The sequence below is a fragment of the Triticum aestivum genome, chromosome 6A (genome assembly GCF_018294505.1).
Source record: "Triticum aestivum cultivar Chinese Spring chromosome 6A, IWGSC CS RefSeq v2.1, whole genome shotgun sequence".
Taxonomy (NCBI): domain Eukaryota; kingdom Viridiplantae; phylum Streptophyta; class Magnoliopsida; order Poales; family Poaceae; genus Triticum; species Triticum aestivum.
The window spans coordinates 260,202,884-260,347,062 of NC_057809.1; positions in this window are offsets into that span (position 1 = coordinate 260,202,884).

Genomic DNA, 144,179 nt, shown 5'->3' on the forward strand with positions numbered 1-144,179 from the left:
ACGTATGTGTACATATGGGCGGGGTCTCGAACGCCTACTCGCGCATACGTACGGCGAGGGCTCGTGTACATGGCTGGGTCGGAACAGAGAAACAACATCGTCGTCGTGTTCATGGGGAGGCAACGGAATGCGTCGTGTTTATCGGGAGGCAACGCGGCTGGGTCGGAACGGAATGCATGGTCGTGTTCATCGGGAGGGCTTGGACGGAAGAGGCTATGGAAACGAGGCCTGGCGTACCGCAGAACGGAGGAAACGGACCTCCTACGGTCGAAACGGGGGTCCTGTTGATCGGGAGGGGTGTGGCGTACCACAAAATGGAGGAAACGGACCTCCTACGGTCGAAACGGGGGTCCTGTTGATCGGGAGGGGTGTGGTGTACCGCAAAATGGAGGAAACGGACCTCCTACGGTCGAAACGGGGGCCCTGTTGATCGGGAGGGGTGTGGCGTACCGCAAAACGGAGGAAACGGACTTGTGTTGGAGCACTACGGTCGAAACAGGGGTCCTTTTGATCGGGAGGGGTGTGGCATACCGCAAAACGGGACTCCACGAGATACTGTTCATCTCCACCGTCGGCCCCCTCCAGCCTCCATGAGCTACTATTCATCCACCGTCGACCTCCTCCAGCCTCCACGGGCTCCTCTTCATCCAGCCTCCACCGCGCGCTACTCCACCGGCTACTGTTCAACCACCCCTCCACCGTCTACTGTTCATCCTAGGGGTGGAAAGTGGTAGCGGATAATCCGAAATATCCGATATTTGTATTCGAGAAAATGATTATGTGTATCCGTAACATCCGCATCCGAACCAATATGGAAATGGAAATTATCCGTATCCGAATTTATTAAAAAAATAAAAAATAAAATATGGTAGGATATTTTGACACAAACATGGATATGGAAGTGGATATATCCGTATCCGAATAAGATTATGGGAGGTAATTTTTAAAATTCTAGGCCCAATATTCTAGTTATCCAGCATAAAAGCCAAATAAGTGGTCAAATTTTACTCCTTATATGATTAAACTTATAATTTATTATGCATCACAATAGTATTTATTCATAATCCTATTTATCATTGACTTATTGTATGTCACAAGTTGATTATTTTAGGTCACATAGCTATCGACTAATTTACTTAAGCAATATGTTGATATTATTCGTATCCTTTCCGAATCAAGAAAATATCCGATACGTATCCGTATTCGAATAATATCCGAGCCGCATCCGTATCCGATAATATCTGTATTTGGATTCGTATTCGTTTTGAAAATATGAACATGGAAGTGGCAAGAGCACTATCCGATCCTAATCCGATCCGTTTCCACCCCTAGTTCATCCAGCCCTCCACACCACGGGGTCCTGTTCAACCACCCCTCCACGGGAACCCCTCCACCGTCTACTATTCATCCTGCCCTCCACACCACGGGGTCCTGTTCATCCACCCCTCCACGGGCACCCTCCACCGTCTACTGTTCATCCAGCCCTCCACCACACCACGGGGTCCTGTTCATCCAGAGGCAATGCCACCGCTCACTGTTCATCCAAACCCCCCAACAACGCTCACTGTTCGTCCCATCGATCGGCTTCAGTTAGCAGCAGTTGCCAAGGAATCGCTCGATCGGGTTCAGTTAATAGCCATCGATCGATCGATCAGGTTCAGTAATGCGTAGCCTGCAGTGCAATCGCTCGGGTTCAGTTAGAGCCCAACGCATCGCTCCGGTTCAGTTAGAGCCAACGCCTTGCACACACGCGCGTACGTGTACGAGAGAAACGCGCATCACTCGGCCCCGACCTCCCACCTTAACTGGGAACTCCCTGAAATTTTCCTCCCCCTCACTTCTACCATGGTTTTTTCCGTCATGGACGGCCCAAAGAATGTCATGCAGCTGCGTCTCCGGCCCGCCCAGGACGAAAAGCCCATTTTCTATCATGATTTTTTGTCATAGAAGTAGGAGCCCACCATATCTATGATGATACCGGGTTTTGTCACAATTATCGTCATAGAAGTGTCATATGTATGATAGAAAAAAAATTCGTTCGGCCCAAAATGTCATGGATGTGTCTTTTTTTGTAGTGGTTATATTAAAAGCATAGAGGATCGAATACTTGTAATGAAGCCTTTGATACTTACGATTAGGCCAGGGGCTTCGCCCTGGGAAGCCTCTTGGGGATGGGTTCGGCCTCTGAATCCGAACCATCCGAGAGGGTCACCTTCCCAATCTTGGACGCCCCCTCCTCCGGGTCTATAGAGGCTGCCCTCTTTTTCTTCCTCCCCTTGAGAGGGGAGTTGCTTTCTGCCTCCTCTTCCTCTTCTACTTCGTCTTCCTCGTGGGAGGAGGGGATTTCGGTTTCTCCGAACACCGCATCCGAAGTACCCTTACGGCGGGGGCCGCCCATGGCCTCCTTGCCCTTATTCTTGGCCTTCTTCTCCAGTGCCTGATAGGGCACCGGGAGCAGCATCTTCGTTAGCTAGGGAGTGGCCGGATCTTCAGGCAGTGGAGCCGGACACTTGATCCGCTTCGCCTTCGCTATCCAGCCCTGAGAAAGGGACGGAAAAATTGTTATGCACAATGTCTTATGGACTGAATGTATGTTCGGGAATAACACACTTACCGGTGTGGCCGGATTCTCGCTGTTGAGGCCAATGTCTTCGGTCGTCTACGGCCACGCTTTCTAGGTCTTGAAGAGCAGCTTCCAAATATCTTCGTGTGGTGTGCCGAAAAAGCGCTTCAGGATCCGTGGAACTTTCGGATTCAACTCCCACATGTAGGAGGGCTGGAGTTGGCAGGGAAGGACCCGGCGGAAGAGCATCACATGAATCACGTTCGGCAGGCTGGTGTTCTTGCTTATCATGTTTGTGATGCGCTTTTGCAGCATCAACACTTCGGCCGGAGATCCCCAATCGAGACCCTTGTTGGTCCATGACGCGAGCCGCATAGGGGGTCCAGATCTGAACTCAGGAGTGGCCGCCCACCTGGCATTGCAGGGTTCGGTGATGTAGAACCACTCCTGTTGCCATACCTTGACAGTCTCCACAAAGGCCCCTTTAGGCCAGGTGGTGTTGGGGAGATTTCTCACCATGGCGCCGCCGCAGTCCGCGTGCTGCCCGTCGACCACCTTCGGCTTCATATTGAAACCTTGAGCCATAGGCCGAAGTGTGGGGGATGCGGAGTATCACCTCACACATGACGATAAACACTGAGATGTGCAGGAAGGAGTTTGGGGCTAGATCATGGAAATCTAGCCCATGGTAGAACATGAGGCCGTGAACAATGGGGTGGAGGGGAAACCCTATCCCATGGAGGAAATGAGGGATGAACACCACCCTTTTGTCGGGCTTCGAGGTGGGGATAACTTGCTTCTTGGCAGGGAACCTGTGCGCGATGTCCGTAGATAAATACTCCGCCTTCCGGAGCTCCTTGGCATCCTTCTGCATGCCGAAGGAGGCCTCACACTTGCCCTTAGAGCCACATCCGGACATGGCTGGAGAGGTTGGCGACGGTGGGAAAGATTGATGGTTGGGCACTGGAGCTCGAAAATGGGAAGGCAGGAGAAGGAAGAAGGCGTGGGAAGAAAGAGGAATATTTATCCTCTTATATAGGAAGTGAATATCAAACGCACCCCTCAAGCCTTAAAACTCACCTGTTCCCAGGGGGTCGTGCGAATGGAACGGTTAGATTACCCAAACCGTATTGATGAGGATCCCACAATAATTGGACACGATCTCTATTTTGACAAGACGTGTCAATAGAGGCTGCGCCTTGAAACGCGAAGCGAGAGGCGAAAAATGGTTCGAAATGCTAAAGAGGCCAGATTAGGTGTTTGGCCGAAAAGTTGTCAGTTGACAGGCTTTACTTTGGTTAATATTTTGCCTTCATGGTGGAGGGTTGTGATTATTATGCAGAGCCGGATACAGCTCTTTCATTCAGAAGAGTGCTTTCAAGTATTCGGGAGGAGGAACCTGCCTTGCAATGGTGAAGACAATCTATGTGCCGAACATATCATTATTGAAGACTTGTTTAGGGGCTACTGAGGGGGTCCTGGATTAGGGGGTCCTCGGGAGTCCGGGCTATCTGATATGGGCCGGACAGATGGGCCGTGAAGATACAAGGTAGAAGACCTTCCCCCGTGTCCTGATAGGACTCTCCTATGCATGGGTGACAAGATTGGCATCCGGATATGTAGTTTCCTTCTTCTGCAAACCGACTCAGTACAACCCTAGGCCTCTCTGGTGTGTATATAAATCGGAGGGTTTAGTCCGTATAGGCTATCAGAATTCATATAGGCTAGACATCTAGGGTTTTAGCCATTACGATCTCTAGGTAGATCGACTCTTGTAACCCCTATACTCATCAAATACAATCAAGCAGGACGTAGGGTTTTACCTCCATTAAGAGGGCCCGGACCTAGGTAACACATCGTGTTCCCCATGTTCCTTGTTACCTTCGATCCTCAGACGCACTGTTCGGGACCCCCTACCCGAGATCGGCCGGTTTTGACACCAACAATGATTAGTTCTGGACGGCGAAGCGCTACCGGATCGTGAAGACTGTATGATTGCATCCAAGTAGAGAGCACGTGCTTTTGGTCCTCCGTTCGAGGGATCATTCGTGAGCGTTTCTCTAGAACTTTCATCTATGGTTCGAGGGACTCCAAGTACGATCTACAGCGACTCGTCTAGTTCTGTTGCTACTCGGAGTCGGTAATGATCGTGATCTAAACCGTTATATCATCTTCATATTGTTCCTCGGTGATCATAGGGTGCTACTTTTGATCTGCGTTGGGATTTTCCCCAAAGAGGAAGGGTGAAGCAATATAGTAGCGGATAGTATTTCCCTCAGTGAGAACCAAGGATATCGAACCAATAGGACAACCACGCAAACGCCTAGTGAACAATACATGCACACACAAGAGCAAATACTTGCACCCAACGCGGCAAGAGGGTTGTTAATTGCAAGGATCAAATCTAATAGTGGTAGATAGATAAATTGGAAAGTAAAATAAAAGTAACAAAATTGCAGCAAGGTATTTCTGTTTTTTTAATATGATTAAAATAGACCTAGGGGCCATAGTTTTCACTAGAGGCATCTCTCTTGTAATAATAGCATACTATCGGAGTCTAGGATCTACGTCCATGGAACTCTCCAAGAAGTGGGGTTCGAAATCTAGGGGGCTTTGGTTGCCAACCTACGACCCGACATGGACTATGTAGAGATCATGACGAGCATGCTCACTCACACTAGACACAACGGGTACACACGAGTTAACCAGGTTCGGGGCACCATGTGGTGTAATACCCTACTCCTGCTTGTGTGGGATTTCCATGTAACGAAGCTTTTGGGGCCCGAGGTACATGAAGTGTGCGGGAGAGAATGGCCAGATCCATTAACACGGAGGCGGCCCTACTACCTTTATCCTACCTTGGTCCTCTTCCCTAAAAATATGAGCGGGAAGGGGTGGCTACAGGGAGGCAATTCAAAGGGGAACAGGTGCCCATACTTATCCTAACTAAAGCTGGTCTTTGACTGCTAAAGTCCTAACAAGCTGGTGGGCTCGGCGATGATCTCCACACTAGTGCGCTGATGCATCCTGATCTTCTTACACCAAACTGGAAGTCTTTGGGACTTGCTTTTGGGGAGGCAGACACTCTTGGTCCCTTATCACCACAATATAAACTGGTCTTGGCCGTGCCCTGCCATCCTTATCCTGACAGCAGGACGTCATCCATGTGATGGGCTCGGAGGCCCGTGGCTAGCCCCGTACGAGCTGCCTCATGAGGCAGCCTCGCGAGGCCTCTTGGTACTTGTCGGTCTCGACGGGGCTCAGCCTAGTGGCAAGGAGCCTCGCGAGGCGGCTTCCTCCGGAGCAGCTAAGGCAGGGCCATCCCTCACGAGCGAGCCCAAGTGTCGCCTCCTGGGCTGGTTGCAAATGGGCCATGGTACCCTATTCCCACCGGGCCGACAATACTCCCCGGGCCCGTGGGCGCATGCTTCGACTGTTAGGGGCGAAGAAACATGGAGCCCATTAAGCTGTCGGGCCCAAAGGTGACGCGTGGTGGCTTTTACGGGGCGGGACACCCTCGCTTCCCCACGACGCCTCGGTAACCACCATATTGTCTATAAAGCCTGCCCGTGCAGGGCGCAGGCACATAATTGCTTCTCCATCACGTCTTCCACCTCCCTCATGAATAGCTCCCATGTTTCTTCTTCCTCGAACTCCTACTCTCCCTCTGCCGCCATGGCTCCCGGCAAGGAAGGGAAGGGGAAAGTGACCGCGGTGGGGCCATCTGTCCTGCCGGAGCCCAGTCCCGTGCTGCTAAAGTCCGTGATTCTGAACAAGGAGGGCTTGGAGAAGGTGCGGTCGATGAGGTCCGACGCCCGCAATGAGAACAGGGTGACAAAGATTTGACTGGCGTCATACCCCGCGGCCCAGTGGGGGGCACAACCTTCCCGTTCTTCCTCCACTCCATCTTTGCAAGGTTGGTGCCACCCTTCTCTGACTTTTTCAATGTTGTACTCAGCCACTACCAAATCCATGCATTGCACCTGCACCTGAACTCTGTTCTCCTCCTCCGCTTCTATTCCAACCTCTGCAAGGCTTCCCTGGGGGTGATGCCCTCGGTGGCCTTCCTCTGCAAGTTCTTCAGCCTTTGGCTGACTGCGGCAGACCAATTATCGGCCTGCATGTCATTCCACATGGCCGAGGGCATGGGCATGCACATCGTCGATATGCCGATCCCCAAGGTGGTGGAAGGCTTTCCAGAGCGTTGGATCTGCATGGACGTGCGCCAGTATAGCCCCCTCCTTGAGACCCCGAAGGCGCCAGCGGTGAAGAGCTCCGGGTGGAGGCACGCCGGGTTAACCGACGCTGGAGCCGGTCATGGCGAGGATGCGAGAGCTACAGGCCGGTGGGCATACATTAGGCATGGTTGTTAAGGAGTTTGTGCGCAAGCGCATCGCTCCCCTCTAGAGGCGTGTGTGCCTAGTGTAGACTCACTCAGGCCGAGAGGACCCAATGAGGCTCATCACCGAGCGCCTCGCTCCAGAGGTGGTGGAAAGGCTAACAAGCGTCCTCTTCGCCGCGGAGACGCCATTCCCACCGCTCGCCGAGCCCCCAATCTACTACTTCAAGAACCGAGGGGACACGCTAGATGGCATGTCGCGGTTCGATCAGTGGGGGCTGGTGCCCAAGGGCCACGTAGGACCCCGCGACAACCCGTTCCAGGTGCTACCGGGCTCGGGAGATGAAGACGACTTCGTGGCGTCAACTGGAGCCGTCGCCAGAAGCCGGAAGCGACATTGGCGACAGTGATCTTGGGGAGTTCTGAGTCGCGCCCCGCAGATCGTTGTCGGAATTCTAGGATCCGGGGTACCCAGATCTACCTGCCTGTGGCCCAGCGCGCGGGCTCATCGATGGCCTGGTCTAGGCCAGCTGCAGGACCCCCAAGTCAAGACCCTCGTGAGGGTCCCGGCCTCGCGAGGAGAACGACACCTAGACCTCCAGAGAAGTAGCACCCCGGGCCTGCCTCCCACGGGGCGGAGAACTCTATGCCAGCCTCCCGCCTCGTGAGGCTGTGAAGACTTGAGCCATGATGACCAAGGCCAGGTGGGCGCCAGCGGGCGCAAAGAGGAAGTTTTCTTTTTCATGCTGAGGAGGCAAGGACGAACGCGGGTTCCCAAGGAATAATCCAAAGGTTTCCATTCAGTGCAACGATACCAAGACCACCATCTCGGCAGGACGGATGTCATCGTCGAGCCCACCAATGCATCACGACGAGAAGCTTTCCAGGCAAAGACCACCTTTCGTCAGGATTAGATGTACTTCTTGTCCCCTTTCAAATTGTCCGTTGTGGGATACCTTCCCGCCTAAGTTATGAGGGAAGAGGACCAAGGCCTCTATAAATATAGGTTAGCCTCCACCGTAGAGAGGGGGGATCGATTCCACCCATATTTCCTGAGCCCTCGCGAGGCTGCTCATCCACTGTACTAGTTCATCCGTAGTCTCCTCGTGAGGCCAATCCACCACAAAGCAGGAGTAGTGTTTTACACCGCAAGGTGGCCCGAACCCGGGTAAACTGCGGTATCATCTTCTTCCCCGCTCGCACGAACTCGATGAGGCTAGGCCATGGGGTGGTGAGCTTGAGATGCGAGCCAGTTGAGATCTTCGCACACGCCCCAGAGTTCGAACCTTCTTGGGTCTGTGGAGCCCTGAATCCAACATTTGTCGTGCCAGGTAGGGGCGAGTCGAAATCCTCCTTCCGGTTCTGCTTCGTCTCTGCTCCATCGTTTCCATGGACAACACATGCCGGGTCCGTGACGAGCGTCGGGCCACTCGTCTCTCCTAGATGGCGCCCTTATGCCGCGGCTTCCCACGCAACTCTACCTCTCCCGCAGCTTACGCTACAACTAACCCTGCTGCTCAAGAGCAACTGGATTCATTGTTGCCACCCTCCGTGCAACGTGACGGCCGCACCGCCACTCCATCGCTCACTCTCACCACACGGAGTCGTCCTCCCATGTCCGCCGTGGGCCGGCAAACACGCAGGCTGTGCTACTCATGGCGCACGAACTGCTACGTTACCGCCCCGCCAACGACCGCTAGACGACTGGCTTGGCCGCATCACCGAGCATGTCAACACCGCCGGTGAGGTCCCTGCGTAGGCCCGCTCGCTCCCTCCCCCACCATCCCAGGCAGGCGACATAGCCCATGGCGTGCCTCCCCCTCCTCCTCTACGCAGCATCGACCATGAGTCCAGGCACGATGCGCAACCGCGTGACCCGCTGCATGGGGCGCCAGCACGGGATGAGGGAAGCTACCAGGTGGTGCAGTGGCCACAAGGTGACACACGTGCGTTCCCATCGCCACCACGTCAGCATCAAGAGCACGCGCCGCCGGAGGCTTCGTCGTTTGGACGTCTAGACCGAGCTGCCCACGCACGTGCTGCACCCGTGAGTGCAACGGGCTACCGCGCCTTCACCCTGGAGCTGTCCTGCGTCCTCTAGACCAAAAAGTTAAAGCTAGACCTACCTCCACACCCCAACCCTGTGGATTTCCTCCAGCTCTACTCGCTGAGCATCGAGGCCGCAAACGGTGACTAGAAGATCATGGCGAACTGGTTCCCCATGGCTCTCAAGGATGGAGCACGCTCCTAGCTCCTTCACCTCCCACAGGGATCTATCTCCTCCTGGGACGAGCTTTGCAAGCGCTTCATCGCCAACTTCCAGGGCACCCACGACTGCGCCCCTATGGTGAATGACCTGTGACGTGTGAAGCAGCAGCCGGGCGAAACCTTGCACAAATACATACATCGCTTCACAAATGTTAGCCTCAAGATCATGAAGACGTCAGACGAGGCCATCATCTCGGTGTTCACTGATGGCGTCCGGGACATCAAGATGAAAGAGGAGCTACCCATGCACGAGGACTTGTGCTCGACCCTGGAGATATTTAATGTGGCAAAGAAGTGCACAAGGGCCAAAGATGGCTGCCTCTTCCTCCTCAAGCTTCCTGAGGCCGACCCTGTAGACAAGCTGGCCAAGGCTAAGGAGGCAAAGTGCAAGGGCCCCGCCGTGCTTGCAGCTGAGCTTGAGATGAAGCGTAGCCATGACCACGATGAGCCTTCCAGGAGCAACCGCCCGTTCTACATCTTCCACAACCGCAACGTACACAACCACAACACCAACGACTGTCAGAAGCTCAGGGCACTCCGATGGGTGCCATGGCCGTCGCCCCGAGCGCGCCAACCGTGGATACGGCCGTGGGTGAGGCCGTGGCGAAGGCCGCTAGGACAAGCGCGACCCTTGCCAGGACTGGCACGACCAGCATCACGAGGACCGCTGGCGGGATCAGCCTCGCGATGGCCCCTGGCACGAACAGCCTCATGAGGACCGTCCTCGGGGCAATGCAGGCCTCCCTCCGCCGCGACTGCCAAGGAGAAAGGATGACAACCGATGGGATGATGGGGCTGGGGGCTTCTAGGAGCCTCATGCGATCGCATGCATCCTAGGTAGCTCTCAGGCCCCTCCCTCAAACCGCATCTTCAAGCAGTTCTCTCATGAGGTGAACATGGCCCTCCCAAGGCTTCAGGCCGCGCGTCTCCTCAAGTGGTCGCAGTACGCCATTACCTTTGACTCCAAGGACCACCTCAAGTTCTTAGTCACCGCAGGCACGCTTCCCATGCTCTGCGCGCCCGCCATCAGCAACGTCCTTGTCACAAAGACCCTCATCGTTGGTGGCGCGGGGCTCAATGTTCTCTCTGTCGAGGCGCTTGAGGTGCCCAATGACCAGCTCCTGCCAACCAAGCCGTTCTCTGGAGTGACCGATGACTCCATCGTCCCCCTGGGGCAGATACACTTACCAGTCACCTTCGACAATGATAACCCACAAGTATAGGGGATCGCAACAGCTTTCGAGGGTAGAGTATTCAACCCAAATGTATTGATTCGACAGAAGGGGAGCCAAAGAATATTCTCAAGAATTAGCAGCTGAGTTGTCAATTCAACCACACCTGGAAACTTAGTATCTGCAGCAAAGTGTTTAGTAGCAAAGTAATATGATAGTAGTGGTAGCGGCAACAAAAGTATAGACAACAAAAGTAATATTTTTGGTATTTTGTAGTGATTGTAACAGTAGCAGTGGAAAAGTAAATAAGCGTAAACCAGTATATGGAAAACTCGTAGGCACTGGATCAGTGATGGATAATTATGCTGAATGCGGTTCATCATGTAACAGTCATAACATAGGGTGACACAGAACTAGCTCCAATTCATCAATGTAATGTAGGCATGTATTCTGTATATAGTCATACGTGCATATGGAAAAGAACTTGCATGACATATTTTGTCCTACCCTCTCGTCGCAACGGGTCCTATTGGAAACTAAGGGATATTAAGGCCTCCTTTTAATAGAGAACCGGAACAAAGCATTAGCACATAGTGAATACATGAACTCCTCAAACTATGGTCATCACCGGGAGTGGTCCTGATTATTGTCACTTCGGGGTTGCCGGATCATGACACATAGTAGGTGACTATAGACTTGCAAGATAGGATCAAGAACTCACATATATTCATGAAAACATAATAGGTTCAGATCTGAAATCATGGCACTCAGGCCCTAGTGACAAGCATTAAGCATAGCAAAGTCATAGCAACATCAATCTCAGAACATAATGGATACTAGGGATCAAACCCTAACAAAACTAACTCGATTACATGATAAATCTCATCCAACCCATCACCGTCCAGCAAGCCTACGATGCAATTACTCACGCACGATGGTGAGCATCATGAAATTGGTGATGGAGGATGGTTGATGATGACGACGGCGACAAATCCCCCTTTCCGGAGCCCCGAACAGACTCCAGATCAGCCCTCCCGAGAGGTTTTAGGGCTTGGCGGCGGCTCTGTATCGTAAAACGCGATGATTTCTTCTCTCTTATTTTTTCGCTCGGAAAGCAAATATATAGAGTTGGAGTTAGTGTTGGAGTGTCTCCAGGGGGCCCACGAGGTAGGGGGCGTGCCCTAGGGGGGGCACCCCCCACCCTCGTGAGAAGGGTGTGGCCCCCCTGGTCTTCATATTTGGCGAGGACTTTTTTATTTTTTCTAAGACCTCCCGTGGAGTTTCAGGTCATTCCGAGAATATTTGTTTTCTGCAGATAAAACAACACCATAGTAATTCTGCTGAAAACAGCGTCAGTCCGGGTTAGTTCCATTCAAATCATACAAGATAGAGTCCAAAACAAGGGCAAAAGTGTTTGGAAAAGTAGATACGACGGAGACGTATCAACTCCCCCAAGCTTAAACCCTTGCCTGTCCTCAAGCATTTTAGTTGACAAACTGAATGAAAGAAAGAAAAACTTTTACAAACTCTGTTTTCTCTGGTTGTTGTAACTATGTCAAGCCAGCATTCAAGTTTTCAGCATAGATCATAACTAACCACACTTGCAATAATTCTCAGGTCTCACAATTACTTATATCAATAGCATAATCAACTAGAAAATCATAATAATAAATCTCGGATGACAACACTTTCGCAAAACAATCATAATATGATATAACAAGATGGTATCTCGCTAGCCCTTTCTGAGACCGCAAAACATAAATGCAGAGCACCTTTAAAGATCAGGACTGACTAGACATTGTAATTCATGGTAAAAGAGATACAATCATAGTCATACCCAACATAGATTAATAGTGATGAATGCAAATGACGGCTGTGCTCTCCAGCTAGTGCTTTTTAATAAGAGGGTGATGACTCAGCATAAAAGTAAATGGATAGGCCCTTCGCAGAGGGAAGCAGGGATTTGTAGAGGTGCCAGAGCTCGATTTTGAAATAGAGATAAATTGTATTTTGAGCTATATACTTTCATTGTCAACATAACAACTAATAGATGTCGATACCTTCCATGCTAAACACATTATAGGCGGTTCCCAAACAGAATGGTAAAGTTTATACTCCCCCTCCACCAACAAGCATCAATCCATGGCTTGCTCGAAACAACGAGTGCCTCCAACATACATCAGGTCCCAGGGGGAGTTTTGTTTGCAATCAATTTTGATTTAGTTTGCATAAAGCATGGGACCGGGCATCCCGGTGACCAGCCATTTTCTCGCGAGTGAGGAGCGGAGTCCACTCCTCTTGAGAATAACCCGCCTAACACGGAAGACAAGGACAACCTTTGTTGATACATGAGCTATTCGAGCATACAAAACAGAATGTTTATTTGAAGGTTTAGAGTTTGGCACATACAAATTTACTTGGAACGGCAGGTAGATACCGCATATAGGAAGGTATAGTGGACTCATCTGGAATGACTTTGGGGTTTAAGGATTCTAGATGCACAAGCAGTATTCCCGCTTAGTACAAGTGAAGGCTAGCAAAAGACTGGGAAGCGACCAACTAGAGAGCGACAACAGCCATGTACATGCATTAAAATTAATAAATATTGGATGCAAGCATGAGTAGGATATAATCCACCATGAACATAAATATCGTGAAGGCTATGTTGATTTTGTTTCAACTACATGCGTGAACATGTGCCAAGTCAAGTCACTTAAATCATTCAAAGGAGGATACCACCCCATCATATCACATCATAACCATCTCAATAGCATGTTGGCACACAAGGTAAATCATTATAACTCATAGCTAATCAAGCATGACACAAGCAACTATGATCTCTAATTGTCATTGCAAACATGTTTATTCATAATAAGATGAATCAAGAACGAGGGACTCATCATATTTACAAAAAGAAAAGAGGTCGAGTTCATACCAGCTTTTCTCATCTCAGTCAGTCCATCATATATCATCATAATTGCCTTTCACTTGCACGACCGAATGGTGTGAATAATAATAAGAGTGCACGTGCATTGGACTAAGCTGGAATCTGCGAGCATTCAATAAATAGGAGAAGACAAGCCAATATGGGCTCCCAAAGAAAAGAAAAGAAATAAAACTATTTACGCGGGAAAGCTCCCAACAAGCAAAACAAGAATGGGAAATATTTTTGTTTTTTTTAGTTATTACTACTACAGCAGAAAAATAAACTACTACTATTTTTTTTGTTTTTTCTTAAGGTTTAACAAACACACAAGAAGAAAACAGGAAAAAGAAAATAAACTAGCATGGATATTACAGTGAAAAAGTAGGAGCACCGACATCTAGCAATGAGTGTGTGTGAACATAAATGTAATGTCGGTGAGAAATACGTACTCCCCCAAGCTTAGGCTTTTGGCCTAAGTTGGTCTATGGCCACGGCTAGCCTGGCGGATATCCATAATAATAGTTGTTGGGGTCGTACTGTGATGAGGAAGAATAGTTGGGATCATACTGATGTGCAACGCTTATCGCCTGCTGAGCTGCAGTGTGGATTCGAGCTGCCTCTGCTCTCCTCTCGTACTCTTCTGCCTCCTCTCTGGTAATAACATATCTTATTTTTGTCTGTGAATCAAAGAAGGCAGGAGCAGGGAGAGTAATATGGAAAACACGTTGTTTATCAAAAATTAAGCGATATAAGAGAGGTGATTCAGGCCTCTCGACAAACTGGTGCGAAGCCATGGAATTATAATCTAAATATGCAGGAGGCAACTCCGTATCACCCTCACGAATGTCCATAAAATTGTATGATAGTAGTGGTAGCGGCAACAAAAGTAAAGACAACAAAAGTAATATTTTTGGTATTTTGTAGTGATTGTAACAGTAGCAGCGGAAAAGTAAATAAGCGTAAACCAGTGTATGGAAAACTCGTAGGCACCGGATCAGTGATGGATAATTATGCCGGATGCGGTTCATCATGTAACAGTCATAACATAGGGTGACACGGAACTAGCTCCAACTCATCAATGTAATGTAGGCATGTATTCCATATATAGTCATACGTGCTTATGGAAAAGAACTTGCATGACATCTTTTGACCTACCCTCCCGTGGCAGCGGGGTCCTATTGGAAACTAAGGGATATTAAGGTCTCCTTTTAATAGAGAACCGGAACAAAGCATTAGCACATAGTGAATAAAAGAACTCCTCAAACTATGGTCATCACCGGGAGTGGTCCTGATTATTGTCACTTCGGGGTTGCCAGATCATAACACATAGTAGGTGAATATAGACTTGCAAGATAGGATCAAGAACTCACATATATTCATGAAAACATAATAGGTTCAGATCTGAAATCATGGCACTCGGGCCCTAGTGACAAGCATTATGCATAGCAAAGTCATAGCAACATCAATCTCAGAACATAATGGATACTAGGGATCAAACCCTAACAAAACTAACTCGATTACATGATAAATCTCATCCAACCCATCACCGTCCAGCAAGCATACGATGCAATTACTCATGCACGGCGGTGAGCATCATGAAATTGGTGATGGAGGATGGTTGATGATGACGACGGCGACGAATCCCCCTCTCCGGAGCCCCGAATGGACTCCAGATCATCCCTCCCGAGAGGTTTTAGGGCTTGGCAGCGGCTTCGTATCGTAAAACGCAATGATTTCTTCTCTCTTATTATTTTCTCTCCGAAAGCAAATATATAGAGTTGGAGTTGGCGTCGAAGGGTCTCCAGGGGGCCCACGAGGTAGGGGGCGTGCCCTAGGGGGGGGGGGGCGCCCCCCACCCTCATGAGAAGGGTCTGTACCCCTGGTCTTCATATTTGGCGAGGATTTTTTATTATTTTTTCTAAGACCTCCCGTGGAGTTTCACGTCATTCCGAGAATATTTGTTTTCCACACATAAAACAACACCATGGTAATTCTGCTGAAAACAGCGTCAGTTTGGGTTAGTTCCATTCAAATCATACAAGATAGAGTCCAAAACAAGGGCAAAAGTGTTTGGAAAAGTAGATACGATGGAGACGTATCAGGAAAGCACAACAATTACACACCGAGCTCATCGACTTCGACGCCGCCCACATCGGCCTCCCGTACAACGCCATCCTCAGGTACCCGGCCCTCGCCAAGTTCATGGTAGCAACCCACCATGGCTACAATGTCCTCAAGATGCCAGGGTGCAGCACCATCATCACGGTTACTTGCAATGAGAAGGACGTAGTTTGCTCTCTTGAGCGCGCCTACCAAGCCGCGGCGGCTGAAAACACTAACGATGAGGGCGACATCCTGCCTCTCGAGGCCACCCCGAGGAAGAAGAAGCAACTCCTCCCTAAGAGCCATCAGGAGGTTGAAATGCCTGCTGGCAGTGCCCCAGGCTTCGTGCTCGCTGCTAGGGCGCCTCTTCCTCCCGCATAGGAAGGCACGCTCGGCGCTTCCCTCAAGACAGGCTCGAGGGCTTCCATCTGGAGAGCCTCTGACCTAACTAGTGTGACGATGGAGGTTCTCGGGCACCACTTGGAGGTGTGCTTAGATGAACGCCCCCACAAGCATGGAGCAGGGCGCGAGGTGCCAGGGACACGAGAGTTCATCACCAAGGTGATCGAGGAACTTCAGGAGTCGTTGGCCATGTGCAGTGGGCGCCGCCTTCATGGTCTACCAGTGCAGCTGCCGCCCCCGACGCGGGTGGTGAGCTGCGTGTGTGCGTCAACATCCCGGGCCTTAACAAGGCCGCCTCGCAGGACCTCTTTTGCCAGTCGGGCGTCGGCCGGAGTGGGGGCTACTGAGGGAGTCCTGGACTAAGGGGTCCTCGGGTGTCCGGGCTATCTGATATGGGTCGGACTGATGGTCTGTGAAGATACAAGGCAGAAGACCTTCCGCCGTGTCCAGATGGGATTCTCCTTTGCGTGGATGGCAAGCCTAGCGCCCGGATGTATATTTTTCTTTCTCTGTAAACCAACTTTGTACAACCCTAGGCCCCTTCAGTGTCTATATAAACCGGAGGGTTTAGTCCATAGAGGCTAAGACAAAGCATATAGGCTAGACATCTAGGGTTTAGCAATTATGATCTTGAGGTAGATCAACTCTTGTAACCCTCGCTGTCAAAAGTTGCCAACCTACATCACCATCGAGCCCCTTTTGTAATTTCTGAAGGACACGTTATGCGATGCTGGCTTAGGATCCATAGCTTCCAAGTCAGACCTCATCGACGGCGACAACGAGGAGGGCACCCTCTCCGACTCTTCCATGGGGAAAGAGCCCATCTGCTCTTCCAAGGGGAAAGCGCCCGTCTGCAACCTTAGGGAGGGCACCCTATAGCCATGCTCTTCCAAGGGGAAGGATCCCATCTGCGACAACATGGAGCGCATCCAGGGTCCTTGCTCTTCCCACGGGAACGGATCCATTTGTGACAAGTGAGGAAACCCATGATTTGTTTTATCGTGCCTCTTCATAGGGGAAACCCATGATTTGTTTTGTCGAGTCCCTTTGGTAGTGTGGTGAGAATATGTCCAGTTTTAATTGCTATATCTGGTTGTTTGTAGTATGCCTTTTTTATTTTAGTTATTCACACTGTGATGCTCTATATGTGCAATTATTTACTATGCAGTACATTTCGTCAATCCAGTTTTAAACATACCGATAGGAACGCATATATCTGCTTGCTGCTAAGCCTGTTATAGCTAGCATATGCCTCTTTTAAAGTTTTTTGATTGTTTGGTTCTTTGTAGTTAGCATATGTCCAGTTTTAAATGTTATCTTTGGTTGTTCATAGTATGCCGTGTTTATTCCAGTTATTCACAATGTGATGTTCTATATGTGCAAGTATGAACTGTGCAATTCAATTTCATCTATACTAGTTTCAACAATACCACTATGAATGACTATATTTGGTTGCTGCATCTTGTAGTTAACATGCCTTTCCATTTTTATTTAACAATAACTAGTGTACTTAGACTGGCACAATACTAGTTTGAATGACTATGTTTTCTTGTTGTTAAATTTTAGGCCTGTTGCAGTTAACACACCTTTCCCCCCTGTTTTTCTTTACTAGCGTGCTTAAACCTGCACATTGAAGCTATCTTTTGGAGATAATTTTCTGCCATGGATAATTTTGGTTGATGTTTAGCCTATTGTGCTTAACATTCTTCTCGATGTACCTACACAAGACAATTTTGGGAATGACTGTTGTTTTCCATCGAGGTTAGTTTCATCCCATGGCTTATATCTACTCACTGTTCAGGATATCGGTAGCTGGTACCATATAGGTTGGGGCTGATAAGGGATTGATCGGTGAATCAGACTTTTAACTGAATATATCTGCAACCCATTGATCGTTAGGTTAACCAGGGCCATATGTAATATATCTGAGGCTACATAGCAACATGCACTATACTTAATGTATAAATATGCAATCCTAGGCTACATAGCAACAAGGAAGAGTGTTACATTAATGTTCTGATGATGTCTAGATATACGTAGAAGACCAGCAACATCAACAACAACACAACCCTGTTTGGATACTCAACTTAGCTAGAGGTTAGAGTTAGTTTCTAGCTCATGACTAACCTGAACTAACTCCACCCAAAGAGTTGTTTGGATGGTAGGGTTAGATTAACAATAAATGCACTAGGAGAACTAGCTCCAATTAGCACCTGTTGGGTGGGATAGTTTTTTTGGGTGGGTTATAGATGCAACTAGCTCAAACTAGCCCTCATTTTTAGATATACATTAGGGCTATTTGAGCCCGAACTAGCTCAAACTAACTATAACCCATGGATACAGCAGCAGTTAATCAGCCTCTTTGTAAGAATGCAATAAACTCCTTCGGGCCCATAACATAAGATGTTAATTAATCTAATATGTGAGTATATTGGATGTTATAAGATATTATAAAAGAGTGGTGTACTACATCATTGTGCAATTGCTATTTAGCTTCTAATATTAACTTGGTGCTTTTAGGTACATATGTCATTGGTAAAGATCCACACTTCGACCCTTTCTACGTATGGGGCAATGAGATGTCGATGAACCAGCATCAAATGAGGAAGCTGACAAAGATTGTTAGTAAAATGGGTCCAAAGATGGCAATTATACTATTTGTTTACACTTTATCCAAGACAACAGCGAACTGTAGGATGGTAAGTAAGAACTCTGCAACTGTAACACCCACGATGCGGCTATATCTCCCACGTGTCGGCGCACGACTTAGAGGCATAACCGCATAGTAGGCATGTCGTAAGAGGGGTAATCTTTACACATCCCATGTACTGAATAAAAAAAGGGATAAAGAGTTGGCTTACAATTGCCACTTCACACAATACATAAATATAGCATTACATCATCCAGAATACAATCAAGATCCGACTACAGAACCAAAATAAATAAATACCACCCCAAATGCTAGATCCCCGATCGCCCCAACTGGGCTCCACTACTGATCAACAGGAAAACGACAACACAACAAACACGATCTTCATCGAGCTCCCGCTTGAGCTGGGTTGCGTCACCTGCACTAGTATCATCGGCCCCTGCAACTGTTTTGGAAGTATCTGTGAGTCACGGGGACTCAGCAATCTCACACCCTCGCGATCAAGACTATTTAAGCTTATGGGTGGGAAAGGGTAGTGAGGTGGAGCTGCAGCAAGCACTGGCATATATGGTGGCTAACTTATGCAAATAAGAGCGAGAAGAGAAGCAAAGCATGGTCGTAAACTAGAAGTGATCAAGAAGTGATCCTGAATCTACTTACGTTCAAGCATAACACAAGAACCGTGTCCACTTCCCGGACTCCGCCGGAAAGAGACCATCACTGCTACACATGCGGTTGATTCATTTTAATTAAGTTAAGTGTCATGTTTTCTACAACCGGACATTAACAAATTCCGATCTGCCCATAACCGTGGGCACGACTTTCGAAAGTTCAAAACCCTGCAGGGGTGTCCCAACTTAGCCCATGACGAGCTCTCACGGTCAACGAAGGATATACCTTCTCCCAGGAAGACCTGATCAGACTCGGAATCCTGGTTACAAGACATTTCGACAATGGTAAAACAAGACCAGCAAAGCCACCCGAATGTGCCGACAAATCCCGATAGGAGCTGCACATTTCTCGTTCTCAGGGCACACCAGATGAGCTAGATGTCAGTTTGGCATAGACCCTGGTTGCCCAGGGGGCGCCGGACATCGCTCAGGTTGGACCAAAACATAGAGAAGCACTAGCCCGAGGGTTTAAAATAAATATGACCCCTGAGTCTGCAGAACCCAAGGGAAAAAGGCTGAGGTGGCAAATGGTAAACCAAGGTTGGGCCTTGCTGGAGGAGTTTTATTCAAGGCGAACTGTCAAGGGGTTCCCATTATAACCAAACCGCGTAAGGAACGCAAAATCAAGGAACATAACATCGGTATGATGGAAACTAGGGCGACAAGAGTGGAACAAAACACCAGGCATAAGGCCGAGCCTTCCACCCTTTAGCAAGTATATAGATGCATTAAAGTAAACAAGATATAATAATGATATCCCAACAATATCCATTTTCCAACACGGAACAATCTCCATCTTCACCTGCAACTAGCAACGCTATAAGAGGGGCTGAGCAAAGCGGTAACATAGCCAAACAACGATTTGCTAGGACAAGGTGAGTTACAGGCTTGACATGGCAATATGGGAGGCATGATAGAGCAAGTGGTAGGTATCGCGGTATAGCAAAAGACCGAGCAACTAGCAAGCAAAGATAGAAGTGATTTCGAGGGTATGGTCATCTTGCCTGCAAAGTTCTCCGAGTTGACGAAAGCTTGATCCTCGTAAGCATACTCAACGGTTTCCTCGAACATGTACTCGTATCCCGGCTCTACCCAAGGCAAGGACACAAGCAAAGGAAACCACAATCAACCACGGTGCAATGCGCAAGCAACATGATGCAAAACATGACATGACATGCGAGATGTGATATGCAATGCATATGCATGCTTCGGAAGGGAAAGACTGAACCATGCCTCAACTTGGCAAACCAAGTGTGCCGCTGGAAAGATGAGATGATTTCGGTCGAAATCGATATAAAGATCACCAGAATCAGATGCATGGTTTGCAAATGGCAAGCAAAACCAGAATGGCACAATTCTGCAATTAACATCCCGATGTCATCTAAAATGCAACAAGAAACTAAGCTACTGCGCTCTAACATAGCAACAAAGCATATGGCAGTGATCTACTCAAGACTCCTGACAAAAGATGAACACTGAGCTACGGCTAAATCACACAAGAGTAGGTTCAAACAAGCATGGAAAAAGTGCAAAACATATCAGCTTCACAAACTTTGTGAAAATACAACATGTCAGGAATTAACATCAGGAAGCAATGTTTAGAGCAATAAAACTACATGCTACAAGAACAGAACATAGCAATTGAAGGCATGGCATGAATCTACTCAAAGCATAGAACAGAAGTCTCTTACTGACCATAAGCCAAAAAGGATCAGAAGATATGATGGAACCCATGTAAACATAGCAAGTTTCGCTAACAGATACAGACTTAGCAGAAAACTGGGCATGGCAAAAAAAGAGTTATGAAGGCCTCTTTGCGAGCTCGATTCACTCACCACAAGGCATTGCATGACAAGATAAGCATAGCATCAGCAAGAAGACATGTTCAAGAATCTAACCAAGGCAATAGCAAGTTCATAGCATGCATGGATCAACTACAACATCCATGGCAAAATTGATTAACATGTAAACAATCTGCCAGGAACATCTTATAGCAAAAGTAGAGCAAGAATAAGTCATGCTAGGGCACTCCATAATTTCCAACAGAGGCATGGATAGATAAATAATAACCATATGTCCAAATCATCCTTACTGAACATACTCAAAAGAAGCATGGATCTCACTGTAGCAACATAAATACATGGCATCAAAATAACAGCAGACAAAGACTTGGCCAAAATCCTGAGATCCTGAAATCAACAATATCACGAAGGCTACTTTGCATGCTTGTGCTAGTCACACATTGATCACAAAAATACATGGCAAGCACCCCTGTAAAGATGGCATGGCATAGCCCAAAACACATGTAGAGCTCATGCCCATATGCAGCACACGATAATTGTAGAAAAATGACAAATGCTCATACTCTGATAAGAATCAGCACCTAACATTTTATAGCACTCTTGCATCAACAATTTGGGCATCAAGATGGACTCAAACAAGCATGGCACAATGGAACAAAATGGAGAGCACATCATGATGAACATTTTTGTATATCATGCATGCAAAACGGAGCTGCGGTCATGGAGTTATGATGCGATGAACAGGGGCTCAAAATACTGCAGAAAAAGGACTTAGAGATATTTTACCCTCCGGAAAAGTCAACGGGGACGGAGAGATCCCAGGACGGATCCGGTCGTTTGGTACGCGAAACTGGTGGATCTGGTCCCGGCAACCGGATCTCGCCGGAGACGGCGACCGAGGACGACGCCGCAGCGGCCGGCGACAAGGAGGCGGAGGGAGGCAGTGACGAGGCGGCAGCGGACGGGCGCGCGGCGTGCGGAACAGGCGAGTGGCGGCGACCGGGCCGGCGGTAGCAGCGCGCGGTGGTTGCGGAGGGCGTGGGGCATGCGGCAGCGTGAAGGGCGGTGGCGCTAGGCGCGAGGTACAGCGGCAAGGGGCGGCACTACGGGAGCTGGGCGGCATGGCCGCGGCGGAGGCTCGCCGGTGACAGGCAGCGGGCGGAGGGCGCGGGGGCGCGCGGTCGGTCCGGGCGGGCTGGCTGTGGGCCCGCAGGGCCACAGCGGCGGAGGGAGAGCGAGGGCGCGGGGGCGCCGACACGTGGCACAACGTAGTTGGAGGCAAGCAGCGGCAAGGTGACGTGGCAGCACTGGATTGGCCGGAGCGAGGTGGACGGCGGACATGTCCGGTGCGGTGGATGTGTCCGGCGGCACGAGGATGAATATGGCTAGGGTTTGATCCGAAATTTCGGGGAGATGCACATATTTATAGATAGAGGGAGCTAGGAGAGTCCAAAAGAGGAGCGGTTTTCGGCCACGTGATCGTGATCGAATGGCCGAGAGGATAGAGGGGGTTTGGATGGGTTTGGGGGCTGACTTGGAGGGGTGTTAGGCTGCAACACACACAAGGCCTTTACGGTTCCCTGGTTACGTTGGAGTATCAAACGAACTCCAAATGGCACGAAACTTGAAAGGCGGTCTACCGGTGGTGTATCAAGGCCACTTGACAAATCTCGGTCCATTCCGAGAAAGTTTAACACCCTCTCACGAAAAGAGACAAAAGGGGGCATCGGAGGACGTGGGAGTGTCGGATTGCAAAACGGACAACGGGGAAAATGCTCGGATGCATGAGCCGAACATGAATGCAAATGCGATGCAAATGATGACATGATATGAGATGCATGACATGAACAAAATGCAAAACGAAAACAAAACCCAACCACGAAGGGAAACTCACATCGCATCTCCAGAAAAGGCAAGGGTCGAAGTTACAAATATGTAAAGTTGTATCTGGGGCGTTACAACAACCTTCTTTTTACTGCCCATAATGAGTTGTGTTAGATGACAATGTCTGGATCTTTTCCTTTGCAGTGGTTGGCAAAACAATTTACTCAAGATTATCTCTCAAACTACATGATTGGTCGGCATGTAAAGGTTAAAGTATTTATACCAGAACATGATGATTATCTAGATGTTTTCATGAAGACTGTGATGGATGGGCGGTCGGTCATCATAAGTGGTTGGACTAGAGTCGTGCGTGCCTTCTGCATGGAGGAGGGCACAATGTGGGCATTGCGCTTCACCTTGTTCATCAACCAGAATGTATTTCGCCTCTTTCTTTACCGTCTTTAATAATACAAGTATACAACTATGGTTCATCATTCTTTATTTGGTTCTTATGTAATTCTTGAACATATGTACATATGAATTGAATAATGAATTGGTTATTTGAACCTGATGGATATGAATAAAGCTATGGCATACATTCAAATTCAAATTCAAATCAGGCACAATTTGAAATAGCAACAATTAAATTATGGTGGAATTACGCTCTCCAGGTCGTTATGGCACACACGGTTGGTAAAACACAAACGTGTGCGATATACACCATAATCCGAGACGGTTCACAGAGAGGAAACATGTGCAAGCAAGCACACAATTGCCGTTTGCAAAACTAAACATTTGTGTTAGTTGCCTTATCATACACGATTGGCAACCACAAATTTTTTATGATGAAGTATGCATAGTAAACGTTGCACCACAGAATAGTGTTTGCGATAGTTGTCGTGTACGATGATGTTACGATGGTCCAATGTTTCTTAATCCTATCCGAAACTCGTATGACGATTAGCTAATCTCCTTAATTAGTTATCGCATACGGTTTGGGAAAGCAAATGTGTGTGGTTGTATTTTTATCATACACATTCTATAATAGTGAACCGTTTGTGATGGGCCATGCATCGTAAACATAGCACCACAGAATACCGACTGCGATGGCAATGCGAGCACAAACGAGTAGGGGTTATGTATATGCATCTTGGCTCCCTATCCCCGGCGTTTTTGGGTTCGCGTGGGATGGACCCCCTATCGCCGTCACTCACTAGGCGATGGTTCCAAATGCCATCGCGGAAAGGGGTTAAAAACCATTTGTATAGCACCGACGCATACCAGTGAGTGCATTACGAGGTATCACCCTCGTCACTTATTAATAGCTCTGTAGAGTCATACAACTAAAGGGGGTGAGGTGAGAGGAAAAGGAAACAGAATCTGGATGATCGACCGAGAGACAGTTAGCACTCTTCTTCTAATGTTCTCCTTGATGTGCTAGCGTAACACATTTATTGATATGGTTTGGTATCTAGGACATCAAGTAAAAGGTCGGACTTCGGGAATACAAGAATCCATAAGGAGCAACTTCTGGAGTATACCCTATGAGATCCTTATGGGGAGGTGGCCAACTTCTTCAAGCAAGATACTACAATAAAAGGTCTTCCGGTTGGGTGTGTTGGCCACGACATCCACTCTACCGGTTACAGAGAGACCAATATTATAGCTCTTGGGAAATGTTCCAACCATCACATCTGCCTGAGATTCAGATCTGGTTGGTGTCAGGATATTCCAGACTCATCGAGTCTAGAAAGAAAAATGAAAGTTTGCAACACAAATCGACGAGATGACATTGCGAGATTCTCGGGAGATAAACTACGATAGCAAGCTCCAAAACATGAGCTGGTTCTGCTACAACATGTGAACACGCTATCCCAGACAAGCATGACCACATAGTAGTCTTACAATAAAACACTACCGAGTTCTGATTAGGAACCATCATTGAAATAACGAAGTCTTGTGCATGTCCATCAGGGCCCTTCAGGAATATCATTTAAACTTCTTATCCTTGAACAAATCAATCAGTGGCTTCATGTGCTAGGGATACATATAGAATGAAGGTTGCAAGTCTCCAAACCATATAATACTTCACACATGTGCATGACTGACTTGGGATGATTCCAGAGGAAGCAAAACTAACTTTCTCGAATTCACGACGGCAACTTTCACCAAATGCACGTGAATCAGAGGTAGTCACTTCTCTCATCCAAACATATGCTTCATGAACGAAACACGAATAAATTCTTACACAAGTTTCCAACACTAGCTTCATGTCAAACAAAATCATGGAGAAGATAAGGATGTTGTCAATGGGCTCAACAAGAAACCATCCAGGCTTTCATATAGATGGAATTCCACAATTAAGTGAACACGGTGATAGCATTGGTCAGACCAAAGGATGTAATGGTGTATGCCCGAGGGATCAACCACGAGTAAGACAACATTACGAACATTGTTGGTTATGATTTGATCTGATGTTTAGCCCATACTCAAATCAAAGATTGGTTAAGACAATAGCACCGACAATTGATCACGAGGATCAATCGATGAAGATATCATCTTTCTTCAACACACACACAGAAGATATCCCTTAGAGATGAACTAAGTTAAGCAAAGCTTTTACCTTCCAACTCTCCAAGTTGTTGTCTAGCTCAACCAACTAGCTCAGGGATATCCAACACAGATTCTTGGAGAAGGGGTGATTTATAAGAAAACCAACTTGATCACGAGCTCAACATAACATTCAAGGAACAACCTGGTGATACTTCTGAGAAGATAATCAGAAAATCATGAACCACCGATATGTTATTAAGCTCAAGAATAATCTTGCTCTTCAGGCAAGACGATATGATCAAAAGAGCGAGGAATTAACATAATCCAAACTCATTGATCGGAGAGTGCACCAGGAAATATGGACTAGGTAGCACGATCAATCTTAGGATGATGATTCAGTAACCAACACGCTAAGAATGAAATTATCGTCCATTAACCACCAAGCAACGGGGTTGCTAGGAGTATTGATTTCACACATCACGGTTCACTTGTCGGTATTCCGGTTGCAATAACACGGAACCGAAGAACGAATGATGATGGCGAGAAGTATCACTTCATCAAGAATTCATAAGAGTTGGTCCAATTCTCATGACATTTCTGACATCAAGAGGGCAATACTTCAGGGTAGAATAGAATCAAAAGCTGGATTGGCATTTTGATCTATGGAATACAACTTCTTTGACCCAATCCTAGATATGGATGAGGTACTGGAGTTTGTTTCTCCTAGTCATTCTGAAATAGAATGGCTCGACGGACCACAAGAATAATAGACACTGACGAACACGATGGCACAACTATTCCTGACTATCACTTGATAGACGGATGTTAGGATGCAACTAAAGAGGGACAACTCAAAGGAACATATGTTTTTCTGAGTTGTGGATGCATAGATTAGTATGTTGAGCAAAGCTCAACATTTTTCTTCCGGATAACCCATGCAGAAGAGGGAGGACTGGCACATTCACAATTTTTGAATGGAGAACTCATCAAGAGCACTCTTGTTGTGATCATTGGCTTAACGAGTTTCTGTCATAATGGTTCATGGTATTTGGAAGAATGATATATCACGGACCTCAAAGACTATCACAAAGGTTACTAATATCCTAAAGGAACTAGCAACACTATCAACATGAGGTAAGTAGGGTGAATCTCGGGTTCAAGAACCCAGGAATAGAATACCTACTAACTAAATGGCATCACGGGATGCTTCGAGAATAATGGCCAGAATCATCACACGGAGGATACAAAGCATTGCTAGATTACTGAGTGGTTCTCTAAGACACCTAGGGTCATAATAATATCTCCAACATATATGTCGAGGCAACAGAGTACCTCAACTCACCGATTAGCGTGGTTGAATTGGCCCGAAGGGACATCGGGAACGGAAAGAAAGGATTTGCAAATGCATCAGACTATTTAGAATCCTGGGATTTGCATAGTCACTTAACAACACCATAGCAAGGTTCTGGTTCAACTAAACACATACTAAAGTAGTAGAAACTGAACTGAGGCCTGAAACCAACAATCGTAAGATTCTACGGATTAGTAACACGTGAACCTGATAGAGAGATGAGATCCTAGTCCTTAACCCATGTAGGAAAGAAGAGGATGACTCAGATCAGAAGGGCATAAGGTAAAGGAGTAAATAGAGCCTTACATCCTTTTGCATAATCAATTCCCCTACATATAACTAAAGCATTTCTAGACTCAACTTCGACCAGTTTGGCTTGGTAATCCTACATGCAGTCAGGCTCTGGTACCAAAGTTGTCAGGACCCCGATCCTAAGTCACACCGATCTAGCATGTAACACATCATATCACTTTGCGCCCTCATGCACGGTATTCCCATGGGTGCCACCTTAACTGGCCCGGGACTGTTTGCGCCTTTTGGCTCATGTATATGATAGTGTCGCTAGCATCCATATGACAGAGAACCCGGGCCGACATGACTAGTCATGAACCCAAAGTGGCACCAACTTACGGGGCCAGGCATACATGAACCAGCATCGAGCATGTCGGTCATCAGCATGTGAATTCGGGCTGTAGCAACTGGGCTAACAGGACTCTGGGAACCTAGGCTGTAGCAGGCTAGTAGGACTACGGAAGTCATCGCCTGACATTTCCCCGAAGGGACAGACACAGGAACGAAGTGGATCACATGCCGGCCAGTCTAAGTGTTTCAGAGCAGTAGTAAGTGGGCTAGCAGGACTCCTGTAAACCGGGCTGTAGTAGACTACCATGGCTCGGTGGAAGCACTAGACTACATTTCCCCATAAGAGAGGCTACCAAGGATAAACAACTAGGTTGTCGGATCCCACACATACCAAGCATTTCAATCATACACACAATATGCTCGATATGTGCAAATACAACATGGCATCACAACAAAACTCTACGACTCAAAGTATTTTTCATTAGGCTCCGAAGAGCTAGATATTACAAACATGGGTCTGATGACCCAGCATTCAAGCCATACAAGCAACAAGCATATGCGGAATCTTAACATGTCTGAGTACATACATCTACAAATGAAAAAGGTTGAGAAGACTGACTATCTACCAGATCCTACCGAGGGCATAAGATCGTAGCTGAGGTATCAAGCTAAACGTCAAAGTCCACACGGAACCACTAGCGAGACTGAAGTCTCTCTGCAAAAATATAAATTAAGAAAACGTGAGTACAAATGTACCCAGCAAGACTTACATTAGAACTAACTACAAATGCATCATTATCAACAAAGGGATGGTGGGGTTTAACTGCAGCAAGTCAGCTTTAACTCAGTGGCTAACCTGAACTACTACTGCAAGTAACTCGTTTGAGGTGGCGCACACGAGTCCACATATTCACCAATCAATACACCACTATGGATCCACTCATGTCTCCCTACGAGAACGCCATCCATAGCACTAATGCTTATCTTGCGCATTTTAGAGTACCCACTTTCACTTGTCTATGAACTGTATAGGCAACCCAGAAGTCCTTTACCACGGACGCGGCAATTCGAATAGATCATTTATAACCCTGCAGGGGTGTACTTCTTCACACATGTTTCCACCACTTAGCGTCTGCACACGACATGTGCTCGGCAGACTTCAAACGAAAGCCGACGTGGGTGTAGACCACGACCTAACTAACCACACAAGGCTAGTCCATGTTTATCGCCTATTCAAGTTCCATCCACGAGGAGATCCGGCCAGGGTTTCGCTCACAGCCCAAACTATGTGTACAGGGTTCCGCGACACCAAACAAGCGCCCGGCATACCCGGCCACGGTGTATCTACCGCATCATATCTCACCCCTAGGGTCAGCGCTACACACGGGCTCCAACACATATCCTACAAACACCAGAAACTAGTTGCAACTCCCTGACAGGGGGCAAGTGCAGTTAGTAAGTCGAGTGGGGTCATATTTCAGGGCCCAACATGTGGTAGTAGCTGTTCATGGATCACAAACACAGAACTCAGTTCCTGAGGACGGTTTCAATGAGACAACCCACCATGTACTCCTACATGGCCTCTCACCTCTACCTTTACCAAATCGTGTTCACACACTTAGCTCGCACATGGTAGGACGTGTTCATCACAATTCCAATTCATCCCCGATCAATCAAACCTGACTCAACTCTAAGCAGTAGCAGACACGACAAACAAGCATGAATGAGTAGGCACATCAGGGCTCAAACAACTCCTACTCATGCTAGTGGGTTTCATCTATTTACTGTGGCAATGACAGGTCATACAGAGGAAAAGGGGTTCAACTACCACAACATGTAAAAGTTTAATCGTTGTTGTCCTAATGCAATAAAAGAGAGCAGGAGCGAGAGAGCGGTATTGTATCAGAATGAATAAGGGGTTTTGCTTGCCTGACACTTCTAAAGATGATATAGCTCTTCATCGGTGTCATCAAACTCATCGTCGGAACATACGTCCACCGAAGGGGAACAACCACCGGAAAACAAGGAAGGACACAATCAATGCAATGCACAATATGATGCATGATCATGACATGGCAATATGAGTGTGTTGGCCTAATGCAACTACATCCAAATGGGTTTGGGTCATTTTGAACCAAAGGTTCTATCCCAAACTCAAATTATGAATTTAATTAGTGCATTATCATGTTTTGCACTAGACAGCAAGGTTAAGTTGCTTTATCATGCATGAAACCAGTACCGATGGATAGATTGGATTTTTTGATCATTTTTCATATATAAATCTTTGTATTTGGAGTTACAGATTAATTACTATGATTTTTTGAAGTTTAAACATTTTATGGAATTTCCTGAATATAAATAAATCCAGAAAATATTTTATTGCATCAGCATTGCCTGACTGTGACGTCAACGGCGCGGTCCAGGTCGAACCTGACCAGTGGGTCCCATGTGTTAGTGGTTAATTAAACTAACTAATAAAATTAACACTAACCTAGGTTAATTAGCAGGGCTGGCCCCACGCGTCAGTGATCTAGGGTGGTCAAACCCTGGTCAGACGGGGTCAAACCCCCCGAGTTAACTCACCGGAGTTGACCCGTGGCTCATCGCCGGCGATGCCAGGGACGACGGAGGGCGTCGGGATTCCTTGTCCGGCGACCAAATGGCCGGCGGAGGGCATCTACGTGCTGCTGGTGAAGTCACCCATCGAGTGGGGCAAGCGGTGTGTGTGGGGGTGGCCGGAGTTGACGGTGGCGAGCTCTAAGGTGGCGGCCAGAGTTCGGGTGAGCTTGGGTTTGGCGTTATGGAGCTCTACAGGTGGCAAGGAGGGGTGCACTGAGCCAGGGGACATGGCCGGCGGCGAAGAGCTCTCGGCTCCGACGACATCGGTGTTAGAAGAAGAAAACGAGCCAGGGGAGAGGGGGTCGGCAAAGGAGCTCACAGCGCGTCGAATGGAGTCCTTCGCGAGCTCGGGGAGGCACTGGAGCGAGCGGAGCAGCGAGGGGGATCTCCGGAGGCCGGCGATGAAAACGAAGACAGTGGCGTCACTTCAGGCGTTCCGCGGGCACATGACTTGGTGGAGAGGGCTAGGGCGTCTAGGCGAAGCTCGTGGGAACGTCGGACATGCGAGGGGGAGGCGGTGGTTGTGTCTACGTGAGCGGCGACGACGAGCTCCGCTTGGGCAGAGAGGGAGAGAGAGCAGAGGAGGGGAGGAGCACGGGAGAGACTGAGAGAGTTCCAGGGGTGTGTGCCGTCTCCAGGGACACACAGGCAGTCAAGGGGGGCACGTAGGTAGAGTGGAGGTGGCCGGCGTGTGGCTGCACGCGCCGTCCTCCTGGCAGGGGAGGAAGACGACAGAGGAGGAGGCGGTGGTGGGATGCCTCTGGTGGGCGGCACAGGTAAGCCAGGTAAAACTCTTTCTCTCTTTCATTTCCTGTTTTCTATTTTTTTCTGCTATATTGTGGCTTTATTTAAAATACTAAAACTAACTCAAAAATCATGAAAGTACTCAAAGCCACTGTTTGGAATATATCCAACAGTAAACATTTCAGTTTATGATTACTTAGACATTTAAAATATTTTATAGCATTTAAATGCCTAAATGCAAATACTATATGATTTAATTCAGTGACCCTTTGTTGTCCTAGAAACACCATTTTTGTCACAGGTTCTAGACCAAGGCAAAGATGATGAACATCTTAGAAGGGCATTTTGGGTTCAGTGAAAATGATTGTATTTGGACCCTAGTTGAATTTCCTTTGCTGCTAGGGTTTATCAGCCCCCATTTCAAAGTTTCATAAAATTGAGACATGATGCATGGAGGCTAATTTAAAGGCAGGGAAGGCCTGAACTAGGGCTGTGACAACATTATAGCTACAACCCTAAACCATAATGGCATAATGTTTAATAAAGCACGTCTTCTGACAGCTTTTTTGGTGAAACGTTACGTGTCGCCTTTTTATTATTTCTAACCATTATTGGCCTTCCGCTTCGTGCTTCGAGGCATGGCCTATATTGACACGTCTTATCAAAGCAAAGATCGTGCCCCCCTATTACGGAATATTCATCAATACGGGTTTGGGTAATCCAACCGTGCTGTTCGTGCGACCCCTTGGGAATAAGCGAATTTTAAGGCTAGTGGGGGGTGCTTGATATTCACTACCTATATAAGCGGATAAAGATCCATTCTTTACCTCACGCCTTCTTCCTTCCTCAGTCTTCCTATCCTTGAGCTCCAACGCCCAAGCTTTCAGCCTTTCCAACCACTCGACTCTCCCAGCCATGTACGGATCTGGTTCACAGGGCAAGTGGGTGGCCTCCTTTGTCACAGAGAAGGACATCAAGGAACTCTGGGAGGCAAAGTATTTGACCGCAGAAATCACACACCAACTCCCGGCCAAAGAGCAAATCATCCCCACAGAGGAGCCTGGTGAGAGGGTTGTCGTCTTCCCCCACTTTCTCCACGGGCTAGGGTTTCCACTCCACCCCTTTGTCCGCGGACTCATGTTCTATTACAAGCTGGATTTCCACGATCTGGCTCCAAACTCCTTCCTTCACATCTCGGCGTTCATCGTCATGTGTGAGGCGCTCCTCCGCATTTCTCCACACTTCAGCCTATGGATCAAGGTTTTCAATGTGAAGCCGAAGGTGGTTGACGGGCAGCATGCTGACTGCGGCGGCACCATGGTGAGCAAACTCCCCAAAACCACTTTGCCCAAAGGGGCCTTTGTGGAGATCGTGAAGGTGTGGCAGCAGGATTGGTTCTATATCACCGAGCCTCGAGGTACCAAATGGGCAGCAGCCCCTGAATTTAGATCTGGGCCTCCCATGCGGCTTGCGTCTTGGACCAACAAGGGTCCAGACTGGGGAACGACTGACGAAGTGACGATGCTGCAAAAGCGAATCAAGAGCATGATAAAGAAACACATCAGTCTCACCAACGTGATTCAGGTGATGCTCTTCCGTCGGATCCTCCCATGCCAACGCGGACCTCTCCGCATGTGGGAGTTTAATCCGGACAGCCCCCGGACCTTGCAGCACTTCTTTGGTACAACCCATGAGGAGATCTAGAAATTGCTTTTTAAAGCCCAGAAGTCGTGGACGGAGAAGATCGAAGATATTGGTCTTAACAGCACGCATCCGGCAACTGAGGTAAGCTTCTTTCTTCCAAACATAATTTCGATCCATAAGTCAAGGGGTATACTGAGATACCATTCCTTTATTCAGGGCTGGATAGCGAAGGCAGAGCAGATCAGGTGTTCGGCACCGCTACTAGAAAACCCAGCCAATCCCTTGCTGACGAGGATGCTGGTCCTGGCGTCATATCAGGCACAGGAGAAGAAGGCTAAGAAGAAGGGCAAGGAGGCAAAGCGACCTTCGCTGCAAAGGTACTTCAGATGCTTTGTCCGAAGATACCGAAGCTCTCTCCTCCCACGAGGGAGATGAAGACAAAGAGGAGGAAGAGAGCAATTCTCCTCCTAAGGGGAGGAAGAAGAAAAGGGCGGCCTCCACAGGCCTAGAGGCGGAGGCGTCCAAAAGGGGGAAGATATCCCTCTCGGATGGCTCGGACTCGGTTGCTGAAGTCATCTCCTAGCGGTGCCCTAGGGCAAAGACCCTGGCTGAATCATAAGCTTTCAAAAATGCTGCACATATATCTGGTCTTTTACAATTTGTAAGATAACAGATGATTATGCGTTCCAGTCCGGCCCATGATCTCCCTCAACAATCATCGTCAAGATGGTGGAGATGGTGGAGAGTGAGAGTGAGACGCCTCCGCGAGCTTCTCCGCCACATGCTGTGGATGACACCGAGGTGTTATCCCAAAGGACTTCTCCAGGCCAAGAAGAAGTGCGGGAGGTCTTCAAGATGGCACCAGAGGGTAACGCCTTGGCTACCGAAAATGTGGGGAACCCACCCATATGGGGACTAATGATGGGCGCCATGATCAACCTGGCCCCGAGCCGAACACCATTCCAGAGACTAGTACAACTCTGGAATCAATCGGGCAACCCCCTTTGAAGGAGGGGGGAGCGATGACTCCACTGGAAACCTCCATTAATCCGGAGGCGCTGGACACTCTCACGGAACTACTTCAACGTGCTTCTGTCGTAGAAGAGTAGCATACCCTGATGGGCTCGGTGGTTGAGAAGATTCAGTCTGCCAAGAGCGGGCTGAATGAAGCCTTTACCAGCCTACTGACAGGCTTTGAGGTATGCGACGTAAGACACCTTTTATATGAGAAAACTTGTGCATGTATACAGATAGTAGCCCCTGAGACTGTTCAGTTTTGGACAAAGCCGAACAGAGGATCAAATGAATATCTCAGAAAGTGACGTACATACCTATCGAATGTACATGCTTCCCTGTTGGCAGCGACTGCCTAGGTTGCTGAAGTTTCCGAGCTCAAATGGAAGCTAAAGCTGGCCGATGACGACCTCGACCGTATTAACAAACAGTTCAATGAGGCACAAGGTACATACTTGTACGATTGAATTTATATTTTGGGAGTTTTAAGCTAACACACTTTCTTGTGTAAATGATTTGAAGGTAGTGCGGTCGAGGTTGAGACTCTCAAGGGCGCCCTTCCACAAGTACAAAAGCTAGAGCAGGAAAGTAGGGCAGCTACTGATAAAGCAGTTGCAGATTTAAAGGCCGAACAGGCCACCCGCCATTAGTATGAGGAGAGGTGACCGAAGTCGAGCAAGAGCTCAAAGATGTTGTTCGTAAGTGTGAGGGCTTGGAGAAGGAGAATAAGGCTCAAGCTGTCGAAGTCTCCAAGGCTCTTTAAGAGGCCAGGGAGGCGCGAACTGAGTCCCGGGCGGCTCGCGAGGAGATCAAGCAAGCTGAGCAGATAGCGGCTGGTAAGCCCTTTCTTTTTAGATTAAATTCGGTAGTCAATAGTATGCCCCACTTACTCACTTGTGGGGTTCTCCAGATGCATTTGCGGATCTTCTGGGGAGCGCCCCTGACGCTACGAAGTTTTTCCAGGCCCAAGAGGGGAACATGACAGAGAAACTCTTCTGGTCGCAATACCTGGCACCGGAGCGTCTAGCGCTGTTGAATGACTAGATGATGCAGCTGGCGGAGCTGCATAGGATGTCCAGATTGGCCATGAAGGACATCATAGTCCGGTTATGGCCAGCCGAACCCATTCCTGGCGGCTACTTCGGCTTGGTCAAGTGGCTTATCGATGCCCTATCGCGAATTGAAGTTGTTAAGCGCTCCTCGTGTATTGCGGGTGCCCGGATGTCCTTTACCCGTGTCAAGATGCATTGGGAAAAGATGAAGGCCGCCGTCGTAGCAATTGAAGGGCTGCCCGAAGGCAAGGACTATCGCAAGACGGAGCACTATTTTGAATATGTCCTAGAAGGAGCCCGTTTAATAGAGGGTGAATGCTCAAAAGATATGATATTTGAATGAATGAACCCGAGCTACACAGACCGTGTGTTGTGAAACAAGTTCTTTGTATAATATGCTTGATTTTTATCGCAAATTATTTTCCTCCTGTCCGGCCGTTTGTTGTATCTGACAGTTTACCAGTCGTCGGCTTCAGCCCCCACGTAGATACTACGAGAGTGTTCGGAATAGCACGTGACCACTCTTGTCCCAACGTCTGGGTCCGTAAAAGAGGTGATCGTGCAGCGAACGAGGCAATCAGAGTATGCGGCTTTACAACTTTCACTTAACCATAGGAGTTTGACAATGGGATTATAGGCTTAGCCCCTGGTATTGTTCGGCTATCCGAACTTGGGTGATTTTATACGCCTGACCGGGTGAAAGCTAGTCCTTCGTGTGATACAGAAAAAATCGTGAAAAGATTTAATAAGTCACCGAACCGCTGACCAACTCTCGGCATATCTTGATAGTCAATTTTCGTCTTTCTCTACTGAGGTGTTTGACCGGACGAGCCAGAAACACAATCGCAGTAGTTCTCCCTTTACTACCTTAGCCGAACAAGAGGAACGTAAGGTGGTAACCACAGGAGCCGGGCAACCCAACTATTGACCAAAGACATGATTCGGAGCCGTTGCATATAATGCGGTATTCGGGACACCGAAGTGTACTACGAAAGTGTTTGGACCTTTTGCTTTTGAATATTTGTGGCCGAATAGAGCCCCTGGAAATTAATGCCAATGTGTATATGTTAATCAGTTGTGAAGACGGGATACAAATTATGGAATAGGCCAATACCGAATAAGGCAGGACAAAACTGTTTCCGCTATATTCTAATTGATACGTCAGACGTTCTCTTATAGGGAATGCCATAATTATGAAGGCTATTTTACACGCCGAGAATTCAAGGGAAAGCTCTATACAGGTCCTAAAAAGGAAAAGGTGGTCTTGAGGATCGTTTGGACACTTGCTGCACATCTGCACCGCTTTTCACCTTGATGTAGGATCCTTTGAGAGGATCAATTGATCGAGGATACATAAGGGGCCTAGAAAAGGGCCCTTGGTACCATCGTAAAGTGATGTGGGTTGCAAAGAACCTAAAAATAGAAATAATAAGAAAATGGGAGAATGTGAGGGTCCGAATAGGGTCGAACCGTATTGTGGACTTTGTTTTTAGTGTGCCTCCGTCCTCGCCCATGGTACCTTTAGTGCGTAATTATGTATGCGTGGTACGTATGCCGCAATCAATTTGGGGTTTTGACAGAGGCCGAATTGCTAATCTAGCTCTGGACTAGTTGGACTGTCATTCTGTGGGGTAGACCGGACTTGCTTGACCGTGTCCGGGGGCTTGACTGCCGATGTAGTATTCGGCTTGATAAGGCCACCCTGTACTTCAGCTGCTAGGGCCGCGGTATGCTCCTCAGTATGGAGGGAGCACTCCGTGTTTCCATGGACTGTTATGACTCCGCGTGGTCCGGGTATCTTGAGCTTTAGATATGCGTAGTGCGGGACTGCATTAAAATGGGCGAAAGTAGTTCGTTCGAGTAGTGCATGGTAACCACTACAGAAAGGGACTATGTCGAAGATCAAATCTTCGCTTCGGAAATTATCCAATGATCCGAAGACTACCTCCAGCGTTATTGACCCTATGCAGCAAGCCTCTACACCGGGTATTACTCTTTTAAAGGTGGTCTTGGTGGGCTTGATCCTTGAGGGGTCAATACCAATTTTATGAACAGTGTCTTGATAAAGCAGATTAAGACTGCTGCCGCCGTCCATGAGGACTCGCGTGAGATGGAATCCGTCGATGATAGGGTCGAGGACCAATGCAACCGAACCTCCGTGACGGATACTGGTCGGGTGGTCTCTGCGGTCAAAAGTGATCGGGCAGGCTGACCATGGGTTGAATTTTGGGACGACTAGCTCTATGGCGTAAACATCCCTTAGTGCGCGCTTGCGCTCCCGCTTGCGGATATGCGTGACATAGATCATGTTCACTATTTTTACCATGTGGGGGGGGGGGGTGGGATTTCTTTTGCCCCCCTGTGTTTGATGGGTGAGGCTCATCATCATCCTCGCTGGGTGGCCCTTTCCCCTTATGTTCGGTGTTTATTTTACCTGCCTGTTTAATGACCCAGCAATTTCTGTTGGTATGATTGGCAGGCTTGTCCGGGGTGCCATGGATCTGGCAATGCCGATCTAGTATTCGGTCCAAACTAGATGGACCATCTTTGTTTCCTTTGAATGGCGTCTTCCGCTGATCGGGTTTAGAGCCACTCAATCCGATGTTGACCGTCGTGTCTTCAGTATCATCATTGTTGCTTCGACGCTTGTGTTTGTTGCGTCATGGCCTACCGTTGCCATCTTTGGCTTCAGAGGTGTCGGGGTCGCTGGTGCTGTTGCTTCTACAAGCTAGCCAGCTATCTTATCCCGCGCAAAAGCGGGTCATAAGTGCGGTGAGGGCTGCCATGGACTTCAATTTTTCTAGGCCGAGGTGTCGGGCAAGCCACTCATCACGGACGCTATGTTTGAAGGCCAGGAGGGCTTCGGCGTCTGAACAATCGACAATTTGGTTCTTTTTAATTAAGAACCTGGTGCAGAGCTTCCGGGCTGACTCTCTGGGTTGTTGGACTATATGACTAAGGTCATCAGTGTTTGGAGGTCGAACATAGGTACCTTGGAAGTTGTCTCTAAAGGCATCTTCCATATCTTCACAGCTACCAATAGAGTTCTCTAGGAGGCTGTATAACCAGTGTTGTGCTAGTCCCTTGAGCTTTAGGGGGAGGTACTTGATGGCATGGAGATCGTCACCGTGGGCCACATGGATGTGGAGAAGAAAATCTTCGATCCATACTGCGGGATCTGACGTTCCGTCGTATGATTCAATTTCACGGGTTTAAATCCTTTTGGTACCTGGTGCTCCATTACCTCATCAGTGAAGCATTAGTGGTTTGCGGCACCTCTGTATCGGGCAATGTCGCGATGGAGTTCGGATGACATCCGTATGCGGTTCTTGGCCTTGGTGAGGTTATGCCTGTCAGGCCAAGTCTGATGGTCGTCTCTTGCGTTGGGGCACGTCCCATTGATACATAGATTGATCTTGTTTGGCCTGCTCTATTATTCAGGTCTTGTCGTAGATCATAGGTATATCCTGGAGCCGCTATCTCTCTGCCCTTACGGCGAGGTGGTGCGGGTTGGTGTTCGGCGTGGGTGGCTGCTTTGTCTCGCCCATGTGGTGGTCGTTCTGGTTCATCGGCATGGTCATGTTTCGACAGGTTTGGCTTAACGGCCTCGTCGTCGAATTGTGGCAGTAGCCGGCGCTTCGGATAAGTTGTTGTTGGGCGTTGAAGGCCATATTGTTCGGCAACTAGGACCTGAGTCCATCTGTCATTGAGCGTATCCTGTTCGGCTTAGAGCTGTAGTTGCTTCTTTTTTAGGCTTCTTGCAGTGGCGATTAGCTGGCGCTTAAAGCGCTCCTGCTCGAGTGGTTCCTCTGGCACGATGAAGTCTTCGTCACCAAAGCTCACATCATCGTCGAAGGGCGGTAGGTAATTACTGTCTTCCGAGTCCTTGTTCCCGACCAGATCGTTGGTGTTAACTTGTCCCTCCTCCACATCGTTTTGTTCGGATGTGGGCTCGACAGGGGATTCGGGGTCTTCGGCACCCTTTGGAGTGTTATCGTCTCCGGTGCCGGTATTACTGTCTTTGCCATGACGCGATTTTGAGCGGCGCTGCTGTCGTTGATGCTTTGGAGGTGCCTCAGCAGGCTTGTCCTCAACGGGATCCTTCCTGCCGTTGCTGTCATCCTCTTTGGGTGTGTCCACCATATGCACGTCATATGTGGAGGTGGCCGTCCAACACCTGGTAAACGGCGGGTCTTGGCCTTGTTCGTCTCCAGCATCATCGTCCATGCCGTCGATGTCTTCGGAGGCGTAGTCCAACATGTCGGTTAAATCTTTGACAATGACTATGAAGTGGGTGGTGGGTGGGGCATAAAATGCCCTACTCCCAGCCCCTAGTCTGGGCTTGGCGTAATTCGAAGGTGATTCTTCTATGATGGTGAGGGATCGCATTAAGTCCAGCGTCTCGTTTAAGAGCGAGGTTTGGACGGGGAAATGAGAGTCCATGGAGCTAGAGTCCGGGGGCGAGTCCGAGCTTTCAGTAATATGAGGATCCCGGTCTGATTCGGAGTTCGTTGTGGAAACAATCGCCGCCGGATCTTTGATAGCACTGTTTGTAGTGGTGAGTCCGGTGGGCTCCAAACACCCATCTTCGTACCTGGCGGTTTGCTCCGGATCTAAGGCCAGAGCGGTGGTCGAGGCCGGGAATCCTTCGAAGATCAAGTCTCCTCGGATATTGGCGACATAATTTAGGTTCCCGAAACTGATCTGATGACTAGGGGCGTAGCTATAAATCTATTTGAGGTGACCAATCGAGTTGGCACACAAAACGAAGTCGCTGAACATGAAAATCTGGTCGGGGAGGAAAACCTCCTCAGAAACGGCATCATTGCTGACGATCGAATGAGCCATCGATCCTTCCATTGACGGCACGGTGGAACTCTCAATGAAATCACCGATGTCGGTGTCAAAACCTGCGGATCCCGAGTAGGGGATCCCGAACTGTGCGTCTGAGGATCGAAGGAAACAGGAGACAAGGGTGACACGATGTTTACCCAGGTTCAGTCCCTCCTAATGGAGATAAAACCCTACGTCCTACTTGATTGTATTTGATGATTATAGGGGTTACAAGAGTCGATCTACCTTGAGATCGTAATGGCTAAACCCTAGATGTCTAGCCTATGTGATTTGTTTCAGCCTCTATGGACGAAACCATTCGGTTTAAATAGACATCGGAGGGGTCTAGGGTCGTACAGAGTCGGTTTTACAAAGAAAGGAAATAATACATCCGAACGCTAAGCTTGCCATCCACGCAAATAAGAGTCCCATCCGGACACGGGGAAAGGCCTTCTGCCTTCTCTCTTCATGGCCCACCACTCCAACCCATATTGAATTGTCCGGACACCCGAGGACCCCTTAGTCCAGGACTCCCACATAAACCCACCAGGGCGCCCCGCAGACCCTGAAACTGACACCATAAAATCCTATTTTTCCAGAAAAAAAATCAGGGAGAAAGAATTATCGCGTTCCATGATACGGAGCCGTCTCCTGTTCTTTATCGGGAGGCTAGATCGGGAGTCTGTTTGGGGCTCCGGAGAGGGGGATCTTCGATCTTCATCATCACCAACCCTTCTCCATCGCCAATTCCATGGTGTTCCCCACCGGGAGTGAGTAATTACTTTGTAGGATCGCTAGTTAGTGAGGAGTTGGATGAGATTCATCATGTAATTGAGTTAGTTTTGGTAGGGCTTGATCCCTAGTATCCATTATGTTCTGAGATTGATGTTGCTATGACTTTATGATGCTTAATGCTTGTCAATTTGGGCCCGGGTGCCATGATTTGAGATCTGAACTGTTTATATTATCACCATTATATATATGTTCTAGATCTGATCTTGCAAGGTATAGTCACCTACTACGTGTTATGATCCGGCAACCCCGGAGTGACAATAGTCAGGACCACTCTCGGTGATTACCATAGTTTGAGGAGTTCATCTATTCATCGTTTGTTAATGCTTTGTTTTGTTTCTCTATTAAAAGGAGGCCTTAGTATCCCTTAGTTTCCTTATGGACCCCGCTGCCACGGGAGGGTAGGACAAAAGATGTCATGCAAGTTCTTTCCATAGCATGTATGACTATTTACGGAATACACGCCTACGTTATATTTATGAAACAGAGCTAGTGCCGTATCACCCTAGGTTATAACTGTCACATGATGAATATCATCCGATGAATCATCAATCCAATGCCTATGAATTTCTCTTATATTGCTCTTGCTAAGTTACCACTGCTATCATTACCGTTGCACTTGCTACAAAATTACTGCTATCATTGTTACCGTTACTATTGCTGCTGCTACTATTATCATCACTATCATGCTACTTTGCTACTGATCACTTTGCTGCAGATAATTAATCTCCAGGCGTGGTTGAATTGACAACTCAGCTGCTAATACTTACAAATATTCTTTGGCTCCCCTTGTGTCGAATCTATAAATTTGGGTTGAATACTCTACCCTCGAAAACTGTTGTGATCCCCTATACTTGTGGGTTATCAGAGCTATATAATAAAGAGTTGTTTGAGTTTTGTTTCTTCACTTATTGTTTCAATAAAAGAAAAAGAAAATAAGTGAAAAGATCATATGCTAATCTTATGGTAAGTAGTGACATCACATAAGTAAAAATATAAGTGGTAAAATTTATTGGAGATTTACAAACATAGCATTGGTCGATGATGCAATTCCTGAAAGAATTAATAAGGGAAGAGAAGATTCATATGCAAATACACTATCTTGGAAGTCTTTTATGATTGTGAGCCCCCATTAAATATTATATGCCAAAATTGTTGACTTTGGACAAGGAAGACAACATAATGATTTATGTTTGTTCATATTCACATAGAAGTTATATTGTCATAGATCCTCGATGCGGATTGAACTACGTTGGTATTTTCCCAAAGAGGAAGGGATGATGCAGCACAGCTACGGTAGGTATTTCCCTTAGTGGTGAGACCAAGGTTATCGAACTAGTAGGAGAACCGCACAACACTACGTGAACGGTACCAGCACACAAAGAACAAATACTTGCAACCCGACGTAAAATCGGGGTTGTCAATCCATCGCGGTAAAAAGATAGATAAAATTGTAGTAGATTGGATAAATAGATCTCGCGGGAATGCGAGATAAAATGAATAACAATAAATTGCAGCAAGGTATTTTTGTGTTTTTGGATTAATAGATCTGAAAATAAAAGAAAATAAAAACATATCTCAAATGCAAATACGATACAGAAGAGACCCGGGGGCTGTAGAATTCACTAGTGGCTTCTCTTGAGAAAAATAGCATACGATGGGTAAACAAATTACTGTTGGGCAATTGATAGAACTTCAAATAATTATGACGATATCCAGGAAATGATCATTATATAGGCATCACATCCAAGATTAGTAGACCTACTCCTACCTTCATCTACTACTATTACACCACACATCGACCGCTATCCAGCATGCATCTAGTGTTATTCAGTTCATGGAGAAATAGAGTAATGCAATAATAATGAAGACATAATGTAGACAAGATCTATTCATGTAGGAATAGACCCCATCTTGTTATCCTTAATAACAACGATACATATGTGTCATTTCCCCTTCTGTCACTGGGATCGAACCCATCACAAAGCACCTCTTCCCGTGACAAGAAAATCGATCTATTTGGCCTAACTAAACCAAAGAATTAAAGAAGAAATACGAGGCTATAAGCAATCATGCATATAAGATATCAAAGAACTCTAATAACTTTCATGGATAAAAATATAGATCTGATCATAAACTCCGAGTTCATCGGATCCCAACAAACACAACGCAAAAAGAGTTACATCAAATAGATCACCAAGAGACCATTGTAGTGAGAATCAAAAGAGAGAGAGAGAGAAAGAGAGAGAGGAAGCCATCTAGCTACTAACTACGGACTCGTAGGTCTACAATGAACTACTCACGCATCATCGGAGAGGCTCCATTAAGGATGATGAACCCCTCTGTGATGGTGTCTAGATTGGATCTGTGGTTTCTAGAACTTGCAGCGGCTGGAATTGTGTTTCATCAACTCCACTAGGGTTTCTGGAATATTGGAGTATTTATAGAGCAAATAGGCGGTGCGGGAGGCCATCGAGGTGGGCACAACCCACCAGGGCGCTCCTGGGCCCCCAGGCGTGCCCAGGTGGGTTGTGCCCCCCTCGGAAAACCACTCTGGTACTTCTTTGGCCCATCGTGTGTCTTCTGGCCCACAAAAATTCTCCAAAAAGTTTCGCTATGTTTGGACTCTGTTTGATATTGATTTTCTGCGAATAAAAAGCAAGCAAAAAAACTGGCGTTGGGCACTATGTCTGTCACATCCCTAGCTGCTGGTAGTGCTCTAGGCTAGCTTCATGTGTGCATCATGTCTATATTTTTGAAACTTGAATTGAGGAATTTTGAAAGCCTCAAAACCCTAGATAAAAGAAGGGCAAAAACCCTAAAAATCTCATTCATTGTGCCAAAATGCTCTTCCTAAATGTTTGATAATTTTTGGCAAGGGTTCTGGTCCCAACCAAAATATTGAACATTTTAGGAGGATTTATTTTTGGGACTTTGAATTTAATTCATTAGCTATTTGAATTTGAATTATATTCATATAATTAGAATATAATTTCAAATACCCCTGAAATATTTTATGAGCTTTTGGAAAAGTCCATCTAGCAAAATAAAAATATTCAGAGGAGTTTTTGGCATTGTTTGAATTATTTTAAATTCAAAACAGTGGCAAAATAAATTAATAAAACAAACAGAACAGAAAAATTAAAAAAGAGAGAAGGAACTTACCTGGCGCCTACCTGTGCGGCCTGCTGCAGAAGCCGGCCCAGCCCATCTCCACTCCCCCCCCCTGTCGTCTTCCTCGCGCCAGTAGGCAGCGCGTGTGGCCGACGCACGCCGGTGCACGCCTCGGCCACCTCCTGCTTGCCGCTCCACCTCGACGCCTGGACGCCTCTGGGAGACGCCACGCATCCCCCCTGGAACCCCCTCGACCTCTCCCATCGCCTCTCCCCTTCTCCGTCCCTCTCGCACACAACCGGCCGAGCGCCACCGTCGCTGACCCTCGCTGCCCTCGCGGCCACCGCCACCCCCTCTCCTCCCCGATGCGCTCCCGAGCTCTGCAGTGCCTCCCTCGACCTCTCCGTCGGCTCACGCGACCGGAGAAGCCCCGAAGCACCGTCCCGACACTTTTCCCCTCCTCGGCCACCGAGGACCGCCGTCGTCGATTCGCCGCCGTCGCCACCTCCCCGAGCTCGCCGTCTGCTCCAACCGACTCCCCGTGAGCTTCTCTTCCTCCTCCCCCTTCCCGTTCTCACTCTCGAGCACCACAGCAACTGCACCGAGTTCGGCCGAAACCCGCCGCCGCCTGTGACCGCCGCCGACGTGCCTCCGGCCACCTAGTGGCCCGGCTGTTGTGCTCAGGTTTCTCCCCCCGCTGCATAGAGCATGTAGGTGCCTTGCACGAACCTCCCCGGCCACCGTAGCGTCAACCCCGAGCTCGCCCGAGCTTCGGCGACCGCCACGGTCGACGCCGGTGATGACTCCGGCCATCTTAGGCCCAGCCGCTGCCACTACTCGACGCGGACGAGCACCCGCGTCACGTAGACGCTCTCCGCCAGCCATTTTGTCGCCGGAGGAGGAAACCCGCAACCCTCCACCGTCTCTGGCTTCGCCGGCGACGAGCCGCGGGTCAACTCCGGCGAGTTGACCCGGGTTTGACCCCGTTGACTACTGACCATGTGGGCCCAGTGGACGCCCCTGACTCAATGACAGGTGGGGCCCAGCCCTGTTAGTTAATTAGGATTAGTACTAATTAAATTAGTTAAACTAATTACCCCTGCTGACACTGACAGTGGGCCCCGTGGCTATTAACTTGATTAGTTAGAGTTAATTAACTCTGTTAGTCACCGAAGTCACTGACCAGTGGGCCCCACTGGTCAGGTTTGACCCGGACCAGCCCCCGTTGACCTGCTGACGTCATGCCAACGTCATGCTGACGCAGTAATGTTTTCTGGATTTAATTTAATTCTGAAAATTCCAGAAAATAGCTAAAACTTCAAAAATTCATAGAAATTCAACCGTAACTCCAAATTAAATAATTTATATATGAAAAATTATCAGAAAAATTCAAGGAATCCATCTGTACCATTTTCATGCATGTTAGAACAACTTATAGCTGCTGTTTAGCACAAATCAATTAAATGGCATTTGAATAATCGCATATGGAGTTCGAATTTGAATCTTGTATTCAAACCAACTTCATTTAATCTGTAGCTAGGTGCATTAGCCCAAAACACATTCATATTGCCATGTCATAGCATGCATCATATTGTGCATTGCATTGATCGTGTTTCTTCTGTGTTTGCCGGTGTTGTTCCCCCTCGGTAGACGCTGTACCGATGATGTGATCGTTGACACTGATGAAGACTCAATGTTATCTTCAGAAGTGCCAGGCAAGCAAAACCCCCTTGTTCATTCCGATAAAATCCCACTCTCTCGCTCCTGCTCTCTACTACTGCATTAGGACAACAACGAATCAACTGTTATTTGCTACGGTAGATGAACCCCTTTATCCTTTGCATGACCTGTCATTTCACAATAAATAGATGAAACCCACTAGCATGAGTAGGAGTTGTTTGAGCCCTGTTGTGCCTACTCATTCATGTTTGTTCGTCATGCCTGCTATTGCTTAGAGTTGAGTCAGGTCTGATTCATCGGGGATGAATCAGAGGCGTGTGAACATGTCCTACTATGTGTGAGCTAAGTGTGTGAACACGATTTGGTAAAGGTAGCGGTGAGAGGCCATGTAGGAGTACATGGTGGGTTGTCTCATTGCAGCCGTCCTCAGGAACTGAGTTCTGTCTTTGTGATCCATGATCAGTTACTACCACACATTGAGCTCCGGGCGCTCCAAGCTCTCTTGACTTATTAATCAACTTGATCTCTGTCCAGGAGTTGCAACTAGTTTCTGGTGTTTGTAGGTAGTGTTAGTAGTCTACCAAGTGGCACCCGGTACAGGTGGGCTTGGGACAGACTAGGCACAGTGGCACGGTGTACCAAGCGTAGATCCACCCGTCGAGGTGGGCTTGGGAACCCTGCACACATCGTTTGGGGCCGTGAGCGACACCCCGGCTGGATCTCCTTGCGGATGGAACCCGAATAGGCGATAAACCTGGACTAGAGACTTGTTTGGTTAGTTAGGTCATGGCCGACTCCCTCGCCCGGCTTCCGCTTGAAGGTTGCTGAGGTACATGACGTGTACAGGGCGGTAAGTGGCGAAAGCGTGTGTGAAGAAGTACACCCCTGCAGGGTTAACATCATCTATTCGAATAGCCGGATTCCTCGGATATGGAAACTTGGACCCCTTGCATAGTTCATAGACAAGTGAAAGTGGATACTCTAAAATACGCAAGATAAGCGTGAGTGCTATGGATGGCGTTCTCGTAGGGAGACGGGAGTGGATCCATAGTGGTGTATTGATATGGTGAATATGTGGACTCGTGTGCGCCACCTCAAGAGAGTTACTTGCAGTCGTAGTTCAGGATAGCCACCGAGTCAAAGCTGGCTTGCTGCAGTTAAACCCCACCATCCCCTTTGTTGATAATGATGCATATGTAGATAGATCTGATGTAAGTCTTGCTGGGTACATTTGTACTCACGTTGCTTAATTTATGTTTTGCAGAGAGACTTAAGTCTCGCTAGTAGTACCGTGTGGACTTCGTCGTTTAGCTTGTTACCTCAGCTACGATCTTGTGCCCTCGGCAGGATCTGGTAGATAGTCAGGCTTCTCAGCCTTTTCATTTCTAGATGTCTGTACTCAGACATGTTAAGCTTCCGCTTGTGCTTTGACTTGTATGCTCTGATTGTTGGGTCATGAGACCCATGTTTGTAATATCTCACTCCTCGGAGCCTATTGAATAAACTACTTGAGTCGTAGAGTCATTTTGTGATGCCATGTTGTATTGCACATATCGAGCATATTGTGTGTATGTTATTGAAATGCTTGGTATGTGTGGGATCTGACTATCTAGTTGTTTATCTTTAGTAGCCTCTCTTACCGGGAAATGTCTCCTAGTGTTTCCACCGAGCCATGGTAGCTTGCTACTGCTCCGGAACACTTAGGCTGGCCGGCATGTGTCCTTCTTCGTTCCTGTGTCTGTCCCTTCGGGGAAATGTCACGCGATGAATACCGGAGTCCTGTTAGCCCACTACAGCCCGGTTCACCGGAGTCCTGCTAGCCCAGTGCTACAGCCTGGATTCACTCGCTGATGACCGACACATTCGATGTTGGGTCATGGATGCCTGTCCCTGTAAGTTTGTGCCACTTTGGGTTTACGACTAGTCATGTCAGCCCGGGCTCTTTATCATATGGATGCTAGCGACATCATCATATACGTGAGCCAAAAGGCGCAAACGGTTCTGGGCAAAGGTAAGGCTACACCCGTGGGAATACCGTGCGTGAGGCCGCAAAGTGATATGAGGTGTTACAGGCTAGATCGATGTGACATTGAGTCGGGGTCCTGACAGCGTTGGTATCAGAGCTTGACTGCCTGTAGGATTACCAAGCCAAACTGGTCGAAGTTGAGTCTAGAAATTCTTTAGTTATATAAGGGAATTGATTGTGGGATGGAACATAAGGCTCTTTTTACTCCTTATACCTTATGGCCTTCTGATCTGAGTCATCTTATCTTTCCTACGGGGATTAAGAACTAGGCTATCTCTTCTTTCTATCAGGATCACGTGTTACTAATCCGTAGACTTATAGATTGTTGGATTTAAGCCTCATTCCAGTTCCTACTACTTCGGTATGTCTCTGATGATCTCGAAACCTTGATATTGTGCTTCTGAGTGGTTATGCCACCATTTTTGTAGCATGTCTCAAATCTTTTTGAGCATTTATAGCCGTTATGCTGTCCGAGTCATCCCAGGTTTCTAAATAATCTGATGCATTTGCAAAATCCTTTCCCTCTGGTTTCGATGTTCCTTTATGCCAGCTCAATCACACTAATTGTTGAGTTGAGGTATTCTATTGCCTTGACACTTATGTTGGAGATATTATTATGACCCTAGGTGTCTTAGGGGATCATCTAGTAATCTAGCTATGATTTGTGTCCTAGTGTGATGAATCTGGCCTTTATTCTCGAAAGCATTCCGTGGTGCTACTTAGTAGTAGGTATTCTACTCCTGGGTTTTGAACCGAGATTCACCCTACTTGCTTCATGTTGATAGTTTTGCTCGTTCCTTTAGGTTATTAGTAACCTTTGCGATAGTCCTTGAAGTCCGTGGTATCTTCTTCTTCCAAATACCATGAACTACTTATGGCAGAAGTTCCTCGTTGAACTGAACGATCACAACCAGAGTGCTCTTGATGAGTTCTCCACTATATATTGTGGCTCTGCCGGTTCTACCTTTCTGCATGGGTTATCCGGAAGAAATATGTTGAACTTCGTTCGACATGCTAAACCATGCATCCACAACTCAGAAAATCGTATGTTCCTTTGAGTTGTCCCTCTTTAGTTGTCTTCTGACCCTCGTCTATCAATTGATAGTCAAGATTATGTGTGCATTCGTTCATCGATGCCTATTACTCTGGTGGTCTGTCAAGCCATTCTATTCCGGAATGACTAGGAGAAACAAACTCCAGTACCTCATCCATATCTAGGATTGGATCAAAGCAGTTGTATTCCGCAGATCAAATGCCAATCCAGCTTTTGGTTCTGTTCTACCTTGGAGTATTACCCCCTTTATGTCAGAATTGTCATGAGAACTGCACCAACTCTCATGAATTTTGACGTAGTGATACTTCTCACCATCATTAGTCATTCCTCGGTCTTCGTGTTGATGCAACCGGAATACCAACAAATGAATTGTGATGTGTGAAATCAATACTCCTAGCAACCTTGTTGCTTGGTAGTTAAAGGACAATAATTTCATTCTTAGCGTGTTGGTTTTTGAATCATCCTTCTAAGACTGATCGTGCTACCTAGTCCTTATTTCGGTGCACCCTTCGATTGATGAGTTAGGATCTTGTCAAGTCCTCACTCATTTGATCATATCGTCTTGCCCTCAAAAGCGAGATTGTTCTCGAGCTTAGTAACATATCGGTGGTTCGTGATTTTCCGAATATCTTCTCAGAAGTATTACCAGGTTGTCACCTGACCGCTATGTTGAGCTCGTGATCAAGTTGGTTTATCCTGTAAACCACCCTTTCTCCAAGAATCCGTGTTGGATACCCTTGAGCTAGTTGGTTAAGCTAGACAACAACTTGGAGAGTTGGAAGATAAAAGCTTGCCTGACTTAGTTCGTTCCAAAGGGATATTCTTGTGTAGTGTGTGTTGAAGAAAGTTGTTATTTTCATCGACTGAACCTCGTGATCAGTTAATGGACCTATCATTTTTATCCAACCTTTGATTGGAGTATGGGCTATCATCCAATCAGACCAGAACCAACAATATTCATAATGTTGTCTTACTCGTGGTTGATCCCTCGAGCATACATCATTATATCTTTTGGGTCTGACCAATGCTATCACTTGTTCACTTAACTATGGAATTCCTTTTAAAAGGAAACCCAGATGAATTGTTGTTGAGCCCATTGACAACATCCTCATCTCCTCCATGATCTTGTTGGACAACAAGTTAGTATTGGAAACTTCTGAAAGCATTTCTTCATGCTAACTCATTAAGTATGTGTTTGATGAAAGGAGTGACTTCCTCTTATACACGTGCATTTGGTGAAAGTTGCCGCCGTGGATTTGGGAAAGTTAGTTTTGCTTCCTCTAGAATCATCCCAAGTCAGTCATGCATGTGCGAAGTATGCTATGGTTTGACAGGCTCGCAACCTTCATTCCATATGTGTCCCTAGCACACCAAGCCACTGATTGAATTGTTCAAGGAGAAGAAGTTTCTTTATAAGAGCTAATCATATGACTTATGTAAGGACTTCGTTAACCGCAATGATGGTTTCCCAACCTGAACTCGGTAGTGTTTTATTATAAGACTACTATGCGGTCATGCTTGTCTGGGACAGCGTGTTCACATGTGTGTAGCAGAACCAGCTCATGTTTTGGAGCTCGCTATCGTAGTTCATTTCCCGAGAATCTCGCAACGTCATCTCATTGATTTGTGTTGCAAACTTTCATTTTTCTTCCTAGACTCGATGAGTTTGGAATATCCTGACACCAACCAGATCTGAATCTCAGGCAGATATGATGGTTGGAACATTTCTCAAGAACTATAATAATGGTCTCTCTGTAACCGGTAAAGTGGATGTCGTGGCCAACACACCCAGCCGAAAGACCTATTATTGTAGTATCTTGATTGAAGAAGTTGGCCACCTCCCCATAGGGATTTCGTAGGATTTACTCCCTAGTTGCCCCTATGGATTTTGAGATCTCGAAGTCCGACCTTTTACTTGATGTTCTAGATATCAAACCATATCTATGGGTGGATTACGCTAGCACATCAAGGAGAACATTAGAAGCGGAGTGCTAAATGTCTCTCGGTCGATCATCCAGATTTTGTTTCCTTGGCCTCGCTAAGGTGAAATCTGAGAAAGTGTTATCTTCCTTTGCATCTGCATCGTCCATCGTTGTTAATCATGGTGGGATGTTGTGTTGCCAGGATCCTTGACACGGATGTTGGTAAAACCTTGATGAATATGGTAATGCTCAAGTTCTTGAGAGCACGCACAAGCGCTAGGTGTTATCATCGGCACTAACTGGGTTTGCTCTCAGCTTCCTCGGTTATACTATAACTTCTCAAATAGTGGATTCACTCTCTATTGTTGGGTTCTTCCCCAGTTACTAGAATCATTCCCAGCATTTGCATATTGTTCCCAGCTTGCACCTCCACTGTGCCATTCTACCATGAGTCTCTTCCATTTCCGGTGGTAAGCAAATTCATCCATTACGTTGTCTTCAACAAGGTAATCCACATCATCCAAGTCCGAGTATGCCATTCTACCGACCTCCTCCAAATGATCGATTGTGATTTGCCTTAGGCCGGTTTAAAGAGTTCAATGATCTCTGAATCAAAGGTAATTCTTTTGCCACTTAAGGGGATATATCTACGAGTCACCATCCCTAAGATGCCTCGTTGTGATATCATGGCAACTCAACTCCTCGCTACGTTGACGACCATTCACCACCCTTTTTAAGCGTGGAATTGTTGTCTACCTAGTGAACCTCCGTCATCTGCTTTACTCCATTCCTATGGATGTGTGCTTCGTCTCTCAGCTCGAGAGATGTTGCTATGTCCCATTCCGAGAGTTAATCCTGAGTTGTTCGACCTTCAAGAAGATGGATCCTTCTAGAGTTCCCTTCTCCTCTCGTTGTCATGTTGGCTGGAGTTCTCGGAGCAAGACATCAAGATAATGATGGTGATCAAATCAACACTCTTATGGTATGCACCCTGGATCGTGAAGATTATACTAGTTTGTGTTTCCCCTTCGTCTTACCCTACACTTGAATCTCGGGACGAGATTTTGTTTAGTGGGGGTGAGTTGTCACATCCCTAGCTGCTGGTAGTGCTCTAGGCTAGCTTCATGTGTGCATCATGTCTATATTTTTGAAACTTGAATTGAGGAATTTTGAAAGCCTCAAAACCCTAGATAAAAGAAGGGCAAAAACCCTAAAAATCTCATTCATTGTGCCAAAATGCTCTTCCTAAATGTTTGATAATTTTTGGCAAGGGTTCTGGTCCCAACCAAAATATTGAACATTTTAGGAGGATTTATTTTTGGGACTTTGAATTTAATTCATTAGCTATTTGAATTTGAATTATATTCATATAATTAGAATATAATTTCAAATACCCCTGAAATATTTTATGAGCTTTTGGAAAAGTCCATCTAGCAAAATAAAAATATTCAAAGGAGTTTTTGGCATTGTTTGAATTATTTTAAATTCAAAACAGTGGCAAAATAAATTAATAAAACAAACAGAACAGAAAAATTAAAAAAGAGAGAAGGAACTTACCTGGCGCCTACCTGTGCGGCCTGCTGCAGAAGCCGGCCCAGCCCATCTCCACTCCCCCCCCTGTCGTCTTCCTCGCGCCAGTAGGCAGCGCGCGTGGCTGACGCACGCCGGCGCACGCCTCGGCCACCTCCTGCTTGCCGCTCCACCTCGACGCCTGGACGCCTCTAGGAGACGCCACGCATCCCCCCCTGGAACCCCCTCGACCTCTCCCATCGCCTCTCCCCTTCTCCGTCCCTCTCGCACACAACCGGCCGAGCGCCACCGTCGCTGACCCTCACTGCCCTCGCGGCCACCGCCACCCCCTCTCCTCCCCGACGCGCTCCCGAGCTCTGCAGTGCCTCCCTCGACCTCTCCATCGGCTCACGCGACCGGAGAAGCCCCGAAGCACCGTCCCGCGCTTTTCCCCTCCTCGGCCACCGAGGACCGCCGCCGTCGATTCGCCGCCGTCGCCACCTCCCCGAGCTCGCCGTCTGCTCCAACCGACTCCCCGTGAGCTTCTCTTCCTCCTCCCCCTTCCTGTTCTCACTCTCGAGCACCACAGCAACTGCACCGAGTTCGGCCGAAACCCGCCGCCGCCTGTGACCGCCGCCGCCGTGCCTCCGGCCACCTAGTGGCCCGGCTGTTGTGCTCAGGTTTCTCCCCCCGCTGCATAGAGCATGTAGGTGCCTCGCACGAACCTCCCCGGCCACCGTAACGTCAACCCCGAGCTCGCCCGAGCTCCGGCGACCGCCACGGTCGACGCCGGTGACGACTCCGGCCATCTTAGTCCCAGCCGCTGCCACTACTCGACGCGGACGAGCACCCGCGTCACGTAGACGCTCTCCGCCGGCCATTTGGTCGCCGGAGGAGGAAACCCACACCCCTCCGCCGTCTTTGGCTCCGCCGGCGACGAGCCGCGGGTCAACTCCGGCGAGTTGACCCAGGTTTGACCCCGTTGACTACAGACCATGTGGGCCCAGTGGACGCCCCTGACTCAATGACAGGTGGGGCCCAGCCCTGTTAGTTAATTAGGATTAATACTAATTAAATTAGTTAAACTAATTACCCCTGCTGACACTGACAGTGGGCCCCGTGGCTATTAACTTGATTAGTTAGAGTTAATTAACTCTGTTAGTCACCTAAGTCACTGACCAGTGGGCCCCACTGGTCAGGTTTGACCCGGACCAGCACCTATTGACCTGCTGACGTCATGCCAACGTCATGCTGACGCAGTAATGTTTTCTGGATTTAATTTAATTCTGAAAATTCCAGAAAATAGCTAAAACTTCAAAAATTCATAGAAATTCAACCGTAACTCCAAATTAAATAATTTATATATGAAAAATTATCAAAAAAATTCAAGGAATCCATCTGTACCATTTTCGTGCATGTTAGAACAACTTATAGCTGCTGTTTAGCACAAATCAATTAAATGGCATTTGAATAATCACATATGGAGTTCGAATTTGAATCTTGTATTCAAACCAACTTCATTTAATTTGTAGCTAGGTGCATTAGCCCAAAACACATTCATATTGCCATGTCATAGCATGCATCATATTGTGCATTGCATTGATCGTGTTTCTTCTGTGTTTGCCGGTGTTGTTCCCCCTCGGTAGACGCTGTACCGATGATGTGATCGTTGACACTGATGAAGACTCAATGTTATCTTCAGAAGTGCCAGGCAAGCAAAACCCCCTTGTTCATTCCGATAAAATCCCACTCTCTCGCTCCTGCTCTCTACTACTGCATTAGGACAACAATGAATCAACTGTTATTTGCTGCGGTAGCTGAACCCCTTTATCCTTTGCATGACCTGTCATTTCACAGTAAATAGATGAAACCCACTAGCATGAGTAGGAGTTGTTTGAGCCCTGTTGTGCCTACTCATTCATGTTTGTTCGTCATGCCTGCTATTGCTTAGAGTTGAGTCAGGTCTGATTCATCGGGGATGAATCAGAGGCGTGTGAACATGTCCTATTGTGTGTGAGCTAAGTGTGTGAACACGATTTGGTAAAGGTAGCGGTGAGAGGCCATGTAGGAGTACATGGTGGGTTGTCTAATTGCAGCCGTCCTCAGGAACTGAGTTCTGTGTTTGTGATCCATGATCAGTTACTACCACACATTGAGCTCCGGGCGCTCCAAGCTCTCTCGACTTATTAATCAACTTGATCTCTGTCCAGGAGTTGCAACTAGTTTCTGGTGTTTGTAGGTAGTGTTAGTAGTCTACCAAGTGGCACCCGGTACAGGTGGGCTTGGGACAGACTAGGCACAGTGGCACGGTGTACCAAGCATAGATCCACCCGTCGAGGTGGGCTTGGGAACCCTGCACACATCGTTTGGGGCCGTGAGCGACACCCCGGCCGGATCTCCTTGCAGATGGAACCCGAATAGGCGATAAACCTGGACTAGAGACTTGTTCGGTTAGTCAGGTCATGGCCGACTCCCTCGCTCGGCTTCCGCTTGAAGGTTGCCGAGGTACATGACGTGTACAGGGCGGTAAGTGGCGAAAGCGTGTGTGAAGAAGTACACCCCTGCAGGGTTAACATCATCTATTTGAATAGCCGGATTCCTCGGATATGGAAACTTGGACCCCTTGCATAGTTTCATAGACAAGTGAAAGTGGATACTCTAAAATACGCAAGATAAGCGTGAGTGCTATGGATGGCGTTCTCGTAGGGAGACGGGAGTGGATCCATAGTGGTGTATTGATATGGTGAATATGTGGACTCGTGTGCGCCACCTCAAGAGAGTTACTTGCAGTCGTAGTTCAGGATAGCCACCGAGTCAAAGCTGGCTTGCTGTAGTTAAACCCCACCATCCCCTTTGTTGATAATGATGCATATGTAGATAGATCTGATGTAAGTCTTGCTGGGTACATTTCTACTCACGTTTCTTAATTTATGTTTTGCAGAGAGACTTCAGTCTCGCTAGTAGTACCGCGTGGACTTCGCCGTTTAGCTTGTTACCTCAGCTACGATCTTGTGCCCTCGGCAGGATCTGCTAGATAGTCAGGCTTCTCAGCCTTTTCATTTCTAGATGTCTGTACTCAGACATGTTAAGCTTCCGCTTGTGCTTTGACTTGTATGCTCTGATTGTTGGGTCATGAGACCCATGTTTGTAATATCTCGCTCCTCGGAGCCTATTGAATAAACTACTTGAGTCGTAGAGTCATTTTGTGATGCCATGTTGTATTGCACATATCGAGCATATTGTGTGTATGTTATTGAAATGCTTGGTATGTGTGGGATCTGACTATCTAGTTGTTTATCTTTAGTAGCCTCTCTTACCGGGAAATGTCTCCTAGTGTTTCCACCGAGCCATGGTAGTTGCTACTGCTCCGGAACACTTAGGCTGGCCGGCATGTGTCCTTCTTCGTTCCTGTGTCTGTCCCTTCGGGGAAATGTCACGCGATGAATACCGGAGTCCTGTTAGCCCGCTACAGCCCGGTTCACCGGAGTCCTGCTAGCCCAGTGCTACAGCCTGGATTCACTCGCTGATGACCGACACGTTCGATGTTGGGTCATGGATGCCTGTCCCTGTAAGTTTGTACCACTTTGGGTTTACGACTAGTCATGTCAGCCCGGGCTCTTTATCATATGGATGCTAGCGACATCATCATATACGTGAGCCAAAAGGCGCAAACGGTTCCGGGCAAAGGTAAGGCGACACCCGTGGGAATACCGTGCGTGAGGCCGCAAAGTGATATGAGGTGTTACAGGCTAGATCGATGTGACATTGAGTTGGGGTCCTGACAATGTCAATAGGTTAGTCCGAGAAGAATGATATAAATTTGCAATAAAATGATTGCAAAACATCCAAGAATGATAATATAACAGCATGGAAAAATAAAAAATTATAGTTTTTATCATAAGGGGTGTCACCAACGTTTCTATAATTTTTGTTTGTTCCAAGAAATTATATTATAACCCTAGGATGTTTTAAATCTATTTACATAGTGCTCAGTGCTAGTTGCTATTTTTGCTTGTTTTTTACTTTGCAGAAAATCCATACTAATCGGAGTCCAAACATAGCGAAATTTTGTTTGGAGAATTTTTATGGACCAGAAGACCTAGGAGCCCAGGCGCGCCCTGGGGGGTTGCGCCCCCCTCGGTGGCCTCCCGGACCGCCTCTATGCCCTATAAACCCTCAAATATTCCAGAAACACTAGGGAGTCGATGAAACACAATTCCAGCCATCACAAGTTCCAGAACCACGAGATCCAATCTAAACATCATCATAGAGGGGTTCATCATCCTCACTGGTGCCTCTCCAATGATCCATGAGTAGTTCATCATAGACTTATGGGTCCATAGGTAGTAGCTAGATGGCTTCCTCTCTATCTCTTTTGATTCTCAATACAATCTTCTCTTGGAGATCTATTTGATGTAACTCTTTTTGCGGTGTGTTTGTTGGGATCCGATGAACTTTGAGTTTATGATCAGATCTATATCCATGAAAGTTATCTGAGTTTTCAATCTCTTATATGCATGATTATTTATAGCCTCATATTTCTTCTCCGAATCTTTGGTTTAGTTAGGCTGACTAGATAAATTTTTCTTTCCATGGGAACAGGTGCTTTGTGATGGGTCCGATCATGTGTTGTTCTTTCCCAGTGGCATAAGGGGCAGCAAGACACGCATGTATTTGTTGCTATTAAGAATAATAAGATGGGGGCTATTCCTAGACGAATAGATCTTGTCTACATCATGTCTACGTTGTTATTGCATTACTTCGTTTCTCCATGAACTTAATACACTAGATGCATGCTGGATAGGGGTCGATGTGTGGAGTAATAGTAGTAGATGCAGCTATGAGTCGGTCTAGTAATCTTGGACATGATGGCTATATATTTATTGTTGCCTGGATATCATCATAACTATTCGATTTTATATCAATTGCACAACAGTAATTTGTTTACCCACCGTGTGCTATTTTCTTGAGAGAAGCCACTAATGAAATCTATGGCCCCCAGGTCTATTCTTTATCATGTTTGCTTTCCGATATATTATTTTCCACTTTTATTTTCATATCTATTATTCCAAAAACCCAAAAATACCTTTCTGCACTTTTTATTTGCATCTTTTGTTTCGCGTTCTATCGAGATCTATTTATCCAATCTATCACAATTTTTATCATGTCAATTTATAAGCATCGGGTTGCAAGTATTTGTTCTTTGTGTGCAGGTACCATTTACATAGTGTTGCTTGGCTCTCCTACTCGATTGCTACCTTGGTTTCATAACTAAGGGAAATACCTACTGTGGTTGTGTGCATCATCCCTTCCTCTTTGGTGAAATACAGACGTAGTTCAGGCGACATCAACAGGAATTTCTGATGCCATTGCTAGGGAGGCATGATTAGCATCTATCAGGTTCCTAATCACAAATCTCATCTCCTGGCAATTTACATTATTTGCCATTTGCCTCTCGTTTTCATATCCCCCACTTCACAACAAAATTGCCTTTTTATTCACCCTCGTTTTCGTTCTTCATTTTCTCGTTAGCTCTATCTTTTGCTTGAACTTGTCATCATGAGTGATTTTGGTATCGCAGAAACAGATGATGGCCTAACTCCTAAAATTGGACGATCTGGCAGGATGCTAAAACATTTGTTTTGGGGCAATTGAATGTTATGGGAAAAGAACATATCCAAGAATTTTTCAATTGTGTTTGAAATTTGACTCTTGACGGTGCTCCGATGCTTAAAAGAACTAAATCCTATGCGGAAGCTATTTCAGGACACCAGTTCTGAAACTTAAAAAAAAATATCAATACCCATCATACTTTGCAAAGATTGTTTTATGAGCTACCCGTTATAAAGAATCCCAAAGCTAAAAAGTTGGCTACCCTTGTTCTTATGAATGAATTTGATTACTTAATACGTGAAGCTAGGGAAATGTTTGATTTTTATGGTATGAACCATGAAAAACTGGTGATAGATGAGATCGTTTATAATAGCGATTATATGTTGAGACATTTGCTTGGAAATAATCATATTTTCCATGAGAATCTTAAAATGGAAATCCCTATTTTAGATATAATCCAACAAGTTTTCAATGATGTTAATCAACACTATTATTGGATTCATGCTGAAAATCAAAGGGGATATGTTGATAAGCAACTTGATAATGCTAAAGTTTCTATGGATAATGTGTTTCAAGTTATTTTTGCAAAACCTCCTGACAAAAACACATCTAAGGAAAATAAGGATAAAGATGATAACACTTGAATCTATGCATTATGCCTGGCTAGTAGCATAAAATGATAGCGCTTGTTGGGACACAACCCAATGAATAGATTTTATTTTTGAGTTTTTATTTCTGTTCTTGAGTGTTTGCACAAGTATGCATCTATTATGATTGTGTTTTTATGTTCTAATTAGTGTTTGTGCCAAGTAAAGCCTGTGGGATTATGTTTGGTGATAGTTGATTTGATCTTATTGGAAAACAGAAAATTTTGCGTCGAGTAAAATAATTTTAATAGATCACATTAGTGATGAAAAATTATGATTTTTTATACACATGATTGATATACAATTGCCTAAATTGTCCTATTATTTAGAATTTTTGTAGTTATAGAAGTATACGAAGTTTTCAGATTGCTACAGACTGTTCTGTTCTTGACAGATTCTGTTTTCTTTGTGTTGTGTGCTTATTTTGATGAATCTATGGTTTGTATTGCAGGATATGAACCATGGTAAAGTTGGAATACAACAAACATAATGCAAAAAATAAAATGTGAATGGGTTTGCAACAGTACTTGGAGTAGTGATTTGCTTTCTTATACTAACAGATCTCATGATGGTTTTGTTGAGTTGTGTGATTGAAGTTTTCGTGTTTTTGGTGAGATCACGATGGATGAAGGAATAAGGAGTAAGAAGAGCCTAAGATTGGGGATGCCCCATGGCGCCCCAAGTTATTATCCAAAGAGAAACAAGCAACTAAGCTTGAGGATACCCCGAAAGGCATCCCCTTCTTTCTTCTAACCATGAGTTTTTCTTGGAGTGTCTAGTATTATATGAGTCTTTTCTTGTTTTGGTTTTTAGTTTGTGTCATCAATCCTTGCTTGACACACCTATTTGAGAGAGCCAAAATTATGCTATGATTTGTTAGAATTGCTCTCTATACTTCACTTTAAAAAAAATGAGCTATGGAATTCCTCTATTGCTTCACTTATATCTTTTTGAGCACGGTGTGCTTTAATATCTTTGAAGAAATTCTCTCATGATTCACTTATATTATTTTGAGAGATGAAAATTGTATATTCATGTTCTTCACTTAAATTTGTTTGAGTTATCAAAAAGCAACATATGAAATTAGTCCCAAAGTGATAGATATTCAAGAGGGATATAATAAAAACTTTCATGAAGATCATTGGACAAAATAAACTTGATTCTTTGTAATAGTTTGTCAGGACCCCGACTCGATGTCACATCGATCTAGCCGGTAACACCTCATATCACTTTGCGGCCTCACGCACGGTATCCCCACGGGTGTCGCCTTACCTTTGCCCAGGACCGTTTGCGCCTTTTGGCTCACGTATATGATAGTGTCGCTAGCATCCATATGATAAGGAGCCCGGGCTGACATGACTAGTCGTAAACCCAAAGTGGCACAGACTTACAGGGACAGGCATCCATGACCCAGCTTCGAACGTGTCGGTCATCAGCAAGTGGGTCCGGGCTGTAGCACTGGGCTAGCAGGACTCCGGTAAACCGGGCTGTAGCGGGCCAACAGGACTCCGGTACTCAATGCGTGACATTTCCCCGAAGGGACAGACACCGGAACGAAGAAGGACACATGCCGGCCAGCCTAAGTGTTCCAGAGCAGTAGCAAGCTACCATGGCTCAGCGGTAACACTAGGAGACATTTCCCGGTAAGAGAGGCTACTAAAGATAAACAACTAGATAGTCAGATCCCACACATACCAAGCATTTCAATCATACACACAATATGCTCGATATGTGCAAATACAACAAGGCATCACAACATGACTCTATGACACAAGTACTTTATTTAAGGCTCAGAGAGCCATACATAACATACACAAAGGTACGGGTCACACGACCCAGCATTCAAGTCATACAGTCATACAAACCAGCAGCGGAAGTAACTTGTCTGAGTACAGACAACTAGTAAAATAAAAGAGGCTTGGAAAGCCTAGCTATACTACGTGGTCCTTCACAAGCTCAGGATCACCACCTGGGCCTTTAGCCTACTCGTTGATGTCAACGTCTACGTAGAACCCATCAGAAGGGGTTGCAGCGTCTTCTGTAAAATATAAATTATAGCAACATGAGTACAAAGGTACTCAGCAAGACTTACATCAGAACCTACCGAGTATACTCAGGTGGAGTCCAATTATTTATACTCAGGTGGAGTCCAATTATTTATACACGAGTCCACTACTCTCCACTCAATACACTACCGAGGATCCACCTCCGTCTTCCTACGGAAGAGCCATCCTCGGCACTCACACTTATCTTGAGATTTTTAGTAGTTTCCATTTACTTGTCTATGAACTGTATAGGCAACCAAGTAGTCCTTTACCGCGGACGCGGCTATTCGAATAGATCATGATAACCCTGCAGCGGTGTCCTTCTTCATACATGTTTCCACCACTTAGCGTCTGCACACGACATGTGCTCGGCAGACTTCAAGCGAAAGCCGACCTGGGTGTAGACCACGACCTACCTAAACACTTAAGCCTCTAGTCCAGGTTTATCGCCTATCCAGGTTCCATCCGCAGGGAGTCCGGCCAAGGTTTCCCATACGGCCCCGAACGATGTGAACAGGGTTCCCGAGATACCTAACGGGTATTCGGTACACCGTGCCACGTACCTACCGCATCACAGCCCACCCCTACGGTCAGCGCTGTCCACGGCCTCCAGTAGGCTACAAACACCAGAAACTACGTGCAACTCCTGGACAGAGAGCTAGGGTGAATAAGAAGTCGAGCGGGGTCATATTTCAGGGCCCAATGCATGGTAGTAGCTGTATCTTAAATCACACATACATATCTCAGTGCTTAAGGTCGGCTTCAATGAAACAACCCACCATGTACTCCTACATGGCCTCTCATCGATACCTTTACCAAATCGTGTTCACCACACCACTCTCATTACCGACATAATCATTTCACTCTAGCCATCACCCAGATGAACCAGACCTGACACGACTCTAAGCATAGCAGGCATAGCAAGGTAGGAACAACACATACATATGGCTCAATCAACTCCTACACATGCTAGTGGGTTTCATCTAGTTACTGTGGCAATGACAGGTCATGCAGAGGAAATGGGTTCAACTACCGTAGCACACAGCAGTTTGAAACGCGTTGTCTTAATGCAGTAAAAGAGAGCAGGAGCGAGAACATGGGATTGTATCGATATGATCAAATGGTTGGTTGCTTGCCTGATGGTTCGATGCACTGATACGGTTCTTCGTTAGGGTAATCACGATACTCCTCGGAGGCAGAACCTGTCGCAAAGGACACCGATACACAACCATCACCAAACAATGTGCAACAGTATGATGCATGCATGAAACATAGCAATATGAGTGTGTTGGGCTAATGCAACTAAGATCAGAAGGGTTTGAACCAATTTGAATCAAAGATTCAAATTTCAAACTCAAACATGGCCTTTTAAAGTGCTTTTTCTTGTTCTGCATTAAACATCAAGTTAACTTGTTTAGTCATGCATGGAAATAGTACAGATGGATAAATTGGATTTTTCTGATCATTTTTCATATATAATTTGTCTGATTTGGAGTTACAGAATAAAAGTTATGAATTTTTGAAGTTTAAATTATATTCTGGAATTTCCTATATTAGATTAATTCCAGAAAATCAATTATTGCGTCAGCCTGACGTCAGTGTGACGTCAGCAGGTCAACGGAACACGTCCGGGTCAATCCTGACAGTGGGTCCCGCATGTCAGGGTGATTAAATTAATTAAAGTTTAATTAAAACTAAACCTGTTTAATTAACAGGGCTGGGCCCCACCTGTCATTGACTCAGGGGAGTCAACCAGGGCCCACCCGTGGTCAAAGTCAATGCCAGCGGCGCCGGCGTTTAGCCGCCGGCGAGCCCGACGCGGCGGCGGGAGTGGTTTTGGCCGTTTCGGCCACCAAATGGGTCACGGAGACCACCGGAGTGGAGCTGAGGACGAACTGCAGCTCCTGGTGGAGTCCGTTGGGGTCGGGGTGGCCGGAGTTGGCGCCGGCGACGACCTTGGCGGCCACCGGGGTTCGGCCGAAGACGAACTTGACGCTAGAGGGGTCGGTGAGGCTCGGGGAGTGGCTAGCTAGGTGCTAAGTGACACGGTGATCATGACGGACACCATGGAGTGGCCGGAGGATGACCGGGAGCACGTCGGCGACGAGCTCCACGGCGGTGGGTGCGGTTGAGCTCCGGGAGGTCGCTACACGGCTCGGGAGCAAGAACGGAAGGGAGGGGAAGATGGCTAAGCTCACAGTGAGTGCGACGAAGCCCTTGGTGTGGCCGGAGATGGACCGGAGCGACGACGGCGTTGAAGGGGATCTCCGGCGACGGCGAGCTCGGGCGAGGTCGGTGCGGTGGTCTCGGGCCGCACGAGCACACGGGGCTCGGCTAGCTCGATGAAGTGGATGGCGGCGGAGCTCCTGGACACGGCGGCACGGCGTGGGGTTGACGGAGGGCGTGGCTACGGCGAGGGGGTGGCGGCGATGGCGTCGGCCATGGTGTGGGAGAGCGAGGGAGAGGAGCTGGAGAGGTGAGGGGGTGTCTGGGAGGTTCGGGAGAGAGAGAGAGAGGCCGATTCACGGCGTTAGCCGGGCGAGGGAGGTGGCGAGGCGGCGAGCAGGTGCGTGGCACCCAGGTAAGCTTTTTCCATTTTTTCTGTTTTCTATTTTTTAATACTTCTGCAACTTTGTTGAATTAAATAAAATACTTAGGCTACTCCTAAAATCACCAAACTACTCCTGGTCCATAGTTGGATTATTTCCAACAGGAAACATTTTAGTTTGGAGATATTTGAGCATTTAAATATTTTATATAATTTTAAATGCCCAAATTCAAATATTTATGATTTAAATCAAAAACCCTCAGCTGGCCTAGGAAAATGTGCATCACTTTTGGCAGAGGTTGTGAACCAAGACAAAAATGATGGGCATTTTAGAAGGGCATTTCAGGTTCATTGAAAAGGTTTTTAGTAAACCCTAATTGGATTCAGAGGGGACTGGGGGTTCTGTCATCCCCATTTTAGGTTTCTGGTGAAGAATAAACATGATGCAACACTCTAATGCATGACTAGCTAGGATGTGACATAGTTTTGCGATATGATGATAGTGATATTTGAGCTATGTTGGCGAGTAATTATGATTTAGTAAGAATATTCGTGTTAAGGTTTGTGATTCCCTATGCAAGCACGAAAGTCAATAGTTATGCAATGAAATTACATCCTACTTGTGGTGCATTATTCGGTGTTAGTTATGCATAATGCTTGCTTACGTGTTTTTTCTTTTCTTGGTTGGTTGCTTCTCAATCTATTTGCTAGCCTCCACTTTTACTAAGAAGAAATAGTACTTATGCATCCAAAATCTTTAAAACCAGTTTTGCCATATGAGTCCGCCATACCTACCTATATGTGGTATTCTAGTGTTGTTCTAAGAAAATTTGCAAGTGCATCTCTAATTTTCAAAATAAACTTTCCTTTTTGTGTACTCGTACCGCACATGAAGCGGCACGGGGTGGCCAATATTTTCCATGCTAGATGTGTTATTCTAAAGATGAGTGTCTATTCACTTGTCATTACATGAGAGTACAATGGTAATAGGGATGCCCAGTCCCAAAATGAAAAAGAAATTTACTTTATGTTGTCAAATAATAAATTCCTTGGAAATTGTTGGTATGGAAGGCACCCGTGGATACTGATACATCTCCAAAATTCTGTTTTTATCATTTACCTACTCGAGGACGAGTAGGAATAAAGCTTGGGGATGCTGAGACATCTCCAATGTATGTATAATTTTTTATTGGTCCATTCTGTTATATTATCATTCTTGCATGTTTTACAATCATTTTATAGAAAATTTATATCATTTTTTAGGACTAACCTATTGACATAGTGCCCAGTGCCAGTTGCTAATTTTTTCTTGTTTTCTACATCGCAGAAAATCCATACCAAATGGAGTCCAAACACAACCAAACTTTTTGGAGAATTTTTATAGACCAGAAGACCCAGGATGGGCTAAAGAAGTACCATTGGGGAGGCCCGAGGTGGGCCTGACCCACCAGGGCACGCCCAGGAGCCCAGCCGTGCCCTGGGGGTTCTAACCCCGTCGGTGGCCTCCCGCAGCGCCTCTTCGCCCTATAAATCCCCAAATATTCCAGAAACCCTAGGGGAGTCGATGAAACACAATTCCAACCGTCACAAGTTCCAGAACCATGAGATCCAATCTAAACACCATTATGGGGAGGGGGGTTCATCATCCTCATTGGCTCCTCTCCTATGATGCGTGAGTAGTTCATCATAGACCCACGGGTCCGTAGACAGTAGCTAGATGGCTTCCTCTCTATCTTTTGATTCTCAATACAATGGTCTCTTGCAGATCTATTTGATGTAACTTTTTTTGCCGTGTGTTTGTTGGGATCCGATGATCTTTGAGTTTATGATTAGATCTATATCCAAGAAAGTTATTTGAGTTTTTGATATCTTATATGCACAACTATTTATAGCCTCGTATTTTTTGACATGGGTAGACGTGCTTTGTGATGGGTTCGATCGCGTGGTGTTCTTTCCAAGTGACAGAAGGGGCAGCAAGACACGCATGTATCGTTGCTATTAAGGATAACAAGAAGGGGGTTATTCCTACATGAATACATCTTGTCTACATCATGTCATCGTTCTTATTGCATTTCTCCATTTATCCATGAACTTAATACGCTAGATGCATGCTGGATCACGGTCGATGTGTGGAGTAATAGTAGTAGATGCAGGAAGGAGTCGGTTTACAAATCTTGGATGAGATGCCTATATATTGATCAGTGCCTCCATATCGCCATAACTATTAGATTTTATATGAATTGCCCAACAGTAATTTTTTTACCCACCGTGTGCTATTTTCTTGAGAGAAGCCACTAGTGAAATCTACGGTCCACGGGTCTATTATTTGCCACTTTTATTTTCAGATCTATTATTCCAAAAACCAAAAAATACCATGCTGCACTTTTTATTTGCATCTTTTATTTCATGTTTTATTGAGATCATTTATCCAATCTATCTCAATTTTTATCTGTCAACTTGACAATTTCCGGCCGTTACCCGAAAAGGGATTGACAACCCCTTGTAAACGTCGGGTTGCAAGTATTTGTTCTTTGTGTGCAGGTACCGTTTACATAGTGTTGCTTGGTTCTCCTACTGGATTGGTTCCTTGGTTTCATAACTGAGGGAAATACCTACTGTAGATGTGTTGCATCATCCCTTCCTCTTTGGAGAAATACCGACGTAGTTCAAACGACATCAAGCACTAAATATGGACTTGATTCTGAGATAGTAGCTTCTTTCTGTGAATCACTTGCTACTCATGTTGATCTCCCTAAGGAGAAGTGGTTTAAATACCATCCTCCCATTGAAGGAAAATAGTGGAACCCATTAAAGCTGAAGAAGAAACTGTTACTTATAATGTTGATCTGGTTATTCCTACTACTTATATTGAGAAACCACCTTTTCCTTTTAGGATAAAAGAACATGCTAAAGCTTTAGTTGTAGTCCGTAAGAGTTATACTAGAACACCTACACCCCTTGAACAAATTAAAGTTGAACCTAGTATTGCTATGGTTAAAGATCTCTTGGTCAATAATATTGATGGGCATGTTATTTATTTCTGTGATGAAGCTGTTAGAGTTGCTAAACCCGATGAAAAAGATAAACATAGACATGTTGTTGGCATGCTTGTTGTCTCTGTTAAAATAGGAGATCATTGTTATCATGGCTTATGTGATTTGGGTGCTAGTGTGAGTGCAATTTCTTTTACTTTATATCAAGAAATTATGAACGGTATTGCACCTGCTAAAATAAAAGATATTGATGTTACAATTAAGCTTTTTAATAGAGATACTATCTCGCCAATTGGGATCGTTAGAGATGTTGAAGTCCTGTGTGGGAAAAATAAAATACCCTACTGATTTTCTAGTTCTTGGTTCCCCACAAGATGATTTTTCCCATTATATTTGGTAGACCTTTCTTAAACACTGTTAATGTTAAGATAGGTTGTGAGAAAGAAATTGTTAGTGTGAGTTTCGGGGATGTGTCCCATGAGTTTAATTTCTCCAAATCTCGTAGACAACCTCCTGATAAAAAACTCCCTAGTAAATATGAAATTATTGGTCTTGCTTCTATTGTCGTGCCTCCTACTAATCCTTTCGAACAATATTTGCTAGACCATGAAAATGACATGTTAATGAATGAAAGAAATGAATTAGATGAGATATTCTTTAAACAAATGCATGTTTTGAAACACAATTTGCATGTTGAGACTCTTGGAGATCCTGTACCACCCAAGAGTGTTCCTGTGTTCGATCTTAAACAATTACCTGATACTTTGAAATATGCTTATCTCGATGAAAAGAAGATATATGCTGTTATTATTAGTGCTAACATTTCAAAGCATGAAGAAAAGAAATTATTTAAAACTCTGAGGAAGCACCCTGTAGCTATTGGATATACTCTTCATTATCTTAAGGCATTAGTCCCAGTCTATTTTAGCATAAAATTAATATGGAACCTGATGCTAAACCAGTTGTTGATCACCAGCGGCGGTTGAATCCTAAGATGAAAGAAGTGGTCTGAAGTGAAATACTAAAGCTTCTGGAAGCAGGTATAACCTATCCTATAGCTGATAGTAGATGGGTGAGTCATGTTCATTGTGTCCCTAAGAAAGGGGTATTACTGTTGTTCCTAATGATAAAAATGAATTGATTCCGCAAAGATTGTTACATGTTATAGAATGGCAATTGATTTTAGAAAATGAAATAAAGCTACTAGGAAAGATCATTATCCTCTGCCATTCATTGATAACATGCTAGAAAGACTATCAAAACATACACATTTCTGCTTTCTAGATGGTTATTCTGGTTTTTCCCAAATACCTGTGTTAGAAAAGGATCAGGAAAAAACACTTCTACATGTCCTTTTGGTACCTTTTCTTATAGAAGAATGCGTTTTGGTTTATGCAATGCACCTGCTACCATTCAAAGATGTATGACTGCTATATTCTCTATCTTTTGTGAAAAAATTGTTGAGGTTTTCATGGATGATTTCTCCGTTTACGGAACTTCTTTGGATGATTTCTTAAGCAACCTCGATCGAGTTTTGCAGAGATGTGAAGAAATTAATCTTGTCTTGAATTGGGAGAAGTGCCATTTTATGGTTAATGAAGGTATTGTTTTGGGGCATAAAATCTCCGAAATATGTATTCAAGTTGATAAAGCTAAAGTTGATGCTATTGAAAAAATGTCATGTCCTAAAGATATCAAAGGTATAAGAAGTTTCCTTGCCCATGCTATTTTGTATAGGAGAGTTATTAAAGACTTCTCTAAATTTCTTGGCCTCTTACTAATCTCTTGAAAAAAGATTTTCCATTTGTTTTTTGATGATGATTGTGTAGAAGCATTTGAAATTCTTAAGAAAGCCTTTATTTCTGTACCTATTGTCAAAGCATCTGATTGGAACCTTCCCTTTGAAATTGTGTGTGACACTAGTGATTACATTGTTGGTGCTATTCTCGGACAAAGAGTTGATAAGAAATTAAATGTTATCCATTATGCTAGTAAAACTTTAGACAGTACTCAAAGAAATTATGCTACTACTGAAAAAGAATTTTTAGCAGTTGTATTTGCTTGTGAAAAGTTCAGATCTTATGTTGTTGATTCTAAAGTAACTATTCACACTGATCATGCTGGTATTAAATATTTTATGGAAAAGAAATATGCTAAACCTAGACTCATTAGGTGGGTTCTCTTGCTACAAGACTTTGATTTGCATATTATTGATAGAAAGGGCGCTAAGAACCCCGTAGCAGACAACTTGTCTTCATTAGAAAATATTCTTGATGACCCTCTACCTATTGATGAAAGCTTTCCTGATGAATAATTGGCTGTTGTAAATGCTTCACGTAGTACTCCATGGTATGCAGACTATGCTAATCTATGATTTTAGACATTACTTTTGGGATCACCCACACCTTTATAAAAAAGGAGTAGATGGTGTTATTAGACGTTGCGTAACTGAGCATGAACAGAAAGATATCCTACGCAACTGTCACTTCGAGGCCTATGGAGGACACCGTGCTGGAGACATAATTGACACAAGGTATTACAATATGGTTTTTATCGGCCTACACTTTTCAAAGATGCTCGTAAATTTGTCTTGTCTTTTGATGAATGCCAAAGAATTGGTAATATGAGTAGATGTCAGGAAATTCCTATGAACTATTCACTTGTTATTGAATCATTTGATGTTTGGGGATTTGATTATATGGGACCTTTTCCTTCCTCCAATGGGTATACACATAATTTGGTTGATGTTGGTTATGTTACTAAGTGGGTAGAAGCTATTCCAACTAGTAGTGTTGATCATAACACCTCCATTAAAATGCTTAAAGAAGTTATTTTCCCGAGGTTTGGAGTCCCTAGATATTTAATGACTGATGGTGGTTCACATTTTATTCATATTGCTTTCTGTAAAATACTTGCTAAGTATGATGTTAACCATAGAATTACATCTCCATATCATCCTTAGTCTAGTGGTAAAGTAGAATTATGTAATAGAGAAATAAAATTGATCCTGCAAAAGATTGTTAATACATCCAGGAAGAATTGGTCTAAGAAACTTGGTGATGCACTATGGGCTTATAGAACTGCTTATAAAAATCCTATGGGTATGTCTCCATATAAAATGGTATATGGAAAAGCATGTCACTTACCCCTTGAACTAGAACATAAAGCTTATTGGGCAATTAAAGAGCTCAACTATGATTTGAAACTTGCTGGTGAGAAGAGGTTATTTGACATTAGCTCTCTAGGAGAATGGAGAACCCAATCCTATGAAAATGCCAAACTGTATAAAGAAAAGGTTAAAAGATGACAAAAGGATACAAAAGCATGAATTTAATGTAGGTGACCATGTCTTGCTATACAATTCCTGTTTAAGATTTTTTGCAGGAAAACTTTTCTCTAAATGGGAAGGGCCTTACATTATCGAAGAAGTTTATCATTCCGGTGCCATGAAGATCAACAATGCCGAGGGAAGTAACCCAAAGGTAGTAAGCTGGTAAAGAATCAAACATTATATCTTAGGTACACCCATAAATGTTGAAACCAATATTATTAATACCATAACTCCGGAGGAGTACATAAGGGAAACTTCCTGGAATGCTCCTGAACCTTGAAAAGGAATATGTATGTGATACAGTAAGAAAACTGACTCCAAAAGTTCTCCAATGGCAATTTTACTCTGTTTTGGAATATTTTAAAAATTAGGAAAATGAGTAGTTCAAATAGCGGACGAGGAGGCGACAAGCCATGGGGGCGCGCCTCCAAGGCTTGTGGCCACCTCGTGTGCCCTCCGGACTCTTTTTCTCCCAAAATACTTCTTTTGCAAGGTAAAAATTCATTATACAATCTCCCGAATGTTTTGACCACCTTACCATGGCAATATCCTCTATTATTGTTTCGAGTTGTTTTCCTGACAGATCTAGATCGCCATGACGTCTCCAAGCGACCCCAAGGACAAGTTCTTTGACAAGGTCATCAACCACTACCTTGCGGAGGTGCTACAACTCCCTCAAACCATCAAGATGCGTGAGGGTGTTCTTCACATCCGTGATATTCAAGGGACAAGGAGGACCGAAAGCGTGGAGTCCAGGCTTGAAGCAGTGGAGCAAGAAGTTTTCAAGTGCAAAGGGATGGTGGAACGCGAACTCAACGCCAATCACTCCATGATCACAGACTTTACCCGTGACCACAAGTTGGATGCTAGTGAGATTGGAAAGGTCATCTTCAAGCTTCATAAGGAAATCGAGCTTCTCCAAGCCCATATCTATGACCTGCAAAACCAGAACTATGAGTATGAATATATATTTAAGAGGATGAGTTCGGCTACAGATTTGAGGATTCCCGAGACTTGTTCATCCTACTATGATGGTGATCCTATTCCCTAGAAGATGGAGTACAAGCCCACCACATCATCAACTACATCTTCACGACCACCGAAGAAAGAGACTTGAGTACATGGGTATGAGAACTCCCCTTGGCTAGTACAAAGCTTGGGGGAGGTGCCCTGGTATCGTATCACCATCACATTTTTACCTTTATCTTTTTTCTTAGTTCAATCCTTTTGGTCATATCTTGGTTTTTAGAATAAAGTTTTTAGTATGATCTAGCTTTGAGTTTTACTTTGTGTTTACTCTATGTAATCGAGTCTGAGAGTTATATAATAAAGAGTAGTTTTGAGTTGAGGGCTTTGCTTTCTTGCCTTGATCTTGGAAAGGAAAATAAAATAATAAAATAAGTAAAAAATTCTATAATAATATTATCGAAAGTGATGACTTCACATATAAGAAGTATATCGCATAAAATTTGTTGGGAGTTGACAAACATAGTTTTGGTCATTGTTTCAATTAAAGGAAGTAACAGAGAAAGAGAGGTCTCACATATGAATACACTATCTTGGACATATTTTCTGATTGTGAGCACTCATTGAAATATTATATGCTAAAAGGATGATGTTGGACAAGGAATACAACATAATGGGTTATGTTTTCTTATATTTGAATAGAAGTTATATTGTCATGGATCCTCCAACATGTTGAGCTTGCTTCTCATTATATGCTCGCCAAATTTTCTGTGCCAAGTAGAGATACTTTTTGTGCATCCAAAATCCCTTAACCCAATTTTGCCATGAGAGTCCACCATCCCTACCTATGGATTGAGGAAGATCCTTCAAGTAAGTTGTCATTGATGCAAGCAATAAAAAATTGCTCTCTAAGTATGTATGATATTTTAGTGTGAGGAAAATAAGTTTTATAACAACTTGTAATATGGAAGAAATAAAAGTGATGGACTGCATAATAAAGTTCTATATCACAAACGGCAATATAAAGTGACGTTCTGTTGCATTAAGATTTTTTGCATCGAACCATAAAAGCGCATGACAACCTCTCCTTCCCTCTACAAAGGCCTATCTTTTATTTTACTTCCTACCTTTATACAAAAGACATGGTGATCTTCACCTTTCCTTTTATATTTTCTCTTTTTGGTAAGCAGTATATGTTGGGGAAGATCCAGATATATATATCCACTCATATGTAGGTGTTCATAAACTATTATAGTTGACGTTACCCTTGAGGTAATTGGTTGGGAGGCGAAACCATAAGCCCCTATCTTCCTATGTGTTTGATTGAAACTTTGATCTCATAAGTATCGTGTGAGTGTTAGAATTTATGAAAGATTAAATGATGGTTGAGTATGTGAACTTGCTAAATAAAAGGTCTTACATTTACTCTTTCCTATGTTATGATAAATTGCAATTGTTTCAATGACCAAGATTATAGTTTGTTGGTTTTCAATAAAGTTTTTGATTCACAGCTACGGTAGGTATTTCCCTTAGTGGTGAGACCAAGGTTATCGAACTAGTAGGAGAACCGCACAACACTACGTGAATGGTACCAGCACACAAAGAACAAATACTTGCAACCCGACGTAAAATAGGGGTTGTCAATCCATCGCGGTAAAAAGATAGATAAAATTGTAGTAGATTGGATAAATAGATCTCGCGGGAATGCGGGATAAAATGAATAACAATAAATTGCAGCAAGGTATTTTTGTGTTTTTGGATTAATAGATCTGAAAATAAAAGCAAATAAAAACATATCTCAAATGCAAATACGATAAAGAAGAGACCCAGGGGCCGTAGAATTCACTAGTGGCTTCTCTTGAGAAAAATAGCGTACGATGGGTAAACAAATTACTGTTAGGCAATTGATAGAACTTCAAATAATTATGACGATATCCAGGCAATGATCATTATATAGGCATCACATCCAAGATTAGTAGACCTACTCCTACCTTCATCTACTACTATTACACCACACATCGACCGCTATCCAGCATGCATCTAGTGTTATTCAGTTCATGGAGAAATAGAGTAATGCAATAATAATGAAGACATAATGTAGACAAGATCTATTCATGTAGGAATAGACCCCATCTTGTTATCCTTAATAACAACGATACATATGTGTCATTTCCCCTTCTGTCACTGGGATCGAACCCATCACAAAGCACCTCTTCCCGTGACAAGAAAATCGATCTATTTGGCCTAACTAAACCAAAGAATTAAAGAAGAAATACGAGGCTATAAGCAATCATGCATATAAGATATCAAAGAACTCTAATAACTTTCATGGATAAAAATATAGATCTGATCATAAACTCAGAGTTCATTGGATCCCAACAAACACAACGCAAAAAGAGTTACATCAAATAGATCACCAAGAGACCATTGTAGTGAGAATCAAAAGAGAGAGAGAGAAAGAGAGAGAGGAAGCCATCTAGCTACTAACTACGGACTCGTAGGTCTACAATGAACTACTCACGCATCATCGGAGAGGCTCCATTAAGGATGATGAACCCCTCTATGATGGTGTCTAGATTGGATCTATGGTTTCTAGTACTTGTGGTGGCTGGAATTGTGTTTCGTCAACTCCACTAGGGTTTCTGGAATATTGGAGTATTTATAGAGCAAAGAGGCGGTGCGGGAGGCCATCGAGGTGGGCACAACCCACCAGGGCGCTCCTGGGCCCCCAGGCGTGCCCAGGTGGGTTGTGCCCCCCTCGGAGAACCACTCTGGTACTTCTTTGGCCCATCGTGTGTCTTCTGGCCCACAAAAATTCTCCAAAAAGTTTCACTGTGTTTGGACTCTGTTTGCTATTGATTTTCTGCGAATAAAAAGCAAGCAAAAAAAACTGGCGTTGGACACTATGTCAATAGGTTAGTCCGAGAAGAATGATATAAATTTGCAATAAAATGATTGCAAAACATCCAAGAATGATAATATAACAGCATGGAAAAATAAAAAATTATAGTTTTTATCATAAGGGGTGTCACCAACGTTTCTATAATTTTTGTTTGTTCCAAGCAATTATATTATAACCCTAGGATGTTTTAAATCTATTGACATAGTGCTCAGTGCTAGTTGCTATTTTTGCTTGTTTTTTACTTCGCAGAAAATACATACTAATCGGAGTCCAAACATAGCGAAATTTTTTGGAGAATTTTTATGGACCAGAAGACCTAGGAGCCCAGGCGCGCCCTGGGGGGTTGTGCCCCCCTCGGTGCCCTCCCGGACCGCCTCTACGCCCTATAAACCCTCAAATATTACAGAAACGCTAGGGAGTCGATGAAACACAATTCCAGCCATCACACGTTCCAGAACCACGAGATCCAATCTAAACACCATCACAGAGGGGTTCATCATCCTCACTGGTGCCTCTCCAATGATCCATGGGTAGTTCATCATAGACTTACGGGTCCATATGTAGTAGCTCGATGGCTTCCTCTCTCTCTCTCTTTTGATTCTCAATACAATCTTCTCTTGGAGATCTATTTGATGTAACTCTTTTTGCGGTGTGTTTGTTGGGATCCGATGAACTTTGAGTTTATGATCAGATCTATATCCATGAAAGTTATCTGAGTTTTCAATCTCTTATATGCATGATTATTTATAGCCTCGTATTTCTTCTCCGAATCTTTGGTTTAGTTAGGCTGACTAGATAAATTTTTCTTTCCATGGGAAGAGGTGCTTTGTGATGGGTCCGATCATGTGTTGTTCTTTCCCAGTGGCATAAGGGGCAGCAAGACACGCATGTATTTGTTGCTATTAAGGATAATAAGATGGGGGCTATTCCTAGACGAATAGAACTCGTCTACATCATGTCTATGTTGTTATTGCATTACTCCGTTTCTCCATGAACTTAATACACTAGATGCATGCTGGATAGGGGTCGATGTGTGGAGTAATAGTAGTAGATGCAGCTAGGAGTCGGTCTAGTAATCTTGGACATGATGGCTATATATTTATTGTTGCCTGGATATCATCATAACTATTCGATTTTATATCAATTGCACAACAGTAATTTGTTTACCCACCGTGTGCTATTTTCTTGAGAGAAGCCACTAGTGAAATCTATGGCCCCCAGGTCTATTCTTTATCATGTTTGCTTTCCGATATATTATTTTCCACTTTTATTTTCATATCTATTATTCCAAAAACCCAAAAATACCTTTCTACACTTTTTATTTGCATCTTTTGTTTCGCGTTCTATCGAGATCTATTTATCCAATCTATCACAATTTTTATCATGTCAATTTATAAGCGTCGGGTTGCAAGTATTTGTTCTTTGTGTGCAGGTACCATTTACATAGTGTTGCTTGGCTCTCCTACTCGACTGATACCTTGGTTTCATAACTAAGGGAAATACCTACTGTGGTTGTGTGCATCATCCCTTCCTCTTTGGTGAAATACGGACTTAGTTCAGGCACATCAACAGGAATTTCTGATGCCATTGCTAGGGAGGCATGATCAGCATCTATCAGGTTCCTAATCACAAATCTCATCTCCTGGCAATTTACATTATTTGCCATTTGCCTCTTGTTTTCATATCCCCCACTTCACAACAAAATTGCCTTTTTATTCACCCTCGTTTTCGTTCTTCATTTTCTCGTTAGCTCTATCTTTTGCTTGAACTTGTCATCATGAGTGATTTTGGTATCGCAGAAACAGATGATGGCCTAACTCCTAAAATTGGACGATCTGGCAATCTAGATGCTAAAACATTTGTTTTGGGGCAATTGAATGTTATGGGAAAAGAACATATCCAAGAATTTTTCAATTGTGTTGGAAATTTGACTCTTGACGGTGCTCCGATACTTAAAAGAACTAAATCCTATGCGGAAGCTATTTCAGGACACCAGTTCTGAAACTTGAAAAAAATATATATATACCCATCATACTTTGCAAAGATTGTTTTATGAGCTACTCGTTATAAAGAATCCCAAAGCTAAAAAGTTGGCTACCCTTGTTCTTATGAATGAATTTGATTACTTAATACATGAAGCTAGGGAAATGTTTGATTTTTATGGTATGAACCGTGAAAAACCGATGATAGATGAGATCCTTTATAATAGCGATTATATGTTGACACATTTGCTTGGAAATAATCATATTTTCCATGAGAATCTTAAAATGGAAATCCCTATTTTAGATATAATCCAACAAGTTTTCAATGATGTTAATCAACACTATTATTGGATTCAAGCTGAAAATCAAAGGGGATATGTTGATAAGCAACTTGATAATGCTAAAGTTTCTATGGATAATGTGTTTCAAGTTATTTTGCAAAACCTCCTGACAAAAACACATCTAAGGAAAATAAGGAGAAAGATGATCACACTTGAATCTATGCATTATGCCTGGCTAGTGGCATAAAATGATAGCGCTTGTTGAGACACAACCCTATGAATAGATTTTATTTTTGACTTTTTATTTCTGTTCTTGAGTGTTTGCACAAGTATGCATCTATTATGATTGTGTTTTTATGTTCTAATTAGTGTTTGTGCCAAGTAAAGCCTTTGGGATTATGTTTGGTGATAGTTGATTTGATCTTATTGGAAAACAGAAAATTTTGCGTCGAGTAAAATAATTTTAATAGATCACATTAGTGATGAAAAATTATGATTTTTTATACACATGATTGATATACAATTGCCTAAATTGTCCTATTATTTAGAATTTTTGTAGTTATAGAAGTATACAAAGTTTTCAGATTGCTGCAGACTGTTCTGTTCTTGACAGATTCTGTTTTCTTTGTGTTGTGTGCTTATTTTGATGAATCTATGGTTTGTATTGCAGGATATGAACCATGGTAAAGTTGGAATACAACAGACATAATGCAAAAAATAAAATGTGAATGGGTTTGCAACAGTACTTGGAGTAGTGATTTGCTTTCTTATACTAACAGATCTCATGATGGTTTTGTTGAGTTGTGTGATTGAAGTTTTCGTGTTTTTGGTGAGATCATGATGGATGAAGGAATAAGGAGTAAGAAGAGCCTAAGATTGGGGATTCCCCATGGCGCCCCAAGTTATTATCCAAAGAGAAACAAGCAACTAAGCTTGATGATACCCCGAAAGGCATCCCCTTCTTTCTTCTAACCATGAGTTTTTCTTGGAGTGTCTTGTATTATATGAGTCTTTTCTTGTTTTGGTTTTTAGTTTGTGTCATCAATCCTTGCTCGACACACCTATTTGAGAGAGCTAAAATTATGCTATGATTTGTTAGAATTGCTCTCTATACTTCACTTTAAAAAAACTGAGCTATGGAATTCCTCTATTGCTTCACTTATATCTTTTTGAGCACGGTGTGCTTTAATATCTTTGAAGAAATTCTCTCATGATTCACTTATATTATTTTGAGAGATGAAAATTGTATATTCATGTTCTTCACTTAAATTTGTTTGAGTTATCAAAAAGCAACATATGAAATTAGTCCCAAAGTGATAGATATTCAAGAGGGATATAATAAAAACTTTCATGAAGATCATTGGACAAAATAAACTTGATTCTTTGTAATAGTTTTGCGATATGATGATAGTGATATTTGAGCCATGTTGGTGAGTAATTATGATTTAGTAAGAATATTGGTGTTAAGGTTTGTGATTCCCTATGCAAGCACGAAAGTCAATAGTTATGCAATGAAATTACATCCTACTTGTGGTGCATTATTCGGTGTTAGTTACGCATAATGCTTGCTTACATGTTTTTTCTTTTCTTGGTTGGTTGCTTCTCAATCTATTTGCTAGCCTCCACTTTTACTAAGTAGAAATAGTACTTATGCATCCAAAATCTTTAAACCCAGTTTTGCCATATGAGTCCGCCATACCTACCTATATGTGGTATTCTAGTGTTGTTCTAAGAAAATTTCCAAGTGCATCTCTAATTTTCAAAATAAACTTTCCTTTTTGTGTACTCGTACCGCACATGAAGCGGCACGGGGTGGCCAATATTTTCCATGCTAGATGTGTTATTCTAAAGATGAGTGTCTATTCACTTGTCATTACATGAGAGTACAACGGTAATAGGGATGCCCAGTCCCGAAATGAAAAATAAATTTACTTTATGTTGTCAAATAATAAATTCCTTGGAAATTGTTGGTATGGAAGGCACCCGTGGATACTGATACGTCTCCAAAATTCTGTTTTTATCATTTACCTACTCGAGGACGAGTAGGAATAAAGCTTGGGGATGCTGAGACATCTCCAACGTATGTATAATTTTTTATTGGTCCATTCTGTTATATTATCATTCTTGCATGTTTTACAATCATTTTATAGCAAATTTATATCATTTTTTAGGACTAACCTATTAACATAGTGCCCAGTGCCAGTTGCTAATTTTTTCTTGTTTTCTACATCGCAGAAAATCCATACTAAACGGAGTCCAAACACAACCAAACTTTTTGGAGAATTTTTATAGACCAGAAGACCCAGGATGGGCTAAAGAAGTACCATAGGGGAGGCCCGAGGTGGGCCTGACCCACCAGGGCACGCCCAGGAGCCCAGCCGTGCCCTGGGGGTTGTGCCCCCGTCGGTGGCCTCCTGCAGCGCCTCTTCGCCCTATAAATCCCCAAATATTCCAGAAACCCTAGGGGAGTCGATGAAACACAATTCCAACCGTCACAAGTTCCAGAACCATGAGATCCAATCTAAACACCATTACGGGGAGGGGGGTTCATCATCCTCATTGGCTCCTCTCCGATGATGCGTGAGTAGTTCATCATAGACCCACGGGTCCGTAGACAGTAGCTAGATGGCTTCCTCTCTATCTTTTTATTCTCAATACAATGGTCTCTTGCAGATCTATTTGATGTAACTCTTTTTGCGGTGTGTTTGTTGGGATCCGATGATCTTTGAGTTTATGATTAGATCTATATCCAAGAAAGTTATTTGAGTTTTTGATATCTTATATGCACAATTATTTATAGCCTCGTATTTTTTGACATGGGAAGACGTCCTTTGTGATGGGTTCGATCGCGTGATGTTCTTTCCAAGTGACAGAAGGGGCAGCAAGACACGCATGTATCGTTGCTATTAAGGATAACAAGATGGGGGTTATTCCTACATGAATACATCTTGTCTACATCATGTCATCGTTCTTATTGCATTTCTCCGTTTATCCATGAACTTAATACACTAGATGCATGCTGGATCACGGTCGATGTGTGGAGTAATAGTAGTAGATGCAGGAAGGAGTCGATTTACAAATCTTGGACGAGATGCCTATATATTGATCAGTGCCTGCATATTGCCATAACTATTAGATTTTATATGAATTGCCCAACAGTAATTTTTTTACCCACCGTGTGCTATTTTCTTGAGAGAAGCCACTAGTGAAATCTACGATCCACGGGTCTATTATTTGCCACTTTTATTTTCAGATCTATTATTCCAAAAACCAAAAAAATACCATGTTGCACTTTTTATTTGCATCTTTTATTTCATGTTTTATTGAGATCATTTATCCAATCTATCTCAATTTTTATCTGTCAACTTGACAATTTCCGGCCGTTACCCGAAAAGGGATTGACAACCCCTTGTAAACGTCGGGTTGCAAGTATTTGTTCTTTGTGTGCAGGTACCGTTTACATAGTGTTGCTTGGTTCTCCTACTGGATTGATTCCTGGGTTTCATAACTGAGGGAAATACCTACTGTAGATGTGTTGCATCATCCCTTCCTGTTTGGAGAAATACCGACGTAGTTCAAACGACATCAAGCACTAAATATGGACTTGATTCTGAGATAGTAGCTTCTTTCTGTGAATCATTTGCTACTCATGTTGATCTCCCTAAGGAGAAGTGGTTTAAATACCATCCTCCCATTGATGGAAAAATAGTGGAACCCATTAAAGCTGAAGAAGAAACTGTTACTTATAATGTTGATCTGGTTATTCCTACTACTTATATTGAGAAACCACCTTTTCCTTTTAGGATAAAAGAACATGCTAAAGCTTTAGTTGTAGTCCGTAAGAGTTATACTAGAACACCTACACCCCTTGAACAAATTAAAGTTGAACCTAGTATTGCTATGGTTAAAGATCTCTTGGTCAATAATATTGATGGGCATGTTATTTATTTCTGTGATGAAGCTGTTAGAGTTGCTAAACCTGATGAAAAAGATAAACATAGACATGTTGTTGGCATGCTTGTTGTCTCTGTTAAAATAGGAGATCATTGTTATCATGGCTTATCTGATTTGGGTGCTAGTGTGAGTGCAATTTCTTTTACTTTATATCAAGAAATTATGAATGGTATTGCACCTGCTAAAATAAAAGATATTGATGTTACAATTAAGCTTTTTAATAGAGATACTATCTCGCCAATTGGGATCGTTAGAGATGTTGAAGTCCTGTGTGGGAAAAATAAAATACCCTACTGATTTTCTAGTTCTTGGTTCCCCACAAGATGATTTTTCCCATTATATTTGGTAGACATTTCTTAAACACTGTTAATGCTAAGATAGGTTGTGAGAAAGAAATTGTTAGTGTGAGCTTCGGGGATGTGTCCCATGAGTTTAATTTCTCCAAATCTCGTAGACAACCTCCTGATAAAAAACTCCCTAGTAAATATGAAATTATTGGTCTTGCTTCTATTGTCGTGCCTCCTACTAATCCTTTCGAACAATATTTGCTAGACCATGAAAATGACATGTTAATGAATGAAAGAAATGAATTAGATGAGATATTCTTTAAACAAATGCATGTTTTGAAACACAATTTGCATGTTGAGACTCTTGGAGATCCTGTACCACCCAAGAGTGTTCCTGTGTTCGATCTTAAACAATTACCTGATACTTTGAAATATGCTTATCTCGATGAAAAGAAGATATATGCTGTTATTATTAGTGCTAACATTTCAAAGCATGAAGAAAAGAAATTATTTAAAACTCTGAGGAAGCACCCTGTAGCTATTGGATATACTCTTCAGTATCTTAAGGCATTAGTCCCACTCTATTTTAGCATAAAATTAATATGGAACCTGATGCTAAACCAGTTGTTGATCACCAGCGGCGGTTGAATCCTAAGATGAAAGAAGTGGTCTGAAGTGAAATACTAAAGCTTCTGGAAGCAGGTATAATCTATCCTATAGATGATAGTAGATGGGTGAGTCATGTTCATTGTGTCCCTAAGAAAGGGGTATTACTGTTGTTCCTAATGATAAAAATGAATTGATTCCGCAAAGATTGTTACATGTTATAGAATGGCAATTGATTTTAGAAAATGAAATAAAGCTACTAGGAAAGATCATTATCCTCTGCCATTCATTGATAACATGCTAGAAAGACTATCAAAACATACACATTTCTGCTTTCTAGATGGTTATTCTGGTTTTTCCCAAATACCTGTGTTAGAAAAGGATCAGGAAAAAACACTTCTACATGTCCTTTTGGTACCTTTACTTATAGAAGAATGCGTTTTGGTTTATGCAATGCACCTGCTACCATTCAAAGATGTATGACTGCTATATTCTCTATCTTTTGTGAAAAAAATGTTGAGGTTTTCATGGATGATTTCTCCGTTTACGGAACTTCTTTGGATGATTGCTTAAGCAACCTCGATCGAGTTTTGCAGAGATGTGAAGAAATTAATCTTGTCTTGAATTGGGAGAAGTGCCATTTTATGGTTAATGAAGGTATTGTTTTGGGGCATAAAATCTCCGAAATATGTATTCAAGTTGATAAAGCTAAAGTTGATGCTATTGAAAAAATGTCATGTCCTAAAGATATCAAAGGTATAAGAAGTTTCCTTGCCCATGCTGTTTTGTATGGGAGAGTTATTAAAGACTTCTCTAAATTTCTTGGCCTCTTACTAATCTCTTGCAAAAAGATTTTCCATTTGTTTTTGATGATGATTGTGTAGAAGCATTTGAAATTCTTAAGAAAGCCTTAATTTCTGCACCTATTGTCAAAGCATCTGATTGGAACCTTCCCTTTGAAATTGTGTGTGACACTAGTGATTACATTGTTGGTGCTATTCTCGTACAAAGAGTTGATAAGAAATTAAATGTTATCCATTATGCTAGTAAAACTTTAGACAGTACTCAAAGAAATTATGCTACTACTGAAAAAGAATTTTTAGCAGTTGTATTTTCTTGTGAAAAGTTCAGATCTTATGTTGTTGATTCTAAAGTAACTATTCACACTGATCATGCTGGTATTAAATATTTTATGGAAAAGAAATATGCTAAACCTAGACTCATTAGGTGGGTTCTCTTGCTACAAGACTTTGATTTGCATATTATTGATAGAAAGGGCGCTAAGAACCCCGTAGCAGACAACTAGTCTTCGTTAGAAAATATTCTTGATGACCCTCTACCTATTGATGAAAGCTTTCCTGATGAATAATTGGCTGTTGTAAATGCTTCACGTAGTACTCCATGGTATGCAGACTATGCTAATCTATGATTTTAGACATTACTTTTGGGATCACCCACACCTTTATAAAAAAGGAGTAGATGGTGTTATTAGACGTTGCGTAACTGAGCATGAACAGAAAGATATCCTACGCAACTGTCACTTCGAGGCCTATGGAGGACACCGTGCTGGAGACAGCATTGACACAAGGTATTACAATATGGTTTTTATCGGCCTACACTTTTCAAAGATGCTTGTAAATTTGTCTTGTCTTTTGATGAATGCCAAAGAATTGGTAATATGAGTAGATGTTAGGAAATTCCTATGAACTATTCACTTGTTATTGAATCATTTGATGTTTGGGGATTTGATTATATGGGATTTTTTCCTTCCTCCAATGGGTATACACATAATTTGGTTGATGTTGGTTATGTTACTAAGTGGGTAGAAGCTATTCCAACTAGTAGTGTTGATCATAACACCTCCATTAAAATGCTTAAAGAAGTTATTTTCCCGAGGTTTGGAGTCCCTATATATTTAATGACTGATGGTGGTTCACATTTTATTCATATTGCTTTCTGTAAAATACTTGCTAAGTATGATGTTAACCATAGAATTACATCTCCATATCATCCTTAGTCTAGTGGTAAAGTAGAATTATGTAATAGATAAATAAAATTGATCCTACAAAAGATTGTTAATACATCCAGGAAGAATTAGTCTAAGAAACTTGGTGATGCACTATGGGCTTATAGAACTGCTTATAAAAATCCTATGGGTATGTCTCCATATAAAATGGTATATGGAAAAGCATGTCACTTACCCCTTGAACTAGAACATAAAGCTTATTGGGCAATTAAAGAGCTCAACTATGATTTGAAACTTGCTGGTGAGAAGAGGTTATTTGACATTAGCTCTCTAGGAGAATGGAGAACCCAATCCTATGAAAATGCCAAACTATATAAAGAAAAGGTTAAAAGATGACAAAAGGATACAAAAGCATGAATTTAATGTAGGTGACCATGTCTTGCTATACAATTCCTGTTTAAGATTTTTTGCAGGAAAACTTTTCTCTAAATGGGAAGGGCCTTACATTATCGAAGAAGTTTATCATTCCGGTGCCATGAAGATCAACAATGCCGAGGGAAGTAACCCAAAGGTAGTAAGCGGGTAAAGAATCAAACATTATATCTCAGGTACACCCATAAATGTTGAAACCAATATTATTAATACCATAACTGCGGAGGAGTACATAAGGGAAACTTCCTGGAATGCTCTTGAACCTTGAAAAGGAATATGTATGTGATACAGTAAGAAAACTGACTCCAAAAGTTCTCCAATGGCAATTTTACTCTGTTTTGGAATATCTTAAAAATTAGGAAAATGAGTAGTTCAAATAGCGGACGAGGAGGCGACAAGCCATGGGGGCGCGCCTCCAAGGCTTGTGGCCACCTCGTGTGCCCTCCGGACTCTTTTTCTCCCAAAATACTTCTTTTGCAAGGTAAAAATTCATTATACAATCTCCCGAATGTTTTGACCACCTTACCATGGCAATATCCTCTATTATTGTTTCGAGTTGTTTTCCTGACAGATCTAGATCGCCATGACGTCTCCAAGCACCCCCAAGGACAAGTTCTTTGACAAGGTCATCAACCACTACCTTGCGGAGGTGCTGCAACACCCTCAAACCATCAAGATGCGTGAGGGTGTGCTTCACATCCGTGATATTCAAGGGACAAGGAGGACCGAAAGCGTGGAGTCCAGGCTTGAAGCGGTGGAGCAAGAAGTTTTCAAGTGCAAAGGGATGGTGGAACGCGAACTCAACGCCAATCACTCCATGATCACACACTTTACCCGTGACCACAAGCTGGATGCTAGTGAGATTGGAAAGGTCATCTTCAAGCTTCATAAGAAAATCGAGCTTCTCCAAGCCCATATCTATGACCTCCAAAACCAGAACTATGAGTATGAATATAGATTTAAGAGGATGAGTTCGGCTATAGATTTGAGGATTCCCGAGACTCGTTCATCCTACTATGATGGTGATCCTATTCCCTAGAAGATGGAGTACAAGCCCACCACATCATCAACTACATCTTCACGACCACCGAAGAAAGAGACTTGAGTACATGGGTATGAGAACTCCCCTTGGCTAGTACAAAGCTTGGGGGAGGTGCCCCGGTATTGGATCACCATCACATTTTTACCTTTACCTTTTTTCTTAGTTCAATCCTTTTGGTCATATCTTGGTTTTTAGAATAAAGTTTTTAGTATGATCTAGCTTTGAGTTTTACTTTGTGTTTACTCTATGTAATCGAGTCTGAGAGTTATATAATAAAGAGTAGTTTTGAGTTGAGGGCTTTGCTTTCTTGCCTTGATCTTGGAAAGGAAAATAAAATAATAAAATAAGTAAAAAATTCTATAATAATATTATCGAAAGTGATGACTTCACATAAAAGAAGTATATCGCATAAAATTTGTTGGGAGTTGACAAACATAGTTTTGGTCATTGTTTCAATTAAAGGAAGTAACAGAGAAAGAGAGGTCTCACATATGAATACACTTTCTTGGACATATTTTCTAATTGTGAGCACTCATTAAAATATTATATGCTAAAAGGTTGATGTTGGACAAGGAAGACAACATAATGGGTTATGTTTTCTTATATTTGAATAGAAGTTATATTGTCATGGACCCTCCAACATGTGGAGCTTTCTTCTCATTATATGCTAGCCAAATCTTCTGTGCCAAGTAGAGATACTTTTTGTGCATCCAAAATCCCTTAACCCAATTTTGCCATGAGAGTCCACCATACCTACCTATGGATTGAGGAAGATCCTTCAAGTAAGTTGTCATTGATGCAAGCAATCAAAAATTGCTCTCTAAGTATGTCTGATATTTTAGTGTGAGGAAAATAAGTTTTATAACAACTTGTAATATGGAAGAAATAAAAGTGATGGACTGCATAATAAAGTTCTATATCACAAACGGCAATATAAAGTGACGTTCTGTTGCATTAAGATTTTGTGCATCGAACCATAAAAGCGCATGACAACCTCTCCTTCCCTCTACAAAGGCCTATCCTTTATTTTACTTCCTACCTTTATACAAAAGTCATGGTGATCTTCACCTTTCCTTTTATATTTTCTCTTTTTGGTAAGCAGTATATGTTGGGGAAGATCCAGATATATATATCCACTCATATGTAGGTGTTCATAAACTATTATAGTTGACGTTACCCTTGAGGTAATTGGTTGGGAGGCGAAACCATAAGCCCCTATCTTCCTATGTGTTTGATTGAAACTTTGATCTCATAAGTATCGTGTGAGTGTTAGAATTTATGAAAGATTAAATGATGGTTGAGTATGTGAACTTGCTAAATAAAAGGTCTTACATTTACTCTTTCCTATGTTATGATAAATTGCAATTGTTTCAACGACCAAGATTATAGTTTGTTGGTTTTCAATAAAGTTTTTGATTCACACATTACCTTTTGAACGAGTTGTTACTTTAGCATAAGAAATTATATGACAATATATGTTGTTGTTCTAAAGATGATCATGATGCCCTCATGTACGTATTTTATTTTATAGGCACCTCTATGTCTAAACATGTGGTCATGATTATCATTTTTGGCTTTCGCTTGAGGACAAGCGAGGTCTAAGCTTAGGGGAGTTGATACGTCCATTTTGCATCATGCTTTTATGTTGATATTTATTGCATTATGGGCTATTATTTCACATTATGGTGCAATAATTATGCCTGTTCTCTCTTGTTTTACAAGGTTTAAACAAAGAGGGGGAATGCCGACAGCTAGAATTATGGACCGGAAAGGAGAAAATCTGAGACACCTATTCTGCACACTCCAAAAGTCCTAAAAATTTACGGAGAATTATTTTGGAATATATAAAAATTATTGGATGAGGAAACAAACAGAGGGGACCCACCAGGTGGCTACAAGCCTGGGGGGCACGACCCACCTCCAAGGCATGCCCCCAGGGCTTGTGGGGCCCCTGGCCATCGTCAGCTGCCCATCTTCTGCTATATGAAATGTTTTTACCTACAAAAAGATAAGAATGAAGCTTTCGGGATGACGCGCCACCATCTCAAGGGGGAACTTGGGCAGGAGCAATCTAGGGCTTAGGTAGAGCGATTCTATCGGGGAAACTTCCCTTCCGGAGGGGGAAATCAAAGCCATCGTCATCACCAACGATCCTCTCATCGAGGGAGAGTCAATCTTCACAAACATATTCCCAGCACCATCTCCTCTCAAACCCTAGTTCATCTCTTGTATTCAATCTTTGTCTCAAAACCTCAGATTGGTACAAGTGGGTTGCTAGTAGAGTTGATTACTCCTTGTAGTTGATGCTAGTTGGTTTCATTGGTGGAAGATCATATGTTCAGATCCTTGATGATAATTAATACCCCTTTGATCTTTAACATGAACATATGCTATGTGAGTAGTTATGTTTGTTTCTGAGGACATGGGAGAAGTCTTGTTATAAGTAATCATGCGAATTTGGTATTGGTATTCGGTCAATATTTTGATGAGATGTATGTTGTCTTTCCTCTAGTGGTGTTATGTGAATGTCGACTACATGATACTTTACCATGACTTTGGCCTAGGGGAAGACATTGGGAAGTAATAATTAGATGATAGGTTGCTAGAGTGACAGAAGCCAAAACCCTAGTTTATGCGTTGCTTCGTAAGGCGTTGATTTGAATCCACATGTTTCATGCTATGGTTAGATTTTTCTTAATTCTACTTTCATAGTTGCGGATGCTTGCAAGAGAGGTTAATCATAAGTGGGAGGCTTCTCCAAGTAAGGACAAGAACCAAGCACCGGTCCACCCACATATCAAATTATCAAAGTAACCAACGCGAATCATACGAGCATGATGAAAACTAACTTGACAATAATTCCCATGTGTCCTCGGGAGCGCTTTGCTATATATAAGAGTTCGTCCAGGCTTATCCTTTGCTACAAAAAGGATTGGGCCACCTTGCTGCAAATTTGTTACACTTGTTACTTGGTACCCGTTATGAATTACCTTATCACAGAACTATATGTTACCGATAATTTCAGTGCATGTAGAAAATACCTTGCTGAAAACCGCTTATCATTTCCTTCTGCTCCCTGTTGGGTTGGACACTCTTATATATCGAAAGGACTATGATTGATCCCTGTGCTTGTGGGTGTCGCAGGAAACCATGGCTACCTATGGGACCAGAGGGCCCCTTGCTGGTTCGGCAGGGGGACGTCATGTTGCACGAAGAGCAGACGAGCATGGGGCAGCAAGACAGAGATCACGCAGGCAGTTTTCCCTAGGTTCGGGCCGCCGCGAGGCGTAAAACCCAACTCCTGCTTTGGTGGTTGATGGTGGAAAGGTAGTGGTGGAGCGCAGTACACTTGCCCGGCAGGGGTTGCCTCAGGGCGGCAGTGGCTATGCGCGTATGAGGGTGTGAGTTATCCAACCTTCTAACCTCGTCTACGATTGCCATGGGCCTCATTTTATAGATCAAGGGGTTACCACAATGGCAAAGTAGTCATTATGCACTGATAAGATTGCAAACAGTGCTATCATACCTAACTCTACGGGCTGATAGGGCACATTAAATGCACCGCTCAACGTTACATAGTTGGTTGCCCAGCAAGGCTTGCCAAGAAATCTTGCCAGCTCCACGCCTGCTCACTTGACACGTCGCAGGACGAGTGTCATCTGTGGGTTTTTCCTGTAGAGGCTGCCATGTGGCGAATGGCTGCCACTTAGTCACTTTGCGGCTTGACACCGCATTAATCAACGACTTGGTTCGTGACGGAGTGGTTGGTGAGGTGGCCTTGTCTTCGTGAGTTCCGGCAGGCCCTACGGAGACGCCTTGGTTGTCGTCTTCTAGGCGTGGCCTTGCCCTTTTTCGGGCTCACCTGCCTGGCAAAGGAGGCCTTCCTCTTGGTGGTATCTTGCTTCTCTGTTTTGATCCCGGTCCCTCTGATCTACATGTTGGTTCTTCGAATCTCTTAGTCCCTTGAACTCTGACTTGGGCTAGTGCTTCAACCTTGTTCCAGTGTCTGTGCATAGTCTAGGCAACAGACCCAAGGTTTCTTGCACCGATAGAAGCCCCCAGGACTGCCCCGAATGTGCTGCCGAGCATCGTCGCATTAGAGCCTAATAAGTGCATAGGTAGGGTTGCTAAAGAAGTTGGTCTCTTGAGGTCTTCTTTGCTTCTTCATCGGCCTTGATTCTGGGCTAGTTTCTGATTTCTCCGTGCGTAGTGCAAAGCCAATAGTGGTGGGGCCGCTCTAGTAATGGCCCATGAATGACTTTAACGCATGGGTAGAAACTGCCAATTCACTCTTCCCACCACGCCCTTATCCTTAGCCACGTATGCTGCATGCATCACGCGGGGTAGGTAAAGGAGGCGTGTTGCGTGGGAGAGCATCAAAGCGAGGGCCCAGTCACCTTGAATTTGAGGAGAACGACGGTGACCGCCGGTTGAGGGAGCGGCTCCCCTCCTTGGCTCGCCTATAAAAGTGAGGGGCGGAGGAGGGCGGAGCCACTCATCCTCGCATTCTTCCCCTACTGGCTTCTTCTGGTTATGTTGATAAAAGGAGCTTGGGGATATGCCTCGGGCTTCATCTTGAAGCCTTCCCTGGATCTGAAAGGGGGACTCGGGTGGCGCGGCGACAACGCCGGGAGTGGCACCCCGGCATGCTCGCCGCCAGGCCACCCGTGGCCTTGACTCCAGTGGGAGGGGATGCGAATGACACCATGCCGAAGCTTGAGGCTGGCATGGCGCGTGGTAGTCGATCGCTCCTCATTCATCTTCGCTTCACAGCGCTGAGGAGGGGTCATGGAAGGAAGTCACCATTGGTGAAGGTGACTCTAAACCCTCCTGGGCGCCATTCTATTGTTGTGCGGAAGGGATTTTTGCTCCTATTCATGTCTTCTGGGCGCATGGTGGCTTCCGATATCAGGGCTGCTGGGGACGACCATGCTCTTTGCGGGCAGTCCCTCGGGGAGCATGGTGCCCAGTACGACTACCATGATGGATCATCGAACGGCGGCGGTATGGGAGGTAGCAGCAACCTATGAAGCACTAAGAACGAGGGTAGCCGTTCTGACGGCTCGCATTTGCCGGTGGCTCCGCTACCCCCGTCTGGGCTCCCTTCAGCACAACCATCTCTCCTGCCCTCCGGCTCCTCCCTCCCAACCAGATGACGACGTCGTCTTGACCCTGGAGAGGTGCCAAATCCAAGTCGATTCCTCCACTTGCTTCTTTAGTCCCTCCCTGTAATACCCTGAGGGAGATGGACAAGGGCAAAGGCATAACGAGGCACTTACCTTTTTTCAATCTTAAATCTATAGGCACTAGCCAAATTTTAATTCAAATAATGTAATCTCTTGTGTCCTTGTTTGTGTCATGTAATGCTTGTACTTGTTATCAGCATATTAATGAAAAAGATGAACCGTGCCGGGAACCCATGCACATGTATGTCCATACAGACATGAGATGCCTCTTTGATGTAAATAAATGAGTTTTCCCCGGCAGGCTATCCTGCCGGCACACTTTTTATCTGCCGGAGAGCTACGTCTACCGGGTGACAGACAAAGGGGCCAGCCCCCCGCCAACTTCTTTTTACGGAAGGCCGTTGCGACAATCCTAACCGAAGCAACGCTCCAGTCAAGGATGGGAGCACCTGAGTCTCAATGAGTGGTGAGGTTTTCTCATGCATAACTTATAGCTTACAAAACACTAACGGACATGAGGTAGGACTTATCTGTTTAGCTTGCCGGGTATCACAGTGCTGGGCAATCTTCTGAACTCCTTGTCGAGGCCAAGTTCACGACAGGAACCTGCAGCTTCATGCAGATGAGAATAAATGCAGGATGTGATCCTATCTATAGGCATATGCAAATGCTCAAGAAATGCTTATGAAGTGATCTTGGGATGCTCATGCATGCATGCAATCTTGGTCATGCCCCCCCCACAACACTTCTTTATTTTCTCTTGCACAGGATCATCGCCCTGGCTTTGTACAAGGGGTTACATGCAGCTGAGGCAAGGCCTGTACAAAAGGGTGTCTACCGAGCAGGGCCCGACAGCCGCTCCTTACGGGTAGAACTTGTGGAGATGCTCAATGTTCCATGAGTTTTTCAACTGAATTCCATCTCCGATCTCCAGACAGACTGCGCCAGGTTTGCTGACTCGTACTACCCGGTAAGGGCCTTCACACTTTGGTGACAACTTGTTTGTACCCTTGGTGGACTGAACGCGCCTAAGGACAAGGTCACCTTCCTCAAAACACCGGGCATGAACCCTGCGGCTATGATAGCTATGCAGGCCTTGCTGATAGTGTGTAGCACGTGTAGCAGCCTGGAGACGTTTCTCCTCGAGTAGGACAGTGTCGTCACGCCGGTGCTGATCTTGCGCTACTTCATCATAGGCAAGCACTCGAGGCAACCCGTAAGTGAGTTCCATGGGGATAACTGCTTCTTCCCCGTAAACTAGGGAGAAGGGAGTCTGCCCGGAAGCTCAGTTTGGTGTCATTCTGAGGGACCAGAGAACTACCGGCAGCTCCTCGATCCACCGCCTGCTGTGCTTCTGTAGCATATCAAAGGTTCTCGTCTTGAGTCCGCGCAGCACTTCAGCGTTCGCCCTCTCAGCTTGTCCATTACTCAAGGGGTGTGCCACAGAGGCAAATGAGATCTTTCATCTCAGGTCATGATCATATTGCATGAAGGCACGGCTCATGAAGTGGGTGCCGTTGTCGGTAATGATCCTTGCCGGAACTCCAAAATGACACACCAGCTCTTTCAAAAAAATTATAGCTAACTGTCAGTCGCCTTTCTCAAGACAGTCACTTCCGGCCACTTTGTAAACTTGTCGCTCGCAATGAACAAGAATTTAAAGCCCCTGATTTCTCGGGGGAAGGGACCGAGGATATTGAGCCCCTAGACCGTAAATGACCATGATCGAGAGATTGTTTGAAGAGCTTGGGTAGGCAGGTGGGTTTTCTTGGAATGGAACTGGCAGGCTTCACATTTGGCGACTAGCTCAACGGCATCTTGGAGCGCTGTGGGCCAATAGAATCCTTGCCAGAATGCTTTCCCAACTAATGCCCTTCATCCAATGTGGGAGATGCACATGCCTTTGTGTATCTCAGCCAGCAGTTCCTTTCCTTCTTCCCGGGAGACACGCCTCAATTTCACACTATTGGGCGTCCTTCTGTATAGAGTATCATCGACAAACTGATACATACTGGCCCTCCGGGCTACTTTTTCAGCTTCATCTTGGTCGCTGGGAAGCTCTTCGGTTTGGAGGAAGTGGACAATGTTCCTTGCCCAAATTGGAGCCTAGGACTCGGCAACGAGGACTAGCGGCACGTCCTCTGCTGGGGGAGCACATGCCTCGTTCACGGGGTCCATGGGCCCGGGTGGATGTGTGGTCCGGCATGCTATGAGGAGTTTTATTCGGCAGGGTCTCTGCCAGGAACGGACAGCTCTATCGGGAGAGGCTTACCAGAGTCTAACTTCTCCTTTTCCGGGCCATTGTTGTTGCGGATACAGAGAGCTGAGTGAGATGGAGAACAAAAGACCCTGGTTCCACAGGAAGCTTCGGCGCAGCAAACTTTGATAGATGATCAGCTATGCTATTTTCCGCATGGAGTACGTGCTTTGTTTACAATGCTTCAAAGCACTCCTCCAATATCCTCACTTCCTCGACATATGCCTCCATCAATGGACTTTGGTAATCCTTGTTAACTTTTCTCACCACAAGTTGTGAATCTCCTTGAATGACCAGCTTCTTAATTCCCAATTCGGCTGCAATCCTGAGCCCGGCAAGGAGCCCTGGTAATCCTTGTTGGTTGCTTCTTCCCGGGCAAAATGCATTTGGATGACGTACATCAAGTGCTCCCCGGAGGGGGCGACAAGAAGCATGCTAGCTCCTGCACCTTGTACGGAAAAGGCACCATCAAAATACATAATCCATTCTTGGAGCGATTTCTTGTCGGGGATAACTGTCTCTGTCACATCCTCATTAGGGGTTGGCGTCCATTCTGCAATAACCTCTGCCAATGCCCTGCTCTGAATAGTTGATGTACTCTCAAACTTCAAACCAAAACTGGATAACTCCAAAGCCCACTCCACTATTCTACCGGTAGCCTCAGGGTTTTTGAGTATCCTCTGCAGTGGGAAACGAGTGACAACCGTGATCTCATGGGCTTGGAAGTAGTGGTGCAGTTTCCTTGAGGCCATGATGAGACCAAAGATCAACTTCTGCACGCCAGAGTACCTTGATCTAGCCCCCTGTATCAGGGAGCTGATGAAGTACACTGGGCGCTGCACCACTTTCTTCCTTGCCGCATCCTTGGGGTTGCTCTCATTGTCGTGCCCATTGCTGTCCTAATCCTTCTCTGACTCTGCCAGCCCCTGCTTACTCTCTGCCTCATCCACTTCTCGCTGCGCTACTAAGCCTGCACTGACCACCTGGTTGGTTGCTGCTAAATACAGCAGCAACGGTTCCTGGGGTTTGGGAGCAACGAAGGTAGGCATAGAGGACAAGTAGGCCTTCAACTCTTGCAAAGTTGTATCTACTTCCCGGGTCCACTCCATAGGCCCTACCTTCTTGACAATTTTGAAGAATGGCAGAGCACGCTCGGCAAACTTGGAGATGAATCTGCTTAGCACGGCAACGCATCCAGTCAGGTGCCTCACATCCTTAATTGTCCTTGGCACTTGGATTTGCTTGATAGCTTTGATCTTGTCAGGGTTGGCCTCGATCTCATGATGGTACACAAAGAACCCAAGCAACTTGTCAGAGGGAACACCAAATACACACTTCTCCGGGTTGAGCTTCGAATTGATCTTGCGTAGATTAGCAAATGTATCCTCTAGATCCTGGATAAGGGTGGCTCTATCCTTGGTCTTGACCACAGTGTCATCCATATAAGCTTCTATGTTTTTGTGCAGCTGTGGCTCAAAACCAATCTGGACTGCCCTTGCAAAAGTGGACCCGGCACTCTTCAATCCTAACAGCATGCGGACAAAACAGTATGTACCACATGGATTAATGAATGATGTCTTCTCTTCATATTCCTTGGACATGAAGATTTAGTCATACCCAGAATATGCATCCAGAAAGGAGAGCAAATCACATCCGGAAGTGGAATCCACAATCTGATCGATATGCTGCAAGGGAAATGGGTCCTTCGGGCAAGCTCTCTTACTGTGCTTCTTGCTCTTCTTATGGCTGGTTGATTCGTCAGCATCTTCTGAATCAACATTGGTGCAATCTTCCTCTCCGGCAACTTCCTTCCCTCCTCCATCTAATGTCAGCGTTCTGGGAACGGGGGTCCCCAGACTTGCCTGCCTGCGGCCTGCGGCGTGGCTCAAAGGGGGGCCCAGCGCGGCCCATCTTCACCAACACAAACCCAAGACCCTCGCGAGGGGCCAAGCCTCGCGGGGCGGACGACGCGGAGCTTCCTCAGGTGCGGCCTCATCAGGCTGGCTCATGAGGAGGCGGAGAGATCAAGGCGGGGTACCTCACGAGGTGCCCGTGACGCAAGCCATGACGACTGGGGGCGCCAGGCGGGTGCCAGCCCGCGCAGCATCCTCCCTTCCTCTTTGGTGCAAAGGGGGCAAGCGCAGCCACGGAGTACCGAGGCATCAGGCAAAGGTTGCCATTTCGGTGCAACGATACCAAGACCAGGAGGACTACGAGATGGAGGTCACCGTGGAGCCCAAGACGGCGCCATCACCAGAGCTTTGCGCAGGCGAAGACTGCTTTTGTCAGGATAGTTGATACTAGCTGTCCGCCTTCAAATTAGCCCGCCATTGTTGGCTCCCTTCCCGCTCGATATTTGGGAAGAGGACCAGGGCCTCTATAAATAGGACCAGCCACCCACAAAGCAAAAAGGAGGCTGAAGGCCAGGGAAAAAGAGCTGGCCAGAGAGTTGGAAAGATAGAGAACATCAGGTAGAGAGAGAGAGAGAGAGAGAGAGAGAGAGAGAGGGGTGACTCAGCTCCTCCCAGCAGTTCATCGCCCCAGCCAAGAGCAGACCCTCGCGAGGCTGTTCTTCCCTGTATTGTTCATCATCAGCAGCCCAAGAGGCAATCCACCACACCACACACTGGAGTAGGGTATTACACCACAACGGTGGCCCGAACCAGTAAAAACCCTATGTCCCTTGTGTTGTTCTTTCCTTAGTTTAGATCCTAGTAAGGCGGAGGAGTGCAGGTAGGTAGGAGGCAAAATCTCCGCGCGCACCCCAGTGTTCGAACCTCAAGAGTCTGCCGGAACCTGAAATCCGACATTTGGCGCGCCAGGTAGGGGTGCGCCGGGATTCGTCTTCCACCACCCCGTTCTCCTCCGACCATCACGGCCATGTCTGACGCTCGTCGGGCCCGCGCCGAGCGCCGGGCCGTGCTAGCTGCCCGTGTCGCCCAGACGGCCCCTGTCGGCCGGCGTCCTCGCCGTTCCCTGTCACCTGCCGTCAACGCCGCCACCGGCCCGGCGGGGGATGAGCAGCAAGCATCATCCCAGCATCCGTCCATGCGGCAAGATGGCCGCACCGCAACTCCCTCGCTCACCCGAGCTGGTTCTTCGTCCCGCGCGCTCCGCGCGCCCATGGAGGCTCGGGTTGCACTCCTCGCGGCGAATGAGCTCCTGCGCTACCGTCCCGTCAACAACGTCTACGAAGAATGGCTCGACCGCATCGCCGAGCTCGTCCGTGCCGCAGGGGGCTCTCCTGCGCCGTCCGTTCCGCTGCACCGCACCCCGCCTCGCGCGGGCAGTGAAGCCCCAGCGGTGCCTCGACTGCCTCCTCCTCAGGAAGGCACCATGGCTCCAAGGCGCGCGGCCCCTGGGCGGAACCCGCTCCATCAGGCGCCAGCGCAGCAAGAGCAGAGCTGTCAAGAAGTCCCTCGCCCGCAGGAAGCTGCCCGGGCGCTCCCTGCTCTAGCGCGTCACGACCATGCTCCTGCTCCCGCGCGTCAAGACCCCGCGCTGCTCCCAGCTGTAGCGCGTGGGGACATGCAAGACCAAGTTCCCCGTCATCCAAGGCCTCCCGCGGCCATAGCAGGCTGCCGCGCCTTCACCGCCGAGCTACGCAACGTTGCATGGCCCGGCAAGTTCAAGCCAGACCTGCCTCCTCGCTACGACGACACGGCTGACCCTGCGGAGTTCCTCCAGCTCTACGAGCTGGGCATCGAAGCTGCCAACGGAGACGAGAAGGTCATGGCGAACTGGTTCCCCATGGCACTCAAGGACGGGGCCCGCACCTGGCTCCTGAACCTGGCTCCAGGCACAATCTCCTCCTGGGACGAGATGCGCACCCGCTTCATCGCCAACTTCCAAGGCACTCGCGACCGGCCACCCGCCGTGAGCGACATGCGCTGCATCAAGCAACAGCCCGGGGAGACCCTGCAGAAGTACATCCAGCGCTTCAACAACGCGTGCCTCAAGATTCCCAAGGTGACCGAGGAGGCCATCATCTCGGCCTTCTCCAACGACGTGCGTGACGTCAAGATGAAGGAGGAGCTGGCGATGCATGAAGACCTGTGCACTTCCTTGGAACTGTTCAACCTGGCAACCAAGTGTGCTAGGGCCGAGGAAGGGCGTCTCTCCCTCCTTGAGCTGCCTGCCGCAGACCCAGAAGAGAAGAAGCCCAAGGCCAAGGATGTGAAGCACAAGGGGGCTGCTGTGCTCGCGGCAGAACTAGACACCAAGCGGGGCAGAGATCAGCCCGAACCTTCCAAGGGCAACCGGTACAGTGTGTACCACGATCTCCACACCCACAACACCATCGAATGTCAAGAGCTCCGAGCCGTGCGAGAAGGAAGGATCGGCCGTCGCCCTGACCGCAGTGACCGGGGCTACGACCCGGGAGGAGGAAGGAACGCAGGACGCTGGGAAGACCGTGGCCCGCGCCAAGGGTGGCGCGATCAACCTCGCGAGGATCGCTGGCAAGATCAGCCTCGCGAGGGAGACTGGAGGGATCAGCCTCGCGAGGATTGCCCGCAAGGCAACGCAGGCCTCCCACCGCTGCCACCGCAGCCAAGGAGAAACGAAGACCGCCACTAGGACGAGGGGGCTGGGGGCTTCCAGGAGCCGCACACGATCGCCTGCATCCTGGGCGGGGCACAAGCCCCAGCCTCTCAGCGCATCTTCAAGCAGTTCGCCCGTGAGGTGAACGCAGTCCTCCCCAGGCTCGAAGCCACGCGCCCTCTCAGGTGGTCGGCATGCGCCATCACGTTCAGCTCAGCAGATCAGCTTAAGTGTGCAGCTACAGCCGGAGTCCTCCCGATGCTTTGTTCCCCAATCATCAGCAACGTGGTGGTCACCAGGACCCTCATCGATGGCGGGGCAGGGCTCAACATCCTGTCCGTGGAAACATTCAACAACCTCCAAGTTCCCTACAGCCAGCTTCAGCCAACCAAGCCTTTCTCTGGTATGACCGATGGCTCCACGGTCCCGATTGGGCAGGTCCGCCTCCCTGTCACCTTCGGGGCACGCGACAACTACCGCACCGAGCTCATCGACTTCGACGTCGCTCACATTCGCCTGCCGTACAACGCCATCCTTGGGTACCCAGCGCTGGCCAAATTCATGGTCGTAACTCACCACGGCTACAACGTCCTCAAGATGCCAGGAAGCGGCGGAGTCATCACGGTGCCATGTGAAGAGAAGGACGCGGTGTGTTCCCTGGAACGAGCCTTTCAGGCCGCGTCACTGGAAGACCCGGATCGTGGAAGCAGGAGGCCTCCCGAGACCGCCCCTAAGAAGAAGAAGACATCGTCCGGCCCAACCACTTAGGAGGCAGGCCCCTCTGGGCCTGCGCCTGCCCGGGGGGAACCTCCTTCCATCGCATAGGAAAGTGCACCCGGCGCCCTCCTCAGGCAGGGCTCGGGGGCTCTCCCTTGGAGGGCCACCGACCTAGCCAGGGTCACGAGGGAGGCACTTGGGCTCCACATGGAGGCGTGTTTCGGAGCACGTTTCCCTCAAGAAGGAGCAAGGCAAGGAGATCCAGACCCTCAGGAGTTCGTCTGCAAGGCCATTCAGGAGCTACAGGAGTCAGGAGTCATGAAAGGTGGCCGCCGCCTACCAGAAGTGACTCCCCATCCAGGCGAGGATGGTGGGCTGCGCGTCTGCATCGACATACCAGGGCTCAACCGAGTCGCCTCTCTGGAGCGCCTCTGGCCCTCGCGAGTGGGGCGCTACGGAGGCCCACCCCACATCTACGTTCGCATGCCTTACGGTTTGCCGAACGCGGCTGACACATACCAGCGCCTCATGAGGGGCATCACGGAGGCATGGGAGGCCAGGCAGTCCACAACCCTGGCAGGGATGGAGATGGCCCATGAGGAGCCGCCAGCGCCTCCGGAGCCTCCCGAGGCCCCTGGGCCCGGGGGCTCATGAGGATCGGCTCCCGCAGCCCACCGAGCTTGATACACCAACGCTCCTTCGTCCTCAACATCATCAGGTGACATCTTTTTGAGTTCTATTTCCAGCTGGGAGCGCCCCCCCAGGGCTACATTATTCCCAGGCCACGTGGGTCCATCCCTGCGGCGTGTATCCCTTTTTATTCCATGTTGTTAGCTTACCTTGTTGGGGGCGCCCCTCGGGCTACATGATCCCCAAGCCGCTTGGGCCAGGCCCAGCGGCATGTATCCCATTTGCGTTTATTTCCGATCATGCGCTAGACCCACCATGCTTGATTATTTGATGCTGGTCCACGGCACCTCTTCTTCTCCATGCCGACCACTTGCACGTTAAAGGGGGGGGTACCTGAGCATCGCGACTCAGGGCTCTTACTGGCCCTCCAGCCCTCACCCTCTGGCCTTGTCCGTGGCATCGTGACCTGGCATACCAGCGACGGCTGAGACTAGCTCGAGGGCCGGGACCTGAGGACGTAGAGTGCCGACATATAACCAAATTTGCAGGACACATCACAAGATAAGGCCCAGTGCCAGGCGCAACCCGCCTAGAGGTAGGGCCCCATGAGTCCCGCGCTGGCTCACTGGTGCCCAGATACACCTCACCAGGCCCTACCGTGCCAGCCACGTGTCAGGGCGGGGCTGTACACGCCCCGGGGGCTCCTCCCGGAGGGGGCCCCCTCCCACGTACCAGTGGAAGCACCATGCTCCGCGCTGGCTGACGACACTGCCGAGGAGCGGCTATGCCTGTACACATACGGTAGCGCTATGCTCCGCGCTGGTGATAAACAACTGAGGGTGGCCCCCGGGCCGCACCAACCTCAGGGAGCCCAGAGCTCAGTGTCTAGCCTCATCGTAACGCCTCCCCTCGGGAGTGCCGCGCGAGGGGGCTGGGCACGGGGGCTGCGCCTGGGTCACACCCAGACGCACGCCGCTCAGCCAGGTCCCCCGGGCCTGGTTCGTCACGCGTCTCTCCCCGAGCGGAGCCAAGGTACGAAGGCCGTTTGAGCGTCAAGGGGGACTCCTGAGCATCGCGACTCAGGAGCCTAACTGGTCACGTAGCCCCTCACTCCGTGGCCCCGTCCTGGTTTCCGGTCGGGACCAACGCTGGGTGAGGTACGGCGCGGGCGGGCTCTGCAGACGTAGAACGGTAGATCCACCCGCATCACGCCTCCTTACTTGCTGTTCGCGCGTCAAGGGGGACTCCTGAGCATCGCGACTCAGGAGCCTAACTGGTCACGTAGCCCCTGACTACGTGGCCCCGTCCTGGTTTCCGATCGGGACCAACGCTGGGTGAGGTACGCGCGCGGCCGGGCTCTTCAGACGTAGAACGGTAGATCCACCCGCATCACACCTCCCTACTTGCTGTTCGTGCGCCAAGGGGGACTCTTGAGCATCGCGACTCAGGAGCCTAACTTGTCACGTGGCCCCTCACTCCTTCGCCCCATCCTGGTTTCCGGTCGGGACCAACGCTGGGTGAGGCATGCGCGGGGCCGGGCTCTGCCGGCGTAGAACATAAGCAAGTAGGAAGGGAAGGCACAAATTTCAACGAATTCAAAAGCAAATATTACAGTCCACACTGTTATCTCAATGCCAAACGCGAGTTTAAACGCCTCCTCGAGGCATGATAAATGTGCAGGAATTAAAGGCAGGACAGGAGCCGCGACGGAGTCACTTGTCGGCGATGGAGCAGCGCGGATTGAGTACGCCTCACGGAGCGGTGGGGTCGGCAGCGCCTTGCTTCGGCTTGGTGCTGAAGGCCCGAAACTTCCCCAACAGGGCCTCTGCGCGACCCTTCACGGCCTCGGCAGCGGCAGCGGCATGCTCGCCGCTCACTGGCTCCAGCAGGCTGTCGAGGTCGACACCGGGATCGTGAAGGTAGATGTGGGTGAGGACCCGCGTCATTGCTGCAGAAGACAGGACACGCGCCTCGGCCTTGGCCGCAGGGCCAAGGCCAATGGCGACATCTTCAAGAGCGTGAACCAGGAAGGGAAGCAGCTTGGCGGGGCCGTCCTCGGCGCCAGCCAGTGGGCTCTCTAGGCCGCTGTCGTAAAGCGTCCTCAGTGAGGAGCGAGCCCTCGCCTCCATCTCCGCGAAGGCCACGTGGTCCTCGGCAAGAACCAAGGCCTCGTCGTCCAGCTTGGCCTTCCTCGCCCCGAACTCCTGCTCTAGCACGGCTAGGCGGTCGCAGCGTTTCTTGAGCTTGACCTCCCTCTCCTTGAGAGCCGCCTCGCGAGCCTTCATGCCTTCTTCCTGCTCTTGGCGAAGGTGGACCTCGTTCGCGAGCTGGTCCCGCAGACCTTGCGGTTCGCCCTCCAGCGCCTTGCAACGATCACGGACGTCGACCACCTCCCCCAGGGCTGCATCACGAGCAGGCTTCGCCTCAAGGACGGCCTGCTTCTCCTCGTCGCATGCCGTCGAGGCCTGGATCAGCGCCGCCCGAATCGAAGCGTCGGAGCGAACCCATCCTGAAGCCAGCTCCAAGCGCCCGGCCACCAAGCGGGGGTCGGCGCCAAGAAGATCCTGACGCGGTCGGTCCAGCTCAGCAACCGCACAATCCAGAATGGCAGAAGGAGTCAGAGAGACAACAGCCGGTGGAGTAGGAGGAGAAGGCGGCAGCGCGGCCACAGCATCCTGAGGTAGAGTTTGCCGCGCCCCGACAGCCGAAGTGACGGCGGCAGGCAAGATCACCTCAGGAGCCACTTGGGCCATGGGGGCTGAGCTCGCCCCAGCCGGCTTAGCCAGGCCTCGGGAGGACGACCGGGCAGGAGAAGCCTGTGCGTCGCGGTCACCCTCCTTCACGGGCAGAAGTGCTGCCATGAATGGAACCTCGGGAGCCCCTTTCGGCTTCTTTGCGGCGGGCGCCAGCCTATCCAAGAGATGCGGACGTCAAGCTTCAGAAGCAGAGCAAGAGATAAAGACAAGAATGGAACGCTTATGGGTCGTCGCCAGTGAGCTCAGGCGGCCTCCGGCCAAATTTGAAGCCTGAAAGCCGGCTGGAAGAGTCAACCTCGAGAAGCTAGGAGGCGGAAGGCGCATCCGCGGTCCGCCCCGGGGCCAGGGCAGACCCGCGGGAGATCAGCCCGGTCCTGTCCTTCTTAGGGATCGGGGGTGAGCTCCCGCCGTCCTGCTCGTCGTTGTCCTCGTCATCGTCTTCATCATCATCCTCGTCGCCATCGCTCAGAGAGAGGCGGAGAACGCGGGACCGGCGCTGGGGGAGGGGAGCCCCCGACTCTCCGTCAGTCGCCTCGGAGTTAGGCCCTTTTCCCCGCTCCCCTCCTTCCTCCTCTTCGCTGGGGTCGTCGGAGGGCACGTCCATCGGTTCCTCGGGAGTTTCCGCGGGCACGGGCCCATCCCCGTTGAAGACGGGCATGGACTCCACTACCTGCTCCCAGTCGTCGCGGAGGAACAAGGGCGTAGGAGCGCCCACCAACCTCGCCACATCGCCCCCGACCAGAGATTGGAGGACCGCAGCCAGATCTCCGTCGGCTAAGGCCGCGGTGCTTGGACGGGGCCTCAATATCGGAAGTGAGTACTGCCGAAGCGGGGCCAGCTGGTGCTCCAGGAATTCCCTCAGCAGCAACGCGCCGGTCAGCTTCGCCGCCGCCATGTTGGCCGGCCTCAGATCCACGTCCATCTTCTCCAACATCAGCTTCGCGCGGGGGTCCGTGAGCTCCGCTCGACCCCAATCGCTGGAGCTCGTGGGCTGCTCGGTGGGCAAGATCAGCCGAGGGTGGAGACGCCCAGCATCCACCAAGACCCACTTGCTCCTGAAGCCCTCAATCCTTTTCCCGGGGTTTGAAATGGCAATGGCGCCACCGTACGCAACGAAGCTCGCGCACGCGGAAGCAGTACCACGAAAGGTCCGGAGGTAGAAGTAGTGGCGCAGCAAGGCCACTGAGGGCTGCACCCCTATGTAAGCCTCGCAGTAATAAGCGAAGATTGCCAGGAGAAGGACGGAGTTGGGGTGGAGATGCAGGGCTTGTAGCTTATAGTGTCGGAGGACAGAGAAGAAGAACTCGGAGAAGGGAGGCACCAGGCCAGCAGCAATGGCACTTACAAAGAGTGGATAGAAGGTGCTCCCTTGACCCTCAGGGGTAGCGGAGCCGGCTTTAAACACCTTCGCCCCGTTGATGCCCCGCGCCATCGCCACCCGGTGCAACCGGGCGAGGCTCGCCTCCGACACGTTCGGCGGGTCCAGGGCAGACGAGTACCAAGCCATGGCTGGGGGCTGACGAGGCGCCATGGCTTCCTAGGTCACACGGTCAGAGCGGATCTGGAAATTTTGGAGGAAGGAAGGAGAGGCGCCAGAAAGGGGATCTGAGCAGCAACCGGGGAAAGCAAGGAGCAAAGCCTAGGTGGACGCCGCTCGATTATCAACTCGCGCGGTTGCAAGGGCGCCCACATCCAACCAACCGCCACGCGGCACCCAAGGCCGCAGGCTGTTAGGGCCCGCGGCGCTTCGCCCTTGCCCTTCCGCCTCCCTGCACGGCCAAGTCCGGGCGCGCCTTGGGCCCGGGGGCTACTATCGGCGTTCTGGGAATGGGAGTCCCCAGACTTGCCTGCCTGCGGCCTGCGGCGTGGCTCAAAGGGGGGCCCAGCACGACCCATCTTCACCAACACAAACCCAAGACCCTCGCGAGGGGCCAAGCCTCGCGGGGCGGACGATGCGGAGCTTCCTCAGGCGTGGCCTCGTCAGGCTGGCTCACGAGGAGGCGGAGAGATCAAGGCGGGGTACCTCACGAGGTCCCCGTGACGCAAGCCATGACGACCGGTGGCGCCAGGCGAGTGCTAGCCCGCGCAACGTCCTCCCTTCCTCTTTGGTGCAAAGGGGGCAAGCGCAGCCGCGGAGTACCGAGGCATCAGGCAAAGGTTGCCATTTCAGTGCAACGAGACCAAGACCAGGAGGACTATGAGATGGAGGTCACCGTGGAGCCCAAGACGGCGTCATCACCAGAGCTTTGCGCAGGCGAAGACTGCTTTTGTCAGGATAGTTGATACTAGTTGTCCGCCTTCAAATTAGCCCGCCATTGTTGGCTCCCTTCCCGCTCGATATTTGGGAAGAGGACCAGGGCCTCTATAAATAGGACCAGCCACCCACAGAGCAAAAAGGAGGCTAAAGGCCGGGGAAAAAGAGCTGGCCAGAGAGTTGGAAAGATAGAGAAGATCAGGTAGAGAGAGAGAGGGGGGTGACTGAGCTCCTCCCAGTAGTTCATCGCCCCAGCCAGGAGCAGACCCTCGCGAGGCTGTTCTTCCCTGTATTGTTCATCATCATCAGCCCAAGAGGCAATCCACCACACCACACACTGGAGTAGGGTATTACACCACAACGGTGGCCCGAACCAGTATAAACCCCGTGTCTCTTGTGTTGTTCTTTCCTTAGTTTAGATCCTAGTAAGGCGGAGGAGTGCAGGTAGGTAGGAGGCGAAATCTCCATGCGCACCCCAGTGTTTGAACCTCAAGGGTCTGCCGGAACCCGAAATCCGACATCCGAGCACACTTATCCACTAGGGTGTAGAGCTCCTTCACAGTCTTTGGCAACCGCACGTTCATCTTGGAACGAATCCGGCGGTTACGCACATTGGACTGGAAGGCAGCTATCACAGCTGTCACATGGATATTTGGGATGTTTCTATGAACTTTGCTGAATCTTTGTAAATACTTATGGAGGGTTTCTCCTTCCTTCTGTTGGAGAAGCTGCAAGTCGCTGGATCGGCCTAGCTCTTGATGGCTGACAGTGAAGGCGCGAATGAACTCGTGGCAGAGGTCAGCCCATGATGAAATGGTGTTCTCCGGTAGGTGCATCAGCCAAGACCTCACATTGGACTTGAGGGACAAAGGGAAGTTGTTGGCAAACACCTTCTCATATCTTCCCTCGGCAGCCTGAACAGTGATGGTGTAGATGCTCTGGAACTCTACCAGGTTCAGCCTCCCATCATACTTCTCAGGTATCTCTGGCTTGAACGTGCGAACAGCCGGCCAACGAACTTGCCGCAGCTCAGAAGTGAAGGCAGGGCAGCCAACCTCGAAGGGTAGGTACCTGCCAACCCCGAGCGCGAGCTCGTTGATGTAGGTGCTATCGCACCAGCTGGTACCACGGAGGTCGTCGCGGTGTTGCTCCACAACGATGCACGTGTCTCCTCTCCGCATATCCTCTAAGTCTCGTCGTTGGCCTGGACGTGCTCGAGCGTCAGAAGAGGCCATCAAGACATCGTCGGGGTCTTGATTCTGTTGTGCTCGCGCTGGCTGTTGTGGCGGGGACTACATCGTGGGGATGGCCCCTTCCATAGGTTCAGCAGCATAAGCCGTTGTTGTCGCTTGGGGAGGTCGCGGCGGGCCAGCTCACTGTGAGCCCCCAGCTTTGGCGAAACTAAGCTGACTTTGAATGGCGGCATGCCATTCTCCATCTGCTCGTCCGCTAGTGGAAACCTCAGCAACAGTTGAGCCCGCGCCATGCCTTCCGAGGCAATACTTGGCAGGGATGATGATGAAGTCGATCGCACTGTCGCTCGGCTCCTGATGGTGCTAGTGGTTGCAGCACTGCACCTCCGCTGCTGCTGTGGGTGACCACCTGGATGTGGTGTGGCGAAGGCGCTCGAGGGCCAGCGGCTCCGTCGGGCACAATGGCTTGGTCGACCCATTCTGTGGGAGGTGCACGTGCTGCGGCCGCACCCGTGGTGGGAGCGGCCAGAGGGAGGCGATTCACCCCAGTCCGTGCGCCGTTGCTGCGTTTGTGCCCAGATGGAGTAACCCCATGGCTCGTACCTTGTGGAGCATAGCCTTCGGGGTGTTGTTGATGCTGCTCTCCTCTGATGCCTCTGGCTCCTGCGTCGGCAGCAGGGGGAGTGGTGACGGTGCCGCCTGCTCCGACCACATCTCCAGCAGCGTCCGCGTCCTTGTGTGTCTCCACACCACCCGCAGCGTTAGAGGCCACGGGCGGTGGAGCCTTCAAGGTGGATGGGTGAGCCGAGGGCCAGGTTTCTTCTTGGGCGCCATGGTCGATGGTGTCGTCAAAGACGAAGATGGTGAAAAAGATGATGCGCTGCACATGCCTTTAGGTTCGTGCAAGCGAGCCCCCTACCTGGCACGCCAAAGATGTCACGGGAAACCACAGCCACCTATGGGACTAGAAGGCCCCTTGCTAGTTCAGCAGGGTGACGTCGCGTTGCACAAAGAGTAGAGGAGTGTGGGGCAGCACGACAGAGATCATGTAGGCAATTTTACCCAGGTTCGGGCCACCGCGAGACGTAAAACCCTACTCCTTCTTTGGTCGATTGATGGTGGAAAGGTGGTGGTGGAGCGAAGTACACTTGCCCGGCAGTGGTGGCATTAGGGCAGCAGTGGCTACACGCGTATGAGGGTGTGAGTTATCCAACCTTCTAACCTTGTCTACGGTTGCCATGTGCCTCCTTTTATAGATCAAGGGGTTACCACAATGGCAAAGTAGTCATTATGCACTGATAAGATAGCAAACAGTGCTATCATACATGACTCTATGGGCTGACAGGGCGCATTAAATGCACCGCTCAATGTCACATTGTCGGTTGCCCGGCAAGGCTTGTCGGGCCATCTTTCCAGCTACACTCCTACTCACTTGACACGTCACACGACGGGTGTCATCCGTGGATTTTTCCTATAGAGAGGGGCTGCCATATGGCGAATGGCTGCCACTTAGTCACTTTGCAGCTTGACACCGCATTGATCGACAACATGGGTCGTGGTGGAGTGGTTGGTGAGGTGGCCTCGTCTTCGTGAGTCCCGGCAGGCCCTGCCGGGACGCCTTGGTTCTCTTCTTCTGGGCGTGGCCTTGCCCTTTACCAGGATCACCCGCCCGACAAAGGAGGCCTTTCTCTTGGTAGTATCTTGCTTCTCTGGTTCGATCCTGGTCCCTCTGATCGACATGTTGGTTCTTCGAATCTTGTAGTCCCTTGAACCTTGACTTGGTATGGTGCTTCAATCTTGTTCCCGTTCTTGTGCACAGTCTGGGCTCAACAATAAGTTTCAAGTGTCAATCTTGTTGCCTTGCTAATAGTTGTACCAACAATGGGTCATTACTCAGCGAACTCAACAATAAGTTTCAAGTGTCAATGACTCAAAGGTCTTTCGACAAAGCACCTATAGGGTGATTATCATGGCTACGCATTTCTGCTCTACCGGCTCTATATACTTCTACTCAGGTGTCAAGTAAATAGGCAACAAGCGGATCAAGGTAATGTATCAATCGACAGGCTAGCTATGAGAATTAAAATAGCATGCATATAGTAACCATTAAACACAATGCAATTTTGTAAAACATAGGATAAGTATGATAAAAGAAGGAGGCATGCCTTCGTTGTTGAGTCCTTCTTCGGTAATGTTAGATTCGGGGCTCCGGAGACCCTTGATAGATTCCAACTCTGGGGTGCGTGTGAAGAACTCAAGCTCCCCAGATTGCCAACTCATCGATCTCTCGGCCTAGCTCGATGAACTGGATGGAAATGGGACACAACAGTTTACCCAGGTTCGGGCCACCTTGCGATGTAAAACCCTACTCCTGCTTTGTGGTGGATTAGCATTGAGGTGGGCTAAGGATGAACTAGAATAGTGGTAGAATTACCTTAGGAGGTGTGTTCTTGTGTTGGGGTGAGCTGGTGAGGGTGAGGATGTTTTGGATCCAGGGCCTCATCTATGGTGGTGGCTAGGCTCTACTTATAGTGGCATTGGTCCTCTTCCCCCAAAACGAAGGCGGGAAGGGATCCCACAACGACGGAATTCGAAGGGGGACAACTAGTACATCCTATCCTGACGAAAGGTGGTCTTCACCTGCAAAGCTTCTGGTCGTGATGCCGTGGTCGTCTTGGGGATGACCTCCGTCCTATCATCCTGGCAGTCTTGGTCTCGTTGCATGGAAATGGAAACCTTTGGTTGATGCCTCGGGACTCTGCACATGCGCTTGCCTCTTTAGCACCAAAGAGGAAACCTACTGTACTTTGCCCGCTGGCCTTGGTCGTCATGGCTTGCGTCATCCGAACCTCACGAGGTGTGGGCTTGCATAGAAATCTCCGCTCCTCAGGAGCCAGCTTAAGCTGGCCGCTCCTTCTGGAGGTCTTAGCGTCGTCCGCCTCGCGAGGGTCATGTGTTGTTGGTGCTGAAGATCGGCCGTACCAGGCCGTTGATGGAGCCATGCCGTGGGCCATAGGCAGGCAAGTCTAGGTACCCCGGTTGTAACCTAGTTGTGTCCATGTACAAATAGTCACTCCATACTCATCGCAGCGATAGGAAAAGACAAACATAAATACCAAAGCAATAGCAAATCCAAATAACATCCAAAACAAATTAAGAATGGGTGGATATCAAGATATTGATCAAGATGTACATTCCAAATTGAGATAGCATGATAGGGAGGTAAGAGATAAGATTCATCGAAGTGGCAGGGTTAGGTTGACACGTATAAGGAAGGCTTGGCGATCAAGACTAACATTCTGATCCCAACTATGCTACTAACCACTAGTAGTACGCACTATACACCTAGACTAACTATAGAAGGACTACTATATAACAAAGACCATGACATCAACATACATGGAAAGGAACCATCCTATGCATTTTAACTATGGAATTACAACATGGCATGATCAAGGTAAAGTTAACCACAAATAAATATTTAGATAGAATCTAAGTATTTATAATGGTAAATAGCATCAAAAAACATACATCAACTATATAAACCATACCCCCTCCGTTCCTTTATGTAAGGTGTATTATTTTTGTCATGGTGACCAAGGCGCATAGGTTTTAGGACAGAATTGCCCTTGGCAAATTTATTGATTAGTGGCAAGTAAATCAGTGAGTGCAGGAAAGTAAGACATACATGCAATCAAGAGAGAGATTATTTCCTTATTTTGCAACAAGGAGAGATACATGCACTTAGGAGAAAGATACATTCCTGTTCCTGGAGGGCTAAAAAGGGAATTAGGAGGATTTAGAAGAAATGCACCTTACATTGTTGAATTTTATCAAAAAAATACACCTTATATAAAGGAGCGGAGGGAGTACTAGTTAAACAATGAAAAACATCATTCAAGAACGTGACTTAAATTGATCTAGGTTTGGTCCTAAGGTAATACTAAACTATATAGAACCATTATCATGAACCAAAGCAAATGTCAACTCACATAAATAAATTAAACAACACATGGAATGAATGAATTACAACCCTCCTAGGATGACATGATTTAGAGTAACAATCATCCAAGAATAAATATTTGGATGAATCCAAATACTTATAATGGTTAACAACAACCAAAGAAGAAACATCAATCATAACAACCATTAGCAAGCATTTCTATAAAAGAATACAAACCAATACTAAGTTAAAAACTAATTAACAACTTATAATAACACATATCCACACAAGGCATATGAGTATAGAATCACTAGATGTCTAAATGAATAACACAAGCATCACACATACGAGTGATCATGATAAGATACTAAACTAGAATATGCTCTTAATAACAAAGAACAACTAATACCCAAATAACCAGTAGTAATAATATTACTGGTGCATGATTACACAAGATATCAAACTATGCACACTAAACATATGAGAAAGATACAACTCAACTACCGTGAAAGGTAACTATCATATGCATGTGATGAACTATTGCAACAAGTATAGAGCACCCATAATACTAACATGCGACAAGTTAAACATATATAAGCAACACTAGAATAACTATAAACATGGGGTACAATAAGGCATGAAAAGTTACTAGCATGACATGTCTAGGCTTAAGCATACCACAAAATAAACAACTAGATAAAGTAGATATGATGAGTAAACATGTATGATCATCACAAAAGATACGACTATGCTACCAATATAATACTACTCATTACTATGACATAATCTAGTTGATATGAGCTAATCTAATAGCAAACTTGGCACTAACACACAAAACTAGAATGTTAGCTATGACATGTAATGGCATGGACGTACCATACTTCAAAATGTAAGAAAGTAATAATAGATCATGGAATTAACAACATAAGCAATACACTACGCACATAGTATGCCAACTAGTTATACAATCACAACATCATGGCACGATATTAATCAAGCAAGAAGGGATCCTACTGAATTAAAACATATGAGATGATAAACTACTAACATGTACCTCTACCAAGCAAAGATTAACCATATGATTGGTCATACATTATAAAGTAGCAATAATATAACACATACAATCAAAACATGCGTTGGACTTTGAGCAAGTGCTAACATGGCGTAGTTATAAACTAAGGTAAATGGACACACATGATAGTTACCAAGATGAAATAAAGTAATTCTATTTCACAACAATAAATTATATAAATACGAAACTAAATGAATAAAAAATTGCCCTGATTTTTGGAAAAAAAATTCTTAATCATTTCGAGAATCGGGATGTGACAGGAAGGTGCCCGAGGGGGCCACTACCCACCAGGGTGCGCCAGGTGTCTTGTGGGAACCTGGGTTGCCTCCCCGGTTGTTTCTTATTTTCTTATTTTATCTAACATTCCAAAACTGACAGAAAATATTTTTACGAATTGTTCGGAGAGCATTTACTTATAGTATCACGTACCTCTTCCTTTTCAGGATTCTGGAGTGTTCTGGAAGGTTTCTTTTATGTGTTTGTCTGGTGTTATGGTTTGGATAATGTTAGTTTTAACATTAATAGGCGTACCTGAAATATAGTGTTTAATTCTTTGTCCATTAACCACCTTCGGCATTATTAATCTTGATAGCTCCAGAGTGATAAACTTTTTTGATGATATATGGTCCTTACAATTTGAAAAGAAGTTTTCCTTCAAAAATATAAAACGAGAATTGTACAATAGAACATGTTCACTAACTTTGAATTCCGCTTTTGGATTCTTTTGTCATCCCATCTTTTAATCTTTTCTTTAAATAGTTCCGCATTTTTGTAAGCTTGGGTTCTCCATTCATCTAATGAGCTAATATCAAATAACCTCTTTTCACTGGCAAGTTTGAAAACATAATTGAGTTCTTTAATTGCCCAATATGCTTTATGTTCTAACTCAAGAGGCAAATGGCAAGCTTTTCCATCGACCATTTTATATTGAGACATACCCATCGGATTTTTATAAGTTGTTCTATAGGCCCAAAGTGCATCAACAATTTTCTTAGACAAATTCTTTCAGGGCTTATTGATAGATTTTTGTAATATTAATTTTATTTCTCTATTGCTAAGCTTAACTTGACCACTAGATTGAGGATGATAGGGTGATTCTATGGTGGACATCATATTTAGTAACCATTTTACGGAAAGCATCATGAATAAAGTGTGAGCCACCATCAGCCATTAAGTATCTAGGGACTCCAAACATTGGGAAGATAATTTCTTTAACCATTTTAATGGAGGTGTTATAATCAACACTGCTAGTTGGAATAACGTCTAGCCACTTAGTGGCATAATCAATAGCAACCAAAATATGTGTATACCGACTAGAGGAAGGAAAAGATCCCATATAACCAAAGCCTCAAGCATCAAATGGTTCAACAACAAGTGAATGGTTCATAGGCACTTCCTGACGCTTACCAATATTACCAATTCTTTGACATTCATCACAAGACAAGACAAACTTACGGGCATCTTCGAAAAGAGTGGGCAAATACAAACTAGATTGTAATACCTTGTGCGCAGTTCTATCAACCGCATTATGCCCTACGTAGGCTTCAGAGTGACACTTTCGAAGGATTTGCTCCTGTTCATGCTCAGGTACACAATGTCTAATGATACCATATACTCCTTCTTTATAAATATGTGGGTCATCCCAAAAGTAATGTCTTAAGTCCTAAAAGAATTTTTGTTTTGTTGGTATGTGAAACAAGTGGTATAAATTTAGCAACAATGTAATTAACATAGTCAGCATACCAAGGAGTACTATGAGAAGCATTTATGACAACTAGTTGTTCATCGGGGAAACTATCATCGGGGAAACCGCGTGAGCCCGCAGACGTCGAGCTTGATCGTTTATCGATCTTCAAATTCAGCGCCGCAGACATCTTCCAGCACTAGCCTTTGGGCGATGCGCCGAATTCATTAAAAAAACCTGTCCTTGGCGGAGGACTCTCATCCGAACTATATCCGGCTCAAACTAGGGGCTGACGATGGAGAACTTTACTTCCCACCCGTCACCCACTTCATAGCCACAGTCGAGGATTCGACCAATACACTGGAATACGATTCCGAGAATATCGACGGCATGGACAATGATGCCGATGACAACGAAGACCCCGTTGATACAACTAATGTACAAGATGAACGGGAAGATAGGCAGGCCACACACAAAGATTCGGAGGACGACAATTACCTTCCGCTCTTTGAGGATGAGGTGGGCCTCGGCATTGAAAATTTCATCATGCCTAAGGAACCTCGTGAGCAGGAGCGCTTTAAGCGCCAACTAATAGCCACTGCAAGGAGCCTAAAAAAGAAGCAATAGCAGCTTCAAGCTGACCAAGATCTGCTCAATGATAGATGGACCGAAGTCCTAGCCGCCGAAGAATATGGCCTTAGTGGACCAGCCAAAAGCTACCCGAAGCATAGATTGCTATCCCAGAGCGACGAGGAGGCACTGGAGCCCGTACCATCATCGCACAATGCAGCAGGTCGACCACAACTGGCCCAGGTAAAGCGCCAACTCAAGCCGAATACCAGACCGCCCTACCTCGCAGTAAAAGCAAGAACAAAACTGCTCGGGGTTACACATATGACCATCAAAAAGACTCGGGTAGCAAAGCAGAGCACTCAAGATCGATCTACAGATCATGAGGACATACCTTGACACATAACGATGGCCACCTATTAGGACGTGACAAACCTAGCCACACCCGGGCCAAAAATCGCAAATGGACTATGTCGGAGATACGCCACAGTGTGGCCAAACATAGAGGCATCGCACACCCACCTTGCTTCACAAATGAAGTAATGGAGCATGAATTCCCAGACGGTTTGAAACCCATGAATATCGAATCGTACGATGGAACAACAGATCCCGCGGTATGGATCGAGGACTTCCTCCTCCATATCCACATGGCCTGCGGAGACGACCTTCATGCCGTCAAATATCTACCACTAAAACTCAAAGGACCAGCTCGGTACTGCTTAAACAGTCTGTCAGAAAATTCTATCGACAGCTGGGAGGATTTGGAGGACGCCTTTCACAACAACTTCCAAGGAACATATGTCAGACCACCGGACACCGATGACTTAAGTAATATTGTCCAGCAGTCCGAAGAGTTAGCCATGAAACTCTGGACCAGGTTCCTAGTTAAAAAGAACCAAATCGTCGCCTGTTCGGACGAGGAGGCCCTTGCGGCCTTTAAACATAGCGTCCGAGATGAATGGCTTGCACGCCACCTCGGTCAAGAAGGACCTAGATCCATGACATCCCTTACCGCTCTAATGACCCGCTTTTGTGCGGGAGAAGACAGCCGGCTCGCTCCTAGAAGCAACAGCGCCAGCGACTCGGGCACTTAAGAAATCTGAGACGGCTATGGCAAGCCATGACGAAGCATGCACAACAGTCGCAATGATAATGAAAGATCACGCGACATAGCGGTCAACGCCGGATTTAGCAATCCCAAGCCCGGTCAACGGAGAAAGCCATTCAAGGCAAACAGAGACGGACCATCCAAACTAAACAGGATATTGGACCGGCCCTTCCAGATTCATGGCCACCCCAATAAACCAGCTAATCACACCAATAGAAGCTGTTGGGTCCTCAAGCAGGCTGGCAAGCTCAATACCGGACACAATGGAAATGGTCCACTAGGCAACAGGGACAACAGAGCGGGTCACCAGCTAAATGCCGGAGGGCGGAAGCAATTTACCCATGAAGATCGATCAAATCCGGAACAGAAATAGAAGTTCGACTTCCGCTGCCCATCTCGTACACCCGTTAAAACTATACCGCGCATACATAATTACGCACTCAAGATACCATGGGCATTGACGGAAGCACAATACGGACAAATCTGCAGGCACTCCGGTAACATTCTTTAACCGATTTCCTCTTTTCTTTTGTTTCATTATCTCCTAAAAGCAGGTGGCGCAATGGGGAAGCGCCTACAATCGACCCCATAGGAGTTCGGGTCCGTACACTCACCTACGGGGCTACTCCCTTCAAGGATTCCGATCCCCTCGCTGAGCACAGGCGATGCAGACGTGCGACAGGAGGTCCAAAATAACTTTATGTAGACCGCACTCTCTTTCCGAGCCTGTAACATGCCTTTTTCCTCTGCCTTTAACCCAGGGCATATCAAATTGCTGGGGTGGTGGCCTTTATGTATATCAAGTAACCATTGGCACACCACTCAGGTCCCAGTTGAAATTATCGGAATTAATCACTCGCGTCTTTTCACAAAATGAATACGCCTCCTATGGTTGTTTCATAGATAAACCCTGGCTTAACTTGCCAGGGGCTCGGTACGAGAACAAATGAGTTGCCAACAAAGTCCGAACAGCTTTCACAGCGTACTTCGGTGTCGCGAGTTTGGGTTTATATGCATCAGCTCCGAATCATGTCTTGGGTCAATAGTTGGGTTGCCCGGCTCTTGTGCTTGCTATCCTATGTTCCGCTCTATCGGCTAGGGTAGTAAAGGGAGGACTACTGCGATTTAGCTACCGGTTCACCCGGTGACGCACCTCAGTAGAGAAAGTCGAAAACTGACTGTCATGATGCGGCGAGAGCTGGTCAACCACTCGATGACTTATTGGAATATCTAGTGATTCCTTCGTGTCACACGAAGGACCTCTTTTTCGGTCAATTATGTAAACGCATTGTATCAGTAAGCCGCATACATACCAGGGGCTATGTCGTAGACCCACCATAAAACTCCTATGGCTAAGTGAAAGTGTTAACACCCTATAGTCTGGTTGCCTGGTTCGCCGCATTGACACCTCCTTCACGAATCAAGACGTTGGGTCAAGAGTGATCAGATGCTTTTTCGAACACCCCTATACTTCCTACAAGGGGTCTGAAGCCGACGACTGAAAAACTTTCAGATTGTATTAAAACGGCCGCACAGGAGGAACACAAACTTTCGAGCAACATATACAAATAGATTTACTATAAAATTATCTCGTACAATTCTCATACACTTTACTCGAACATTATGTCCTTCGAGCATTGACCCTCTATCAAGCAGGCAGCTACAAGGACGTCTTCAAAATATAGCTCCGGGTTGTGGCGGTCCTTGCCCTTGGGTGGACTCTTCATCGCAACGTCGATGGCCTTCATATTCCCCCAGAACGTCTTGAGTTGGGCAAAAGCCATATGTGCACCCTCGATGCACACCAACCGCTTCACAGCATCGATACACGGCACTGCGTCAACAAGATGATGCACCAAGCTGAAGTAACTGTTCGGGACAGGCTCAGTTGGCCATAACCGGATTATGACGTTCCTCATGGCAGCACCGGATATCCTATGAAGCTCGGCCCACTGGGACATCTGCTCATTAAGCAAAAGGGGGCGCTTCGAGGTGCCGAATTGTGACCAGAACAGTTTCTCCGTTGTGTACCCGTCTGACGCCTGATAATACTGCACCGCATCGGCAGAACTCTTTGGCAAGTCTAAAAACTCGTCCGGAGAACTCCACAATTGGTTCAGCTAAGTATAGTTCGGATCGCCGAACTTAGCTTGTAGCAAAAATGGCTTACCAGCTACAATCTCCCCAGCTTGCTGGATCTCCTCATGGGCTGCTCTGGATTCAGACTGCGCTTTTCTCGCCTCTCGTAGGGCCTTGTCAATTTCAGCCGTTTTGGCTTCATTCTCCTTCTCCAGGAGTTCACACCGGCTAGCAGCACTTTTTAGCCCGAGCGCCATCGTGGATATCTTCTCCTTGTCTTGACGCCGAGCAGCTCGTTCGCCTTTTAATTCAGTTGATGCCTTCTCGGTGGCTGCATTACTACACCGGGCCTACTCCTTGGCCTGGGCTAACTCCACCCGAAGAATTTCAACAGCGGCAGCACCATCTATAGGCAGGCACAACTTTCAGCGTCATGCTTATATCACAAAAATATATGTGCAGGGACTGCTCTGAATACATACCTTGCGACTCGTCAAGACGCATATTGATTAACGCAATGTCATCCCCGGCTACATCAAGCATCCGTTGCAGTTTCGCAATATTCGTAGTCTGGGCAGTAGCCAGGGGGAAGCAGCCTGTGCTCAAAGTCAATCAGATTAGTCCTCGGATATTTCTTTCGATCCTCCGATTCGCTTCCTATGGGAAGCCAACCTGAGTCTCAGGGGCTACTGTCTATACACAGGTGTATTTTCTGAATAAAACACAATTCATATTACAGTACAAACCTCGAAGACTCTCAGCAGACTCGCAAAAGCCTCATCCAATCCGCTCTTTTCGGACAGGACCTTTTTAACCACCGCACCCATCAAGGTATGATTTTCCTCTGAAACGGATGCCTGCCGCAGCATCTTCGTTAAGATATCCGGCACCTCTGGGTCTCCGAAGGCAGCCGCAGGAGTACGGTCACCCTTTGAAGGGATCCGTTTATTTTTATCCGGCCGCATTCTGAATTTTTCGGGGTCTTCATTGTTGTTCCCCGGACTCTGGACCGCCGAAGTATCGCCTTCGTGTATCCCTTGCGCCACTTGTTAGTCGGGGGAGACCCTCCACGACGACATCTCAAGGTCGTCTGCCCTACTGGACGGAGAAGCCGGTGGGGGCATCTCGCTTTCCATCATCTCCAGAAGAAGGTCCCCCGAGGAGGAGGATTGTCGAAGGGGACTGCGCGCTGAGCTGCAAAATATATATATTCCAGGCATCATAAGAAAAGAACGGGATAGGTTTAAAACAGCCCTGTTCACTTATGATTTGGCTAGAGGCTCGTCATTGTCATGAGACTGTGCTTCGATGTCCTCCAGGCCTGGGCCGCCCTCCATAGGCATCTTGCCTCGCTTAGGAGCCCACTTCTACCAATCTTCAGAGGCGGCCCTCTTCTTCCTGGGAGGAAGGAGATAGTGGCCCCTCTTCACTTTTGTCTTCGGATGAGGGGATTTTTATTCCACAGGACACAAAGTCCGAGGTTCCCTGTGAATAGAGGCCATCCTTGGTCCTCTTGCCCTCTGTGTCGTCCTCCTTCTCCGGCATCTGGTATGGTGCTGGGGCCAACATCATTGTTAGGACCAGATTCGTTGGACCCTCGGGCAGAGGGGCCGAACACACAATCAGTTCCGCCTTCTTTATCCAGCCCTGGAAAAAGATAGCTTGCTTAGTATCGTATTACTATACGCATGACTACAAAGTATTTGAAAGCCAAGTGCTTACCAGGGTATCCGGACGATTACAGTTAAGGATAGCGTCCTCAGCAATATCCGGCCAATGTTTCCCCTTCCCGAAAAATAGCTTCCACATCCCTTCATGTGTGGCGCCGAAGAAGTGTTGGAGGGTTTGTGGTCCTTCTGGATTAAACTCCCACATGCGGCAAAGCCTACGCTGGCAGGGCAGGATTCGGCGAACTAACATCACTTGGATCACACTGACGAGATCGATATCCTTCTTGAGGAGGGTTCTAAAGCGGCTTTGTAAGGTCCGCACTTCATCCACTAATCCCCAGTCTAGCCCCTTGTTGACCCATCATGCTAGACATAATGGTGGGCCGGGACGGAAGGTGGGGGCAGCTACCCATTTAGTACCACGGGGCTCTGTGATATAAAACCACTCCCGCTGCCAGTAATTGGAGGCCTCGAAAAAAGAACCTTTTGTCCAGGGAATGTTTGCGAGTTGGCTGATTATAGCACCGCCGCACTCCGCCTATTCCCCGTCGACTACCTTCGGCTTTAGACTAAAGGTTTTGAGCCATAAGTCGAAGTGTGGGGGGATTCGAAGGAAGGCCTCGCATGTAATGATAAACGCCGAGACATGGAGGATAGAGTCCGCGGCAAGGTCGTGAAAATCTAGTCCGTAATAAAACATTATCCCTCAGACAAAGAGCTAAAGAGCAAACCCTAACCCCCGGAGGAAGTGGGAGACGAATACCACCCTCTCGCCGGATCTGGGGGTCGGGATATCTTGTCCTTGAGCAGGAAGCCGGTGGTGGATCTCTGTGGTCAGATATCTGGCCGCCCGAAGGTTTGTGATATCCTCCTCTGTAATAGAGGAAGACACCCATCGGCCTTGGGAGCTGGATCCGGACATGATGGGAAGGCTGAAAGCTATGTAGTCGAACCTTGCGTGCTGGAACTCAGGGTTGGGGAGGCTTAGGAGAGGTTTGGCATAAAAAGACGGCCCTTTATTCCTTTATATACACCTCCGGTATTGAACGTCTCCTCCTAAGCCTAAGAACCTGCCAATTTCCAAGGAATCTTTCTCGCAGGACGGTTGGGTTACCCATGCACGTATTGATGAGAATCCCGTAATAAGGGGACACGATCTCTGCTTTGACAAGACGTGCCAATGATAACCGTGTCTCGAAACGTGGGGTGAAAAAGGGTTCGAAATTATGACCGGACAGGCGTGGCGTTGCATTACTAAAGTTGTCAGCAGATTGGACTTGTGTGTTATTATATTCTCTCTGCGGTTGTGTGCGGTGTGTATTACAGGTCCAGACATGATCAATTCGTCTGGAGACTATTCGGGAGTTCAGAAGGAGGAACCCGCCTTGCAATGCCGAATACAACACTACGCGCCGGATACCTTGTCATTGAAGCCAGGTTCAGGGGCTACTGAGGGAATCCTGGACTAAGGGGTCCTCGGGAGTCTGGCCTGTTATCTATATGCCGGACTGATGGCTTGTGAAGATATGAAGACCGAAGACTATACCCATGTCCGGATGAGACTCTCCTTGACGTGGAAGACAAGCTTGGCGAACAACTATGAAGACTCCCTCTTATGTAACCGACTCTACGTAACCCTAGATCCCCCGGTGTCTATATAAACCGGAGGGTGTAGTCTGGAAAGGATATACTCAATACCTTAGTCATATAGGCTATACTTCTAGGGTTTAGCCATTACGATCTCGTGGTAGATCAACTCTTGTAATACTCATATTCATCCATATCAATCAAGCAGGACGTAGGGTATTACCTCCATCAAGAGGGCCCGAACCTGGGTAAAACTTCGTGTCCCCCGTCTCCTGTTACCATCAACCTTAGATGCATAGTTCGGGACCCCCTACCCGAGATCCGCTGGTTTTGACACTCGACAGTGGGGTCGGGCCCTGCCGACGTAGAACACTAGGCCTACTCTCGCATCTCCTTTCTATAAACTGTTTGCGCGTCAAGTGGGACTCTTGAGCATCGCGACTCAAGAGCCTAACTGGCCACGTAGCCCCTCACTTCTTGGTCCTTCCTGGTGATCCGGACGACCCAATGGCAGCTGAGGTATGCGTGGGGTCGGGCCCTACCGACGCAGAACACCAAAGCAAACGGAAAGGAAATCGCGGAATTTCAAACAAATATTACAAGACATACTATTTCTCGAATACCAAGCACAAGTTTAAATGCCTCCATGAGGCATGGCTCATGTTGCAGAAGCAAAGCAGGAAAAGGAGCCGCCGTCAAGTCATCCCATCATCCCTGGACACCGCCATCGCTTGCAAGAGGCATCCCTTTGATGGTGATACCGCCCTCACCTGAGCTGCCAGCTAGAGTTGCAGGTTCAGCAGTGTCACCTGTTGGGAGCGCAGGGTCGAAGGCGTGGAACTTATTCAGCAGAGCCTCCACCTGTCCCTTCACGGCTTCGGCAGCAGCTGCATAGCGCTCGCCATCCACAGGCTCCAACAGCTCGTCAAGGTTGGAGGCAGGATCACGAAGATAGAGGTGGCTGAAGACGCGCGTCAGCGCGGCCGAGGAATGTGTGTGGGCTTCTCCTTCCACCAAGGGGCGATTCCGCCCACGACCTCTTCAAGCACCCTGACCAGATGAGGAAGCAGTTGGGTGGGGCCCTCATCAATGGTGGCTAACGGCTCCTCCAAGCCCTTCTCGTAGAGTGCCCGTAGCACCACGCGGGACATCTCCTCAAGGGACTTGAAGGCCGCGCAGTCCTCGGCGAGTACCTTCGCCTTGGCGTCAAGCTCGGCCTTCTCCGCCTTCACCTTCTGCTCTAGCTTTTCCAGCCGGCTACGCTCCATGGCTTGCGCCTTCGCCAGCTGCTCCAGCTAGGCGTCGTGACCCCTGACGGCATCCTCCTGGGCCTTCATCTTCTCCTCCTCGGCCTGGCAGTCTCCAGGTTCGGTCGCATGCTCATTGTGCATGGTCTCCAGCTTGGCCTCCAGCGACCGCTAGCAATCCCGGGAGGCCCTGACGTCCTTCAACGCCACCTCACGAGCAGCCATGGCTTGGGAGGCGGCCTGCTTGTCCTTCTTGGAGACCGCTGCAGCTTGGCTCAATGCCGCATGGACGGACGGATAGGAGTGAAGGCAGCCTGAAATCAGCTCCAGGCGCCCGGCCGCCAGGTGACGGTTGGTGCCTTGCAGATCCTCTCGCAGTAGGGTCAGCGTGGAGAGCGCACGCTCCAGGACGTCAGGGGAGGCGGAAGGATCCAAGGTCAGCAGTGCGGCGGAAGGACGAGGAGACAACATCGTCACCATGGCCTGAGAGGCTAGGAGCTCCTGGACTTGGGGGACCCCAGCAACCGAGCCGGACGTCGGCACCTCCGGAGCCAGCGGGGCTACGGGGGCTGCCCCCTCTGGAGGCCGCTCCCCCAAGTCACGCGAGGACGATCGAGCCGGGGAAGCGTGAGTGCTCTCACTGCCCTTCCCCATGGAGGAGGGTCCGGCCGCTGCAGGCGATTTGGTCCCGAGAAGTACTACCACTTCCTCCTACCTCTTCTTCGCCGCGAGCGTCGGCCTAATTGCACAACGAAGAAGCATCCAGAATCAGCAGCGAAAGCAAGAACAGGGCAGGATGAGAAACTTACTGGTCCACCACGGTGTAGTCTCTCCGCTTCCTAAGCTTGAAGCCTGAGAGCCTCGCCGCCTAAGGCGCCGGCGCGCGGCATCCAGGCGCTGAAGATGGGGCAGCAGATAGGCCGGAAGCAGCTCCAAGCAGCGTCACAACGGGGGCGTCATTTTGGGAGATCAGCGCCGACCTTTCCCTCGTCGGAACCTCGGCCGGTGACCTCCTCCGAGGACTGACCTTGGACCCTATGGAACCCCCTGACACACGCAGCTCCCTTCTTTCCAGGAGAACATCGGCCTTTTCATCGTCATCGGGCAGGGTGCGGAGGATGTCGGCTGTGTGCAAAGGGGAGGTCTCCCCCGCCCCTTCAAGGGTCGCCTCCGAGTCGCGCTCCTCCTTCTCCTCTTCTTCCTCCTCTTCCTCCGCCCGAAACTCGTCGGAAGACACGTCCACTGGAGTCGTCATCACAGGGACGTTCGAGGGCGCAAGTGGCACGAGCCCACGCCCATCAAAGACGGGCAGAGCGGCGACAACCTTCGCCCCATCCAGACGGCAGTAGAAGGGAACGAAGGAGTCCGACGGGTACCCTTGGTCATCCCCAACCAAGGAGCGGAGGGACGAGCGTGGCTCCTCATCAGAAAGGGCCTCCAAGCACAGGCGGAGGTCGTCCCCTTCATCTCCAAGCTCCCACAAGGGGCGGGGGCGCGACTAGAGGGGAGCCACACGCTGCTTCATGAATTCTTTCACAATCATGGCCCTCGTCAACTACGCCGCCCTTAAATCAAAAGGCCTCAGGTCGGCGGTCATCCTCTCCAACACCTGCGCCACCCGGGAGTCAGTGAGCTTCGCGCGAAGCCACCCCTCGTGGGACACAGGCATCTCCGTCGGCAGCACCAGCCAGGGGTGGGCGCGCTTGGCGTCCATCAAGACCCAGTTGGCCCTGCAGCCCTCGGCCTTCGAGATGGTGTTGGTCTTGTTGCCCGCGATGAAGCCAACGCACCTAGAACAGTGGCCCTCTTTGATCCGGAGGAAGAAGAAGTGGCGCAGCAGCGCCACGGACGGCATCACTCCGACATATGCCTCGAAGTAGAAGGTGAAGGTCGACAGGAGGAGGATGGAGTTGGGATGAAGATGGAGAGCGTGGATCTTGTAACGGCTAAGGACGGAGTAGAAGAAGTCAGAGAAGGGGGGAACCAGCCCGACGACGATGCTGTTCATGAAGAAGGGGTAGAAGGTGCTTCCTGAGGCCTCCGACTCATCGGAGCCAGTCCGAAGCATGGTCTTCCTCTTGTTATCACCCTCCGATGTCATTAGGAGCACGACAGCAAGGTTCTTCTCCGAAACGCTCAGCGCATCGAGCGTCGGCTCGTACCAAGACGACGAGGGAGTGGCCCGAGCTTTCTTGGGCACCATTGGCGGCAGGCTCGAAGGAGGATCCTGGCGGATCTGGAGTCTCCGGAAACAAGGAGGGAGAAAGGGGATCTGGAGCAAGTCGATGGAAAGCAATGAAGGGAAATACAGCCCACGCCAGTCTTTTATCAGTCGGGCAGTTGCAAAGGCAGCGTGGGGAAGCGGAGACGCCCGCATCCCATCAATCGCGACGCGTCAACCGAGGCCGCAAGCTGTTGGGGCCCGCGGCGCTCCACACTTGCCCCTTGGCTTCACCTCGAAGCCAAGTCCAAGCGCGCCTTGGGCCTGGGGGCTACTGTCGGCGTCCTGGGAACGGGGGTCCCGAGACTTGCCTGCCTGCGGCCCATGGCGTGGCTCCGCCAGCGGCCCCGTACGGCCCATCTTCACCAGCAAACACTCAAGACCCTCACCAGGCTGGCTCTCGAGGGGCGGAGAGATCAAGGCAAGGGGCACCTCGCGAGGTTCTTGTGATGCAAGCCATGATGACCGGGGCAAGGCAGGCGTCAGCGCACATAGTGTCCTCATTTCCTCTTTGGTGCTAAAGAGGCAAGCGCAGGCGAGGAGTACCAAGGCATCAGGAAAAGGTTTCCATATCGGTGCAACGAGACCAAGACCAACATGACGGCAGGATGGAGGTTACCGTGGAGCCCAGGACGGCGTCACCACTAGAGCCTTTGCTAGGCAAAGACCACCTTTAGTCAGGATAACCTATACTAGTTGTCTCCCTTCAAATTTGGCCATTGTGGCATCCCTTCCCGCCAGCATTTGGGAAGAGGACCAGGGCCTCTATAAATAGGGGTAGCCACCACAGTAGGTGGAGGACGGGTCGGAGGCGATTCAGATTATCCTCATCGACACAAACTCACCAAGCACAAGAGCACCTCTCCTCAGGAGGCTGTTCATCCCTTGTAACTGCTGATCCTCAGCACAAGAGGCAATCCACCACACCACACTGGAGTAGGATATTACACCACATCGGTGGCCCGAACCAGTATAAATCTTGTGTCCCTTTGTTTTGCGAGTTCGACACGCTGAGCCTTGAGATCGCAGTGAGGGAGAGTGCAATGGGGAAGGGATCTTCGTGCGCACCCCAATATATGAACCTCAAGGGTTTTGCCGGAACTCGAAATCTGACAAATTGCATTACGTAAACCAAAATGCATAAGTCAATAAGCATAAGTTCAAAAAGGACAAGTAAAGGTGGTTTTCCCTTGATCGGGTTGTGATACATGTATTTGAGAGAAAACAGAATATCCATGAAGAAAACAAAAGTGTGTGTTCTTTGACAATCTTTCTAACATTTGATCAATGAAAGGCAGAGGGTAATGATCTTTTCTAGTAGCTTTATTTAATTTTCTAAAATCAATTACCGTTCTATAGCCAGTCATTGTTCTTTGTGGAATACATTCATTTTTATCATTAGGAACAACAGTAATACTTCCTTTCTTAGGGACACAATGAACATGATTGACCCATTTTATAGTAGTTTTAGTATTTTAGTTCTTACCACTTCCTTCATCTTAGGATTCAATATTCGTTGGTGATTAACAACGGGTTTAGCATCAGGTTTCATATTAATCTTGTGCTGACAAAGAGTGGGAGTCATGCCCTTAAGATCATCAAGCGTATATCCAATAGCAACATGGTGGTTCTTTAGAATTTTTTATATTTTGTCTTCTTCATGTTATGAAAGGTTAGCACTAATGACTACTCCTAATGTCTCAGTTGGTAGTCTCCGTTCCACAGTTAAATTTTGTCCCACCAACACCGGTTTATTTATGTCCTCCTTCCCACCTCCCATGACCCAGCGATTCCCCCGGACCCGTGAACCAACAAAAAAATAGCGATGCACCCACTAGGTCCAGGCGGCAAACCTCCGGTCGATCCTGAAAAAAATGGTGTGAAAAAAATCTACGAAAAAAACCCTACGAAAATTAACCAGTCCCTCGCACGTATGAGCGATTTCTCCTACCCTCAAAGCACTCACATGCACGAGCCGTTGGCCGACGTCCTGCCCTCCTGCCCTCCACGCCACTAACGTCCCCGCCGTTCATTCCCTTCGCCGCCGCCCTCACAGTTCAAAGCCGCGCCCGATGTGCAGCCGATCCCGTTGAGGGTCCGCCACATATCACTTTCACGCCTCGGCGACGATCCCCTTCTGGAGTCGCATACTGATCCCCTGATCTGGCGTTGTTCTCGTTGAGTATTGACGATCCGCCGCCGAACGGTTCTAGGATCCGCTGCCGAACGGTTCTAGGACCCACCAATGATCGCTTCCAGGACCCGCCGCCGATCGCATCCAGGATCCGCCACCGATCGCGACCTGGATCGGCCGTCGAAGAGTGGGGAATATAGGTATTGTACAGTACACAGTTTATCATACAACCAACGCATGCTCAGACAGGCAATAAAAAGTGTATACACACATGATCTTTACTTTCTAATATGTGACATTAAATTCACTCTGGGAGCGGGAAATTCTATGCTCAGGAAACATCACATTGTAGGCCATAAATGAATCTTCAACTTGCTATTAATTGATCCTGTTGAAATTGAATAAGCTGCTACATGTGCAGAAGCTGCTATTAAGAGTAGAGGTGCTAAAGACTAAAAAGGAGAAGTGTTGATCCATTAACTGGCCTATAGATCACTCTAGACCTAAGCATGTGTAAAATCCTTAATGTTCCCGTGCTCAATTTGGAGCACATAGCAATTATGATCATTCGCAATCTTCAAGTTTGATGTTGTGTTGCCTGACCTGCAACATCAACAAGTAGTTAGCTTGCTACCCCGACCCCTGCTATTTCAAATATTCTTGCCATCAATCAATGGTCATTTTGTGTCAGGGAGCTACCATTCCATAGGTACGTATGGGGAATTCAAAAAGCAAGGCAAGTGAACATCAACTAGAAGAGGACTTAACTACATGTATGATGCACTCTATCAGAAATTCCTACACATGCAAGTTGAATGCATAATGTGTTGCAGGCCTTGCGAGCGGGACAAATGTTGAAGAATACACTACAAGCATCATACCTGTAGCTGAAAATGTTGACGGTAGTTACACGACGGTTCCGGGTATAAGACTGTGTGAATCATGCTGACAATGTTAAGTTTACATGATGCAGACAACCCTCCAATCTCATTCCTATATAATGTAGATTCATTGCCGGCTCCAAGTAATCTAACACGAAATTATGCGATAGATGAAGCACAAAGTTCAAATGGCATTACCTCATATGACTTGTATCTGATCTAATTTCTGCTTAAAGTGTTTATTTTCTAACCATTAACCTAGCTTATGGCTTTTTGTTGTTCTAGTAGCTGTTCATGCTCCTGGTCGTGATGCCTTTCAGGTTTTACTTGTGTCGATAACAGATGAAATGATGGAGCAGAAAAACTCCCTGTGGTGAGCTACTTATCAAAATAAAAAAGAGGATGGTACGGTCAATCTCCGAGATGAAATCAACCTTCCCTTCCAATGATAGGTATGATTATTTAATGTTTAGTCAATACCATCAAAAAAATACCTCATACTTTTCCTGCCTCGACTACTCTAACATATCGTATCTTTAATGACAAAAGAACTTGCTAGCTTGCAATGTGGTAATGAGGAACAGAGGCAGCAGAATGGTCCACGACATCCTCTCGGTGATATCACTAATGCTTATCAACCGTCCTCTATGGACCTTGATGAAAAAAAGAGTTGATAAATGCTCGGAGGCGAGCTGCTTATCGAAAGAAGAAAGAGGAGGCTACCGTCAATGTACAAGTAGATGTGCAAAATGTTACCCTGTCCCCTCTCGGTGATATCACTAATGGGTTTCAACCAACCTCGGTGTACCTCGATGAGAAAAAAGAGCAAATAAAGGCTCGAAAGCAAGTTGCTTATCGAAAGAAGAAAGAGGAGGCTACCGCCAAGCAACAAGATGAAAATATGTCTGCCCTTACGATATTAGGTAAGTATGTTTTATGTGTTGGTACTACGAGGATAGTATATATACTCCCTCCATACCAGAATATAAGGTTAACATCGGAGGAATATTGATGATGGTACCATCAATGTACATGCAGATATGCAAAATGTTCCCCTGTCATCTCTCGGTGATATCACTAATGGGTGTCAACCAACCTCAGTGGACCTTGACAAGAAAAATGAGAAAATAAAGGCTCGGAGGCGAGCTGCTTATCATAAGAAATAAGAGGACGCAGCCAGCAAGCAAAAAGATGAAAATCTGCCTGCCCTTACGTAATCGGGAAAGAATGAGTTATGTTTCAGCAATACGATGATTGTATATACTTTCTTAGTCAAGAATGTAGGTGAGATATATTTCCATGCAATTCAAGCCCATGTATAATTGACCAAGAATAGTGAATGAACTAATTGACCTATAGTTGACCACTGTGTTCTATATGCAATTCCTCAACATTTTGGATCAAAAGAAATAAACTTATTAAGGTGTGAGCAGGTCAGACATACGACTTTTGAAAAAACTGTTACACTTTATGTCCAATAGACACGGATGGATTATGTAAAAAAATAAACGTTAGATAAAGAACTAGCTTCAATTAAGCAACCCACCTACGTCCAGCTATACATCATTGTTTAACCAGCCCGTGTAGCTATGTATAAAGTAAGCGTTTGTCTACTACATTCATTATTATTCAACCATTATATTAAGTCATTTCATGTAATAAAAAACTGCATAAGGATAAAATTCTAGCCCACTGGAATAGTCTAAAATTGTTCACAATGGATATGTAAAACTCCAATACCAGCAATATCCCAACTCAATGAACACAACAAAAATATAAGTTGTGCTCTCTACATAAGTTGTGCTGTTCGCATTATTCTTTATTACTAGAATATAGAAAAAATATTGTAAACCACCTTGTAGAGTGCCAAGTCAAACAACTATTTAAACTACCAATCGGCACATAAATCGTAGCTTGCATACCATCACGAATCTATAATTGGGAAGAGGACCAAGGCCACTATAAATAGGACCTAGCCACCATCGTAGAGGAGGAGACGGATCATTTGGATCATCCTCACACTCACCAGCTCACCGAGCTCAAGAACACCTCAACTCCTAAGGCTGTTCATCCACTGTATTTGTTCATCCGCAGCCCCCGAGGCAATCCACGACACACTGGAGTAGGGTATCACATCGCGAGGTGCCCCGAACCAGTATAAACCCCTGTGTCTCTTGTTCTTTGGGTTCGTCGAGCTAGGCCGTGGAATCATTGAGCGAGCGAGCCAGGTAGAGAGTGTTCTTCGTGCGCACCCCAGACTTCAAACCTCTCAAGGGTTTGCCGGAACCTGTAATCCCACATTTGGCATGCCGGGTAGGGGTGTGTCGAAGCCCCTCTTCCATCAATCGACCCGCCGACACCCCGCGGTTCCGATTTCTGATGATCCGAGGAGTCACGCCGACCATTGGGCTGCTTGGCCCATCTGGGCGGCGCCTTCCGCTCAAGAAGATCTCAACTCCGCACTCCAGGCGGCCCGCACACCGCCGAAAACCGCCGGGCGCGAGCGACACGGACCGGCACCCTCCATCCTCATGCCGCAGCGCACGCGCTCCACCATGAGATCTTCAGGCTACGCTACGGCAACGGCACCGCACACCCGACGGGAGCAGCCGAACATGCGATCCGCGCTCATCGTGGCGTGGGAGTTGCTGCGATGCAGGCTGGCGGAGAGCGGCCATGATGCACTGCTAGAGCACATCGATGAGCTGCTAGACGCTGCCTCCAGAGGTACGCCACCTTTCTGCTCCTTGCCCATGCCGCAGGTTGTGGCAGAAGTGCGTGCGAGGCCCGGCCAGCTCACGCGCCGCCTGGAGCGCTAGGAGGACCCGATAACGCCAACATAGACCCTGGCGTAGCCCGTCCTGCCATGACGGTGCCGGCGCCAGGGGGAGCAAGCGCTAGCGGTCCCCCACGAGGGCGCGCTGGAGCGCCACCCAGCGGCCACTAGGGCCAGGCACCATGACTGGTGGTGCAAGGCGCGGGGCACTCAGGCGACGGGTCCGGCTGGGCGACCGAGGACGCCTACGTGCCCTACATGGTGAACCTGGAGTACAAGCCGGGGGAAGGACCGAACCCGTTAGCCAAGCCAGGATGGGAGGGCGGAACGCCCGAAGCGGGGGCCTTCCAAGAGTCGCTCGGAGGCTTCGCCGACCCCTTCAGTGACGATGATGGCGGGGTACAGCCAACATCTCGGGAGCAAGTTTACGCTAACCATGGGCTGCAGGTGAACCAAACTGCAGCAGTAGTAGGAGACCCCAGGGTGGTGGCTTTGCCCCCAGTGGCAGTAGTGCACTGGGGGCTGCGCGGGAGGGGCCTGGAGCCCGGGCATCCCCTGCGCTATATGAAGCAAGGCGCTGCATGGAGGTAGGTCCTCTGCCGGGGGAGGCGCTGCACGGAGGTAGGTCCTCTGCTAGGGGAGGCGCCAGCGAGCCCTTCCCAGCAGCATTTTGTTTCGCACCTGCCACCCACTTTGTAGCCACTGTTGAAGACCGCCGCCCCAAAGACACCAATGGTGTGGACGACAATAAGGGGCAGGGCCAGAGCTTCCTACCCGCTCGACACGGGGTGACCACTTCATGGTATGACATGTGTATGATAAACACACCTTACGGCGCTCTCAACGATGACAAAGAGGATCCGGTCAAGAATAAACTGCCTGGTACACAGCCCGAGCACCGGCGCTCTAGGTCACATCGCCCAAGAGAAAACACTGCCAGCACCAGGGAAGACGATACTCCGGACAACAAAGACCATGTTGAGGTAGAATCCAAGCAGGAGGAACAGGAAGGTGGGCAAGATAGCTCTGATGAACATACCACATATGGGGACTCGGAGGACAGCAATTATCTCCCACTCTTCGAGGAGGAGGAGACCCTTGGCAATGAGGATTTTGTCATACCCAAAGAACCTCTCGAGCAGGAGTGCTTCAAACGGCGGCTTATAGCGACGGTAAGGAGCCTAAGAAAGAAGCAGCTGCAGCTTCAAGCAAAACAAGATTTTCTCAATGATAGATGGACCGAGGTCTTGGCTGCCAAATAATACGGCCTTAGCAGCCCAGTCAAAAGCCACCCCAAGAATAGGTGGCTCCCTCAATATGATGGCAGAGCGATGGAACCAATACCACCATTGAACAATGCGGCAGGCTGATCACAGTTTGGTCCAGACAAAGCAGCAGCCCAAGCAGAGCACCATACTAACCCATCTGGCATTCAAAACAAAATAGCTCGGGGGAATACCTGCGATATCAGCCAACACACAGAGGGTAGAGCAGGGTGCACAAGATCGGTGTATAGATAACGAAGATATACCCCGACCGACGATGATGGTCGCTTATTCGGACGCTATAAAGCCGACCATGCCCGGTTCGAGCACCATAAACGGAGCCCACCGGAGGTGCTTCATAGTGTTGTCACATCCCTAGCTTCTGGTAATGCTCTAGGCTAGCTTCATGTGTGCAACATGTTAATTTGTATGAAATTTGAAATGGGGATGACCAAGCCCTAGCACCAAAGCATTGCAAATAGGTTCAACTTCAAAATATTTTCACAGAACCCAAATTGGTTTGCAAAAATGTTCATGATTACTAGAAAAGGGTGAAAACCATATCCAGAGATGATGGGTATTTTTCCAAGACATTTTGGATTTTTTTGAATAAACCATATTGTATTTGACTTTGGGCATTTAAATACTATAAATAATTTAAATGTTCAAATAAATGTTGGAAATTGTTAAAGGTCACTGAAATAATTCAGAAAGCACCCATAATTATTTCCAGGATTTTATAAAGTGATTTGATATTTAAATCAAATCCAAAAACAAATTGCAGAAATAGAAAAGAGAAACAGAACAGAAATAAAAGAGAGAAGGACTTACCTGTGAAGCCCACCTGGTGGCCCAACAGGACCGGCCCAGCGCGGCCCAGCCCGCCACCGCTACTCCCCCCTGTCGTCTTCCTCTTGCCAGTGGGAGCAGCTGCGTGCTCGCACGCGCGCGGCCGAGGAGGCCACCTCCTCCCTGCCTGGCTGCCTCCTCCTTCCCTGGTCCCTCCCGCGATGCCACGCAGCCCCGACCCCCTCTCACTTCTCCCTCGCCTCTGGACCTCCCTCCCCCTCGCTCCTCTGTTTCCCCTCCCGCGACCGAACGGAGCCGCCGCCACCGACGAGAGCCACCGTGGCTACCGGCCACCCCACGGCTCACCGACGCCCCAGGAAGCTCCGCCTGTCCTCCCTCTACCTCCTCAACGAGCCACGAGGCCCCGGACGTGCCACAACACCGCCCTCGATGCCTTCTTCAACCTCGGGACCGCCGGCCATCTTCGTCAAATTCGCCGGCTCCGGACCATCCCCGGCCTCGTCTCCGCCTCGAATGGATACGCTGTGAGCCTCCGCTGCCTCTCCTGTGCTCGCCCCCTCCGTTCTCGCCCCCTAGCCCCATCTCCCACCGCGGCCGAGAGTTTCTCGCCACCGGCCATGGCGTGGCCGTGGCCACAGCCACCGCAGCTCGTTCTCGAGCCCACCGTCGTGCTCACCACAGTCCCAGGAGCACATAGCACTCACCAACGCCTCCCCTGGCGCCCTGCATCGCCTAACCCGTCGTTGCCGTAGCTCCGGCCGCCGCCTAAGTGGTCGCCGCCGTCGACCCCGGCCTCCCTATGCCCAGCTGCGTGCGCCCCTAGATGCGCGGGAGCACGGGCTCCCTCTTGGTGCCCTCAGCGCGACCAGCCGCGGGCTGTAGCGCCGTTCCGAGCAACTCCGGTGAGGTCTCGCCGTCGCCGTGGTCGCCGGCGTCACTTGCTGACGGGGCTGGCTTCATTAGCCACTAAACACCGCACCATGTCACTGACACCTAGGCCCCACGCCTTAACTAATCTTAGTTTATTTTCTGTTTAGCTTAAATTAATCACAGTGGCCCCACGCGTCAGCTTTGACCGCGCTGACGTGGCCTTTGACCCGGCCCCACCTGTCATTGACACTAACTAGCCCTGTGCCACTGACGTGTGGCCCCCACACGTCAGGTTTGACCTGGACCCGCCCTGTTGACCTGATGACGTCAGGATAAGGTCATGCTGACGCAATAATTCCTTTCTGGAATTAAAATAAATTAGGAAATAATTTATAAATTCCAGAAAATTGTATAAACTTCTAAAAATCATAGAAATTCAACCGTAACTCCAAATTAAATAATTTATATATGAAAAATTATCAGAAAAATTCAAGGAATCCATCTGTACCATTTTCATGCATGTTAGAACAACTTATAGCTGCTGTTTAGCACAAATCAATTAAAGGGCATTTAAATAATCACATATGGAGTTTGAATTTGAATCTTGTATTCAAACCAACTTCATTTAATCTATTGCTAGTTGCATTAGCTCATAACACATTCATTTTGCCATGTCATGATCATGCATCATATTGTGCATTGCATTGATTGTGTTCCCTTCTGTGTTGCCGGTATTTGTCCCCTCTCGGTAGACGTGATACCGATGATGTGATCGTTGACACTGATGAAAACTCAATGTTATCTTCAGAAGTGCCAGGCAAGCAAAACCCCCTTGTTCATTCCGATAAAATCCCACTCTCTCGCTCCTGCTCTCTTTTACTGCATTAGGACAACATCGATTCATCTGTTACTTGCTGCGGTAGCTGAACCCCTTTATCCTCTGCATGACCTGTCATTCCACAGTAATTAGATGAAACCCACTAGCATGAGTAGGAGTTGTTTGAGCCCTGTTGTGCCTACTCATTCATGTTTGTTTGTCATGCCTGCTACTGCTTAGAGTTGAGTCAGGTCTGATTCATCGGGGATGAATCAGAGGCGTGTGAACATGTCCTACTGTGTGTGAGATAAGTGTGTGAACACGATTTGGTAAAGGTAGCGGTGAGAGGCCATGTAGGAGTACATGGTGGGTTGTCTCATTGCAGCCGTCCTCAGGAACTGAGTTCTGTGTTTGTGATCCATGATTCAGCTACTACCACGCATTGGGCCCGAAACCAATGGACCCTCTCGGCTTCTTGATCACCCTTGTCCTCTGTCCAGGAGTTGCAAGTAGTTTCTGGTGTTTGTAGTATGCTGGAGGCCGTGCGCAGCGCTGACCGTAGGGGTGGGCTGTGATGCGGTAGGCACGTGGCACGGTGTACCGGGCGCCCGTTTGGTGTCTTGGGAACCCTGTTCACATCGTTTGGGGCTGTGAGCGAAACTCCGGCCGGATCTCCTCATGGATGGAACCCGAATAGGCGATAAACCTGGACTAGAGACTTAGGTGATTAGGTAGGTCGTGGCCGACACCCACGTTGGGCTTCCGCTTGAAGGTTGCCGAGTACATGTCGTGTAAACGACGGTAAGTGGTGAGAGCGTGTGTGAAGAAGTACACCCCTGCAGGGTTAATATGATCTATTCGAATAGCCGTGTCCGCGGAAAAGGACTTCTGGGTTGCTTATATCAGTTCATAGACAAGTGAAAGTGGATACTCTAAAATACGCAAGATAAGCGTGAGTGCTATGGATGGCGTTCTCGTAGGGAGACGGGAGCGGTTCCATAGTGGTGTATTGATATGGTGAATATGTGGACTCGTGTGCGCCACCTCAAAAGAGTCGCTTGCAGTCGTAGTTTAGGATAGCCACCGAGTCAAAGCTGGCTTGCTGCAGTTAAACCCCACCATCCCCTTTGTTGATAACGATGCATATGTAGTTAGTTCTGATGTAAGTCTTGCTGGGTACATTTGTACTCACGTTTGCCTATTTTATGTTTTTGCAGAGAGACTTCAGTCTCACTAGTAGTTCCACGTGGACTTCGACGTTTAGCTTGTTACCTCAGCTACGATCTTGTGCCCCGGCAGGATCTGGTAGATAGTCAGGCTTCTCAGCTTTTTTTTAGTTATAGATGTCTGTACCCAGACATGATAGCTTCCGCTTGTGCTTTGACTTGTATGCTCTGATTGTTGGGTCATAAGACCCATGTTTGTAATATCTCGCTCCTCGGAGCCTATTGAATAAAATACTTGAGTCGTAGAGTCATGTTGTGATGCCATGTTGTATTTGCACATATCGAGCATATTGTGTGTATGTTATTGAAATGCTTGGTATGTGTGGGATCTGACCATCTAGTTGTTTATCTTTAGTAGCCTCTCTTACAGGGAAATGTCTCCTAGTGTTTCCACCGAGCCATGGTAGCTTGCTACTGCTCCGGAACACTTAGGCTGGCCGGCATGTGTCCTTCTTCGTTCCTGTGTCTGTCCCTTCGGGGAAATGTCACGCGATGAATACCGGAGTCTTGTTAGCCCGCTACAGCCCGGTTCACCGGAGTCCTGCTAGCCCAGTGCTACAGCCTGGATTCACTCGCTGATGACCGACACGTTCGATGCTGGGTCATGGATGCCTGTCCCTGTAAGTCTGTGCCACTTTGGGTTTACGACTAGCCATGTCAGCCCGGGCTCCTTATCATATGGATGCTAGCGACACTGTCATATACGTGTGCCAAAAGGCGCAAACGGTCCCGGGCAAAGGTAAGGCGACACCCGTGGGAATACCGTGCGTGAGGCCGCAAAGTGATATGAGGTGTTACGTGCTAGATCGATGTGGCATTGAGTCGGGGTCCTGACAGTGTTGGTATCAGAGCTTGACTACCTGTAGGATTACCAAGCCAAAATGGTCGAAGTTGAGTCTAGAAATTCTTTAGTTATATAAGGGAATTGATTGTGGGATGGAACGTAAGGCTCTTTCTACTCCTTATACCTTATGCCTTCTGATCTGAGTCATCATCTTCTCTTCTACGGGGATTAAGAACTAGGCTATCTCTTCTTCCCATCAGGATCACGTGTTACTAATCCGTAGACTTATAAGATTGTTGGATTTAAGCTTGAGTTCAGTTCCTACTACCTCCATATGTTAATTGTTGATCTCGAAACCTTGATATTGTGCTTCTGAGTGGTTATGCCACCATTTTTGTGAATGTCTCAAGTCTTTTCTGAGCATTTACAGCCGTTATGCTGTCCGAGTCGTTCCAGGTTTCTAAATAGTCTGATGCATTTGCAAATCCTTTCTTCCCGTTTCAATGTTCCCATGGGCCAGATTAACCACACTAATCAGTGAGTTGAGGTACTCCGTTACCTTGACATATATGTTGGAGATATTATTATGACCCTAGGTGTCTTAGGGGATCATCTAGTAATTTAGCCATGATTTGTGTTCCCAGTGTGATGATTCTGGCCATCATTCTCGAAAGCATCCCGTGATGCTACTTAGTAGTAGGTATTCTACTCCTGGGTTCTGAACCCGAGATTCACTCTACCTACTTCATGTTGATAGTAATTGCTAGTGCCTTTAGGATATTAGTAACCTTTGCGATAGTCCTTGAAGTCCGTGGTATCTTCTTCTTCCAAATACCATGAACTACTTATGGCAGAAGTTCCTCGTTGAACTGAAATATCACAACAGGATTATTCTTGATGAGTTCTCCATTCATAAATCGTGACTCTGCCAGTTCTACCTTTCTGCATGGGTTATCCGGAAGAAATATGTTGAACTTCGTTCGACATGCTAATCCATGCATCCACAACTCAGAAAATCATATGTTCTTTTGAGTTGTCCCATCTTAGTTGTTTTTGACCCTCGCCTATCAATTGATAGTCAAGAGTATGCGTGCATTCGTTCGTCGATGCCTATTACCCTTGTGGTCCGCCAAGCCATTCTATTTTAGAATGAATAGGAGAAACAAACGCCAGTACCTCATCCATATCTAGGATTGGGTCAAAGTAGTTGTATTCCGCAGATCAAATGCCAATCCAGCTTTTGGTCTGCTCTACCCTGAAGTATTACCTTCTTTATGATAGGAATTTCATGAGAATTGCACCACCTTTTGTGAATTCTTGACATAGTGATACTTCTCGCCATCCTTTTTCATTCCTCGGTTCCGTGTTGTTGCAGCCGGAGTGCCGACAAGTGAATCATGATGTGTGAACTCAATACTCCTAGCAACCCCATTGCTTGGTAGTTAATGGACAATAATCTTATTCTTAGTATGTTGGTTATTGAATCACCATTCTAAGATTGATCGTGCTACCTAGTCCTTATTTCCTGGTGCACTCTTTGATTGATGAGTTAGGATTTTGTCAAGTCCTCGCTCATTTGATCATATCATCTTGCCCTGAAAAGCAAGATTGTTCTCGAGCTTAGTAACATATCGGTGGTTCGTGATTTCCGAAGATCTTCTCGGAAGTATTACCAGGTCGTCACCTGACCGTTATGTTGAGCTCGTGATCAAGTTGGTTTCTTGTGAACCACCCTTTCTCCAAGAATCTGTGTTGGATATCCCTGAGCTAGTTGGTTAAGCTAGACAACAACTTGGAGAATTGGAAGATAAAAGCTTGCCTGACTTAGTTCATGTTAAGGGATATCTTTTTGTGTGTGTGTGTGTGTGTGTTGAAGAAAGATGGTATCTTCATCAATTGGTCCTTGTGAACAATTGTTGGATCTATTATCTTACCCAAACCTTTGATTTAAGTATGGGCTATCGTCAAATCAAATCAGAACCAACGATGTTCGTAATGCTGTCTTACTCGTGGATTTTCCTCGAGCATACACCATTATATCTTTTGGGTCTGAACAATGCTATCACCGTGTTCACACGATGGTGGAAGTCCAGTGATATGGAAATTCCGATGAGTTGTTGTTGAGTCCATTGACAACATCCTTATTTCCTCCATGATGTTGTTGAACATTAAGTTAGTGTTGGAAACTTTTGAAAGCATTTTCTTCATGCTAGCATGAAGTACTTGTTTGATGAAAGGAGTGACTTCCTTTGATTCACGTGCATTTTGATGTAAGTTGCCGTCGTGAATTCGAGAAAGTTTGTTTTTGCTCCTTTGGAATCATCCCAAGTCGGTCATGCACGTGCGAAGAATTCTGTGGTCTGTTAGACTGATCATCTTCATTCCATATGTATATCCTAGCACGCCAAGCCACTGGTTGATTTGTTCAAGGAGAAGGAGTTCCTTCATAAGAGCTAATCCGGACTTATGAAAGAACTTCGATATCCTCGCTGATGGTTCCCAACCAGAACTCGGTAGTGTTTTATTGTAAGACTACCAGGTGGGCATGTTTGTCTGGGACAACGTGTTCACATGTTTGTAGCAGAACCAGCTCATGTTTTGGAGCTTGCTATCGTAGTTCATCTCCCGAGAATCCCGCAACGTCATCTCGTCAATTTGTGTTGCAAACTTCCGTTTTTCTTCCTAGACTCGATGAGTCTGGAATATCCTGACACCAACCAGATCTGAATCTCAGGCAGATATGATGGTTGGAATATTTCCCAAGAATTATAATATTGGTTGCGCGATAACCGGTAAAGTGGATGTCGTGGCCAACACACCCAGCCGGAAGACCTGTTATTATAATATCTTGATTGATGAAGTTGGCCACCTCCCCATAGGGATTTCGTAGGATTTACTCCCTAGTTGCCCCTATGGATTTTGAGATCCCGAAGTCCGACCTTTTACTTGATGTTCTAGATATCAAACCATATCTATGAATGGGTTACGCTAGCACATCAAGGAGAACATTAGAAGCGGAGTGCTAAATGTCTTTCGGTCGATCATCCAGATTTCGTCCCCTTGGCCTCGCTAAGGTGAAATCTGAGAAAGTGTTATCCTCCTTTGCATCTGCATCCTCCATCACCATTCATCATGGTAGTAAGTTGTGTTACCGGACCCTTGACACGGATGTTGATAAAACCTTGATGATTATGGAAATGCTCAAGTTCTTGAGAGCACGCACAAGCGCTACGTGTTATCATCATCTCTAACTGGGATTCCTCTCAGTTTCCTCGGCAAATGCTATGACCTTTTCAAACAGTGAATTCACTCTCTTTTGTTGGGTTCTTCCCCAGTTACCAGAATCATTCCCAGCATTTGCATTTTGTTCCCAGCTTGCACCGCCAATGTGCCATTCTACCATGGATCTCTTCCATTTCCGGTGATAAGCAAAATCATCCATTACGTTGTCTTCAACAAGGTAATCCACATCATCCAAGTCCGAGTATGCCATTCTACCGACCCCTGCCAATCGATTGCTGTGATTTGCCTTCGGCTGATATAGAGAGTCTCAACGATCTATATATCAAAGGTAATTCTTTTTGCCACTTAAGATAATACTCTACGAATCACCCTCCTCCAGGATGTTTCGTCGTGGTATCATGGCAACTCAACTCCTCGCTACGTTGACAATTGTTTACCACCTTCTTAAGCGTGAAATTATTGTCTACCTAGTGCACCTTCGTCATCCGTCTCTTTCCACCCCTCTTGATGTGTATCTCGTGTCTCAATCCGAGAGATGGTCCTATGTCTCTTTCCGTGAGTTGTTCGATCTTCGAGAAGATCGACCCTTCTAGAGTCTCCTTCTTCCCTCCATGTCATGTTGACAGGGTTTTCAAGGCAAGACTTCAAGGCAATGATGGTGAATGAATCAACATTCAACTGAAGTGCACCCTGGATCGTGAAGATTATACTAGTTTGCGTTTCCCCTTCACCTTACCCTACACTTGAATCTCGAGACGAGATTCTTGTTTAGTGGGGGTGAGTTGTCACATCCCTAGCTTCTGGTAATGCTCTAGGCTAGCTTCATGTGTGCAACATGTTAATTTGTATGAAATTTGAAATGGGGATGACCAAGCCCTAGCACCAAAGCATTGCAAATAGGTTCAACTTCAAAATATTTTCACAGAACCCAAATTGGTTTGCAAAAATGTTCATGATTACTGGAAAAGGGTGAAAACCATATCCAGAGATGATGGGTATTTTTCCAAGACATTTTGGATTTTTTTGAATAAACCATATTGTATTTGACTTTGGGCATTTAAATACTATAAATAATTTAAATGTTCAAATAAATGTTGGAAATTGTTAAAGGTCACTGAAATAATTCAGAAAGCACCCATAATTATTTCCAGGATTTTATAAAGTGATTTGATATTTAAATCAAATCCAAAAACAAATTGCAGAAATAGAAAAGAGAAACAGAACAGAAATAAAAGAGAGAAGGACTTACCTGTGAAGCCCACCTGGTGGCCCAACAGGACCGGCCCAGCGCGGCCCAGCCCGCCACCGCTACTCCCCCCCTGTCGTCTTCCTCTTGCCAGTGGGAGCAGCTGCGTGCTCGCACGCGCGCGGCCGAGGAGGCCACCTCCTCCCTGCCTGGCTGCCTCCTCCTTCCCTGGTCCCTCCCGCGACGCCACGCAGCCCCGACCCCCTCTCACTTCTCCCTCGCCTCTGGACCTCCCTCCCCCTCGCTCCTCTGTTTCCCCTCCCGCGACCGAACGGAGCCGCCGCCACCGACGAGAGCCACCGTGGCTACCGGCCACCCCACGGCTCACCGACGCCCCAGGAAGCTCCGCCGGTCCTCCCTCTACCTCCTCAACGAGCCACGAGGCCCCGGACGTGCCACAACACCGCCCTCGATGCCTTCTTCAACCTCGGGACCGCCGGCCATCTTCGTCAAATTCGCCGGCTCCGGACCATCCCCGGCCTCGTCTCCGCCTCGAATGGATCCGCTGTGAGCCTCCGCTGCCTCTCCTGTGCTCGCCCCCTCCGTTCTCGCCCCCTAGCCCCATCTCCCACCGCGGCCGAGAGTTTCTCGCCGCCGGCCATGGCGTGGCCGTGGCCACAGCCACCGCAGCTCGTTCTCGAGCCCACCGTCGTGCTCACCACAGTCCCAGGAGCACATAGCACTCACCAACGCCTCCCCTGGCGCCCTGCATCGCCTAACCCGTCGTTGCCGTAGCTCCGGCCGCCGCCTAAGTGGTCGCCGCCGTCGACCCCGGCCTCCCTGTGCCCAGCTGCGTGCGCCCCTAGATGCGCGGGAGCACGGGCTCCCTCTTGGTGCCCTCAGCGCGACCAGCCGCGGGCTGTAGCGCTGTTCCGAGCAACTCCGGTGAGGTCTCGCCGTCGCCGTGGTCGCCGGCGTCACTTGCTGACGGGGCTGGCTTCATTAGCCACTAAACACCGCACCGTGTCACTGACACCTAGGCCCCAAGCCTTAACTAATCTTAGTTTATTTTCTGTTTAGCTTAAATTAATCATAGTGGCCCCACGCGTCAGCTTTGACCGCGCTGACGTGGCCTTTGACCCGGCCCCACCTGTCATTGACACTAACTAGCCCTGTGCCACTGACGTGTGGCCCCCACACGTCAGGTTTGACCTGGACCCGCCCTGTTGACCTGATGACGTCAGGATAAGGTCATGCTGACGCAATAATTCCTTTCTGGAATTAAAATAAATTAGGAAATAATTTATAAATTCCAGAAAATTGTATAAACTTCTAAAAATCATAGAAATTCAACCGTAACTCCAAATTAAATAATTTATATATGAAAAATTATCAGAAAAATTCAAGGAATCCATCTGTACCATTTTCATGCATGTTAGAACAACTTATAGCTGCTGTTTAGCACAAATCAATTAAAGGGCATTTAAATAATCACATATGGAGTTTGAATTTGAATCTTGTATTCAAACCAACTTCATTTAATCTATTGCTAGTTGCATTAGCTCATAACACATTCATTTTGCCATGTCATGATCATGCATCATATTGTGCATTGCATTGATTGTGTTCCCTTCTGTGTTGCCGGTATTTGTCCCCTCTCGGTAGACGTGATACCGATGATGTGATCGTTGACACTGATGAAGACTCAATGTTATCTTCAGAAGTGCCAGGCAAGCAAAACCCCCTTGTTCATTCCGATAAAATCCCACTCTCTCGCTCCTGCTCTCTTTTACTGCATTAGGACAACATCGATTCATCTGTTACTTGCTGCGGTAGCTAAACCCCTTTATCCTCTGCATGACCTGTCATTCCACAGTAATTAGATGAAACCCAATAGCATGAGTAGGAGTTGTTTGAGCCCTGTTGTGCCTACTCATTCATGTTTGTTTGTCATGCCTGCTACTGCTTAGAGTTGAGTCAGGTCTGATTCATCGGGTATGAATCAGAGGCGTGTGAACATGTCCTACTGTGTGTGAACACGATTTGGTAAAGGTAGCGGTGAGAGGCCATGTAGGAGTACATGGTGGGTTGTCTCATTGCAGCCGTCCTCAGGAACTGAGTTCTGTGTTTGTGATCCATGATTCAGCTACTACCATGCATTGGGCCCGAAACCAATGGACCCTCTCGGATTCTTGATCACCCTTGTCCTCTGTCCAGGAGTTGCAAGTAGTTTCTGGTGTTTGTAGTATGCTGGAGGCCGTGCGCAGCGCTGACCGTAGGGGTGGGCTGTGATGCGGTAGGCACGTGGCACGGTGTACCGGGCGCCCGTTTGGTGTCTCGGGAACCCTGTTCACATCGTTTGGGGCTGTGAGCGAAACTCCGGCCGGATCTCCTCATGGATGGAACCCAAATAGGCGATAAACCTGGACTAGAGACTTAGGTGATTAGGTAGGTCGTGGCCGACACCCACGTTGGGCTTCCGCTTGAAGGTTGCCGAGTACATGTCGTGTAAACGACGGTAAGTGGTGAGAGCGTGTGTGAAGAAGTACACCCCTGCAGGGTTAATATGATCTATTCGAATAGCCGTGTCCGCGGAAAAGGACTTCTGGGTTGCTTATATCAGTTCATAGACAAGTGAAAGTGGATACTCTAAAATACGCAAGATAAGCGTGAGTGCTATGGATGGCGTTCTCGTAGGGAGACGGGAGCGGTTCCATAGTGGTGTATTGATATGGTGAATATGTGGACTCGTGTGCGCCACCTCAAAAGAGTCGCTTGCAGTCGTAGTTTAGGATAGCCACCGAGTCAAAGCTGGCTTGCTGCAGTTAAACCCCACCATCCCCTTTGTTGATAATGATGCATATGTAGTTAGTTCTGATGTAAGTCTTGCTGGGTACATTTGTACTCACGTTTGCCTATTTTATGTTTTTGCAGAGAGACTTCAGTCTCACTAGTAGTTCCACGTGGACTTCGACGTTTAGCTTGTTACCTCAGCTACGATCTTGTGCCCCGGCAGGATCTGGTAGATAGTCAGGCTTCTCAGCTTTTTTTTAGTTATAGATGTCTGTACCCAGACATGATAGCTTCCGCTTGTGCTTTGACTTGTATGCTCTGATTGTTGGGTCATAAGACCCATGTTTGTAATATCTCGCTCCTCGGAGCCTATTGAATAAAATACTTGAGTCGTAGAGTCATGTTGTGATGCCATGTTGTATTTGCACATATCGAGCATATTGTGTGTATGTTATTGAAATGCTTGGTATGTGTGGGATCTGACCATCTAGTTGTTTATCTTTAGTAGCCTCTCTTACGGGGAAATGTCTCCTAGTGTTTCCACCGAGCCATGGTAGCTTGCTACTGCTCCGGAACACTTAGGCTGGCCGGCATGTGTCCTTCTTCGTTCCTGTGTCTGTCCCTTCGGGGAAATGTCACGCGATGAATACCGGAGTCTTGTTAGCCCGCTACAGCCCGGCTCACCGGAGTCCTGCTAGCCCAGTGCTACAGCCTGGATTCACTCGCTGATGACCGACACGTTCGATGCTGGGTCATGGATGCCTGTCCCTGTAAGTCTGTGCCACTTTGGGTTTACGACTAGCCATGTCAGCCCGGGCTCCTTATCATATGGATGCTAGCGACACTGTCATATACGTGTGCCAAAAGGCGCAAACGGTCCCGGGCAAAGGTAAGGCGACACCCGTGGGAATACCGTGCATGAGGCCGCAAAGTGATATGAGGTGTTACGTGCTAGATCGATGTGGCATTGAGTCGGGGTCCTGACAAGTGTGGTCCCACATAGAGGAGCCGCACACCCACTCTGCTTCACTAACAAAGTAATGGAGCACGAATTTCCAGACGGGTTTAAACCCATCAACATCGAATCATACGATGGAACAACAGATCCCGCGGTATGGATCAAGGACTACCTCCTCCATATCCACATGGCCCGTGGAGACGACCTCCATGCAATTAAATACCTACCTCTCAAGCTTAAAGGGCCAGCTCGATACTGGCTAAATAGTTTGCTAAAAAATTCCATTGGCAACTGGGAAGATTTGGAAGACGCCTTTCAAGACAACTTCTAGGGAACATATGTCCGGCCATTATACACCGATGACTTAAGTCACATTTTCTAGGAGCCCGACAAGTCAGCCAGGGAGCTCTGGACCAGGTTCTTAGTCAAAAAGAACCAAATTGTCGACTGTCCGGACGCAAAAGCCCTTGCGGCCTTCAGACATAGCGTCCGGGATGAATGGCTAGCATGTCACCTCGGCCAGGAAGGACCCAAATCCATGGCAGCCCTTATCGCTCTAATGACCCGCTTCTGCGCAGGAGAGGACAACTGGCTTGCTCGTAAAAGCAACGATGCCAGCGGCCCGGGCACTTCCGAAATCCGAGATGGCAACGGAAAGCCACAACGCACTGAACACAACAGTCGCAGTAATATACGCGACACAACGGCGAACGCCGGATCTCACAATCCGAAGCCCGATCAATAGAAGAAGCCACTAAAGGCAAACCAGGATGGACCATCCACCCTTGACAAAATATTGGCCCGACCTTGTCAGATTCACGGTCACCCCAATAGGCCAGCAAATCATACCAACCGAAACTGTTGGGTCTTCAAGCAGGCAGGCAAGCTTAACATTGACCACAAGGGGAGGAGGCCACCAGGCGATAAATACGATGGATCGGCTCACCAACCGAACGCCAGGGGCCAGAAACAGTTCCCCTCCAATGTTCGACCACTCCCGGGATGCAAGTAGCAGTTTGTGTTCCACCACCCACGTGTTGTACTGGCAAAATTTGCACCACGCTCACATCACTACGCACTCAAGATACCATGGGCATCGGTAAAAGCACAATACGGACCACCCTACAAGCATTCCCGTAACGTTTTTTATCTGCTTACCTTATTTTTTTGTATCATCCCTAAAGAACAGGTGACCAGCTAGACCGCATCTACAATGGACTCTATCGGAGTTCGGATCCGTATGCTCACCTAAGGGGCTACTTCTGTTAAGGATTCCCCTCCTCGAGGATGGGCGACGCAGACGTGCGACAGGAGGTCCAAAATAACTTTTTGTGGACCACACTCTTTATTCCGGTCAGGTACTATGCCCTCTTTCCTCTGATCCCGACCCTGAGCATGTAAAATAGCCGGGTTCGCGGTTCATTTTTATTATATATATATATGTATATATATGTACATATATTTATCATTGGCACATCGCTCCGTTCTCAGTAAGTCTCATCCGAACCAGTCTTTCATACTCTTTCAACAATAAGTACGGCCTTAACTGCTGATCTGCGGATACACATCGGCATACCCTGCCAGGGGCTCGGCATGGGAACAAATGAGCTGCTAGTAGAAGTCCAAACAACTCTATAGTGTACTTCGGCGTCGCAAGTTTGGCCTTATATGCATCAGCTCCGAATCATTGTCTTGGGTCAATAGTTGGGTTGCCCGGCTCCTGTGTTTGCTACCCTACGTTCCACTCTATCGGCTAGGGTAGTAAAGGGAGAACTACTGTGATTGTGCCCTGGCCTAGACCGGATGAGCACCTAAGTAGAGAAAGCCGAAAACTGACTGTCATGATGCGGCGAGAGCTTGCCAACCACTTGACGACTTATTGGAATCTTTAGCGGTCCTCCGTGTAACACGAGGGATCTTTTTCAGATCAGATATGCAAGGCACCACACGCCGCATACACACCAAGGGATATGTCCTAGCCCCACCATAAAACTCCTACGGTTAAGTGAAAGTGTTAACGCCTTATAGTCTGATTGCCTAGTTTGCTGCATTATCACCTCCTTCATGGACCAAGACGTTGGATAAAGAGTGATTAAATGTTTTTCCGAACAGCCCCGTACTTCCTACGAGGGGGCTGAAGCCGACGACTAGAAAACTTTCAGATTATATTAAAAAGACTGCACATGAGGAATTCAAGTTCTTCGAGCAAAACATAAATAGATTAACTATAAAGTTGTCTCTTACAATCATCATACACCTCACTTGAACATTATGTTTTTCGAGCATTGACCCTTTATCAAGCGAGCGGCCTCCAGGACGTCTTCAAAATAACTCTCCGGTTCCGGATAGTCCCTGCCTTCAGGCGGACCCTTCGTGGCGACGTCGATGGCCCTCATCTTTCCCCAGAATGTCTTGACTCAGGCAAGGGTCATCCGTGCACCTTCATTGCATGTCGATCGCTTCACAGCATCGATTCGCGGCCCCACGTCGACAAGCCTCTGCACCAAGCCGAAATAGCTACTCGGCATAGGCTCGGTTGGCCACGGCCGGATTATAACATCCTTCATGGCAGCGCCAGATACCCTATGAAGTTCGGCCCATTGGGACATCTGTTCATTGAGCAGCAGCGGGTGCACCGATCTATGACCAAAAAAGCTTCTCCGTTGCATATCCAGCTCATGCTTGGTAATACCGCGTTGCATCGGAAGAACTCTTCGGCAAGTCCAAATACTCGTTCGGAGAACTCCACACTTGGTTCAGCTAAGCATAGTCCGTGTCGCTGAACTTAGTCTGCAGCAGAAAAGGCTTTCCAGCCACTATCTCTTTCACCTGCCGAACCTCCTCACGGAGTGCTCTGGACTCTGATCGCGCTTCTCTTGCCTATTGTCGGGCCTTGTCCAGTTCAGTCGTTAAGGCTTTATTCTCCTTCTCAAGTAATTCATAGTGGCCAGTAGCATTCTCCAAAGCGAGTGTCATCATGGATACCTTCTCCTCGCCCTGGCATCGCGCAGCTTGTTTGGCCTTCAGTTCAACCAATGCCTCTTCAGCAGCAGCATCACTAAGACGGGTTCGCTCCTTGGCCCGGACTAGCTCCTCCCAAAGAGCCTCCACGGCGGCAGCACCATCTGCATTTCATGCGCAGTTCATATAAAGCACTTTCCCGCGTTAAGCACCCTAGTGTAAAGAATGCTCGAAATACATACCTTTCGAGTCATGTTGATCAATGCAAGGTCATCCTCCGCAATATCCAGCTTTTGCTACAGTTTGGCCACTTCCATATTCCGGGCAGCCACAGGAGGGGAAGTAGCCTGTATTTCAAATTAAATCAAGGTTAATATCTAAGCATATCTCTTTGATCCTCCAATCGCTTCCTTTGGAAGACAATCCGAGTCTCAGGGGCTACTGCATAACAACATGTGCACTCTATCAATAAAATTCAATTGACAATACTACATCACAAACCTCAAAACCTCTTAGAAGGCTCATAAAGGCCTTGTTCAATCCACTATTCGCGGATAGAAACCTTTTGACCACCGTAGCCATCAAGGTGCGGTGCTCTTCTAAAATGGATTCTCGACGTAGCAAGCCCGTCGGCATGTCCGACGCTCCTGGGTCTTTGGAAACCGCCGCCGGAGTACGACATTCCTGTGAAGGAACCGGCTTACTTGCCTCCAGAATCCTCTCCGGCTGTAAACCGAATGGTTCGGGGATGCCAGTCTTGATCCCGGAACCCCGAGTAACAGAGGCACCGCCTTCGGGTAGCACCTTCTTCGCTTCCTGCACTACTTGGTGTTCAGGAGGAGCCCGTCGGGACGATACCTCGCTGTCAGGACCCCGACTCAATGCCACATCGATCTAGCATGTAACACATCATATGACTTTGCGGCCTCACGCACGGTATTCCCACGGGTGTCGCCTTACCTTTGCCCGGGACCGTTTGCGCCTTTTGGCACACGTATATGACAGTGTCGCTAGCATCCATATGATAAGGAGCCCGGGATGACATGGCTAGTCGTAAACCCAAAGCGGCACAGACTTACAGGGACAGGCATCCATGACCCAGCATCGAACGTGTCGGTCATCAGCGAGTGAATCCAGGCTGTAGCACTGGGCTAGCAGGACTCCGGTGAACCGGGCTGTAGCGGGCTAACAGGACTCCGGTATTCATCGCGTGACATTTCCCCGAAGGGACAGACACAGGAACGAAGAAGGACACATGCCGGCCAGCCTAAGTGTTCCGGAGCAGTAGCAAGCTACCATGGCTCGGTGGAAACACTAGGAGACATTTCCCCGTAAGAGAGGCTACTAAAGATAAACAACTAGATGGTCAGATCCCACACATACCAAGCATTTCGATAACATACACACAATATGCTCGATATGTGCAAATACAACATGGCATCACAACATGACTCTATGACTCAAGTAGTTTATTCAATAGGCTCCGAGGAGCGAGATATTACAAACATGGGTCTCATGACCCAACACTCAGAGCATACAAGTCAAGGCACAAGCGGAAGCTATCATGTCTGAGTACAGACAACTATAAATGAAAAAGGCTGAGAAGCCTGACTATCTATCAGATCCTGCCGAGGGCACAAGATCGTAGCTGAGGTATCAAGCTAAACGTCGAAGTCCACGTGAAACTACTAGCGAGACCGAAGTCTCTCTGCAAAACATAAAATAGGCAAACGTGAGTACAAATGTACCCAGCAAGACTTACATCAGAACTAACTACATATGCATCATTTTCAACAAGGGGGTGGTGGGGTTTAACTGCAGCAAGCCAGCTTTGACTCGGTGGCTATCCTGAACTACGACTGCGAGTAACTTTTTTGAGGTGGCGCACATGAGTCCACATATTCACCATATCAATACACCACTATGGATCCGCTCCCGTCTCCCTACGAGAACGC